Consider the following 105079-nt stretch of genomic DNA (forward strand, 5'->3'; position numbering starts at 1 on the left):
GTTCGCCCTGCTAACATCTAGAAGATCATCAGGAACATTAACCACCTGAGCCACTGCCTGTTCACACTGTTAACATCTAGAAGATCATCAGAACATTAACCACCAGAGCCACGGCCTGTTCACCCTGCTAACATCTAGAAGATCATCAAGGACATTAGCCACCAGAGCCACTGCCTGTTCACCCTGTTAACATCTAGAAGAAGGAGATAGTGTCAAAAATCAATCCCAAATCCAATACACAAGCAGGAGGCAGACAGTCAGTGTTTACAGTTCTTTAATATGTTTCTTTTATCTTGTCTTAATATTAAAAAGAGGTTACAAATTTCAATTTAATTTCATTTTAAATACAGGCTGAAACACAACAAAATGTGGTAAAAATTAAGAGGTGTGTACATATCATTCCTATTACAGTGCGGGGCGGCAGGGTAGCCTAGTGGTTAGAGCGTTGGACTAGTAATCGAAAGGTTGCAAGTTCAAGTCCCAAAGCTGTCAAGGTACAAATCTGTCGTTCTGCCCCTGAACAAGGCAGTTAACCCACTGTTCCTAGGCCATCATTGAAAATAAGACTTGTTAAATAAAACAGTATGGGCTGCTGTACATATCATTCCTATTATAGTATGGGCTGCTGTACATATCATTCCTATTACAGTATGGGCTGCTGTACATATCATTCCTATTACAGTATGGGCTGCTGTACATATCATTCCTATTACAGTATGGGCTGCTGTACATATCATTCCTATTACAGTATGGGATGCTGTACATATCATTCCTATTACAGTATGGGCTGCTGTACATATCATTCCTATTACAGTATGGGCTGCTGTACATATCATTCCTATTACAGTATGGGCTGCTGTACATATCATTCCTTTTACAGTATGGGCTGTTGTACATATCATTCCTATTACAGTATGGGCTGCTGTACATATCATTCCTATTACAGTATGGGCTGCTGTACATATCATTCCTATTACAGTATGGGCTGCTGTACATATCATTCCTATTACAGTATGGGCTGCTGTACATATCATTCCTATTACAGCATGGGCTGCTGTACATTTCATTCCTATTACAGTATGGGCTGCTGTACATATCATTCCTATTACAGTATGGGCTGCTGTACATATCATTCCTATTACAGTATGGGCTGCTGTACATATCATTCCTATTACAGTATGGGCTGCTGTACATATCATTCTTATTATATCTGGTGTTCAACCGGTGTAGATACGTATAGATTGCAGTTGGATTAATGTAACAGTGCTATTTAGGTTGTAGTTGCATTCGTTCTGACATTTCTTGATGAATATTTGTATTCATTATTTGTGTACTTGTTTGACATTTTACTGCATCGTTAGGAACCAGTATTCACACCCCTTGACTTTTTACACATTTTGTTTACAGGAGGTTTGTGGCACCTTCATTTGGGAGGACGGGCTCGTGGTAATGACTGGAGTGGAATAAGTGGAATGGTATCAAATACATCAAACAGATGGTTTCCATGGTTTCCATGTGTTTGATGCCATTCCATTTGCTCCGTTCCAGCCATTATTATGAGCTGTCCTCCCCTCAGCAGCCTCCACTTATTGTGTTGTGTTAGAGCCTGAATTTAAAATGCAGCCTGAATTTAATACCCCATAATGTCAAAGTGGAATTATGTTTTTAGACATTTTTACAAACAAATTATAAATGAAAAGCTGAAATGTCTTGAGGCAATAAGTATTCAACCCATTTGATATGGCAAGACTAAATGCATTCAGGAGTAAAAATGTTGCTTAACAAGTTACATAATAAGATGCATGGACTCACTCAGTGTGCAAAAATATTGTTTGATATGATTTTTGAATGACTACCTCATCTCTGCACCCCACACATACAATTATCTGTAAGGTCCCTCAATGGAGCAGTGAATTTCAAACACAGATTCAACCACAAAGACCAGGCAGGTTTTCCAATGCCTTGCAAAGAAGGGAACCTATTGGTAGATGGGTAAAAATAAAAAAGCAGACATTGAACATCCGTTTGAGCATGGTGAAGTTATTATTACACTTTGGATGGTGTATCAATACACCCAGTCACTACAAAGATACAGGCCGCCTTCCTAACTCAGTTGCCGGAGAGGAAGGAAACCGCTCAGGGATTTCACCATGAGGCCAATGGTGGCTTTAAAACAGTTACAGAGATTAATGGCTGTGATATGAGAACTGAGGATGGATAAACAACATTGTAGTTACTCCACAATACTAAACTAATTGACGATGTGAAAAGGAAGCCTGTACAGAGTAAAAAAGTAAAACTGCAAAAAATGTGGCAAAGAAATTCCCTTTATGTCCTGAATAAAAAGTCTTATGTTTGGGGAAAATCCAACACGAGTGGCGCAGCAGTCTAAGGCACTGCATCTCAGTGCAAGAGGCATCACTACAGACCCTTGTTTGAATCCAGGCTGTATCACATCCGGACGTGATTGGGAGTCCCATAGGGCGGTGCACAATTGGTGCAGCGTCGTCCGGGTCATTGTAAATAAGAATTTGTTCTTAACAGACTTGCCTAGTTAAATAAAGGATCAATTTAAAAAACAACACCTCACTGAGTACCACTCTTCATACTGTATGGTCAAGCATGGTGGTGGCTGCAGCATGTTATGGGTATGCCTGTCATTAGCAAGGGAGTTTTTCAGGATTAAAATAAACAGAATAGAGCTAAGCACAGGGGAAATCCTAGAGGAAAACCTTGTTCAGTCTGCTTTCCACCAGACACTGGGAGACAAATTCACCGTTCAGCAGGACAATAACCTAAAACACAAGGCCAAATATACACTGGAGTTGCTTACCAAGAAGACAGTGAATGTTCCTGATTGGTCTTGTTACAGTTTTGACTTAAAAAGGCTTGAAAATCTATAGCAAGACTTTAAAATAGCTGTGTACCAATGATCAACAAACAACTTAAAAGCTAGAAGAATTGGATTGTACAATATGTGCAAATATTGTACAATCCAGGTGTGAAAAGCTCTTAGAGACTAACCCAGAAAGACTCACAGCTGTAATCGCTGCCAAAGGTGATTCTAACATGTATTGACTCGGGGGTGTGAATACTTATGTAAATTAGATATTTCTGTATTAATTTTCACTAAATTGTCAAACATTTCGACAAACATGATTTCACTTTGTCATTATGGGGTATTTGTGTGGAGATGGGTGAGAAAAACATACATTTAATCCATTTTGAATTCAGGCTGTAACATTTGGAATACGTCAAGCGGTATGAATACTTTCTGAAGGCATTGTAAGTTGTTCCCTGCACCCTCTATAACGTCTGCTAAACTGTGTATGTGACCAATGATCTTTGATTTAATTTCATGACCTTTCCCCAAGTGGAGTAGAGGTGAAGGAAGAGAGGTGAAGAGAACAGCCAACCAGGGATAGAGAGAGAGAGAGAGAGAGAGAGAGAGAGAGAGAGAGAGAGAGAGAGACAGAGAGAGAGAGAGACAGAGAGAGAGAGAGAGAGAGAGAGACAGAGAGAGAGAGACAGAGAGAGGGGGGGGACCAGTGAAAGCCAGGTCATGTTCATGGAGAGTCATGGATAAATTATTCACTGGCTGTTGTTGGAGAGGTGTTTTAGAGGAGCACTGGGAGGCTTAAACCAAGGCCACCAACAGAGGTAACTCTGCAAATACACACAGAGATACACACAGAGATACACACAGAGACTGCACACAGAGACTGCACAGAGATACACACAGAGACTGCACAGGGACTGCACAGAGATACACACAGAAAGACTGCACAGGGATACACACAGAGAGAACGCACAGAGATACACACAGAGAGACTGCACACAGACACACACACACACACACACACAGTTCATATTACACACACTCTGAAAGCTGTTTTTGCTACTTGTTCACCGTTGTAACGGTGAATCATATTTAGATTTTATAAACCATATGAAACCAACATAATAATTCCAGAACACATCAGTGATTAATGCAGAAACAAATGAAAAACTAAGCAACAGTTATTAGATGTTTGAGGCTCCAAGAAAAAGCTTCATCTATAACTGTGCCTGTTTGGGTGCTAATTATGAGAGAAACGGAGACATATGTCAGAGTGAGGAGAGTGAGGATCAAGTCATTTTATTGACATCCAGACAGCAGGCTTAGCGAAGTTAGTTAGTGGTACTGTAGTTAGTTAGTGGTACTGTAGTTAGTTAGTAGTACTGTAGTTAGTTAGTGGTACTGTAGTTAGTTAGTGGTACTGTAGTTGGTTAGTGGTACTGTAGTTAGTTAGTGGTACTGTAGTTAGTTAGTGGTACTGTAGTTAGTTGGTTAGTGGTAATGTAGTTAGTTAGTGGTACTGTAGTTGGTTAGTGGTACTGTAGTTAGTTAGTGGTACTGTAGTTGGTTAGTGGTACTGTAGTTGGTTAGTGGTACTGTAGTTAGTTAGTGGTACTGTAGTTGGTTAGTGGTACTGTAGTTAGTTAGTGGTACTGTAGTTAGTTAGTGGTACTGTAGTTGGTTAGTGGTACTGTAGTTAGTTAGTGGTACTGTAGTTAGTTTGTGGTACTGTAGTTAGTTTGTGGTACTGTAGTTAGTTTGTGGTACTGTAGTTAGTGGTACTGTAGTTAGTTAGTGGTACTGTAGTTAGTTAGTGGTACTGTAGTTGGTTAGTGGTACTGTAGTTAGTTAATGGTACTGTAGTTAGTTAGTGGTACTGTAGTTAGTTAGTGGTACTGTAGTTGGTTAGTGGTACTGTAGTTAGTTAGGGGTACTGTAGTTGGTTAGTGGTACTGTAGTTGGTTAGTGGTACTGTAGTTATTTAATGGTACTGTAGTTAGTTAGTGGTACTGCAGTTAGTTAGTGGTACTGTAGTTAGTTAGTGGTACTGTAGTTGGTTAGTGGTACTGTAGTTGGTTAGTGGTACTGTAGTTAGTTAGTGGTACTGTAGTTGGTTAGTGGTACTGTAGTTGGTTAGTGGTACTGTAGTTGGTTAGTGGTACTGTAGTTGGTTAGTGGTACTGTAGTTGGTTAGTGGTACTGTAGTTAGTTAGTGGTACTGTAGTTGGTTAGTGGTACTGTAGTTAGTTAGTGGTACTGTAGTTAGTTAGTGGTACTGTAGTTAGTTAATGGTACTGTAGTTGGTTAGTGGTACTGTAGTTAGTTTGTGGTACTGTAGTTAGTTAGTGGTACTGTAGTTAGTTTGTGTGTCACGTCCTGGCCAGTATAAGGCTTAATTGTTATTGTAGTTTGGTCAGGACGTGGCAGAGGGTATTTGTTTTATGTGGTTCGGGGTGGTGTGTTAGTTAGGAGGGCGTTTGATTTATTATTTCCGGGTTTTGGGTTATGGTCTATGTTTATGTATTTCTATGTGTAGTCTAGTGAGTGTGTTTCTATGTTGAGTTAATTGGGGTGGACTTCCAATTGAAGGCAGTTGTTTGATGTTGCCTTTGATTGGAAGTCCTATATTAGTTGGGTGTGTTTGTCTTGTATTTTGTGGGAGATTGTTCTTGGATTGCTGTGTTGCCTTCAAGACTGTCATTTTGTCATTTGTTTATTTTTGTATATGTGTTTGTTTGGTTTTTTTGCCTTCTTTTTCCCGTAAATAAAGAAGATGAGTATACACATACCTGCTGCGTTTTGGTCCACCATTTCTAACGACGAGCGTGACATTGTGGTACTGTAGTTAGTTAGTGGTACTGTAGTTAGTTAGTGGTACTGTAGTTAGTTAGTGGTACTGTAGTTAGTTAGTTAGTGGTACTGTAGTTAGTTGGTTAGTGGTACTGTAGTTAGTTGGTTAGTGGTACTGTAGTTAGTTGGTTAGTGGTACTGTAGTTAGTTGGTTAGTGGTACTGTAGTTAGTTGGTTAGTGGTACTGTAGTTGATTGGTGGTACTGTAGTTGGTTAGTGGTACTGTAGTTGATTGGTGGTACTGTGGGCTGTGTTACTGTAGGCTGTGTTACTGTAGGCTGTGTTACTATAGACTGTGTTACTGAAGGCTGTGTTACTATAGACTGTGTTACTGAAGGCTGTGTACCTGAAGGCTGTGTTACTGTAGGCTGTGTAACTGTAGGCTGCGTTACTGTAGGCTGTGTTACTGTAGGCTGTGTTACTGTAGGCTGTGTTACTGTAGGCTGTGTAACTGAAGGCTGTGTTTCAGTAGGCTGTTACTGTAGGCTGTGTTTCAGTAGGCTGTGCTACTGTAGGCTGTGTAACTGTAGGCTGTGTTACTGTAGGCTGTGTTACTGTAGGCTGTGTTACTGTAGGCTGTGTAACTGCAGGCTGTGTAACTGTAGGCTGTGTTACAGTAGGCTGTGTTACAGTAGGCTGTGTAACTGTAGGCTGTGTTACTATAGACTGTGTTACTATAGACTGTGTTACTGTAGGCTGTGTTACTGTAGGCTGTGTAACTGTAGACGTGTAACTGTAGGCTGTGTTACTGAAGGCTATGTTACAGTAGGCTGTGTTACTGTAGGCTGTGTTACTGTAGGTTGTGTTACTGTAGGTTGTGTTACTGTAGGTTGTGTTACTGTAGGCTGTGTTACTGAAGGCTGTGTTACTGAAGGCCGTGTTACTGAAGGCTGTGTTACTGAAGGCTGTGTTACTGTGGGCTGTGTTACTGTGGGCTGTGTTACTGTAGGCTGTGTTACTGTAGGCTGTGTTACTATAGACTGTGTTACTGTAGGCTGTGTTACTGTAGGCTGTGTTACTGAAGGCTGTGTACCTGAAGGCTGTGTTACTGTAGGCTGTGTAACTGTAGGCTGTGTTACTGTAGGCTGTGTTACTGTAGGCTGTGTTACTGTAGGCTGTGTTACTGAAGGCTGTGTAACTGAAGGCTGTGTTTCAGTAGGCTGTTACTGTAGGCTGTGTTTCAGTAGGCTGTGCTACTGTAGGCTGTGTAACTGAAGGCTGTGTTACTATAGACTGTGTTACTGTAGGCTGTGTTACTGTAGGCTGTGTTACTGAAGGCTGTGTAACTGAAGGCTGTGTTTCAGTAGGCTGTGTTACTGAAGGCTGTGTTACTATAGACTGTGTTACTATAGACTGTGTTACTATAGACTGTGTTACTGTAGGCTGTGTTACTGTAGGCTGTGTAACTGAAGGCTGTGTAACTGAAGGCTGTGTAACTGAAGGCTGTGTTACTGTAGGCTGTGTTACTGTAGGCTGTGTTACTATAGACTGTGTAACTGAAGGCTGTGTTTCAGTAGGCTGTGTTACTGTAGGCTGTGTTACTGAAGACTGTGTTACTATAGGCTGTGTTACTGAAGGCTGTGTTACTGAAGGCTGTGTTACTGTGGGCTGTGTTACTGTGGGCTGTGTTACTGTAGGCTGTGTAACTGTAGGCTGTGTTACTGTAGGCTGTGTTACTGTAGGCTGTGTTTCAGTAGGCTGTGTTTCAGTAGGCTGTGTTACTGTAGGCTGTGTTACTGTAGGCTGTGTTACTGTAGGCTCTGACAGATGCCTGGAACAAACAACAATCTCATCCGGCCACCAGAGAACCAACTAACGCTGGGAAGAGGAGAGGTGGCCCCTACCTGACAACGCTCTGACCTGGAAAACACATCTTACGCACACACACAGACAGACAATCACCCACACACAAATGCGCACACACAAACGCACACACAAACACTCTACAGGGGTCCCTCAAGGAAAGAAGCTCATTTCGCCATGGCGACAGAGGAAGTGGAAAAGGACATTTGGCCCTTAGGGGACAGCTTGTCTGTACAAGACAATCCCTCAATGCACACATACATACAGTACTAGTCAAAAGTTTGGACACACCTACTCATTCAAGGGTTTTTCTTTATTTTTACTATTTTCTACATTGTAGAATAATAGTGAACCCACCAAAACTACGAAATAACACATATGGAATCATGTAGTAACTAAAAAAGTGTTCAACAAATCACTATATATTTTAGATCTTAGATTCTTCTAAGTATCCACCCTTTGTCTTGATGACAGCTTTACACACTGTTGGCATTCTCTCAACCAGCTTCACCTGGAATGCTTTTCCAACAGTCTTGAAAGAGTTCCCACATATGCTGAGCACTTGTTGTCTGCTTTTCCTTCACTCTGCGGTCCAACTCATCCCAAACCATCTCAATTGGGTTGAGGTCAAGTGATTGTGGAAGCCTGGTCATCTAATGCACTCTCCTTCTTGGTCAAATAGCCCTTACACATCCTCGAGGTGTGTTGGGTCATTGTCCTGTTGAAAAACATATGATACCACACCATCAGACCTCCTCCTCCATGCTTCACGGTGGGAACCACACATGCAGTGATCATTGTTCATCTACTCTGCGTCTCACAAAGACACAGCAGTTCGACCATGAAGGCCTGATTCACACAGTCTCCTGATTCATGTGTCTGTTACTTGAACTCTGTGAAGCATTTATTTGGGCTATAATTTCTGAGGCTGGTACCTCTAATGAACGTATCCTCTGCAATAGAGGTAACTCTGGGTCTTCCTTTCCTGTGGCGGTCCTCATGAAAGACAGTTTCATCATAGCACTTGATGTTTTTTGCGACTGCACCTGAAAAAACTATCAAAGTTCTTGAAATCTTCCAAATTGTCTGACCTCCATGTCTTAAAGTAATGATGGACTGTCATTTCTCTTTGCTTATTTGAGCTGTTCTTGCCATAATATTTGGTATTTTACCAAATAGGGCTATCTTCTGTATACCAAACCTGCCTTGTCACAACACAACTGATTGGCTCAAATGCATAAAGGAAATAAATTCCACAAATTAACTTTTAACAATGCACACCTGTTAATTGAAATGCATTCCAGGTGACTACCTCATGAAACTGGTTGAGAGAATACCAAGAGTGTGCAAAGCTGTCATCAAGGGAATGGGTGGCTACTTTGAAGAATCTCAAATATATTTTGATTTGTTGAACACTTTTTTGGTTCCTACATGATTCATTTTTACATTTTAGTCATTTAGCAGACACTCTTATCCAGAGGGACTTACAATAGTGAATGCACACATTTCTCTGGCCCCCCGTGGGATTCAAACCCACAACCCTGGCGTTGTACACACCATGCTGGCGTTGCAAACACCATGCTACCATCCAAACTTTTGACTGTTACTGTACACACACACACACACACACACACACACACACACACACACACACACACACACACACACACACACACACACACACACACACACACACACACACACACACACACACACACACACACACACACACACACACACACACACACACAGATAGGTGACTTTACACCACCTGAAGGTACTTTCTAGAGGACGTTTTCTCTAAGAGGCATACTATATATAATGTATATGCTGTGATCTCGCCGATAACCTTACTTATCCTATCCTTTCTTGACCACTGATTGGTGGAAAATTCTATCAGGTTATTTTAGATACATGTTTATAAAAATGGGCAGATAACCACATTGGAGAAAGCTAAGATGATTGGGAAAATAGCACATTCAGACTTCCCATTGACAACAGCGCTGAGCATGCAGACACACACGCACACACACACGCACACACACGCACACATACACACACACCCACGCACACATACACACACACACGCATACACACACAAACACACACACACACGCATACACACACACACACGCACAAACACACACACGCACACACACATACACACACACACACACATACACACACACACACGCACGCACACACACATACACGCACACACACATACACACACACACACATAGACACACACACACATACACACACACACACACACACACACACACATACACCCTAGAGGTCCACAGTCGGTAATGGGGCGCGATCTTAACATCATCCTCTCATCATCATTACAGCTGAAGGAGATCTACTGTCCCAGATGACTCCTCACACACACACACACACAAGCACAGATAAACACACACACACAAACACACACAAGCACAGATACACACAAGCACAGATCACACACACACACACACACACAAGCACAGATACACACACACACTCTCTCTTTCGCTTTCTCTCTCTTTCCACCTCTCTCTCTATCTCTCTCCTTCATCAGGGAATCTGGGATGGATGAAGGCCAGTCTTGTGACCAGCTGTCTGTTGCCATTATAATTTACCATCATCAGGCAATCCCATAGAGAATGATAGAGGCCTCTAGTGGTCAAAAGTCTGTATTAGCATTGGGCAGTGCCATTGAGAGCTTCCACTATTTTAATGTAGTCAACAGGGTGGGACTTCAACTTCATTGGAATCATGTCCAACCGGGTCATCAGGAGGGATCAACCAATCATGGAGAAGAAAGTTGACTACTTAAAAATGGAGATATCAATGGCGCTTCAATGGCGCAGCCCATGCTGTCACAGACTCTACAATGACGCTGCCCATGCTGTCACAGACTCTACAGTGGCACAGGTACAAAGATGAGTCTCAGTCTCAGATGAAATGGCAGCCATATTTGTCCCTCCCTATTGGCTCTTCTGGCAACAACATTCTATAATAAACACTATACATGATCGAGGGATCCTACAGTGTGTAGTATTGTATTCTACAGTATACTATAGTTTACAATAGAATTCTGTAGTATTCTATAGTAAACTGTTGTATTTTTTCTGTGGATGGGGCTGATGCTTTATTTGAATTCCTGGATTTCCCCTTTAAAGGCATGGTTTTCCCAGATTCGGGAAGTGAACAGTCTTTAATTGGGCTTCTTAGCGTGTATCTGGTCTGTACAGTATGACACAGAGTATCCCTTCAGGAACGTAGCTGGGGGGGAGGATAAAGAGCATTAGTGCATTAAGAGAAGGATTAAGTTAAAGTTGCTGACATCAACATCCTAGTAATCAACGTTGAGGAGGGAGGCTATCCATGTCACCAACTCAACATCTTACTGCTGCTGAGGTAAACAAGAACATCCTGAGTTTGAACTCAAATACACAACCAACTGAGTAAGTTTAGATTGAAAACACACACATGTAGGCAGGTTCACAGGCACTCTCTCCCACACACACAGAGACACCGATTTTGCATTTTAAAGACAAGCTTTACATTGAAAATGCCATTGGTCATGAACCTATGACAACCAGGAGAGAATAGTGACCTTAACTTTAGTGTAAAGAGTGCGCTGAGAGTCAGGAAGCAAGTTCAGGGAGTGAATGTTTTAATAAATAGCACAAACAATGACCCTCGACACACAAACAATGACCACGACGTGAAAACAGAGTCAATAACACCTGAGGAAAGAACCAAGGGGAGTGACAGATATAGGGAAGATAATCAAGGAGGTGATGGAGTCCAGGTGAGTGTCATGAGGCGCAGCTGCGCGAGACGATGGTGACAGGTGTGCGGGATAATCAGCAGCCTGACGACCTAGAGGCCGGAGAGGGAGGATAATCAGCAGCCTGATGACCTAGAGGTCGGAGAGGGAGGATAATCAGCAGTCTGATGACCTAGAGGCCGGAGAGGGAGGATAATCAGCAGCCTGATGACCTAGAGGTCAGAGAGGGAGGATAATCAGCAGCCTGATGACCTAGAGGTCAGAGAGGGAGGATAATCAGCAGCCTGATGACCTAGAGGTCAGAGAGGGAGTATAATCAGCAGTCTGATGACCTAGAGGTCAGAGAGGGAGGATAATCAGCAGCCTGATGACCTAGAGGTCAGAGAGGGAGGATAATCAGCAGCCTGATGACCTAGAGGTCAGAGAGGGAGGATAATCAGCAGTCTGATGACCTAGAGGTCAGAGAGGGAGGATAATCAGCAGCCTGATGACCTAGAGGTCAGAGAGGGAGTATAATCAGCAGCCTGATGACCTAGAGGAAGGAGAGGGAGGATAATCAGCAGCCTGATGACCTAGAGGAAGGAGAGGGAGGATAATCAGCAGCCTGATGACCTAGAGGTCAGAGAGGGAGGATAATCAGCAGCCTGATGACCTAGAGGACAGAGAGGGAGGATAATCAGCAGCCTGATGACCTAGAGGTCAGAGAGGGAGGATAATCAGCAGCCTGATGACCTAGAGGCAGGAGAGGGAGGATAATCAGCAGCCTGATGACCTAGAGGTCAGAGAGGGAGTATAATCAGCAGCCTGATGACCTAGAGGAAGGAGAGGGAGGATAATCAGCAGCCTGATGACCTAGAGGTCAGAGAGGGAGGATAATCAGCAGCCTGATGACCTAGAGGTCAGAGAGGGAGTATAATCAGCAGCCTGATGACCTAGAGGAAGGAGAGGGAGGATAATCAGCAGCCTGATGACCTAGAGGTCAGAGAGGGAGGATAATCAGCAGCCTGATGACCTAGAGGTTAGAGAGGGAGGATAATCAGCAGCCTGATGACCTAGAGGTCAGAGAGGGAGGATAATCAGCAGCCTGATGACCTAGAGGTCAGAGAGGGAGGATAATCAGCAGCCTGATGACCTAGAGGGAGGAGAGGGAGGATAATCAGCAGCCTGATGACCTAGAGGTCAGAGAGGGAGGATAATCAGCAGTCTGATGACCTAGAGGTCAGAGAGGGAGGATAATCAGCAGCCTGATGACCTAGAGGTCAGAGAGGGAGGATAATCAGCAGCCTGATGACCTAGAGGTCAGAGAGGGAGGATAATCAGCAGTCTGATGACCTAGAGGTCAGAGAGGGAGGATAACCAGCAGCCTGATGACCTAGAGGTCAGAGAGGGAGGATAATCAGCAGCCTGATGACCTAGAGGTCAGAGAGGGAGGATAATCAGCAGCCTGATGACCTAGAGGTCAGAGAGGGAGGATAATCAGCAGTCTGATGACCTAGAGGTCAGAGAGGGAGGATAATCAGCAGTCTGATGACCTAGAGGTCAGAGAGGGAGTATAATCAGCAGCCTGATGACCTAGAGGTCAGAGAGGGAGGATAATCAGCAGTCTGATGACCTAGAGGTCAGAGAGGGAGTATAATCAGCAGCCTGATGACCTAGAGGTCAGAGAGGGAGGATAATCAGCAGCCTGATGACCTAGAGGTCAGAGAGGGAGGATAATCAGCAGCCTGATGACCTAGAGGTCAGAGAGGGAGGATAATCAGCAGCCTGGTGACCTAGAGGTCAGAGAGGGAGTATAATCAGCAGCCTGATGACCTAGAGGTCAGGAGAGGGAGGATAATCAGCAGTCTGATGACCTAGAGGTCAGAGAGGGAGGATAATCAGCAGCCTGATGACCTAGAGGTCAGAGAGGGAGTATAATCAGCAGCCTGATGACCTAGAGGTCAGAGAGGGAGGATAATCAGCAGCCTGATGACCTAGAGGTCAGAGAGGGAGGATAATCAGCAGCCTGATGACCTAGAGGTCAGAGAGGGAGGATAATCAGCAGCCTGATGACCTAGAGGTCAGAGAGGGAGTATAATCAGCAGCCTGATGACCTAGAGGGAGGAGAGGGAGGATAATCAGCAGCCTGATGACCTAGAGGTCAGAGAGGGAGGATAATCAGCAGCCTGATGACCTAGAGGTCAGAGAGGGAGGATAATCAGCAGCCTGATGACCTAGAGGTCAGAGAGGGAGGATAATCAGCAGCCTGATGACCTAGAGGTTAGAGAGGGAGGATAATCAGCAGCCTGATGACCTAGAGGTCAGAGAGGGAGTATAATCAGCAGTCTGATGACCTAGAGGTCAGAGAGGGAGGATAATCAGCAGCCTGATGACCTAGAGGTCAGAGAGGGAGGATAATCAGCAGTCTGATGACCTAGAGGTCAGAGAGGGAGGATAATCAGCAGCCTGATGACCTAGAGGTCAGAGAGGGAGGATAATCAGCAGTCTGATGACCTAGAGGTCAGAGAGGGAGGATAATACTGTAACATGGCTGTGTATATCAGTGGGAAAACCTCTGACAAGAAATAGCTGGTAATTAACCCAACATGTTTGAATACGTGTATTCTATTATTCTATAATGTTATTATTCTAAAAGTTGTAACCTGTTGTGTTATGTCTCGTTCTAAACCAGAATACTAATCATGTGAGATCTGAGACCTCCACACATAGTATATTCAGAGGCTTTCTCCTCTCTTTCTCTCCTCTCTTTCTCTCCTTGTTTTCTCTCCTCGTTTTCTCTCCTCTCTCCTCCTTTCTCCTCTCTTTCTCCTCTCTTTCTCCTCGTTTTCTCTGCTCGTTTTCTCTCCTGATTTTCTCTCCTCGTTTTCTCTCCTCTTTCTTCTCTTTTTCTCCTGATCTTTCTCTCCTCTCTTTCTCTCCTCTCTTTCTCTCCTCTCTTACTCTCCTCGTTTTCTCTCCTCTTTCTTCTCTCTTTTTCTCCTCTCTTTCTCTCCTCGTTTTCTCTCCTCTCTCCTCCTTTCTCCTCTCTTTCTCTCCTCGTTTTCTCTCCTCTCTCTCCTCCTCTTTCTTCTCCCCCTCTTTCTCCCCCTCGCTCCTCTGGCTCCCTAGCTGCCTCATATGAGCGTCACGGTGGAGCTCTCACAAGCCCAGGGCTCCAGCCACAACACACCCGAGAGAGAGAGAGAGAGAGAGAGCGCGAGTGTGTGTATGTGTTATGTTGATGCCTAGGGGTCTGTCTGATTGAGGTCTATGTAATTGTCTGTTGGCCTATCGTTGCCCACCCTGACTGACAAACTCAGAGCATGTGAAAACTAATTTCCTGCCAATAACGTCTCTTTCCACTCCTGAGGTCGGAATGAGAACACAGTCACATGGCAGGTAATTAGTTTGACTCCCAAACCACATACACCTCTTTACCACTTCTTCACTTGGTCATATACAGTATACAATGTCTCTCTCGATGTGAAATGTAATCGGTGTGAAATGGCTAGCTATTTAGCGTTTCTCTAGTAGCGCTCAATCGGTGATGACACTCGATCTGAGGCCTTGAAGTAGTTGTTTCCTTTGCTCTGCAACGACCGCGGCTACGTGGAGCGATATGTAATGATAGTTTGTGGGTGACGGCTGTCGACGTGTTCAGCCTGTCTCTGGTTGGAGCCCAGGATATGGACTGAAGCTACACAGTACACTCTCTCTCTCAACATACTACCACACAACATCGCATTTGAATGTTGTCTTGCACTTTGTTGATAATACCTTTATGTTATTCACTTTCTGAAATAATGTGTCCCTGTAAACTAACCAAAGATAACCAGGTCCCCGATCTGTTTGTGCAGTCTTACCAGAAGTAGCAATGATGGTAGGAGTTGACAAGAGAGCACAAACAGATCTGGGACCAGGTTAAAACAATAATTCAACCACCACCAATGTTTTTTTCCACCAACACTTCACATATGGTTTCACCCCCCCCCCCAGAGACCTAATTACGTAGAAATACAATTACTAGAACGGACATTCCCATTCAAGATAATGTTCTGTCATTCTATTTCTATTCCTAATTAGTGTATTTTTTCCTAGTTTGGCTCAGTGACTGCGACTACACAACTATACAACGCATCAATGGCTAATGAAGTTACTTTGGTCACCTGAGTATCATAGAAGATTCTAAAGAGAAAGAGAACCATAGAAGATTCTAAAGAGAACCATAGAAGATTCTAAAGAGAAAGGGAACCATAGAAGATTCTAAAGAGAAAGGGAACCATAGAAGATTCTAAAGAGAAAGAGAAGCATAGAAGATTCTAAAGAGAAAGGGAACCATTGAAGATTCTAAAGAGAAAGGGAACCATAGAAGATTCTAAAGAGAAAGAGAACCATAAAAGATTCTAAAGAGAAAGGGAACCATTGAAGATTCTAAAGAGAAAGAGAACCATAGAAGATTCGAAAGAGAAAGGGAACCATTTCAGATTCGAAAGAGAACCATTTCAGATTCAAAAGAGAAAGGGAACCATAGAAGATTCTAAAGAGAACCATAGAAGATTCTAAAGAGAAAGGGAACCATAGAAGATTCTAAAGAGAAAGAGAACCATAGAAGATTCTAAAGAGAAAGGGAACCATAGAAGATTCTAAAGAGAAAGAGAACCATAGAAGATTCTAAAGAGAAAGGGAACCATTGAAGATTCTAAAGAGAAAGGGAACCATAGAAGATTCTAAAGAGAACCGTATGCTATGGAGGAGACAACGAGGAGTGGAGTCTGGGCCAAACTGCCTCTCTCTGACCAAATGTTCCCAGAGTGGGGTTTTGTCTTGTGTCTTTGACTGTTGAATGATCTCATTTATGATTGAAGAAGAGAAAGCGATAATGAGTGTGTTTGGAGTCTGATGAGAGATGCTGAAAGTGTTAATATAGAAAAGAGTCCAGGGTCCGTATTCAGAAAGCGTCTCAGAGTAGGAGTGTTGATCTAGTTTCAGGCCAAGAATGAAACAATGACTGCTTTTTAAATCCTTCTAAATAGTTGCTAAATGGTTGCTTTTCTCTCTCTCCTCATCCATTCATGTCTTGTCTACCTTAGTCATAAAACACACCATTCAAAGCCATCATAGCATTCCCCATCATTTGCGCATTCAAGTTGTCATTGTTGGTTAACAGCAGGTGGGTGCTGCTAAATGGATGGTGAGGTGAATGTAAAGTGTTGTGAGACCAAGTGGAAAGACGCAATATATATCAAAGCCATAACAGCCAAATGAAACCAATTCAATTAGGTGAACATTTCACAGTCATACAGAGTGAAGACTTTAAGCACTTATTCTACTGGCAGTGTGCCATCCCTACAGATGTTTTTAAGCACGCACACACAGGGCAGGCTATGTAGCGGAGCTTGTAGTGGGTTGACAGCAGGGCTTTGTTGTTGAGTGAGGAGTGTATACCGGGGGCTTGCTTCCTGTCTTGCGTTATTAATTCCTGATGTTCACAGTTGACCTACCGTTCACACTAAGAACTAGTCTGGGATGAGAGAGAGAGAGAGAGAGAGAGAGAGAGAGAGAGAGAGAGAGAGAGAGAGAGAGAGAGAGAGAGAGAGACAGAGAGAGAATATGTGTTATTTTAACTATCAATTCATGTTCATGTATTTTGTAGTATGGAAGTCAGGTGTCATTCCATGAGACAGTTAAGGTGAAACACGGGTTATTAACCATTCATACTGATAAAGCCCTATAACCATACTGTAAATCTAGCTTTGGCCCTGCACTCAAGTAATAGAAAAAGAATGGCATAGACCGACAATAAACTGTCTCCCCTCACCGCCTTCACAGAAACCAATTCCGTTATATACCCACGGCCGCTTCAACTAATGTGTAATATAGATAATTTAGTCTTAGAGAAGAAAGGAGAACAAAGCAGCAAGGAGGCTCACATAGAGAAACAAAGAGAGAAGACAGAGAGAACACTTCTCTGACAGCCATATAATGAGTCTATTTGAAGATCTCACATCATTTCATTGTCTTTATCTTCTGTTCAGTTCTGATCTGTTCTGTTCTGTGTGCTTTAGACAAGAGGACTGCCTTGGAAAGAAAAGCTTGGAGCGAGCACAGGTCTCGAGTAAATTACCCATGTTTATTTATTTTGAGACGTCGCCCGCCGCCCCCTTAAGCGGCCCACCCTCTGGGTTTCTCATCGGCCCGACTGCCGTGTGCCAAATCTCATTCAGATGAGACACTCTTGCCTTGAAAGACAAAAATAAAGAGTCTCACGCTTGAAAAAGTGTTTTTATAAGGAAGAAAAAGGAGGGGGGTGAGCGAGGAGGAGGGGAGGGAGGGCAGCAGCGGTGGGTAGGGAGGGAGGGCAGCGGCGGCGGGTAGAGAGGAGAGAGATAAGCTAAGAAGCGCCTGGAAGGAGACGGAGAGAGAGGGAGAGATGGGGGAGGGAAGGAAAGAGAGAGATAGACGTCAGACTTAAACCAAGACCCAGACACAGTCTGAGAAGCAGACAAAGAGGAAGAGAAAGTTGGGGGCCTTCGTTGGATTAGTTGGAAGCTGGGATCAGAGCTCTAGTTAGCTGGAGCATCACAAGGACATGAACAGAGGGGAATAAGATGATAAACTAACGAGGGAGGGAGGGAGGGAGGGAGGGAGGGAGGGAGGGAGGGAGGGGAGGACAGAGGGGGATCAGAGGGAGGGAGGATGAGATGAACGAGGGACGAGAGAAAGAAGTAGAAAGGGGGATGAGAGGGTCCCAGGGGTTTAGGAGGGGAGCAGGATTGCTTGGTGAAGTACACCCCCCCATGGAGAACCTCGACAGGGGGGCAGAAAATCTCTCTACCAACCCCCCCACAGAGAGAGGGAGAGAGAGCGAGCACAGAGCAGAAACATAGAGATGGAGACTAATATAACTGTTGAAAAGGGCATATGCTGCAAATAAAGTGTGTATTGGGGTTGGGGGGAGGTGGGGAAGGGGGATTATTTCTGGAGATGTTTGAATAGCAGGGGGTCTATATATTCCATATCCCACTTCCCTCATATCTTCACATCCTCCACTCCTCTGTCTCCAGTGATTTCAGATACAGTATTAGAACTATTCACTAAATGGGGGCTGTGCTCAATGGGGTGTATGTGGGATGTATTATATGTGGTATGTACAGTATCTGGATCTAGACTAGATTATGGGGATAAAGCTGAACACTATAAACTGAACACTGTAAACTGAACACTAAAAGCTCTGACGAGACCCTTCCAATACACCTGATTGGGAAGGTCTTTTTTCAAGGTTTCATGGTTAGATTGGTCTCTTGAAGAGCTTTGTTGTATTAAATATCTTGTTTCAGCCATGCTTGTACTTTTACATATCATATATTTGATAATATAAAATTATAGTAATAAGGCTATTTAAGAAAATTATTTCATCCAGTTTATATGTGCTGTTCGTGTCCCAGGTACCAACCAGATTTTTATCGATCTTCTAGTCCTATTCTGGACACATTCCTGACTACAAGTTCTAATAGAGTCCACTGAGTGTACAAAACATTAGGAACACCTTCCTACTATTGACTTGCAACCCCCTTTTGCCCTCAGAACAGCCTCAATTCGTCAGGGCATGGACTCTACAAAGTGTTGAAAGCGTTCCACAGGGATGCTGTCCCATGTTGACTCCAATACTTCCCGCAGTTGTATCAAGTTGGCTGGATGTCCTTTGGGTGGTGGACCATTCTTGATAAACATGGGAAACTGTTGAGCGTAAAAAACCCAGCAGTGTTGCAGTTCTTGACACAAACAGGTGCTCCTGGCACCTACTACCATACCCTGTTCAAAGGCACTTAAATATTTTATTTCTTGCCCATTCACCCTCTGAATGGCACACATACACAATACATGTCTCAATTCTCTCACGGCTTTAACATCCTTCTTCAACCTGTCTCCTCCTCTTCATCTACATTGGTGACATCAATAAGGGATCAGCTTTCAGCTGGATTCACCTGGTCAGTCTACGGAAAGAGAAGATGTTCCTAATGTTTTGTTCACTCAGTTGTCTGTATAACCTTGAGCATTTCGAAAAGTACATTGGTGATGTCTCATTGGAATGTGAGGTGGACTCAGTGCATTTGCTGCGTTCATCTATTCTACAATAATTACTACTGATAATACATTCCTTACAAAATCAAGGAAAATACACAAGGGCTAAGATGAACTTGCCTCGCCCAAATTTTTTAACGTTATTTATTAAGGAAAGAAAAACCTTCAGAACCTTTTTTTCCCTCATTTTCAACGCATATCTTAAGATAAGATGTTTCAAGATGTCTTCACAAATATGTGTAAAGATGTCTCAAGCCCTGGTGAGAGGGAAATGTTAAATAGAAACTGTCACAGATTATGTCGTACTCGTCGCTGAAAATGTCATACTGGATAGAAAAGGACCAAGGCGCAGTGGGTATGTGGATACTCATTCTTTTAATTGGAAAATGAAAAGCATCCACAGGGAAAAACAAAACAATACTCACGATCAACAACAGTTTTGCAGGCTATCCAAAAACGCAGTGCAAAAACAATTCCCCACAACCCCAAAGAAAAACACACACACCTATATAGGACTTCCAATCAAAGGCAACTATACACACCTGCCTTCAATTGGAAGTCCCAATCACCAACACAACATTTAACAAACACAACCCACCTGCCACATCCTGACCAAGACTAAGCAATACGCCCTCTGCTGGTCAGGACGTGACAGAAACAATATATTTGGGTTGTTTTTCCTTGATGTATACCGCCTCATTGTAACTTATTCAGGGGAGAAGGGGGGGACGTTATGTTCTATGTTCCTTCAAGGTGTTAGAATGTTATGTTCTATGTTCCTTCAAGGTGTTACAATGTTATGTTCTATGTTCCTTCAAGGTGTTAGAATGTTATGTTCTATGTTCCTTCAAGGTGTTAGAATGTTATGTTCTATGTTCCTTCAAGATGTTAGAATGTTATGTTCTATGTTCCTTCAAGGTGTTAGAATGTTATGTTCTATGTTCCTTCAAGGAGTTGGGATGAAAGATTGACAGAGTAAGTAGGTAAAAGACAAATAAATCAGAGCGAAGAAAGGGAGAGAGGGGTTGATGGAGCGAGCGGAGGAGGGGCCGGGCGGAAGAGGAGGGGAGAGGGAGGCAGGACTAGGAATTTCCCTAAGGGGTTTATGTGTTTGCTCTCTCTCTCACTCGGTCAACCGCAAATCAAAGTCACATACACTCTCACTCATTCTCTCTTTTTGACACAGAACCAGAGACGCACGTGGCACACACACATACACACACACTCACAGACACCACTCCTCAGCATAGCGGGACAAGCAGCTCACAAACAACAGAGACATCTACCACTTGGATTTTCTCAGAGGCTTTAAAAGACCAGACACAGAGGAGTGGAGAGAAGAGACCAGACCAGACACAGAGGAGTGGAGAGAAGAGACCAGACACAGAGGAGTGGAGAGAAGAGACCAGACCAGACACAGAGGAGTGGAGAGAAGAGACCAGACCAGACACAGAGGAGTGGAGAGAAGAGACCAGACCAGACACAGAGGAGTGGAGAGAAGAGACCAGACCAGACACAGAGGAGTGGAGAGAAGAGACCAGACACAGAGGAGTGGAGAGAGAAAGAGTAGGAAGACAGCGGAAGCCAAAGAAAGAGGAAGAGAAGAGACAAGTGGAACACCAGACCGGAGTTCCAGTGACTCAGGTAAGACCTCACTCTCTCTCTCGCTCTACAGTATGTCTCTTATTCACACACTGAATCCCTCAGCCACTCTTCCGGTCTCACTTTCTCTCTCTATCACTTTTTTTTAACTCTTCCTCTCAGAGGAAGTGGTCTGTGAATGTCGGTTTGTTCTGAGAGTCAAACCGTGTGTGCGTGCGTGCATGTGTGTGTGTGTGTGCATGCGTGCGTGCGTGCATGTTTGTGTTTGGAGTGTGTGTGTGTGTGTGTATGCGTGTATTTGTCTGTGTGTGTGTATGCGTGTGTGTGTATGCATGCGTGTGTGCAGGAGAGAGAAAGAGGTGTTACTGATATGGTCTGTTTGGCAACAGTTAGTGGAAGAGTTGTGGTATGTGGATAAACAGGTAGTGATGGACACGCAAAATGTGTTGTGGCATGTAGTAAACACACTGTTAGTTAATCGTAACTCCAGGGTAGAGACACTCTGTTAGTTAATCATAACTCCAGGGTAGAAACACTCTGTTAGTTAATCATAACTCCAGGGTAGTAAACACTCTGTTAGTTAATCATAACTCCAGGGTAGAAACACTCTGTCAGTTAATCATAAGTCCAGGGTAGAAACACTCTGTTAGTTAATCAAAACTCCAGGGTAGAAACACTCTGTTAGTTAATCATAACTCTAGGGTAGAGACACTCTGTTAGTTAATCATAACTCCAGGGTAGAAACACTCTGTTAGTTAATCATAACTCCAGGGTAGAAACACTCTGTTAGTTAATCATAACTCCAGGGTAGAAACACTCTGTTAGTTAATCAAAACTCCAGGGTAGAAACACTCTGTTAGTTAATCGTAACTCCAGGGTAGAGACACTCTTTTAGTTAATCATAACTCCAGGGTAGTAAACACTCTGTTAGTTAATCATAACTCCAGGGTAGAAACACTCTGTTAGTTAATCAAAACTCCAGGGTAGTAAACACACTGTTAGTTAATCATAACTCCAGGGTAGAAACACTCTGTTAGTTAATCATACCTCAGGGTAGAAACACTCTGTTAGTTAATCATAACTCCAGGGTAAAAAACACTCTGTTAGTTAATCGTAGCACCCTGTATGTCTCTCCCCTCTCTCTCGCCGCTCTCTATCTCTCCACTCTCTCCGCTCTATATCTCTCCGCTCTCTCCTCTCTATATCTCTCCGCTCTCTAACTCTTGGCTCTCTCCGCTCTCTATCTCTCCGCTCTCTATCTCTCCGCTCTCTCCGCTCTCTATCTCTCTGCTCTCTCCTCTCTATATCTCTCCGCTCTCTATCTCTCCGCTCTCTATCTCTCCGCTCTCTATCTCTCCGTTCTCTCCGCTCTCTATCTCTCCGCTCTCTCCACTCTCTATTTCCCCCTCTCTATCTCTCCGCTCTCTCCGCTCTATATCTCTCCGCTCTCTCCTCTCTATATCTCTCCGCTCTCTCCTCTCTATATCTCTCCGCTCTCTATCTCTCCGCTCTCTCCCCTCTCTATTTCCCCCTCTCTATCTCTCCGCTCTCTCCCCTCTATTTCCCCCTCTCTATCTCTCCGCTCTCTATCTCTCCGCTCTCTCCACTTTCTATTTCCCCCTCTCTATCTCTCCGCTCTCTCCACTCTCTATCTCTCCGCTCTCTCCACTCTCTATCTCTCCGCTCTCTCCCCTCTATATCTCTCCGCTCTCTCCCCTCTATATCTCTCCGCTCTCTATCTCTCCGCTCTCTATCTCTCCGCTCTCTCCACTCTCTATTTCCCCCTCTCTATCTCTCCGCTCTCTCCCCTCTCTATCGCTTCGCTCTCTCCCCTCTATATCTCTCCACTCTCTCCTCTCTCTATCTCTCCCCTCTCTATCTCTCCGCTCTCTATCTCTCCACTCTCTATCTCTCCACTCTCTATCTCTCCGCTCTCTCCACTCTCTATTTCCCCCTCTCTATCTCTCCGCTCTCTATCTCTCCGCTCTCTCCACTCTCTCTCTCCGCTCTCTATCTCTCCGCTCTCTATCTCTCCGCTCTCTCTGCTCTCTCTCTCACCGCTTTCTCTGCTCTCTATCTCTCCGCTCTCTATCTCTCCGCTCTCTCTGCTCTCTCTCTCACCGCTTTCTCTGCTCTCTATCTAATCCGCTCTCTCCACTCTCTATCTCACCGCTCTCTCCGCTCTCTATCTCTCCGCTCTCTATCTCTCCGCTCTCTCCGCTCTCTCCGCTCTCTATCTCTCCGCTCTCTCTGCTCTCTCACCGCTCTCTCCGCTCTATCTCACCGCTCTCTCCGCTCTTTATCTCTCCGCTCTCTCCTCTCTATATCTCTCCGCTCTCTATCTCTTGGCTCTCTCCGCTCTCTATCTCTTGGCTCTCTCCGCTCTCTATCTCTTGGCTCTCTCCGCTCTCTATCTCTCCGCTCTCTATCCCTCCGCTCTCTCCGCTCTCTATCTCTCTGCTCTCTCCTCTCTATATCTCTCCGCTCTCTATCTCTCCGCTCTCTCCACTCTCTATTTCCCCCTCTCTATCTCTCCACTCTCTCCGCTCTATATCTCTCTGCTCTCTCCTCTCTATATCTCTCCGCTCTCTATCTCACCGCTCTCTCCACTCTCTATCTCACCGCTCTCTCTGCTCTCTATCTCTCCGCTCTCTCCCCTCTCTATTTCCCCCTCTCTATCTCTCCGCTCTCTCCCCTCTCTATTTCCCCCTCTCTATCTCTCCGCTCTCTCCACTCTCTATCTCTCCGCTCTCTCCACTTTCTATTTCCCCCTCTCTATCCACTCTCTATCTCTCCACTCTCTCCCCTCTATATCTCTCCGCTCTCTCCACTCTCTATTTCCCCCTCTCTATCTCACCGCTCTCTATCTCTCCGCTCTCTCCGCTCTCTATCTCTCCGCTCTCTCTGCTCTCTCACCGCTCTCTCCACTCTATCTCACCGCTCTCTCCGCTCTTTATCTCTCCGCTCTCTCCTCTCTATATCTCTCCGCTCTCTATCTCTTGGCTCTCTCCGCTCTCTATCTCTTGGCTCTCTCCACTCTCTATCTCTTGGCTCTCTCCGCTCTCTATCTCTCCGCTCTCTATCCCTCCGCTCTCTCCGCTCTCTATCTCTCTGCTCTCTCCTCTCTATATCTCTCCGCTCTCTATCTCTCCGCTCTCTCCACTCTCTATTTCCCCCCACTATCTCTCCGCTCTCTCCGCTCTATATCTCTCTGCTCTCTCCTCTCTATATCTCTCCGCTCTCTATCTCACCGCTCTCTCCGCTCTCTAACTCTCCGCTCTCTCCCCTCTCTATTTCCCCCTCTCTATCTCTCCGCTCTCTCCCCTCTCTATTTCCCCCTCTCTATCTCTCCGCTCTCTCCACTCTCTATCTCTCCGCTCTCTCCACTTTCTATTTCCCCCTCTCTATCCACTCTCTATCTCTCCGCTCTCTCCCCTCTATATCTCTCCGCTCTCTCCACTCTCTATTTCCCCCTCTCTATCTCACCGCTCTCTCCGCTCTCTATCTCTCCGCTCTCTCCGCTCTCTATCTCTCCGCTCTCTCCGCTCTCTCTCTCTCCGCTCTCTCTCTCTCTCCGCTCTCTCTGCTCTCTCTCTCTTCGCTCTCTCTGCTCTCTCTCTCACCGCTCTCTCACCGCTCTCTCCGCTCGCTATCTCTTCGCTCTCTCCCCTCTCTATCTCACCGCTCTCTCTTCTCTATATCTCTCCGCTCTCTCTTCTCTATATCTCTCCGCTCTCTATCTCACCGCTCTCTAGCTCTCCGCTCTCTATCTCTCCGCTCTCTCCGCTCTCTAGCTCTCCATCTCTCCGCTCTCTAGCTCTCCATCTCTCCATCTCTCCGCTCTCTCCACTCTCTATTTCCCCCTCTCTATCTCTCCACTCTCTATCTCCGGAGAGGGGAGAGATGGAGAGGGGAGCGATAGACTGGGAAAGATAGATAGAGAGAGGGGAGAGAATGGAGAGTGGAGTGATAGACTGGGAAAGATAGAGAGAGATAGAGAGAGGGGAGCGATAGACTGGGAAAGATAGAGAGAGATAGAGAGAGGGGAGAGATAGACTGGGAAAGATAGAGAGAGATAGAGAGAGGGGAGAGAATGGAGAGGGGAGTGATAGACTGGGAAAGATAGAGAGAGATAGAGAGAGGGGAGAGATAGACTGGGAAGGATAGAGAGAGGGGAGCGATAGACTGGGAAAGATAAAGAGAGATAGAGAGAGGGGAGAGAATGGTGCCGGAGGGAATGGTGTCAGTTTTACAGGCTCCTGACCAGTTCTATTTTGTGTTGATCTGACTATTTACAAAGAGACTTTTCATCTGTATTTTTCATACTTTTCTATGTACCACCACAAACTGATGCTGGCACTAAGACCGCACTCAACAAAATGTGTAGGGCCATAAGCAAACAGGAAAATGCTTATCCAGAGGTGAGGCCCCTTAGTGGCGGTAATTTTAATGCAGGGAAACTGAAATCCGTTTTACCTAATTTCTACCAGCAAAATCACTGCAATTAGAGGTGCAATTAGAGGTGTAAAAACTCTAGATTACCTTTAATCCACACACAGAAACACATAAAACTCTAGATTACCTTTAATCCACACACAGAAACACATAAAACTCTAGATTACCTTTAGTCCACACAGAAACACATATAAAACTCTAGATCACCTTTAGTCCACACACAGAAACACATATAAAACTCTAGAACACCTTCACTCCACACACAGAAACACATATACAACTCTAGATCACCTTCACTCTACACACAGAAACACATATAAAACTCTAGATCACCTTCACTCTACACACAGAAACACATATAAAACTCTAGATCACCTTTACCCTCACCCTCCATTTGGCAAATCTGACCATAATTGTATCCTCCTGATTCCTGCTTACAAGCAAAAAGTAAAACAAGAAGAAGCAGTGACGCGCTCAATGCGGAATTGGTCCGATGAAGTGGATACTAAGCTACAGGACTGTTTTGCTAGCACAGACCCGGAATATGTTCCGAGATTCATCCGATAACAACATTGAGGAGTTTATCACCTCAGTCACCGGCTTCATTAATAAGTGCATCAACGACATCGTCCCCACAATGACCGTACGTACATATCCGTACGGGCCAGCCGTCGAGAGCATACAGGTCGCAGTGGTGGGTGGTATATGGGGCTTTGGTGACATACACAGTGATCCATTGACATATGGACACATTGATACACCGTGATCCATTGACATATGGACACATTGATACACTGTGATCCATTGCGCGGCTAAAGACATTTGAGAATGGAACTCACAGATAGCTATAGGCCAATGCAGTAGTATTAGCTCTGAGTCAACTAAGTAAAATACATAGGCCTAAAACCAACAAACAAAAACAGTAGAAAATATCCTGATGGAAATACAGGTTCTTTCAATCTCATTCATCTCTCTTCTCCGCCTATCTGCCTCCCTTTCTATCTGTCTTGACTTAAGCTATCCCTAGTGAAGTGCAACATTGTTTCAACTCAGCAGGTTGGCGTGCTCAGGCGCGGCTCCCTCCACGTTATCAGGACACAGAGACCACACACATGATCATTGCTCACATAAAGCAAAACTAAACCAAAACTTGTTTCTCACAAGTGTAGCAGGTTGTCAACTCTGCGTATCAGCACAATTTACCACCTTTATTATTTATTTATCTTAGTTGTTTTGTTGTTTTGTGCTGGCTCTATGCACACTCCAACACACACACACACACACACACACACACACACACACACACACACACTCCAACACACACACACACACACACACACACACACACACACACACACACACACACACACACACACACACACACACACACACACACACACACACACACACACACACACACACACACACACACACACACACACACACACACACACACACACACACAAAATCAGACACACTTTCACACTTCACATACACTTCTGCTACTCTGTTCATAATAATAATATCCTATCCTTCTTCTGCTGCTCTGTTTATAATAATAATAATAATATATTCTACTCTGTTTATAATAATGTCCTCTTCTTCTTCTGCTACTCTGTTTATAATAATATCCTCTTCTTCTTCTGCTACTCTGTTTATAATAATATCCTCTTCTTCTTCTTCTACTCTGTTTGTAATAATATCCTCTTCTTCTTCTGCTACTCTGTTTATAATAATATCCTCTTCTTCTTCTTCTACTCTGTTTGTAATAATATCCTCTTCTTCTTCTGCTACTCTGTTTATAATAATATCCTCTTCTTCTTCTTCTACTCTGTTTATAATAATATCCTCTTCTTCTTCTTCTACTCTGTTAATAATAATAATATCTTCTTCTTCTTGTCTCAACATTTTAAATTATACTCCAGACACATTTTAGATGTTTTTCAATCATCAGCAACGTGCGCTGCCCAAATTGCTGGCTTCCCCCAAATAGACCTAGACCTACGCACTTGTGATTTGAAACAATCCACAGCTAAGTCAAGCTCTCTGGTAAAGTATTTTGAATTATTTTCTTTAGACAGGAGTAATTATATAATTTTGGCAAAACATCAATTTACTTTAGGGGAAGCCAGCATCCTAACAGTGCACTGTGCACCCGGCAACTTTCCTTTCTAATTCGTGAGTAGCTGAAACCAGAGATCTGTAAATAATGACGAGATGCTCATGTCTCCACCCTAACAATGCAAGTCGTTGTCCCCAAGGTGGGAATGCAGGCGAAAAACCTAGGTCTAGATATTATGCCCATAGAAACGCAAATGGGCTTATTCAGGACAGATTTTGGCAAGAGTGAGCCATCTCGCTTCTCCTCTTACTCTCTGCTAAAATTAGCGAGTGAAACAGCGCCCCTCTGTCTTACTATATGTAGCCAATGTATCTGATTCTGCCTGGTCAGAAAAAGTATGACATGCCATACTCCTTTTGTCCAGACGGTATCAGATGCATGGTCTACACATATGGAGACAGAGGGGCGCTGTTTCGCTCGTTTGGATGCTTTATCTGTCTTTCTGTTAATACGCGTCTCAGTCAACTAAATGATCAATATTTCAATATTTTATTTGGACGGGCAAGGAGGTAGGGTAGGGCGGGGCAGGTCCCCTTGGGACCGCTGGTAACGCCAGCCCTGTGCCAGGACAACAACCTCTCCCTCAATTTGGGCAAGACAAAGGAGCTTATCGTGTACTACAGAAAATAGAAAGCTGAAGAGCGGGTTGAGAGCTTCAAGTTCCTCCATGTTCACATCACTAAGGACCGATCACAGTCCAAACATACCAACACAGCTGTGAAGAGGGCACAACAACGCCTCTTCCACCTCAGGAACTGAACTCCCTGCCATCCAGGATCTCTATACCAGGCGGTGTCAGAAGAAGGCCCTAAAAATTGTCAAAGACTCCAGCCACCCAAGTCATGGACTGTTTTCTCTGCTACCATACGGCAAGCGGTACCGGAGTGGCAAGTCTAGGACCAAGAGGCTCCTGAACAGCTTTTACCTCTGAGCCATAAGACTGCTGCACAATTCATCAAATGGCTAACTGGACAATTTACATTGACCACCTTTATTAAGTATTTATTTAAACACATAAAAAACACACACATGGATATTGACGCCACACACACACACACACACTCATAAATACACACTTCCACACTGTGTGAAGAATAAGAGTGAGTGCTGGGTGATCATCACACTCCAGTGGGTTTTCAGAGAGTTGACAGGACCCCCAACTGACTGCCAGGTGGAAGGAGCAGGCGAGGTCCCACTTTACACACACACACACACACACACACAGAGACAGACACACACACACATAGACACACACTTAAACACAGACACACACATAGACCCACACATAAACATACATAGACACAGACACACACACAGACACAGACATAAACACAGACACACACACACACACACACACACACACACACACACACACACACACACACACACACACACACACACACACACACACACACACACACACACACACACACACACAGGGGAGAGGTAGGGGGAAAAGGGGGTGAGGAAGAGAGAAGAGAGAAGGGGGAGAGGTAGGGGGGAGCAGAGAGGCAGGAAGAGGAGTGAGGAAGCTGGGAGAGGTAGGGAAGAGGGAGAAGGGGTTGGGGAGAGTTAGGGGAAGAGGGGAGAGAGGAGAGGGAGGGGGTGAAGAAGAGGAGAGAGGTAGGGGGAGAAGGGAGAGGAAGAGGGGGGGAGAGGTAGGGGGAGAAGGGAGAGGAAGAGGGGAGAGATGGGGCTGAGGAAGAGGGGAGAGAGAGGGGAAAGATAGGGGTAAGGAAGAGGGGAGAGGTAGGGGAGAGGGGGTGCGGAAGAGGGGAGAGGGAGGGGGTGAGGAAGAGGGGAGAGGGAGGGGGGAGGAAGAGGGGAGAAGGAGGGGGGAGGAAGAGGGGAGAGGGAGGGGGGAGGAAGAGGGGAGAGGGAGGGGGGAGGAAGAGGGGAGAGGGAGGGGGGGAGGAAGAGGAGGAAGCGGTGGTAAAGCCATTTAAGAGTCATAAGTGCTTGGTCAATCAAAACCCTCCTGCTAAGACCGTGTGTGTGTGTGTGTGTGTGTGTGTGTGTGTGTGTGTGTGTGTGTGTGTGTGTGTGTGTGTGTGTGTGTGTGTGTGTGTGTGTGTGTGTGTGTGTGTGAGAGAGAGAGAGAGAGAGAGAGAGCGAGAGGTGGTAGGGGATAAAGCACAGAGGCACACAGGCTATTAGATACACTGCATGACCAAAATGTGAACAACTTTGAAAGTTGATGTCTGAGAAACATGGATGAACATCTAATTCTGAAGTGAGACTGTGAGAGCTGGTTGGTCTAGCTACCTCTGTCCATCAGTTCAGACCTGCATCAGGTGGAGAAACATCTAATTCTGAAGTGAGACTGTGAGAGCTGGTTGGTCTAGCTACCTCTGTCCATCAGTTCAGACCTGCATCAGGTGGAGAAACATCTAATTCTGAAGTGAGACTGTGAGATCTGGTTGGTCTAGCTACCTCTGTCTATCAGTTCAAACCTGCATCAGGTGGAGAAACATCTAATTCTGAAGTGAGACTGTGAGAGCTGGTTGGTCTAGCTACCTCTGTCCATCAGTTCAGACCTGCATCAGGTGGAGAAACATCTAATTCTGAAGTGAGACTGTGAGATCTGGTTGGTCTAGCTACCTCTGTCCATCAGTTCAGACCTGCATCAGGTGGAGAAACATTCACTGGGGAGAGCTGTAGGTAGAGCTGTAGGGAGAGCTGTAGGTAGAGCTGTAGGGAGAGCTGTAGGTAGAGCTGTAGGTAGAGCTGTAGGTAGAGCTGTAGGTAGAGCTGTAGGTAGAGCTGTAGGGAGAGCTGTAGGTAGAGCTGTAGGTAGAGCTGTAGGGAGAGCTATAGGTAGAGCTGTAGGTAGAGCTGTAGGGAGAGCTGTAGGTAGAGCTGTAGGTAGAGCTGTAGGGAGAGCTGTAGGTAGAGCTGTAGGTAGAGCTGTAGGGAGAGCTATAGGTAGAGCTGTAGGTAGAGCTGTAGGGAGAGCTGTAGGGAGAGCTGTAGGTAGAGCTGTAGGGAGAGCTGTAGGTAGAGCTGTAGGGAGAGCTGTAGGTAGAGCTGTAGGGAGAGCTGTAGGTAGAGCTGTAGGGAGAGCTGTAGGTAGAGCTGTAGGGAGAGCTATAGGTAGAGCTGTAGGTAGAGCTGTAGGGAGAGCTGTAGGTAGAGCTGTAGGGAGAGCTGTAGGGAGAGCTGTAGGTAGAGCTGTAGGGAGAGCTGTAGGTAGAGCTGTAGGGAGAGCTGTAGGTAGAGCTGTAGGGAGAGCTGTAGGTAGAGCTGTAGGGAGAGCTATAGGTAGAGCTGTAGGGAGAGCTGTAGGTAGAGCTGTAGGTAGAACTGTAGGTAGAGCTGTAGGGAGAGCTGTAGGTAGAGCTGTAGGGAGAGCTATAGGTAGAGCTGTAGGTAGAGCTGTAGGGAGAGCTGTAGGTAGAGCTGTAGGTCCCGGGGTGTATCAGAAATATGTTTGCTATTTTCTTAGCTATTATTATAACTGCAATAGCTGGCGGTGGCATGAAAGGGCTAAGTTTTGATGAATAAACAAGTTGTAAGTTTGATGAGGGCTTGGCTACTCACCGGCCAACCAAGGCTTTCCATGGCTTAATACTGCATGCATTTGTCTCAAGTTCTGTAGGTTATTTACAGTCATTGTCCTCAACTTCAGTTCATCGGGGGCAGAATAGTCCATTGTGGACTGATACTACAGTTTATGAAAAAGTATCGGCTACAACAACAAGTGATTGAGTGATAGCAAATGTTGTTTTTTTTTTAAACATCCAGTATTGGCTTAGTAATTGGCTTTGACGAGCAAAGGCCTTTATGCATCGTACTTACCCTCAAATAAAAAAATACTACGCTCCCGTAAATTGTATTGTATGTGTGAGGCACGTTCTCAATAACCACGATATAGCCTAGGCCTACCGTTGATATGGCGTTATCGGACAGAAACATTTGAATAGCCAATGATTGGAGGAGTATGTCTTTGGTAACCAGACAAGAGGTACTCTTTGAAAATGGGGATGGACACAAACCGAATGGAGTGCGCACTGCAGGTAGGCCTATGTGAATTGTGAATAATGCAACAACAAAAACATGTCGGCAAAAGCTTCGTGAGCAGGCCATTTGGAAACATTTTATGGATAGGCTACTTGGCTAATGCATTTCCAGGATATAAAAAAAGACGCCAGCCAGACACATTGCTGCTGAGCCAGCTTTCGTTATAGTAGGAAAAGGTTAGCCTACTAACGGCTTGTTTTTTTAATCCAACGAAACGGAAAACAATAAATTGTTACAGGAAAATAAGTTAAATGTCTCTAAATACGAGCGTTAATGAGAGGATTATCTCCTCTCATTCCATACAGTATAGTCTACATGGAGGGTCTTTACGCACATCCACAATAATAACAGGATAATAACAGGAGCTGGCTGAAATAATAATAATAATAACCTACATAGATAAATAGGAGATGTCTGCTCACTGTTTTGCTGCTGCCAAACTTGATTTTTTAATACAGCTTTTGTGATTAAGATTTCAAAGTGGTCTGACGAGCCAAACCCTTTTGTCGATAGTATTGAGTACTTGGCAATGGCATTGGGCATGACAAAAAACAGCCCCCATTAAGAGGAGGGTAGGATATGCTTGTATTTTTTTTTTTAATTATCAAATTAAACGAAATGGGGGAAAAAACATGAGTTTTTTTTAGGTTTCTAAATGAGAGGTTTACGGGCACGAAAAGCACATCTCTCTTGTTCTATGTGCATAATTACAGTCACTGCGTCACGGCTGGATACGCATTCTCAAAATCCATCCCACAACCACCTTACCGCAGCTATGGTTACCCCAGTAAAACCAGCTTTAGTTTGGTCTTAAATATCCACACCAGCCGCATACTGAAATTTAAGGACACACATCAGATATTGCCACCCCTCCCGCTGTCTTAATGCCAGTCGAAAATAGATGCCTCTGTCTCACCTCTCCAAATCGTAATGGCACACAGATAGGTCTGTGGCAAGCAGCTGTGGTAACACTCTCACTCTCACACACACACATACACATACACACACACACACACACACACACACACACACACACACACACACACACACACACACACACACACACACACACACACACACACACACACACACACACACACACACAGCCGACGCTTCATTTGTAAATCGTGAGCTTTCGGAACAAAAAGTGAGCGAGAGATGGGGGTCACCTGGGCAGTGGCAGTTCTTGACCATTTCAACTGGGGGGGCCAAGCTGGGGCCAGTTGTACTGTTAGAGGGGCCAGTTACATTAGAGTTATTGTTGTCATATCGTTTTCAGGCATCAGCAGGCAAAAGACCATGTTCATAATCATCATCATTGCCACTGTCTAATAATGGATGTAAAAAAAGAATGATAGCAAACATTTGTTATGTAAAAATGATTTCATACTCCACATTTAAGGGGGCCACAAGGGGGTCCAAAATTGTTGTCACAGGGGAACTGCCCCCCCAGAACCGCAGAATATGTTTTAATACCATACAAATTATCGAAATGACAGGCTACTTTGACACTGACAAACTGAGAATCTGAGATCAATAAAAAACGACCTTGAATCCATCAATAGCATAAACCTAGGTATGTGGAGACATATTGCAGGCTACAATATGAGGAGGAAATTATAGTCCTAAAAATGCAATCCAGTTTTGCTGACTCACCCACTGATGCGGGGGTCACTTGCTGGTCATAGTTCATGCCGAAAGCATATTTCTCGGTCTTACTTTGTAAAACAATATTTGGAAATGTATCAAATATTTTGTTCACCTACAGAAGACAGATTAGAGTCTTCTCTTTTCAGCAGGAGCCATTTTGTTTCCAACGTGTGTTTTCGTGCGATTGCATTGTAAATATTGAGAAAGGCCTGTTTTATCTGCATGCTGTGACAGATTTGCCACGCGTTTAGACTCTAGGCTATGCCTTGGTATTGGGCTACACACAATCCACAGCTAGGCAACTATTGATAATCTGTTTCTAAATTACAGGCATTTTCATGGTGTAGTAGGCTATTCTGAATTATTTCATTTCTTTCTGAACAGCCATGGCCAAGCATTGGTCCGCAAATATAGGTTACAATGTTATGCAAACCATGAACGAGAGAGGGCCCAACCCGAATCAACTCTTAGAATATCAGGCCCAGAGGCAACTCGAATGAACTTTGATTGCTTTTGATTTCATTTTTACATTGCAAAGAGTGACAATTACTTTTCATGCCAGGGGCAGTAGGGATCCGGCCAAATAGGTTACGAAACGAAACAGTCCAAAACGGAGAGGTGCCGGATCTTGTTCCGGCAGGACCTGGCTCAAACTATAAGTACTGGATAAAGCTCTGTGCCAGCCTGCCATGTAAACACACACACCAGACACACAGACATTAGCATGGGGTGTACTGTATGCCAACGCCTGCAGCCAGACGCCATGCATGCCAAGCCTCTTTAATTAGATCACACACACTCTCCTCTTTCCTGTTCACTCTCACACACACACACACACCATACTCCTCATTATCACTGTGCCACACACACACACACACCATACTCCTCATTATCAATGTGCCATGCACACACACTCAACCAGATCTCACAGTCTCAAGTCAGAATTAGACGTTCATCCATGTTTCTCAAACGTTACATTTCGAAGTTCTTCCAATCGTGAAATTTGAAGGATTACACACACACACCATACTCCTCATACTAGAGAGAGCTCTTTTGAGTGCTTGATACGATTGACCTGGAAGTGCGAACACACAGCTGGGGATGTCTGGGAGGGAGGGGAAAGGGGTGTCTGGGAGGGAGGGGAAAGGGGTGTCTGGTCTGGAGGGAGGGGAATAGGGTGTCTGGGTGTCTGTCAGGGAGTGAGGAGAGGTTTGGTGTGTGTGTGTGTGTGTGTGTGTGTGTGTGTGTGTGTGTGTGTGTGTGTGTGTGTGTGTGAGTGAGAGAGCGAGCGAGAGAGAGAGAGAGAGAGAGAGAGTGAGGACGAGAGGGGGCAGAGAATTGTGTGGCTGGTGTGGAGGTTTTCTAAATACACTGGTTTGAAACCCAGTCGGGGGCAGATTGATGCTAAAGGTCAGTGTCTGTGCTGGAGAGAGGGCAGCCAGGTCGCTCAAAATCCACTGCGAAATTAGACATCCGTCCAAGTAAGCAGGACGTCAGAAGATGACGTCAAAGCCGGCCACTAGGGGCAACTTTGAGCACTATTACCGTCAAGTAGTTTTGGGTGTTGTGGACAGGGATGGCGGATGGGTGTAAGCCACAAACTCTCTCCGAGGGCTGCGTGTTCAATCCCACTGCTAGCCACTCGTTTGTTGTTGTTGTTTTAACCCTATCCCAAACCTCAACTCTTAACTTAACCATAGAACTTGATGCCTTAACCTTCAAAATTATACGTTTATGGACAAATGTCTGATTCCGCAGTGAGACTGTGAGAGAGATGGAAGAAGAAAAAGATAGATATATAGAGATAGATATATAGAAAGAGATAGAGATAGATATAGAGAGCTATATAGGAAGAGATAGATATAGAGAGATATATAGAAAGAGATAGAGATAGATATATATAGATAGATATATATATATAGATATATAGCAATAGATATAGATAGATATATAGAGATAGATATAGATAGATATATAGATAGATATATAGAGATAGATATAGATAGATATACATAGAGATAGATATATATAGATATAGAGAGATATAGATAGAGATAGATATATAGAGATAGATATCGATAGATATACATAGAGATAGAGATAGATATATAGAGATAGTGATAGCTATAGATAGATATACATAGATAAAGAGATAGATAGATATATAGAGATAGATATAATAGATGTACATAGAGATAGATATATATATATATATATATAGAGATAGATATATAGAGATAGATATACATAGATGTACAATAGAGATTTAGATAGAATATATATATATATATATATATAGATATACATAGAGATAGATATATAGAGATAGTGATAGCTATAGATAGATATACATAGATAAAGAGATAGATAGATATATAGAGATAGATATAATAGATGTACATAGAGATAGAGATAGATATATATATATAGAGAGATAGATATAAAGAGATAGATATACATAGATGTACATAGAGATTTATATATATATATATATATATATATATATATATATATATATAGATGTACATAGAGATAGATAGATATATAGAGATAGATATAGAGATAGATAGATATATATATAGAGAGAGAGATATAGATAGATATATAGCAAGAGATAGATAGATATACAGAGAGATAGATATAGATAGATATATAGATATGCAGAGAGATAGATATCTATAGATATAGAGAGAGATATATGTATAGATATACATTGATATAGAGATACAGAGAAGGATAGAGATGGATAGATATATAAATATACAGAGAGATAGATATAGCGAGAGATAGGATAGATATAGAGATATATAGAGATTGAGATAGATATATACAGAGAAATAGAGATAGATAAATAAAGATAGATATACATAGAGATAGATATATAGATATAGAGAGAGATACAGATAGAGATAGATATATAGAGATAGATATCGATAGATATACAAAGAGATAGATATGTAGAGAGAGACATAGATATAGATAGATATAGATAGAGATAGATATATAGAGAGAGATAGATATAATAGATGTACATAGAGATAGATATATAGAGATAGATATATAGAGATATATATAGAGATAGATATAGATAGATATATATAGAGATAGATATATATATATATAGAGATAGATATAGATAGATATACATAGAGATAGATATAGAGATAGATAGATAGATATATATATAGAGAGATATAGATAGATATATAGAGAGAGATAGATAGATATACAGAGAGATAGATATAGATAGATATGCAGAGAGATAGATATATATAGATATATAGAGAGAGATATGTATTGATATACATTGATATAGAGATCCAGAGAAGGATAGAGATGGATAGATATATAAATATACAGAGAGATAGATATAGAGAGAGAGATAGGATAGATATATAGAGAGAGATTGAGATAGATATATATAGAGAAATAGAGATAGATAAATAGAGATAGATGTACATAGAGATAGAGATAGATAGATATATAGAGATAGAGAGAGATTGAGATAGATATATAGAGAGATATAGAGATATATAAATAGATATATAGAGAGCGCTAGAGATAGATATATAGATATAGAGACAGATATATATAGATATATAGAGAGAGATGTATTGTTATACATTGATATAGAGATCCAGAGAAGGATAGAGATGGATAGATATATAAATATACAGAGAGATAGATATAGAGAGAGAGATAGGATAGATATATAGGTATATAGAGAGAGATTGAGATAGATAAATAGAGATAGATAAATAGAGATAGATGTATATAGAGATAGAGAGAGATTGAGAGAAATATATAGAGAGAAATAGAGATATATAAATAGATATATAGAGAGCGCCAGAGATAGATATATAGATATAGAGCGAGATAGATATATAGATATAGATATATATATATATAGAGAGAGATAGCTAGATAGATATATATAGAGAGAGATATAGATAGATAGATAGATAGATAGATAGATAGATAGATAGATAGATAGATAGATAGATAGATAGATAGATAGATAGATAGATAGATAGATAGATAGATAGATAGATAGATAGATAGATAGATAGATAGATATAGATAGATATATAGAGAGAGATAGATAGAGAGATGTTTAGAAACATATATATATAGAGAGAGATAGATATATAGATATAGAGAGATGTGTATATGTAGAGAGATATGAGAGAGATATAGAGATAGACAGATAGAGATATATAGAGTGAGAGATAGATAGATATATAGATAGATATAGATATATATAGAGAGAGATATATAGAGAGAGATAGAGAGCTATATAGATATATAGAGATATATATAGAGAGATATATAGATATAGAGAGATGTGTATATATAGAGAGATATGAGAGAGAGAGGGAGAGATATAGAGATAGACAGATAGAGATATATAGATATAGAGATAGATAGATATATAGATAGATATATATATAGAGAGAGAGATATAGAGAGAGATAGAGAGCTATATAGAGATATAGAGATAGATAGAGATATATAGAGAGAGATAGACAGAGATCTAGAGAGAGAGATAGATGAGATCTAGAGTGATAGACAGATAGAGAGATAAATAGAGAGATATATATATATAGAGAGAGAGATATATAGAGAGAGCGATAGAGAGCTATATAGATATAGAGAGAGAGATATATAGAGATAGATATATATAGAGATAGAGATCTAGAGAGAGAGATGGATGAGATCTCCAGAGATAGACAGATAGAGATAGATAGATAGATATATAGATATATATATATATAGAGAGAGAGCTATATAGATATAGAGAGATAGATAGATAGATATATAGAGATAGATAGAGATATCTAGAGAGAAATAGATAGAGATCTAGAGAGAGAGATAGATGAGATCTAGAGAGATTGACAGATAGATATATATATATATATATATATATATATATATATATATATAGAGAGAGAGAGAGAGAGAGAGAGAGAGAGAGATACATAGAGATATAGATAGCGAGAGAGATAGATAGAGATATATAGAGAGATAGATATATATAGAGAGATATAGATATATAGAGAGATAGATATATAGATATAGAGAGTGATATATAGATATATAGAGAGATATATACTGCTCAAAAAAATAAAGGGAACACTTAAACAACACAATGTAACTCCAGGTCAATCACACTTGTGTGAAATCAAACTGTCCACTTAGGAAGCAACACTGATTGACAATAAATGTCACATGCTGTTGTGCAAATGGAATAGACAACAGGTGGAAATTATAGGCAATAAGCAAGACACCCCCAATAAAGGAGTGGTTCTGCAGGTGGAGACCACAGACCACTTCTCGGTTCCTATGCTTCCTGGCTGATGTTTTGGTCACTTTTGAATGCTGGCGGTGCTTTCACTCTAGTGGTAGCATGAGACAGTCTACAACCCACACAAGTGGCTCAGGTAGTGCAGCTCATCCAGGATGGCACATCAATGCGAGCTGTGGCAAGAAGGTTTGCTGTGTCTGTCAGCGTAGTGTCCAGAGCATGGAGGCGCTACCAGGAGACAGGCCAGTACATCAGGAGACGTGGAGGAGGCCGTAGGAGGGCAACAACCCAGCAGCAGGACCGCTACCTCCGCCTTTGTGCAAGGAGGAGCAGGAGAAGCACTGCCAGAGCCCTGCAAAATGACCTCCAGCAGGCCACAAATGTGTATGTGTCTGCTCAAACGGTCAGAAACAGACTCCATGAGGGTGGTATGAGGGCCCGACGTCCACAGGTGGGGGTTGTGCTTACAGCCCAACACCGTGCAGGACGTTTGGCATTTGCCAGAGAACACTAAGATTGGCAAATTCGCCACTGGCGCCCTGTGCTCTTCACAGATGAAAGTAGGTTCACACTGAGCATGTGACAGACGTGACAGAGTCTGGAGACGCCGTGGAGAACGTTCTGCTGCCTGCAACATCCTCCAGCATGACCGGTTTGGCGGTGGGTCAGTCATGGTGTGGGGTGGCATTTCTTTGGGGGGCCGCACAGCCCTCCATGTGCTCGCCAGAGGTAGCCTGACTGCCATTAGGTACCGAGATGAGATCCTCAGACCCCTTGTGAGACCATATGCTGGTGCGGTTGGCCCTGGGTTCCTCCTAATGCAAGACAATGCTAGACCTCAGGTGGCTGGAGTGTGTCAGCAGTTCCTGCAAGAGGAAGGCATTGATGCTATGGACTGGCCCGCCCGTTCCCCAGACCTGAATCCAATTGAGCACATCTGGGACATCATGTCTCGCTCCATCCACCAACGCCACGTTGCACCACAGACTGTCCAGGAGTTGGCGGATGCTTTAGTCCAGGTCTGGGAGGAGATCCCTCAGGAGACCATCCGCCACCTCATCAGGAGCATGCCCAGGCGTTGTAGGGAGGTCATACAGGCACGTGGAGGCCACACACACTACTGAGCCTCATTTTGACTTGTTTTAAGGACATTTCATCAAAGTTGGATCAGCCTGTAGTGTGGTTTTCCACTTTAATTTTGAGTGTGACTCCAAATCCAGACCTCCATGGGTTGATAAATTTGATTTCCATTGATTATTTTTGTGTGATTTTGTTGTCAGCACATTCAACTATGTAAAGAAAAAAGTATTTAATAAGATTATTTAATTCATTCAGATCTAGGGTGTGTTGTTTAAGTGTTCCCTTTATTTTTTTGAGCAGTGTATATATATATAGAGAGAGATATAGATATAGAGAGACAGATATAGATATATATAGAGATATAGATAGATAGATATAGAGATAGATAGATAGAGATAAAGAGAGAGATAGATTGATAGAGATATATAGATAGAGATATATATATATATATATATAAGAGAGAGAGATATAGATATGGATATATATATATATATATATATAGAGAGAGAGAGAGAGAGAGAGAGAGAGAGAGAGAGAGAGAGAAAGATAGATATAGAGAGATACTTTCAGGATCCCTGATAAAAAGGGATTTTTCGCTCTCCTTTTCCTCTCCTCTTTTCATTCCTCGGTCTTCTGAACAAAGAGATCTGATCTTCAAACTGAAGCCCATTCATGTAGCATTTATCTGCCGGCATAGAGGAGTACTTGGAAAGAGGCTTCTTAAGCTTTGGGAGTAGTTGGCACACAGACAGACACTATGGCACATTCAGCTGCTGCATGGGCTCAAGGAAGGCACATTCAGCTGCTGCATGGGCTCAAGGAAGCAACACATTCAGCTGCTGCATGGACTCAAGGATGCATCACATTCAGCTGCTGCATGGGCTCAAGGAGGCATCACATTCAGCTGCTGCATGGGCTCAAGGAAGCAACACATTCAGCTGCTGCATGGACTCAAGGAGGCATCACATTCAGCTGCTGCATGGACTCAAGGAGGCATCATTAGTCTTACTCCAAGACTCTAACCAATCTGTCACCGTTGTCATATTCACCCATTTTCCAGTCGTTCTTTCACAGAAAGTGCTGCATGTCTGTAGCAGGAGTTGTTCCTGACCATGTGACTTGGCTAGGATAAACTTTTCAGGTCAGGTCACACGGTTAGGAGAAACTCCAGATCCTAAATGTGAATATGGTTGACCATGTCTCTTTAAAATGTCCTAACCTAATTTGATTGTAAGACCCACTTGGATAGTTTCAGTCTAGCCACACATGGAATGTGAATATGAGAAAGTATCATAAGATTGTCTTTGTCATTTGGAGATGCAATCTACACATATATTGAATATTTTGTAATATGGTTTAAGTATGTTGTGATAGTTGTCTGAAGGGATGAGTCAAATCAATAGTGAAAAAGAGAGAAATGGAGAGAGAGAGAGAGAAAGAGAAAGAGAGAGAGGGCGAAGGAGAGAAAGAGAGAGAGAGAGAGGGTGAGGGAGAGAAAGAGAGAGAGAGGGCGAGGGAGAGAAAGAGAGAGAGAGAGAGAGAGAGAGAGGGCGAGGGAGAGACAGAGAGAGGGCGAGGGCGAGGGAGAGAAAGAGAGAGAGAGAGAGGGCAAGGGAGAGAGAGAGAGAGAGAGAGAGAGACGGCAAGGGAGAGAAAGAGAGACATACAGAACAGAGCAACAGAGTAACAAATAGAGAGAAAAAACAGCGAGAAAGAAACAGAAAGAGAGCGAGTTTATCTATAGCAAGGTTGGCATTCCACCGGCTTTCACCATGCCAACCCTCTACGGGGGCCAATCTCTCTACTGTGTTACGCACACACTCCCGCTGAGAACACTCAGCGTCCCTCATCCCCATCCACCCCTCCATCTCTCCATGTGTAGGATAATCCTCCACAAATACCAGCGCGAACCAAAAACATATTTTGAAGGCTCGGCACAAGTGAACAGACAGGGAACAGACACATACCGTGTGCTTGTGTTCACAGGGCACTAACACATGCACAGGTAGATAAGTGTAAACTAGCAGCATACCAACCACTACAATATGCAGACACACATACAGATGTAGGATCTTATTTTGACCTATATTGTCACAGTAACAGAATTTGAACATTTAGTCCATAATGTAGCTTGATCGGTGGTTAGGCTGTTAGTTGGCCAAAAGTATGCTACATTAAAGGTGCAATACTGTTAATATAACCAGTACTTTCAGTGAATCTATGTAAACCACAAAGCTCATCTGCATTTCCTGTGCAGGAAGATTCTCAGCAACAAAAAAGAGTGATCAAATGAAGATCCTATATCAGTACATAAACTAGCCGAGAGAGAGAGAGACTTCACCTTTGTATACCTTGTATTTGAGAGTAATTGGATGTGCATACTAATACCACTATACTTCTGAATTGTTTCATTAGGCGTCTCTGTCAGTGTTGTGCTAATGCAAGAGGTAATAAGTACTGTATACCTCACTGCTACTAAACAGGGTTTCCCTTGTTCTGTTTTGACCAAAACAATAGAAAATAAAGAGCTGTGAGATTAGAATATTTACGTGAGGTTGGTGGCACCTTAATTGGGGAGGATGGGCTTCTGGAAATGGCTGGGGAAAATACAGAAATTAAGAATAAGTGAGGGCATTAGCAGGGTTAGGGTCAGAGAGAGGGAGAGGGGGGTCAGTAGCAGGGTGGAAGTGAAGCAGAATGCTCTGCCTCTAGACAGGAGGGAATACTCCAGTGTATCAGGGAGACAGCAGGGAGGCTAAACACACAGTCAGACAGATAGAGAGAAACATTACTACACGATACTAACAACGCAAGCAGTGTGTTTTATATCCTCATGGAACAAAGTAATTGCCACCACTTTCAGAGTAACTAGTAGAAACATCAGCACAAACTCTTCAGCCTTGATAGGTGACTTGATGATGAACTTAATGGTGATGATGAGGAGAGACGCAAAGAGGCACCGGCCGGGGAGAGGACCTCTCAGGAGGTCCGGGCGGGGAGAGGACCTCTCAGGAGGTCCGGGCAAGGAGAGGACCTCTCAGGAGGTCCGGGCAAGGAGAGGACCTCTCAGGAGGTCCGGGCAGGGAGAGGACCTCTCAGGAGGTCCGGGCGGGGAGAGGACCTCTCAGGAGGTCCGGGCGGGGAGAGGACCTCTCAGGAGGTCTGGGAAAGAGGTCAGGGGGAGCGAAAACGTTCCCCTAAGGTGTAATTATTGAGGAACAGAGGAACAGAACACTGAGAAGGTTCCTCTCCAGGAACACACACACACACACACACACACACACACACACTGAACACACACGCTGAACACAAACACACACACACGGTGAAAACACATGCTGAACACAAACACACACACGCTGAACACAAAACACACACACACACAACAAGGTAATTAATAAGACATCAAGCCAGCCCGGACAGAACAACAGAAACAGAAACAAACACAACAACAATGTCAGAGGAAGGATAATGTTAGAACACTGCTGTGTAGTGACGATGTTCAGGCCTGGTGAACACAGAGGAAGGATAATGTTAGAACACTGCTGTGTAGGGACGGTGTTCAGGCCTGGTGAATACAGAGGAAGGATAATGTTAGAACACTGCTGTGTAGGGACGATGTTCAGGCCTGGTGAACACAGAGGAAGGATAATGTTAGAACACCGCTGTGTAGGGACGATGTTCAGGCCTGGTGAACACAGAGGAAGGATAATGTTAGAACACTGCTGTGTAGGGACGATGTTCAGGCCTGGTGAACACAGAGGAAGGATAATGTTAGAACACTGCTGTGTAGGGACGGTGTTCAGGCCTGGTGAACACAGAGGAAGGATAATGTAAGAACACTGCTGTGTAGGGACGATGTTCAGGCCCGGTGAACACAGAGGAAGGATAATGTAAGAACACCGCTGTGTAGGGACGATGTTCAGGCCCGGTGAACACAGAGGAAGGATAATGTTAGAATACTGCTGTGCAGGGACGATGTTCAGGCCCGGTGAACACAGAGGAAGGATAATGTTAGAACACTGCTGTGTAGGGACGGTGTTCAGGCCTGGTGAACACAGAGGAAGGATAATGTTAGAACACCGCTGTGTAGGGACGATGTTCAGGCCTGGTGAACACAGAGGAAGGATAATGTTAGAACACCGCTGTGTAGGGACGATGTTCAGGCCCGGTGAACACAGAGGAAGGATAATGTTAGAACACTGCTGTGTAGGGACGATGTTCAGGCCTGGTGAACACAGAGGAAGGATAATGTTAGAACACTGCTGTGCAGGGACGATGTTCAGGCCTGGTGAACACAGAGGAAGGATAATGCTAGAACACTGCTGTGCAGGGACGATGTTCAGGCCTGGTGAACACAGAGGAAGGATAATGTTAGAACACTGCTGTGCAGGGACGATGTTCAGGCCTGGTGAACACAGAGGAAGGATAATGCTAGAACACTGCTGTGCAGGGACGATGTTCAGGCCTGGTGAACACAGACTTTAAACATGTCAACGTGGTGGCTGGACTTTGCATTCGCTCTCTACAAGTCGCCCTTTACGTGACTGGTTATCCGCCTGTCGAGGCCAAGTGACAGGCAGCACACACCTCCTCTCTGTTCCACAGACCAGGACTGAGAGATACAGGACCCCCCCATACCTCCTATTAAAAAGGACGAAATTGTGTGAAATTGTTTATTTTCTAATGTTAGTGTATTTCAGAGTCTATGACTGCCATGTGGGTAAAATGTGAACTTTTACCTTGACATTGTGCCAAATGAATAACAGAATAAACATTATGGATCCTCAGAGGAGAAACCCAGGTTGACACAGCAGCTCCAGCCTTCATGCAGTTTTAAAACACACCACAGTGAGGCGACACTGGTATATGCCAATCTTTTGAAAATAACACATAATTTATTTATTTGCAGGCTCTACACTGAAGACTCCTAGATCCTGAACCTGTGTTATCAAGGAGCCTCCGTCCTCTTCCCAGCCCCCTGTGTGTGTATCCTCCTATACCCGTGTGTGTGTGTGTGTGTGTGTGTGTGTGTGTGTGTGTGTGTGTGTGTGCACCCTTTGCCCTCCTTGTCCCAGTCCACCATGCTGTGGACTGTTCCCCTAGCTCTGCTGGTTCTCCTCCTACTGCAGACCCAGCTATGTGTCTGTCTACGGGGGCTCCGAGCAGCCAGCTCTTCCTCCTCTCGCTCTCGTAACGCCACCCAGCAGCGCCTACCTGGAGCCATCATCATCGGCGTGCGTAAAGGTGGCACCAGGGCCCTTCTAGAGATGCTCAGCCTCCATCCGGATGTAGAGGTTGCCAAAGCTGAGGTAATGGCAAACAGAAGCATCATCAGCGTCATCATAACTTTGTTTGTAAAGCAATTTCACAATTTAGGCTATCATCAAGGCTCTAATAAAATTAAAAAGGTTATCCAGCATAACAGAATGAAAGAACAAGATAAATCCTAGAACAGATGCTTTACATTTGTGTGTACAATGAAAATACATGATAAAAGACCAAATAAATACAATAACAATTGTATAAGACATTAAACAACTCTAAATACTTTATATTAAGGTGCACTACTTCAACGTGGAAGAGCACTTCCAGCGGGGGCTGGCATGGTACCGTGCCCAGATGCCCTTCACCCTGCCTGGACAGCTGACGGTGGAGAAGACCCCTGGATACTTTGCCTCTCCCCAGGTCCCAGTGCGGGTCTGGGAGATGAATCCTGCTGTCCGACTACTGCTGATAGTTCGCGACCCCGCCGAGCGCCTCGTCTCCGACTATACCCAGGTCCTTCATAACCGTGTGACCCGCCACAAGCCCTACCAGCCTCTAGGTAGGTAGCCCAATTACCGAAAGGTTCAAGTTCTGGGCCGGGCGATGACAATGTGGGGACTGAACTAGCTATATTTGTGGGCCACATCAAACAAATGGACAATAAAGTATCCTATTCTATTATTAATACAGTATTATAATATTATTTTCTACTGTAATCTATTGTATTATATTGTAGAGGAATTGCTGCTCCGGCAGGGCCACATCGACCCGGCCTACAAGGCGCTGCAGAGGAGCCTGTACCACCAGCACCTGACCCGCTGGCTGGATGTGTTCCCCAGGGAGCAGGTCCATGTGGTGGATGGAGAGGCCCTCATCAGACACCCCTTCCCGGAACTCCGCAGGGCCGAGAAGTAACACAAAACCTAATGAGAGAGAGACAGAGAGAGAGAGGTCATGCAGCCAAATGAATGAACTAATTGAGGTGATTAACGTTTTCTAATCTATCTATTTAATCTATAGGTTCCTGGACCTTCCCCCGCGCATTGCTCCCTCCAACTTCTACTTCAACACCACTAAAGGGTTCTACTGCCTCCTCTCTGCCGGGGGACATGACAAGTGTCTGGATGAGTCCAAGGGGAGGCCCCACGCTCCTCTCAGCTCACAGGCCTTCAGGAAGCTGTGTGGATACTTCAGAGAACCCAACAGGCTGTTCTTTGAGATGGTGGGGCGCTCCTTCAGCTGGTGTTGAACTGATTGGGACAGAGCACAGAGAGAGGAGACAGAGAGGGGACATTGGAGATATTGGCCTATAATAACAATATTTGTCCAAAACGTTACCTTATTATCAGTGTGATAATTCTGTTGGCTTGCTTGATTGATTGATGGTCCTGTGTGGCTCAGTTGGTAGAGCAGGATGCTTACAATGCTAAGATTGTGGGTTCAATTCCCACTGGGGTCTAGTATGGGAAGAAAATGTATGCACTCACAATTGTAAGTCGCTGTGGATAAGAGTATCTGATAATGATTGGTTTATTTGTGTTTATTGATGGGTGAGTGGGTGGATTAATCAGTTTAGGGTAGATGAGAGATGTGAGGACTACTGCTGCACACATAGGACTTTAGAGATCTCTACGTTTTAAATGTACTGTCAATGAGCTTCTCCAAGCCAGGCTGAAACCCTGGGAGTAAGCAGCATCCCAAGCAAAGACTGTATAAGATGACAAGCCCTCAATGAGGGACACACAGAATTACATGATGGGTACATTCAATATGGCTGCTCCACCCATCACAGATTAGAACCATCACTTGAATGGGAGCCATTCTAGTGATTAAATGTTTATGCTACTACCTGCTGGAGAACATGAACTGAAGTGCCCGTTCTGTGATACTGTATACCTGGTGGTCCTAATACTGCCTGATCATCACTCCTCCTGGTGCCTGTCATGTGAGCCTTTGCTTCCAGGGCTGAACACTTTCTGATGCACAAACTGCCATCAAATCAAGTGTCAGGAACTACAATAACCTGTGCAATACAATTGTATCATGAACAATCAGGACACATATATAACTCTTGAAATACAATATCTGTAGCTCCTTCTTCGTACGTTTGATGTTCATTAACATGAGTTCTACAACAGATATTGTTATAAGAAACAGATGAGTTCTACAACAGACACTGTTAAAAGAAACAGATGAGTTCTAGAACAGACACTGTTAGTAGAAACAGATGAGTTCTAGAACAGACACTGTTAGAAGAAACAGATGAGTTCTACAACAGACACTGTTAAAACCTCTTAATCTAACTCTTAATCTAACTGCCTGAAGCTCAGGCCCTGAAGCAAGGATATGCATATTCTTGGTACCATTTGAATGGAAACGTTTTGAAGTTTGTGAAAATGTGAAAGGAATGTCGGAGAATATAACACATTAGATCTGGTAAAAGATAATACAAAGAAAAAAACATTTTTTTTGTACCATCATCTTTGAAATGAAAAGAAAGGCCATAATGTATTATTCCAGCCCAGGTGCAATTTAGATTCTGGCCACTAGATGGCAGCAGTGTATGTGCAAAGTTTCCGACTGATCCAATGAACCATTGTATTTCTGTTCAAAATTTTGTATCAAGACTGCCCAAATGTGCCTAATTTGCTAATTAATAACTTTTCATGTTCAAAACTGCACTCTCCTCAAACGATAGCATGGTATTCTTTCACTGTAATAGCTACTATAAATTGGACAGCACAGTTAGATTAACAAGAATTTAAGCTTTCTGCCAATATCAGATATGTCTATGTTCTGGGAAATGTTCTTGTTTCTTACAACCTCATGCTAATCGCATTAGCCTACGTTAGCTCAACCTATCCTGCAAGGGACCCACCAATCCTGAAGAAGATATTAAAAGATGAGTTTTAGAATGGACTCTGTTAGAATAAATGTATGAGTGTACAGAAGAATGTTTTGAAATGAGATTGGGGCTACTATGAACTGATGCCATTCTTTGCACTATGAACTGATGCTTAAATGCATAAAAGGTCAGTCTATTCAGTATACGTGGAACTACTGTAGCAATATGAAGCTATTTCAAAATGTCTGACGTTTCAGACTGCTTACCATTTTCACTGAACTGTTTACCATTGTACAAAGTATGCAAAATAATGTCCTCATCTAGATAATTATGTTTGCTAATAATTATGTTTGTTACTCTCATATTTCACTTTCAAATGTTCAATAGAAATGTATTTTGGGGGGGATTGTTGAATTTTGATTTTCAATTTCAATTTCAATTCGATTTCAAGAAGTTTGAGCTGTAATGTATTGTATGTTTTGAACAATATTTAATAGAATAGGCTCCCTCAATAAACAATGATCTCTATTTCGCTAGGTGTGTGTGTGTGTGTGTGTGTGTGTGTGTGTGTGTGTGTGTGTGTGTGTGTGTGTCAGTGTTTTCCATCAGGGAAGTTTTTTAGCTGCTACACGAGCAGTGCAGAACAAAGGTAAAGTAAGACTCTTTATAAAGTGGTCATACTTCAAACACTCAAGCCTCACACGTTAAAATAATCCATCCACCTAACAGGTGTGGCATATCAAGAAGCTGATTAAACAGCATGATCATTACACAGGTGCACCTTGTGCTGGGGACAATATAAGGCCAGCGCTGTTGCCAGAGAACTAAATGTTCATTTCTCTACTATAAGCTGCCTCCAATGTTGTTTTAGAGAATTTGGCAGTACGTCCAACCAGCCTCACAACTGCAGACCAGGCGTAACCACGCCAGCCCAGGACCTCCACATCCGGCTTCCTCATCTGCCGAAACATCTGAGACCAGCGACCCGGACAGCTGATAAAACTAAGGAGTATTTCTGTAATCCATTTTAAAGGGGAAAATGTATTCTGATTGGCTGGGCCTGGCTCCCCAGTGGATGGGCCTATGCCCTCCCAGGCCCACCCATGACTGCGCCCATGTTCAGGAATGTGTAATCCATAGATTAGGGCCTAATGAATACATTTCAATTGACTGATTTCCTTATATGAACTGTAACTCAGCAAAATCTTTGAAATTGTTGTATGTTGCGTTAATATTTTTGCTCAGTATACATTCTCATATAGGCTCATATGATACAACGCACCCTATATGTGTGATCGTAGTCAAAGCACATTCTCTATGATTATTATTGCTAATGACAGTGTAGTCAATGTTCAAGTCATCTGAACTGTCCTACTGCACATCAGAGGAGTGCTAGTGCTTTGATAGCTGTCTCTGGTGTAACACTGGATAAACCTGTAGATAAACCTGTAGATAAACCTTTTGACTGTCAACGGGACGAAAGAAGAATGTTCATCTCTGGGTCAGACTCATAAAAGTGAGGAGTGTACTTGTCCCATGTGACAACAAAAAAATAGAGAGGGTGTGTGTGTGTGTGTGTGTGTGTGTGTGTGTGTGTGTGTGTGTGTGTGTGTGTGTGCGTGTGTTTGGAGTTTGGAGAGAGAGAGAGAGAGAGAGAGAGAGAGAGAGAGAGAGATGACATCCACTGGAACACCTAATAGACCATTTCTTAAGTCCCTCAGAGCACTGACACAACCCCCAGCATTAGGTATGTAAATAGCGCCTCCTGCTGTTACATTACAATACTGGCTTTAATTGTCATCTCCCTGAAGGATCCTCACAGAAAAACCCCTGAGGTCCCTTTTGGTCTATTAGGTGTTCCAGTTTCATTTCCAAATTATAAAATGCAGAGCTTCATTTAATGTTTCCACACTTTTCTCAGTACAACAAATACACTCCCCTAAGTATTCATTTGGACAGTGGAGCTAAAATTTGTATATTTGTCTCCATACTCCAGCATTTTGGATTTACGATCAAATATTTAATATGAGGTGACAGTGCATAATGTCACCTTCTATTTCAGGGTATTTTCATACATATCTGTTTTACCGTTTAGAAATTAAAGAACTTTATGTATCTAGTCCCCCCTTTTTAATATATATTCTTTCATCAATATTTGGACAAATTCACTTATAGTGCATTAAAGTAGTCAAAAATGCAGTATTTGGACCCATATTCTTAGCATGCAATGACTACATCAAGCTTGTGACTCTACAAACTTGTTGGATGCATTTGCTGTATATGTTGGTCGTGTTTCAGATGACGTTTGGCACAATAGGAACTGAATGTTAAATCATGTATTGTGCCGTTTTGGAGTCACTTTTATTGTAAATAAGAATAGAAGATGTTTCTGAACACGTCTACATTAATGTGGATGCTACTATGATTATGGATAAACATGAATGACTCGTGAATAACGATGAGTGAGAAAGTTAGAGGGAACTAAGATCATACCACCACTAAAAAATGCTAACTTGTTATTGTAATGGTGAGAGGTTAGAATGTTTTGGGGGCTTTATATTTGTGCATCTGTAACTTGCTCACTCATCATTATTCACAATTAATTCATGGTTATTCGTAATCATGGTAGCATCCACAGTAATGGAGAAGTGTTCAGAAACATCTTCTTTTCTTATTTACAATAAAAGTGACTCCAAAATGGCACAATACATTATTTAACATCCATTACTATTGAGCAAAACATAATCCAAAACACAACCAAAAGAAACTGGAAATGCATCCAACAAGTTTGTAGAGTCACAAGCTTGATGTAGTCCCTGCGTGCTATAAATATTGGACCAAATACTAAACTTTCGACTACATGTAATGTAGTGCACTATAAGTGAATTTGTCCAAATACTAGATAGTGCATTGAATTCTAAGCACTAAAACAGATATATTAGAAAAAGACCCTCAAATAAAAGGCGAGATTCTGTACTTTCGCCTCACATAAAACACTTGATCTCAAATCCAAAATGCTGGAGAACACCAAAAACATTAAAAGTTTTAGTTTCACTGTCCAAATAAATACGTAGGGGAGTGTCCATAAAGTGGCAGTAGTTAGGTCAGGAGGGCAGGATGTGATGATGTACTTTAATGATCCCTCCAACAGCAGACAGCCTCAGCACTGCTCTATATGATCACCCTTTTGTGCTCAAAACAGCGCGCTATTAAAGAGGTAAAAGTCCCTCAGAACACCAACCGTTTCAATACACCAACACCAGGGTGCAGGATGCAACGTTTTGGAACGTTCAGATAGAAATATGTTATGTAGAACAAACATGCCTCTCAGACATGTAGAAATATGGAATCAAGTCAGCTCTATTCATGGCATTTTTAACTGTGTTTCTAACAATGTTTGGCTACTGAACGTGGCCCTGACAAACATGAACATGGCCCTGACAAACATGAACATGGCCCTGACAAACATGAACATGGCCCTGACAAACATGAACATGGCCCTGACAAACATCAACGTGGCCCTGACAAACATGAACGTGGCCCTGAAAAACATCAACGTGGCCCTGACAAACATGAACATGGCCCTGACAAAAATGAACATGGCCCTGAAAAACATCAACGTGGCCCTGACAAACATGAACATGGCCCTGACAAAAATGAACATGGCCCTGAAAAACATCAACGTGGCCCTGACAAACATGAACATGGCCCTGACAAACATCAACGTGGCCCTGACAACATGGCCCTGAAAAACATCAACGTGGCCCTGACAAACATCAACGTGGCCCTGACAAACATGAACATGGCCCTGACAAACATGAACATGGCCCTGAAAAACATCAACGTGGCCCTGACAAACATCAACGTGGCCCTGACAAACATGAACATGGCCCTGAAAAACATGAACGTGGCCCTGAAAAACATCAACGTGGCCCTGACAAACATCAACATGGCCCTGACAAACATGAACATGGCCCTGAAAAACATCAACGTGGCCCTGACAAACATCAACGTGGCCCTGACAAACATGAACATGGCCCTGACAAACATGAACATGGCCCTGACAAACATCAACGTGGCCCTGACAAACATCAACGTGGCCCTGACAAACATGAACATGGCCCTGACAAACATCAACGTGGCCCTGACAAACATGAACATGGCCCTGAAAAACATCAACGTGGCCCTGACAAACATCAACGTGGCCCTGAAAAACATCAACGTGGCCCTGACAAACATCAACGTGGCCCTGACAAACATGAACATGGCCCTGACAAACATCAACGTGGCCCTGACAAACATCAACGTGGCCCTGACAAACATGAACATGGCCCTGACAAACATCAACGTGGCCCTGACAAACATCAACGTGGCCCTGACAACACCAAGGAAATAGAATAGAGATGTGAAACAAACACCAACGTGCCGCTCCGTCCCTGTGCTGTGTAGTATATTATCCTAGCTGTAGTTGTCTATCTCTGTGTGCTGTGTGGTATATTATCCTAGCTGTAGTTGTCGATCTCTGTGTGCTGTGTAGTATATTATCCTAGCTGTAGTTGTCTATCTCTGTGTGCTGTGTGTGTTGTTTTATTCGGGAGAGGCTATAAGAACACACCTGACCTGTAAAACGACTAAACAAAATCTAAAACTAACCCTTATCTTAACCAAACCCTTAATGCTTTATTTTAAAGGTGATTGTTTTTCTCTCAGAGCCCCCCCCCCAAGCTCACTTTTTCATCCGGTACATCCAGATTTACAAATTAAGTACTGCCTTAACCCTAACCTAAACATAATTTGAATTAATTCCGAAGTGAAGTATTGTTTTTGCGGGTCAGGAGTGTCTGTCTAGCCTATTCAGTTGTATTCTCCAAGCGGTAGTTTTCCATTACTGTGCCAGGCTGCAGTGCAGAGACAGAGTAGAGTGCTGACATTTCAGGGAGATCACAGATGGCAGGACATTTGCCTCCCAGCAGGACCTCTCATATGAGGGTAACCTCGGGGGGCTAATACTGGCATATTATCAAAGCATCAGAGCAAGATATGTGTTTCTATGAAGTGCACATTAAGGTTTTTTTCAATGAGCTAGGTTTCAATCCAATTGCCGGCAGATTTTCATGCGCATATTCAAAATAAATTATTATTGCATAAATACAATAAGCGCATTTTCCCCACCAGAGATTTGTTTCCAATCAAATTGACTTGTTGCGGATAAAAGGCTGTGCGTAATGAGGTAGAGCACATAAAAATACCTTTTGCGGTTAAATTCCCACGTACCCAATAAAAAATAGAAGCTAAATGGGTTTTGATCACATACACATCTCTACTGATGGTTTTCTCACCAAATAATATTTTGTTGTATAGCGAGTGTTCCCACTGTGGTATTGGCACGTGCGCTCTAGCTAACAGCTCGTAGCTACAGTTCAGGTAGGCCTATAGACTCCATGATGAGATTATTATGGACAAAATAACGAGATCATTTTTATTTGGCAAACTTAACCAAGCATCGATGATCATGTCACCAGAATAAAGGCATCCTGCATGCTAACGGTTTGCGTATATACACTGAACAAAAATATAACTGCAACGTGCAACAATTTCAAAGATTTCACTGAGTAACAGTTTGTATTAGGAAATCAGTCAATTGAAATAAATTAATTGGGTTGTAATTTATGGATTTCACATGACTGGGAATAAAGATATGCATCTGTTTTTTTTTTTAAAAGGTAGGGGTGCGTGGATCAGAAATCCAGTCAGTATCTGTTGTGATCACTATTTGACTCATGCAGCACGACACATCTCCTTCACATAGAGGTGATCAGGCTGTTGATTGTGGCCTGTGGAATGTTGTCCCACTCCTCTTCAATGGCTGTGCAAAGTTGCTGGACATCAGCAGGAACTAGAACACACCTTGGTACACGTCGATCCAGAGCATCCCATACATGCTCAACGGATGACATGTCCAGTGAGTATGTAGGCCATGGAAGAACTGGGACATTTTCAGCTTCCAGGAATTGTGTTCAGATCCTTGCAACATGGGGCCATGCATTACTATAAACTAGATAGCTAACAAACTTTGCTAGCTAACTAGCAACTTGGCTAGCTAGCTTGTTCTAGATTGTTTTCTCATCATGAATGAAGCAGGTAGCTAGCTACCTTGTGGTATGGTTATGTGAAATGACAATATTTTCCTGCAATAACGACACAATTTTGATTCATGATTTATGCATTGACAGTTTGGAGTGGATCACAGACCAACACTACCACCACGTTGGGTCTGGACTGCGAGGGACTTCCGCTGACGACCCAATCAGGCACCCATCGCATCCATCGTCCATAACAAACAGGGGTATTGAGAGTGGGCAACTTTTTTTATGTTAAATAAAATACATTTTTAGCAAAGATTGGCCTACATTTGCATCTTTACAGAAAACGTGTTGTGATTGGAGCTCTGGTTTTGCTATGCTGCCTTTTTTAAACAGAAATAGCAGATATGACAGTATCTAGTTGTTATTCTTATCTCTTACTTTTTTTTGTATTTTCTTAAAACTGCATTGTTGGTTAAGGACTTGTAAGTAAGCATTTCACTGTAAGGTCTACATATTCTGAATTATGTCGCTGTACATTTCAAAAGTGCTGAACAAATAGTTATATTGACTACGTCCGTCCTAGCTCGCTCATTAATGTCTTAATCAAAATTACGGATTGCCTCTTATCCGCTCGTCATCCCCTTATGCCATAGTTTGTACATCTCAATTGTCAGTGGAAACCATATTTGATTAAGCAAGTCAGCCATATCGGCTATGTTTTTTTTAAAGGCAGTAAATGAGGCTGAATTAACTGTTTTGCTGCCAGACAAGGCTCCACTGATAGCCAGGTGTAGCGGTGGTAAGGATTCACTCCATTGTGCTGGAAAGAAAGCTCTGCTGTTGGGACAGCTTTATGTAGGCCCTACAGTTTGTGGGCACAGTTTATTAACGTTATAGTGAAATTCATGTATTGTTTGGTGTTGTGTTGTGTTGTGTAGTGGCTTTGCTGGCATGCATAAAATCATTTGCGGAGGAGTTTGCCCCACCAAGATTTACATGCTAAAATCGCCACTGGGTGGAACATAAGGATTTTGGGCACTGGCCTGCAGACCACCATTTCTACCCCGGGTTCAGGTCCTAAATCTGTGGCATGAGATGTTTGTAAAGGCAACATTTCACTGCTGTGTCAGGCTAGTTTGGCACATTGTCTACTAGCCCAGTCTGAAAAGTACTAACCTTGGGCTAGCTTAATTTCCATCCCTGCTGACATGTATAACTGACTTCATAGGTCATTTGATTAGTCATGTACAACAGAGGAACAAAACCGTTTGGGTTTTGTATGGGAAAACATTAAGACATTAAGACCACAAGTCCAATATGAGCTAGCTATCATGCAAAAATGTATTTGTCACATGCGCCGAATACGACCTTACCGTGAAATGCTTACTTACATGCCCTTAAGGATCGTACCCTTTTTTTCAATTTTAGCCTAAAATGAAAATCCCCAATTGTAACTGCCTGTAGCTCTGGACCTGAAGCAAGGATATGCATATTCTTGATACCATTTGAAAGGAAACACTTTGAAGTTTGTGGAAATGTGAAATTAATGTAGGAGAATATAACATTACATCTGGTAAAAGATAATACAATCAAAAAAACATGTGTTTTCTATTTTTATCATCATCATCATCTTTGAAATGCAAGAGAAAGGCCATAATATAATATTGCAGTTCAGGCACAATTTAGATGTTGGCCACTAGATGGCAACAGTGTATGTGCAAAGTTTTAGACTGATCCAGTGAAGCATTGCAATACTGCACAACATTTTTTTATCAAGTCTACCCAAATGTGCCGAATCGGTCAATTTCAAGTACATAACTATAAAGAACACACAAAAATGACATCGTTCTAAAAAAAAAAAATAAGTTTACACACTCCCAGGAAGGTCATACATGATGGAAAATTTGCTTCCCTACAGAAAAGGCTCTAACCAACTAATCTAGATGGCCAGGCGGGGTGGGTGTGTGGCCAGAAACAGCAGGGGTTAAAAATGTAGAACCCAGTTCCTACATTTGAATATTAAAATGTCTCTGGACCCTCAGGATGAATAATCAGAGCAAGATTACTGCATGTAGGTACATTATTTACCTTCAGAGGTGAATGTACCAAACAAAGTGCTGTAATAAAAAAAGATTTGTTATTATGCACTCTCCTCAAACACAAACTTTTTTTGCTGTAATAGCTACTGTAAATTGGACAGTGAAGTTAGATTAACAAGAATTTAAGCTTTCTGCACATAAACTCAGCAAAAAAAGAAACATCCCTTTTTCAGGACCCTGTCTTTCAAAGATCATTCGTAGAAATCCAAATAACTTCACAGATCTTCATTGTAAAGGGTTTAAACACTGTTTCCCATGCTTGTTTAAAGAACCATAAACAATTAATGAACATGCACCTGTGGAACAGTCGTTAAGACACTAACCAACCATGCAGTTCAAGAAATAGAATATTTACTAAATAAACTGAAAACCTTTTTTTTTAAGTCACACAAGAAAATTACATAACAATAACAAGGCTGTGTACAGGGGGTACCGGTACCCAGCCAATGTGCGTGGGTACAGGTTAGTCGAGGTAATTTGTAAAGTGACTATGCATAGATAATAAACAGCGAGTAGCAGCAGCGTAAAAACAGGGGGGGGGGTCAATGTAAATAGTCCGGGTGGACATTTGATTAATTGTTCAGCAGTCTTATGGCTTGGGGGTAGAAGCTGTTAAGGAGCCTTTTGGTCCTAGACTTGGCGCTCCGGTACCGCTGCCGTGTGGTAGCAAAGAGAACAGTCTATTACTTGGGTGACTGGAGTCTGACAATTTCTGGGGACTTCCTCTGACACTGCCTGGTATAGAGGTCCTGAATGGCAGGAAGCTTGGCCCCGGTGATGTACAGGGCTGTACCCACTACCCTCTGTAGCGCCTTATGGTCAGATGCTGAGCAGTTGCCATACCAGGCGGTGAAGAGAGTAGAGGATGATGGATTAAGGGTGAGTAGTAGTAGGCCTAGGCCAATACAGAGTCATATACATTTGTGTTTCAGTAAGATTGGCTTCTTAGCATTCATTGCCATGGCTATCAACTGTATCACAGAAATGGATCGTAAATCACAGAAAATAGATGTTGTGGTGGCAGCTGCAGAGTAAATGGGTTTAAGACGTTTTACTGCAGAAGAAGGTATGTTTAAAGAGTCACATCCTCCCAGGTCACCGTTGGCCTGGTGTAGGATCAGTTAGGGTCAAAGTAGTAGAATGGTGATTTACATTTTTATGAAATAGTGGTATATAGGTGTAAAGTTAGTTGGTGGTATGTAATAGTGGTATATAGGTGTAAAGTTAGTTGGTGATATGTAATAGTGGTATACAGGTGTAAAGTTAGTTGGTGTTATGTGATAGTGGTATACAGGTGTAAGGTTTTTTTGGTGGTATGTAATAGTGGTACATACAGTTGAAGTCGGAAGTTTACATAGACCTTAGCCAAATACATTTAAACTCAGTTTTTCACAATTCCTGACATTTAATCCTAGTATATATTCCCTGTCTTAGGTCCGTTAAGATCACCACTTTATTTTAAGAATATGAAATGTCAGAATAATAGTAGAGAGAATAATTTATTTCAACTTTCATCACATTCCCAGTGGGTCAGAAGTTTACATACACTCAATTAGTATTTGGTAGCATTGCCTTTAAATTGTTTAACTTGGGTCAAACGTTTCGGGTAGCCTTCCACAAGCTTCCCACAATAAGTTGGGTGAATTTTGGCCCATTCCTCCTGACAGAGCTGGTGTAACTGAGTCAGGTTTGTAGGCCTCCTTGCTCACACACGCTTTTTTCAGTTCTGCCCACAAATTTTCTATAGGATTGAGGTCAGGGCTTTGTGATGGCCACTCCAATACCTTGACTTTGTTGTCCTTAAGCCATTTTGCCACAACTTTGGAAGTATGCTTCAGGTCCTTGTCCATTTGGAAGACCCATTTGTGACCAAGCTTTAACTTCCTGACTGATGTCTTGAGAATTTTCCTCCCTCATGAAGCCATCTATTTTGTGAAATGCACCAGTCCCTCCTGCAGCAAAGCACCCCCACAACATGATGCTGCCACCCCCGTGCTTCACAGTTGGGATGGTGTTCTTCGGCTTGCAAGCGAACCCCTTTTTTCCTCCAAACATAACGATGGTCATTATGGCCAAACAGTTCTATTTTTGTTTCATCAGACCAGAGGACATTTCTCCAAAAAGTACGATCTTTGTCCCCATGTGTAGTTGCAAACCGTAGTCTGGCTTTTTTTATGGCGGTTTTGGAGCAGTGGCTTCTTCCTTGCTTAGCGGCCTTTCAGGTTATGTCGATATTGGACTCGTTTTACTGTGGATATAGATACTTTTGTATCTGTTTCCTCAAGCATCTTCACAAGGTCCTTTGCTGTTGTTCTGGGATTGGTTTGCACTTTTCGCACCGAAGTACGTTCATCTCTAGGAGACAGAATGCGTCTCCTTCCTGAGCGGTATGACAGCTGTGTGGTCCCATGGTGTTTATACTTACGTACTATTGTTTGTACAGATGAACGTGGTACCTTCAGGCATTTGGAAATTGCTCCCAAGGACGAACCAGACTTGTGGAGGTCTACAAATATTTTTCTGAGGTCTTGGCTGATTTCTTCTGATTTTCCCATGATGTCAAGCAGAGGCACTGAGTTTGAAGGTAGGCCTTGAAATACATCCACAGGTACACCTCCAATTGACTCAAATTATGTCAATTAGCCTATCAGAAGCTTCTAAAGCCATGACATAATTTTCAGTAATTTTCCAATCTGTTTAAAGGCACAGTCAACTAAATGTATGTAAACTTCTGATCCACTGGAATTGTGATACAGTGAATTATAAGTGAAATAATCTGTCTGTAAACAACTGTTGGAAAAATTACTTGTGTCATGCACAAAGTAGATGTCCTAACCGACTTGCCAAAACTATCGTTTGTTAATAAGACATTTGTGGAGTGGTTTTTAAAACGAGTTTGAATGATGGCAACTTAAGTGTATGTAAACTTCCGACTTCAACTGTAGGTGTACGGTTAGTTGGTATGTAATAGTGCTATATAGGTGTTACTTGGTGGTATGTAATAGTGGTATATAGGTGTAACGTTAGTTGGTGGTATGTAATAGTGGTATATAGGTGTAATGTTAGTTGGTGGTATGTAATAGTGGTATATAGGTGTAATGTTAGTTGGTGGTATGTATTAGTGGTATATAGGTGTAACGTTAGTTGGTGGTATGTAATAGTGGTATATAGGTGTAACGTTAGTTGGTGGTATGTAATAGTGGTATATAGGTGTAATGTTAGTTGGTGGTATGTAATAGTGGTATATAGGTGTAACGTTAGTTGGTGGTATGTAATAGTGGTATATAGGTGTAATGTTAGTTGGTGGTATGTAATAGTGGTATATAGGTGTAATGTTAGTTGGTGGTATGTAATAGTGGTATATAGGTGTAAAGTTAGTTGGTGGTATGTAATAGTGGTATATAGGTGTAATGTTAGTTGGTGGTATGTATTAGTGGTATATAGGTGTAATGTTAGTTGGTGGTATGTAATAGTGGTATATAGGTGTAATGTTAGTTGGTGGTATGTAATAGTGGTATATATGTGTAATGTTAGTTGGTGGTATGTAATAGTGGTATATAGGTGTTACTTGGTGGTATGTAATAGTGGTATATAGGTGTAATGTTAGTTGGTGGTATGTAATAGTGGTATATAGGTGTAATGTTAGTTGGTGGTATGTAATAGTGGTATATAGGTGTAATGTTAGTTGGTGGTATGTAATAGTGGTATATAGGTGTAATGTTAGTTGGTGGTATGTATTAGTGGTATATAGGTGTAATGTTAGTTGGTGGTATGTAATAGTGGTATATAGGTGCAAGGTTAGTTGGTGGTATGTAATAGTGGTATATAGGTGTAATGTTAGTTGGTGGTATGTATTAGTGGTATATAGGTGCAAGGTTAGTTAGTGGTGCAGTTCATTCCTTTTCCCCCTTCCTTATTTTTATATAAAAAACGTAACGTTTGACAAGACACTACCGCACAGTAGGTGGCGACATGCACAAACAAAATGTGCGAACGGCATGATACTAATGAAAAAGAAGTGCATGTCAGAGCAGAAACTATACTATGAAGTTTCCAAAAACACAGTGGTCTCAATCATTGTGAAATGGAAACAATATGGAACTGCCTTAGACTCTGCCTAGAGCTGGCTGTCTGACCAAACTGAGCAACCGGGCAAGAAGGGAGGTGACCAAGAACCCAAAGGCCACTCTGACAGAACTAGAGTTCCTTGGCTGAGGTGGAAAAACCTACCAGAAAAATATCAGTCTCTACAGCACTTCACCAATCTGGGCTTTATGGGAGTGGCCAGACAGAAGTCACTCCTGAGAGAAAAGGATGATGACTGCACGCCTATAGTTTGCGAAAAGCCACATGCAAGACAGATCATAAGGCAAAAGATTTGATGAGACCAATTTTTGTTACTCTTTGGCCTGAATGCAAAGTGCTATGTCTGGAGAAAAACAAAGCACCGCTCATCACCCATCTAACACCATACCTACCGTGATGCCATGGGGATGCTTTTCAGAAGCAGAGAGAGACTGGTACGGACAGAGGGAACAATGAATGGAGCCAAATACAGGCAAATCCTTGATGAGAACCTGCTTCAGTGCAGACGACCTTAGACTGGGGCGAAGATCTATGTTCTAATAGGACAATGACCCCAAGCATACAGCCAAAGCAACGTTGGAATGGCTTTAGAACAAGTATGTGAAAGTCCTTGAGTGGGACAACCAAAGCCCAGACTTGAATCGCATTTCAAATCTGAGGAAAGACGTGGAAGTTTTGGGAGCAGCGGTGAAAAGCAATCTATACTGAAAAAAATAAACGCAACATGTAACAAATGTCAAAGATTTTACTGAATTACAATTCAAATAAGGAAATCAATCAATTGAAAAAAATTCATTAGGCCTTAATCTATGGATTTCCTGACTGGGCAGGGGTGCAGCCATGGGTGGACATAGGTCTACTTGGTAGCCAGGCCCACCCACTGGGCAGCCATGTTCAGCCAATCAGAATGAAGAACTTTACAGAAATACTCCTCAGACGATCCCGCATGTGGATATCCTGGGCTGGTGTGGTTACACGTGGTCTGCGGCTGAGGCCGGTTGGACGTACTGACAAATTCTCTAAAACGACATCGGAGGCAGCTTATGGTAGAGAAAATGTAATTTAATTCTCCACCAACAGCTCTGGTAGACATTCCTGCAGTCAGCATGCCAATTGCACATTCCCTCAAAACTTCAGAGATCTGTGGCATTGCGTGACAAAATGGCACTTTAAAGTGGCCTTTTGTCCCCAGCTCAAGGTGCACCTGTGTAATGATCATGCCGTTTAACCAGCTTCTTGATATGCCACACCAGTCATGCGACTGGACTATTTTGGCCAAGGAGAAACGCTCACTTGAGACGTAAACATATTTGCACACAAAATGTGAGAATAATAAGCTGTGTGCAAATTGGACATTTCTGGGATTTTTTTTTTATTTCAGCTCATGAAACATGGGACCAACACTTCACATGTTGTTTATATTTCTGGTCAGTATAATTTACGAGCTTTAAAAAAATGTAATCCAGATGTGCAAATTTAACAGACATACCCGACGACTGAGACCTGTAACTACTAAAGGCGCTTCTACAAAGCTCTCAGTAAATGAGATCTGTATTTCCTTTTCAATGTTGCTAAAACTTAAAATAACATGGTTTTCATTTTGTCGCTATGAGGTATTTGCGTGTAGATGGTTGAGAAATATTTAAACCATTCTAAAAATCAGGCTGATATAAATAATGTGGAGTAAGTCAAGGGGTTGAATACTTCGAAGGCACTGTGCATGGCAAATCTTTTCTCTTATAAACCAATATGGTACAGACAGACGGAAAGTAACGATACATTTCTTAATAACCACAAACGACAGCTTTGTTTTTATAAAAAAAATGGGTTTTAACAATTCCATTTTTCAGTACAAAACATTTGAAGCCCTGTCAAACAAGTCAACTGTGAAAATCTGAAGAAAGTATGATTTCCCCTGTCCAAAAATAACATACATATTTTGTCCTTTTCTAATTATGGGAAATATTAGACTAACGAAAGAAAAACTACCACTCACTCATCGTTAGCTAATAGTAATATAAAAAGGATCATTGTGAAGTCCTGTTGGTCAGGTTAGAGTCCGAACACGCGTCGCCGAACAGAGTCCAGTCCGAACACACGCCTCCACAGTTCCGATCAACAAGATGGCATCTGTCTACTCTATGCAGTCTTCTGCTGGCCCTTCTTCCCGATCAGGGACTTGTGGATGTGGGGGATCACACCTGGAAACAGAAGCAGTGGTTAGATAGGAATACAAGTATGTTAAAGATAATGGAGATGGGATGTTGTTCATGCATGTACATCAATAGCGTTGATTCAAATAAATACAAATGAAAATAAATACAGGCAAATATGCGTGAGTTGTGTTGGGGCCTGCACATGCAAGTCATTTAATAACAGTGTTCTTTCTGAACCCACCGCCTCCAGCTATGGTGGCCTTGATGAGGGAGTCCAACTCCTCGTCTCCACGGATAGCGAGCTGCAAGTGGCGGGGAGTGATACGCTTCACCTTCAGATCTTTAGAGGCGTTACCCGCCAACTCTAGTACCTGGAAACAAGTCAGCCAATCAGGATACGATAATATATGTAACTCCATTGAAACAAAAACATGTATCTGATCAACTGAAATCGAGAGCTCGGGGCTATAATCTGCATTTGTCAAAATTGTATTATTGACAGCGTTGTTTTGTTCAATGTTCTCGACCTACATAGTACTCCAAATACACTGCATTATAACTACCCATCGAACTTCTCATTCCAAATTCACGGGCATTAATATGGAGTTGGTCCCCCCCTTTGTTGCTATAACAGCCTCCACTCTTCTGGGAAGGCATTCCACTAGATGATGAACATTGCTGTGAGGACTTACTTCCATGCAGCCACAAGAGCATTAGTGAGGTCAGGCACTGATGTTAGGCGATTAGGCCTGGCTCACAGTCGACATTCCAATTCCTCCGAAATGTGTTAGATGGGGTTGAGGTCAGGGCTCGTGTAGGCCTGTCAAGTTCTTCCACACCGATCTCAAACAATTTCAGCACGGACCTCGCTGTGTACACAGGGGCATTGTAATTCTGAAACAGGAAAGGTCCTTCCCAAAACTGTTGCCAAAGTTGGAAGCACAGAATCGTCTAGAATGTAATTGTATGCTGTAGCGTTCAGATTTCCCCTTCACTGGAACTAAGAGACCTAGCCCGAACCAGAAGGAAAAAAATTAACAGTCCCAGACCATTATTCCTCCACCAAACTTTACAGTTGGCACTATGCTAATGTTCTCCTGGCATCCGCCAAACCCCGAGTCATTCCGTCGGACTGCCAGATGGTGAAGTGTGATTCAGCACTCCTGAGAGCGCGTTTCTACTGCTCCAGAGTCCAATGCCGGTGACCTTTACACCAGTTATTGTACCGACGTTGCTTCGAGGCAGTTAGGAACTCTGTAGTGAGTGTTACAGAGGACAGATGGTTTTATGTGCTACGCTCTTCAGCACTTGGTGGCCCCGTTCAGTGAGCTATTACGGCCTACCACTTTGTGGCTGAGCAGTTGTTGCTCCTAGACGTTTCCACTTCACAAACAACACTTACACAGTTGTCCAGGGGAGCTCTAGCTGGGCAGAAATTTGAACTGATGTGTTACAAAAGGTGGCATCCTATGACCGTGCCACATTGAAAGTCACTGAGCTCTTCAGTAAGGCCATTCTACTGCCAATGTTTGTCTATGGAGATTGCATGGCAGTGTGCTTGATTTTATACACCGTCAGCCACAGGTGTGGCTGAAATAGCCAAATCCACAAATTTCAAGGGGTGTCCACACAGTATCAGTCAAACGTTTGGATACCTATTCATTCAAGGGTTTCTTAATTTTTTACTATATTCTACATCGTAGAATAGTGAAGACATCGGAACTATGAAATAACATGGAATCCCATAGCAACCCCCCCAAAAAAAGTGTTAAAACAACTAAATACATTTTATATTCTTCAAAGTAGCCACCCTTTGCCTTGATGACAGCTTTGCACACACTTAGCATTCTCTCGACCATATTCATGGGGTAGTCACCTGGAATGCATTTCAATTAACAGGTGTGCCTTGTTGAAAGTTAAGAGGGAAAGGAATTTCACAAATTAATGCATTTGAGCCAATCAGTTGTGTTGTGACATGGTAGTAGGGATATACAGAAGATAGGGCTATTTGGTAAAAGACCACGTCCATATTATGGCAAGAACAGCTCAAATAAGCAAAGAGGAATGACAGCCCATTATTATTTTAAGACATGAAGGTCAGTCAATGTGGAAAAGTTCATGAACTTTGAAAGTTTTCAAGTGCAGTCGCAAAAACCAAGTACTATGATGAAACTGGCTCTCATGAGGACCACCACAGGAAAGGAAGACCCCGAGTTACCTCTACTGCAGAGGATAAGTTCATTAGTTACCAGCCTCAAAAATAGCAGCCCAAATAAATGCGTCAGAGTTCAAGTAACAGACACCTCAACGTTAACTGTTCAGAGACAGCGTGAAAGCAGGCCTTTGTGGTCAAATTGCTGCAAAGGAACCACTACTAAAAGGACACCAATAATAAGAAGACTTGCTTGGGCCAAGAAACACGAGCAATGGACATTAGACCGGTGCTAATCTGTCCTTTGGTCTGATGAGTCCAAATTTGTGATTTTTGGTTCCAACTGCCATATCTTTGTGAGAAGCAGAGTAGATTAATGGACTCTCACATTGTGTGGTTTCCACCGTGAAGCATGGAGGTGGTGGTGTAAGGGCTATTTGACCAAGAAGGAGAGTGATGGAGTGCTGTATCTGATGACCTGGCCTCCACAATCACCCGACCTCAACCCAATTCAGATGTTTAGGATGAGTTGGACCACAGAGGGAAGGAAAAGCAGCCAACAAGTGCTCAGCATGTGGGAACTCCAAGACTGTTGGAAAAGCATTCCCCATGAAGCTGGTTGAGCGAATGCCAAGAGCGTGCAAAATTTTGGGTGGGGGGGGGTTTGTTTACTACATGTTTCCATGCGTGTTATGTCATAGTTTGTCTTCACTATTATTCTACAATGTAGAAAATAGTAAAAATAAATAAAAACCCTTGATTGAGTAGGTGTAAATACACACGCCTTCAGAAACTATTCAGACCCCTTGACTTAACACATTTTGTTACAGCCTTATTCTAAAATGGATTAAATAAATACAAATCCTCAACAATCTACACACAACACCCCATAATGACAAAGCGAACAGGTTTAGGAATTTCAGCAAATTATTTTTAATACAACAGAAATACCTTATTTACATAAGTATTCAGACCCTTTGCTGCCATGAAACTCAAAATTGAGCTCAGGTGCATCCTGCTTCCATTGATCATCCTTGAGATGTTTCTACAACTTGGAGTCCACCTGTAGTAAATTCAATTGGACATGATTTGGAAAGGCACACATCTATCTATATAAAAAGGTCCCACAGTTGACAGTGCATGTCAGAGAAAAAAAACAAAGCCATGAGGTTGAAGGAATTGTCCGTTGAGCTCCGAGACAAGATTGTGTTTAAGCACAGACCTGGGGAAGGGTACCAACAAAAATGTGACGCATTGAAGATACCCATTTTTTTTTAAATGGAAAAAGTTTGGAATCACTAAGGGTCTCTAGAGCTGGCCACATGGCCAAACTGGGCAATCAGGGGAGAAGGGCCAGGGAGGTGACCAAGAACCCAATGGTCACTGACAGAACTCCTCTGCGGAGATGGGAGAAACTTCCAGAAGGACAACCATCTCTGCAGCACTCCACCAAGTAGGCCTTTATGGTAGAGTGGCCAGACCGAACTCAGAGTATTTTTATTTAACTAGGTAAGTCAGTTAAGAATAAAATCTTATTTACAATGATGGCCTACCCCAGCCAAACCCTAACCCCAACGCTGGGCAAATTGTGCGCCACCCTATGGGACTCCCAATCACGGCCAGTTGTGATACAGCCTGGGATTGAACCAGTCTTTAGTGACGCCTCTAGCGCGAGATGCAGTGTCTTAGACTGCTGCGCCACTCGGGATCGGCGTTAAGTCACGACAGCCCACTTGGAGTTTGCCAAAAGGCACCTAAAGACTCTCAAACCATGAGAAACAAGATTCTCTGGTCTGATGAAACCAAGATTGAACTCTTTGGCCTGAATGCCAAGCGTCACATCTGGAGGAAACCTGGCACCATCCCTACGGTGAAGAGTGGTGGTGGCATCATCATGCTATGGGGATGTTTTGCAGCGACAGGGACCCTGAGATTAGTCAGGATCGAGGGAAAGATGAACAGAGCAAAGTACAGAGAGATCCTTGATGAAAACCTGCTCTAGAGCGCGCAGGACCTACAACTAGGGCGAAGGTTCACCTTCCAACAGGACAACGACCCTAAGCAAACAGACAAGACAATGCAGGAGTGGCTTCGGGACAAGTCTCTGAATGTCCCAGCCAGAGCCCAATCTTAAACCTGACCGAACATCTCTAGAGAGACCTGAAAATAGCTGTGCGGCGATGCTCCCCATCCAACCTGACAGAGCTTGAGAGGATCTGCAGAGTAAAATGAGAGAAACTCCCCAAATACAGGTGTGCCAAGCTTTTAGCATCATACCCAATTAGACTCAATGATGTAATTGCTGGCAAAGCTGCTTCAACAAAGTACTGAGTAAAGGGTCTGAATACTTACGTAAATGTGATTTCAGTTTTTTAATATACATTTGCAAAAACCTCAAAAAAATGACGTTTGGGGGGGGGGAACAATTTTAGAATAAGGCAAAAAATGTAACAAAGTGTGGAAAAAGTCAAGGGGTCTGAACACTTTCCAAAGGCACTGTATGTATGCATGTGTACCATGTCATGTTGCTAAATTCAAAAGAATACAAGATTTAAATATATATATATTTTATCCCTGACACCATTTAAACCAGACAGTTCGGAACTTTAAACTTTATTATCTTTTTGCAGACAGAACCTTAGTTGCAACCCTCAAAATGTAAAACGATTCCGAGGTTTATTAAAAAAACATAACTCTTACCCAGCTCTTTCCAACCCATCACAAATGGACTAATGTCATTGTTGTTTAAATGACAGCAGTTCAGAGTAAGTAACCCAAGAGGATATAATGGTCTCAGTGTCTCACCTCAGCAGTGAGATACTCAAGGATGGCAGCACTATATACAGCCGCTGTGGCTCCAACACGCCCGTGGCTGGTAGTACGGGTCTTTAAGTGCCTGTGGATACGCCCCACTGGGAACTGGCAGGAACAAAACAAATGTAAGGTTAGGCGACAATGGGGAGGGGATGAATGGCTTCTAGCAATTGGAGTACACATGAACATTTAAACTTTACAGTAAATGCAGGAAACACGCAGAAAGCATTGCTACTCTTGCTTTGAAACTAATAAATGGCATGCAAGTTGCACTGCGTCAGGATCTCTGTTAGAGGTCGACCGATTAATCGGAATGGCCGATTAATTAGGGCCGATTTCAAGTTTCCATAACAATCGGACATCAGTATTTTTATTTTTTTACACACACCTTTATTTAACTAGGCAAGTCAGTTAAGAACACATTCTTATCTTCAATGACGGCCTAGAAACGGTGGGTTAACTGCCTTGTTCAGGGGCAGAACGACAGATTTTTACCATGTCAGCTCGGGGATTCAATCTTGCAAACTTGTTAACTAGTCCAACGCTCTAACCACCTGCTTTACATTGCACTCCATGAGGAGCCTGCCTGTTACGCGAATGCAGTAAGAAGCCATGGTAAGTTGCTAGCTAGCATTAAACTTATCTTATAAAAAAAAGCAATCAATCATATTCACTAGTTAACTACACATGGTTGAAAATATTACTAGTTTATCTAGCGTGTCCTGCGTTGCATATAATCGATGCTGTGCGCATTCGCGAAAAAGGACCGTCGTTGCTCCAACGTGTACCTAACCATAAACATCAACACCTTTCTTAAAATCAATAGACAAGTATATATTTTTAAACCTGCATATTTAGTTAATATTGCCTACTAACATGAATATATTTTAACTAGGAAAATTGTGTCACTTCTCTTGCAACAGAGTCAGGGTATATGCAGCAGTTTGGGCCGCCTGGCTCGTTGCGAACTGTGAAGACTATTTCTTCCTAACAAAGACAGCCAACTTCAAACGGGGGATGATGTAACAAAAGAGCATTTGCGAAAAATGCACAATCGTTGCGCGACTGTACCTAACCATAAACATCAATGCCTTTCTTAAAGTCAATACACAGAAGTATATATTTTTAAACCTGCATATTTAGCTAAAAGAAATCCAGGTTATCAGGCAATATTAATCAGGTGAAATTGTGTCAATTCTCCTGCGTTCATTGCACGCAGAGTCAGGGTATATGCAACAGTTTGGGCCGCCTGGCTCGTTGCGAACTAATTTGCCAGAATTTTACATAATTATGGCATAACATTGAAGGTTGTGCAATGTAACAGGAATATTTAGACTTATGGATGCCACCCATTAGATAAAATACAGAAGGAAAAAAAACGTTTTGTTTTTGAGATGATAGTTTCCGGATTCGACCATATTAATGACCTAAGGCTCGTATTTCTGTGCGTTTATTATATTATAATTAAGTCTATGATTTGATAGAGTAGTCTGACTGAGCGGTGGTAGGCACAAGCACGCTCGTAAGCATTAATTCCATCAGCACTTTCGTGCGTTTTGCCAGCAGCTCTTCGCAATGCTTCAAGCATTAGGCTTGAAGTCATAGACAGCACATCAACTCCCAAGATTAGGCTGGTGTAACCAATGTGAAATGGCTAGCTAGTTAGCGGGGAGCGCACTAATAGCGTTTCAAACGTCACTCGCTCTGAGACTTGGAGTGGTTGTTCCCCTTGCTCTGCATGGGTAACGCTGCTTCGAGGGTGGCTGTTGTCGATGTGTTCCTGGTTTGAGCGAGGAGAGGGACGGAAGCTATACTAATACACTGGCAATACTAAAGTGCCTATAAGAACATCCAATAGTCAAAGGTATATGAAATACAAATCGTATATAGAGAGAAATAGTCCTATAATAACTTCAACCTAAAACTTCTTACCTGGGAATATTGAAGACTCATGTTAAAAGGAACCACCAGCTTTCATATGTTCTCATGTTCTGAGCAAGGAACTTAAACGTTAGCTTTCTTACATGGCACATATTGCACTTTTACTTTCTTCTTCAACACTTTGTTTTTGCATTATTTAAACCAAATTGAACATGTTTCATTATTTATTTGAGGCTAAACTGATTTTATTGATGTATTATATTAAGTTAAAATAAGTGTTCATTCAGTATTGTTGCAATTGTCATTATTACAAAGAAATAAAATTGGCCGATTAATCGGTATCGGCTGTTTTTGGTCCTCCAATAATCGGCATGGAAAAATCATATTCGGTCGACCTCTAATCCCTGTAGAGGTATTCGATCTTACCTGCAGTCCAGCTCTCTGGGAGCGTGACACGGCTTTCGCCTTGGCCTTACCACTGTCTTTTCCTGCCTTACCGCCAGCCTGGAATATAGGGAGCAAAACACAGATTACAAAAAGAGACAGTAAAATGGGACTTCAGTAAGACAGAAATCATGTCATTTGCATGTGAGCACTCTTTCCCAAAATGTCTTTAAATGACATCTGCTAAAACTCCTGAAATACCTTGCTGGTCACAAACCAACACTTGCTAGCAGTTACAGTAAAACGCAAGTGCTCTCATACACACAATTCTCAGGTACAATTATTTTATTGTTTTACTAATTGAATCTATCAAATAGGAAACTTAATGTTTCTCTCACCTTTATTTTAATTGTGGATTACTTTGAAATGCATCCCTTATAAGAAATGTGCCCCATAAATAAAAGTTAGATTTTATTATTGTACAGAAATGTGTTGACAATTTTGGGTCATAACTCACCAATGGCTGTCACTCAAAATAAAGACAACACTTCCAGATTGATAAACAGGTCCATATTAAAATAGCTATTTATGAGGATATTTAGCTAGCATTCCAGCTGAATCACCCTGTTCTTGAGGGCATACGGTTTCCCGCCAGTTACTAACCAGCAGCTGGAATCAAAATGTTGCTATGAAAAGGCACTGAAGCATGCTTTAGCACAGTTGTCCACGACGAGGAGAAACCCGGGTAACTAGGTGTGTGGCTAAGACACATTTTACCAACATTCACACTATTGTAATAAAGTAGTCATGTCGAGCGATTGATAACCCCAATGAATTTGTCACTTCCTGAAAAATTGACTAAAGCTAAAAGGAAGAATTAGTAGCGAGACAACTTCGACAGATGGCAATATTAACATTTGATTTGGTAGAGAAGAGCAGCCGCGGGACAACCCGGCCGTACTTGAAAACAAATTGTCAGCTAGCTAACGTTAGGGTATCTAGCTAGCTAAATTAGCTAACGTTGGTAGCCTAATAGCCGTTCAACCAAATAGTATGAACGCAAAAATAGCCAAAGTAAGATATATTTCTAACATTAATTAATACCAGCAATTACCAAACAAATAAAACTAAAAGTTTCACAAGTATGTTAAAAAGTAATCTAAATATCTCTAAGTAGGTATCGGTTAGTAATGCAAACTTGTTAGCTTACTGTAGCTGGCTAACGCTAGCTTGGCATTTCTTTTTAGGTAATTTGAAGCAGCAGTAGCCGGTAATGCAATTACAACAAATGATATACCAAGCAGTCGTTATTAAAAATGATCACTACAAATAATAACCACATAATGTTACCATTTCAGCGTTTTGTTATTTGGTTGTGGAACTGAGGAGCTCGGAAACAATTTCGGTTGAAGACGGAGAGAAACAATAAAGCCCTTCAGGCTCGTAAACGCTATGCCCGGGACTCCTCGCGAGTGGACATTGACCAATGGGAATTGGTGTTGTTTCTTTGAATCTTTTTTCTGCCCAATCACAACGCTGCTTGTACACATTTTTACCCATCCCCCACCGCAACTTCGGCATGTCCTTTGCGCACGAGACCAAGTAGGCTGGACTCCTGAGCTAGAAATTGCCACTCAAAATGTATTTGTATTGATTATCAATATTATTCACGTGATTGTCTAATAAAATGCTGAAATATATTACGTGCACGCGCACATCTGGTTATTGCATATTCAGAAATACTCAAAGCACTCATCTTTGATAATGTATTGTATTGTATGCTGTTGCAAACTGACTGGATGTCCTAAAATATTAATTTGCCTCACAATTGGTGTACAAAATCAATGGGTAACTAATTAGCTAGTGCACAATGAATTCAAAATACTCAGCAGTATTTTACTAGTTTGCCTGAGTATCTATTCGTTTCATGTCATTTTAAGACCACGAGGTTTTCAATGCATTAGAAAAGTAAACCGATTACGGTAAATAATGGGGGGGAAATCGTTGATTTCATCGAATTAGGAGGGCCCCATTTATTGACTGACAAGTGGAATCTACCAGTAGAAAATCAACAGTTTGCGGTCTGCTGTTGTAATTGGCAGGCGATTGGCCTATCAGAACGCAGTATTCAACGGTATGTTACTCTGCGAATTGGTTAAGCACGCGGGGGGGCGGGGAGCAGAACCTAGGAAGGAGAGAATCTGGCTGCTGGTGGCGAAGATGGCCGACGGGGACAGTGGGAGTGAGCGCGGTGGCAGCAGTGGCGGCGTAGGGGGTGGAGGCGGCGGGTTTCAGCATTACCAGCGGGACCAGGAGACCCAGGAGCTGGCCTCAAAGCGACTGGACATCCAGAACAAACGCTTCTACCTGGATGTAAAACAGAATGCGAAGGGCAGATTCATCAAAATCGCCGAGGTCGGCGCCGGGGGCTCGAAAAGTCGTCTGACCCTTTCCATGTCAGTTGCCGCCGAGTTCCGTGACTACCTGGGGGATTTTATAGAGCACTACGCCCAACTTGGGCCTAGCAGCCCCGAGCAGATCGCTCAGTCATCCGGCGGCGATGACAGTGGGCCTAGGCGGGCCTTGAAGAGTGAGTTCCTGGTTCGAGAGAACCGAAAATACTACCTCGATCTGAAAGAGAACCAGCGGGGGAGGTTCCTCCGCATCAGGCAGACCCTCAACCGAGGCCCTGGGTTCGGAGTAGGAAGTGGCGGAGTCCCTGGTGGCATGCAGTCCGGACAAACCATCGCCCTCCCGGCCCAAGGGTTAATAGAGTTCCGTGACGCCCTAGCCAAACATATAGACGACTACGGAGGAGATGACGAGGAACTCGCCGGTGGCGGAGGAGCAGGGGGCTACAGCGAGCTTCCGGAGGGCACCTCTATCATGGTGGACTCCAAACGGTTCTTCTTCGACGTCGGGTCCAACAAATACGGAGTTTTCATGAGGGTGAGCGAAGTCAAACCCAGCTATAGAAACTCTATCACTATCCCGTTCAAAGCGTGGGGCAAGTTTGGAGGCGCATTCTCTCGTTATGCCGACGAGATGAAAGAGATACAGGAGAGACCGAAGGATAAAATGTTTGAAAGGAGACCAGGAGGAGGAGTTGCAGGAGGAGAAGAGTCGGAGGGAGACGAGGTGGACGACGATTGATCAAGCCGGCTGTGCAATCTGATCAAGCTGTCTGACAACGTCACGCAAAGCTTGGATAGAAGAAGACCTATTTTGTGCATGACGTATGAATCGAACCTAAATGCTAAAAAAAAAAAAACTGTGGAGTACAAAAAGTATATTTGACCTGGAAATACTGTCTATATAAGATAAATGCGTTATAAAGGTTAGGTCCATGTTTTTTTAATTAAGTTTTATTTAATCAGAGGAGCCCAATTTGCTTCCAGAGTCTCATTTTCAATGGTGCCATGAGGATATAAAATAATAGATTAAACTACAAAATGAAAAAAAAAGATACAATAACAAATACATAACATTTAAAACATCACAGTCATCATAACCAAATTGTTAAAGTCAATCAAAAACAATTGCACACCTCAGTGAACTCATTTATCATCAGGGTTATAAACTGCCCTGGTGGTACCAGGTCATTTGTGCTAACTATTACTAGTTGGATTGTATGAGATTTTCCATTAATAAAAAAAAGTAAAGATTGTCCATGTAAAAAGTAACCCCAGTCATGTTGCTAGCCCAGCAAATCCAGTCTCACAATGTTTCAGAACATGACATTAGGCCTCTGGTCTCTTTTACCGGTAGAATATCTATTTTTAACTCTAAACAACTTACTTGGACCAGAACTATGTGCTGTATATAATAACAAAAAAAAAGTGAACATTTGGTGTTTCTGAGCAAAGAGATGCAAAACTCAGCTTATCTAATACATTGCAGTGTGTTCTGTCTTTTAAGTGGTTTTTACAGTCAGAGAACAACTGTATTGTTTTGGAATAATCTGAATCATTGTTCTAAGCAGGACACAGAATTGGGCATAGACAGAACAGGGAGGGAAAAAATTGCCTGGTCTCAGATCTGTTTGTTCAGTCTTACCAACTCCTGGGACCAGGCTAAGCAAGACAACCAACAGACCAGCATCAGTGACACACAGGCCCTAGTAACAGGGGGAAAAAAGGAAACAGACCCATTGGTTGGTTGGGGTGTCATCGTGACCACAAGTGGCTGCATGCAGTGTGTCATGAATTGAAAAGCAGGGGATTCCCTCACCCTGATTTAGACTCTAATGCTGCTAAGCTCCCATAGTATATGATTGTTATACTGGTTCTATGATCTTTCCCTACAGTCTATGGTTCTGTCTTTTGGCCTGTGTGCCTGTAGGGATGAACATGATCTGTCTATGGATATTTTACTAGGACGAGACCTGTGTCTGCCCTGTATTGTCAACCACAAGGATGGGAGGGAGTCTTGAATGTCAAATCCAGCAACCTGTTAGATCTAGCTGACTCTGAATGAAGATGGCTTAGGCTAGGATGACTGCCACTGGTCGTTGTTTGTAGGGGTGGTTTCCCGGACACAGATTAAACCTAGTCCTGGACTGAAAACTATGCTCAATGCAGAATCTCCATTGAAATTTATTTTTAGTCCAAGGCTAGGCTTCATTCTTGTGTTAAATTATTTTTCAAAAGAAATATATAGAAATATGTCTATTAGATGATATGTAAAATGTATTGAGTATTGCTGCCTAAACTGAACTGGTATAAGCTATTTAAAACACTAAAGCTTGGATGCAATCATCCAGGGAGATTTCTTAACATTTTATTTTATTCCCTGAATGAAAAATGAAGAGCATAGAAAACGATATGGAAGTGATAACATTAACAAACACATACTTTTTTTTAAATTGTACACAATACACTTAGATCCAGTCCCATTCAAGTAGTCTGTCTCAAATCTGTCCTCTCACTTCCAGTCCATCAGACAGAAAGAATATCCACCCTTCTCTCAATCCATCAGTTTTCCATTTTCTCTCAAGTTGGTACTCTTTCAGTTGACAATAAGACGTGACTGAATACCATCCAGGCTTCTTATTTCAGTGGTTGGTCCTCTTTAAGTAGAATTCTTTTTTTTAGCATGCCTGCTCTTTTATTTAGCATTTTTCTGATTGCTGTATGTTTCTATTTATAAAAACAAATTTGACAACGATCAAAGGATCAAAAGTTTAATTCTGGTCAACATACATACAAAAAGTAATGGCATTTGTAACCTTATTCAGGAAATTACATCATCCTCAACAAAAACAACCATCACATTTCCCTCTCTGTGTGTGTGTGTGTGTGTGTGAACCGTCTCCAATTGGCTTTACTTTACCCTTCAGCATAGCAGGAGAGAATGTGTCATACAAACAACATCGGGGAGCAATAGTTTTTTTTCTACTGATATAAAAAATATTATATATACACGAGTTTTAACTACAACCTTATTCCTGTATTGTGTTACATGAAATGGCAGCTGTTTCCCTCGTGAGTTCTGCTGTAATATTCTACCAAGTTCCTTTCAACGGTAAATAAAGTTCTTTGCTGAGGAGGATGAGTGTTTGTCGTCTTTTCTCCATCCAAAAAATCAGATTCCACAATCATGGAATCGTTGTGGGCTAAGACTATGTTGTGTTTTTAATAGAAGTAATATGACAGATTTTCTGCGGTAAGAAAATTAGGTCCAGGAGGTCTTATTCAGCAACAGGTGAAGGAATCTCACAGAACAGAATTCAAGTGATGAGACTAGGGACTCGGGAGAAACAACCCATTCAACCTTACAGGGTACACTCACATTATATGAATGTGTTTCAAGGTAGTAGATAAGATTGACAATATTACCACAATATCATAATTAATCCATGTCCAGAAACAACACTACGTACTTTAATTAGATCTAAAATGATTGGATAGGTGTAAACAGCATGGCTGTAGACCCATCTTGCCTTCTGATAGGTGGAATATTCAACACTGCGTATACCTGTTCGTGGCAGACCTACAGTGGCTAGGCCCTAGTCTAAGTTTTAGGATCTAGAGGCTGTGAGGTAGGCCCCAGAGAGAGACACCATCAGTGACCTGTCATTCAGGGTAGGTGGGGCTGAGCCCACCTGTTTGAGCCCAACATTTTTTGGGGGGGAGTTGCCTGTTTTCATGTTATTTTGGCATTAATACGTGTCACATATCAGTTTGCAAACAATATAAAAAATGTAAAAATCATTGAGTTAATAAAGCCGCATACAAACATGGTCTCTTTTTTGCTTTCTTCAGTAAGGCAGCTCCAGAATGCAGGTGTTTCAGCCTAGCTCAGTGCTTTCTGTGGTGGTGGGGCACAGAACATAGGGGTTGGTAATGTTCTTTAGTTGCGCCGTGATTGGCTCAGTGTTCTGTCACTCATGGGGACACTACTTCAGCACCAAATCTAAGGGTAGAGTTAGAAAATTCAAGTCCCTTGGGTACCCCAATAGATTTACATTAGAAATGCCCATCCAAGAAGGCTCAAGATCATTTGCCACAGATAAAATCACATATCTACAGTAGCATTGATTGGACTGATCATGTTAACATCATACTTTCAAAATCTTAGCTAGCAGTCATGAATGAAGTTCGACAATCTACTGGCAAAATCCTTTTTAACCCTTGTCATTATAGACAAACCGTATCGGTGCTCATCGGCCATTGGACATAAACATCCCTGTTCACTCATGATTGCACGGCCAGGCACGACTCCAACACCATCATTAAGTTTACCTATGACGGGCCTCCCGAGTGACACAGTGGTCTAAGGCACTGCATTGCAGTGCTAGCTGTGCCGCTAGAGATTCTGGGTTCGAGTCCAGCCTTGGTCGCAGCTGGCCGTGACTGGGAGACTAGCCAGGATCGAGGGAAAGATGAACGGAGCAAAGTACAGAGAGATCCTTGATAACAACATGCTCCAGAGTGCTCAGCCTGGGGTGAAGGTTCACCTTCCAACAGCACAACAACCCTAAGGACACAGCCAAGACAACGCAGGAGTGGCTTCGGGACAAGTTTCTGAATATCCTTGAGTGGCCCAGCCAGAGCCCGGACTTGAACCCGATCGAATATCTCTGGAGAGACCTGAAAATAGCTGTGCAGTGACGCTCCCCATCCAACCTGACAGAGGATCTGGTGAGAAGAATGCGAGAAAATCCCCAAATACAGGTGTGCCAAGCGTGTAGCGTCATACCAAAGAAGACTCGAGGCTGTAATCGCTGCCAAAGGTGCTTCAACAAAGGACTGAGTAAAGGGTCTGAATACTTATGTAAATGTTATATTTCCGTAATTTTATTTAATACATTTGAAAAAACTTTTAAAAAATACAGTTTTTGCTTTGTTATTATAGGGTATTGTGTGTAGATTGATGAGGGGAAAAAACGATTTGATGAATTTTAGAATAAGGCTTTAACGTAACAAAATGTGTTAAAGTTAAGGGGTCTGAATACTTTCCAAATGCTCTGTAACTAAGTAAAGAATTCACTTAGAATGTGCCTTTTAAGCAGGGGTGTCAAACTCAATTCCTGCAGGGCCGTGTGTCTGCTGGTTTTGTTATTTCCTTTCAATTTGTGTTCAATTAAGTCCTAGACAACCAGATGAGGGTAGTTCCTGACTAATCAATGATCAATCAAGTACAAGGGAGGAGTGAAAAAACCCGCCCACACTCGGCCCTAAGGAACTGAGTTATTGTACACTCTTAGAAAAAAGGGTTCCAAAAGGGTTCTTTAGCTGTCCACATAGGAGAACCCTATTTGATTCCAGGTAGAACTCTTTCGGGTTCCATGTAGAACCCTCTGTGGAAAGGGTTTAACATGGAACCTAAAGAGCTCTTCAAAGGGTTCTCCTATGGGGTCAGCCAAAGAACTGTTTTAGGTTCTAGATAGCACCTTTTTTTCTAAGAGTGTAACCCTAACCCTAACCCATAGATTTCTGCATTTGTGATTTCTGCAGAAATCACAAATGTCACACAATGCAGCCAAAAGCACCACTTAAATCCACCTACCTTCCTCTTTCTGTTGTTGTAACGACTGGACATAGATGACTAGTTGGATTGACATGGCAGATTCTTTGACTGAGGCAAACATCCCTGATTTCATCTCCATGTACTCTTTGGTCACTTTTTGTCCTGACATGGTAGATCTGATGAAAAACAAATGTTTAATGGATCGTGTGTGTGTGTGTGTGTGTGTGTGTGTGTGTGTGTGTGTGTGTGTGTGTGTGTGTGTGTGTGTGTGTGTGTGTGTGTGTGTGTGTGTGTGTGTGTGTGTGTGTGTGTGTGTGTGTGTGTGTGTGAGAGAGAGAGAGAGAGACTTCATCAGGCATAACATATTGTGTCTCCAATGTGGGCTTATGAAGATAGCATCTAGCTAATCAAAGTGTTTCATTTAAGTAAGCTAGGGGGATATAACACTAGCCTAATGGTGACACGTGACTCCTCATAAAACCTTTGGAAAACCATTTAGGACATCAGGACATAGATAACCTAGGCTGCACAAGAGAAGTCCAGATAGTACCAATGAAAATCAAGCTGGGTTGGTAATAACAATATGTTATTTATATTTGGGCATCTGCGCTTTGAAATGTTCCTTGGAATAGGTCGTTATCAATACAATACCACAATTCTGTGCAGAGTGTTCAATTTGTCTGCTGAGGGGTAAGGAGACCCACAGCTCTGTTAAAACCCTTGACAACTATGTGCTGTTTTCAAGGGATTATTAAATAAATGTTATTTGGTTAAAACGATTTGGTTTTAATATCATCACCTCTTGAATAGCATAGTCAGAACTACACATTTCTGATTATTCCACATTTAGCTCTATTAGAGTTGTATAGCAATAAACTGCATGCTTTTCATGTTCAGTAACCATCAGTTGATCATGTAATTTCAGATACGTGAGGGTAGCCTAAACATTTGGCATGTAGCTGGCTAAGCAAAACAACAAGTGTCAGTTAGCTTGCTTCATCAGAGATTAGGCTTTTGGAAAGAGCATGACATCAGCAGGTACTTGTCCTGGTAAAGTTGTCAGTCAGACTATTGTCATGACTAGGGCTGTTATGGTGACCGGCGGCCATATTACCGCCACATCGGCAGTCACGAGTCATGAAAGCAGTCAAAGTTTAGTCACGGCAATTAGGCTTCTCCAAGCTCTGATGCTGCTGATGGTCATTAGTATCCTACCAAACTTGCTAACTGCCTGGTACTCAGCACTCTATTGTCCCTCTAATCACTCTGACATCAATGCAAATATAATCGAAAATCTAAGCAAACACTTCATGAAAGCCCATAAACTCATGTTGCTCAACATTTCTATAGGCTATGCTGTTGTGTGTGAAAACAGAGTGATGGCCTCTATTACAAGAGGATCCCATCAGCTTTCTATAGGCTAGGCCTACTATATTTATTTCTCAACTTTCCTAATCTGAACCACATTGCTTCTCTTTACAACAGGAGTATAGCCTACCTGGCTGGCATGAAAATGAACCAGGGAAAAGCGTCCTCCATTCGCTATATATATGTGTATAGATGGACCATTGTAATGGTCCATTCTAAACTAGAACAAATTTCACACATATATTATTTTGTATATCTAAAGACAAGATTAAATTAAGAATAGTCTGATTGGTGACAATATTAGCCTATCACTTGTGAATGATGCCCACCACAACTAAAGTTGGCAAATAACTTCTTAAATTGAAGCACATTAATCAGCTTTACAACAAGTGTAGAGCATAATTGGCAGCACGTGAGTTTCCAGTTTGGGGAAGGTCATTTTCACCATAAAAATGAAATGCACTTTTATAAAAATAAAAGCATTACATGCATAATCGCCTTTGGGGTCACTTTTGATAATGGTGTTTTCCCGCTAATGGAACATTAGCCGTGTGCGCATTGCTGTGCTTATAAGGTGAAGAAATAGCCTAATTAGTAATCAAAAATTGTAGCTAAACGTTCTGATCTCTTGCATCAGCCTCATTGCGTAAACATTTTTTTTGATGCTAGTGGTTATATTCATTTTGGATCTATCGCATCCCGCAACTGTCCCAGACTATGTTTGGAATATTTATTTCTCACACAGAATAGGTCAACTTTTGTACTATGGGGAATAGTAGATTGACATAGGCAAGTGCTTTTGCTGTTCGTTACAGTAGGTCTACTCATCTTGTTGGCTGATGAAAAGTAAATGTGGACAGTTCTTCCAATATCTTCAATATGCGTCTCGGAATTGGATAATTCCAAGATGCAGGGAGAAGAGAGAATAATGGCACCGGATGGGGTGGCTGCTGTTTTACAGGCTCCTAACCAACTGTGCTATTTTGTGTGTTTTTTCGCATTGTTTGGAACTTATTTTGTATAAAATTTAGGAGTTACCTGTCACGGTTATCCTTGGTAGCAGGAAAGGGGCAGAGTCAAGTAAAGGAGACTGAAGTCCAGTAACACAGATGTTTATTAAACACTGTTTGAATAAGGTAGCCACAAGGCAGGGTGCGCACAACACCCGACAGGAGAACAGCTCCAAAATTGAAAACGCACGGGGCGCAGCCCGGCAATACAAATGTCTGATCAAAAGTACGCTGTGTCTAAAAGGCAGCGCAAAATACCAACAGCCCTCATACATGACATGAAAATAATCCCGCACGAATTCCCGAACAAAAAGGACAAACTAAATACCCCCCCACTAATGACAAACAAGCATAGATCGGTGGCAGCTAGTAGGCCGGCGACGACGCCCGCCGAGCACCGCCCGACCGGGGAGGGGCGCCACCTTCTGTGGATACTGTGACATTACCGTCTTTTATGACAAAATAAATCTTCTGGATATCAGAAGAGTGATTACTCACCTCGAACTGGACGAAGATGTTTTCTTTAATGAATCTGACGCAAAGGATATACTGCTTCTCCAAGACCAGGCCCAAATCCTTGTCATTCATGTGAAGAAAAGACGGAAATACAGGGGGCAGAGATCTGGGGCGTGAGAATTTGTCGACGAGTGGGTAACCCGCCTCTACCATCCGTTCAATTGGCCAACATGCAATCACTGGAGAATAAACTGGATGATCTCCGTTCGAGACTATCCTACCAATGGGACATTGTGGCTTATGGCTGAACGACGACACGGATAATATACAGCTGGCTGGGTTTTCCATGCATTGGCAGGACAGAACATCCACGTCTGGTAAGACAAGGGGTGGGGGTGTGTGTCTATTTCTCAATAACAGCTGGTGCGTGATGTCTAATATTAAGGAAGTCTCAAGGTATTTCTTGCCTGATGTATAGTACATCATGAGCTGTAGACCACACTATCTACCAAGAGAGTTTTCATATATATATTTTTCGTAGTCGTCTATTTACCACTACAAACCGATGCTGGCACTAAGACCGCACTCAACGAGCTGTATAAGGCCATAAGCAAACAAGAAAATGCTCATCCAGAAGCAGCGCTCCTAGTGGCCAGGGATTTTAATGCAGGCAAACTTAAATCCGTTTTACCTTATTTCAACAAGCATGTCACATGTGCAACCAGAGGGAAAAAAACTCTAGACCACTTTTACTCTACACACAGAGATGCATACAAAGCTCTCCCTCGCCCTCTATTTGGCAAATCTGACCTTAATTCTATCCTCCTAATTCCTGCTTACAAGCAAAAACTAAAGCAGGAAGTACCAGTGACTTGCTCAATATGGAAGTGGTCAGATGATGCTGATGCTATGCTACAGGGCTGTTTTGCTAGCACAGGTCCCCACAGTTACTGTACGTACATATCCCAACCAGAAGCCATGGATTACTGGCAATAGCCGCAACGAGCTATGGGCTAGAGCTGCTGCTTTCAAGGAGTGGGACACTAATCCGGACGCTTATTAGAAATCTCGCTATGCCCTCAGACGAACCATCAAACAGGAATAAGACTGAATCCTACTACACCGGCTCTGATGCTCGTTGGATGTGGCAGGGCTTGCAAACTATTACGGACAACAAAGGGAAACTCAGCCATGAGCTGCCAAGTGACACGAGCCTACCAGATGAGCTAAATGCCTTTTATGCTAGCTTCGAGGCAAGCAACACTGAAGCATGCATGAGAGCACCAGCGGTTCTGGACAACTGTGTGATCACTCTCTCCGTAGCTGATGTGAGCAAGACCTTTGAACAGGTCACCATTCAAAGGGCCGCGGGGCCAGAAGGATTACCAGGACGTGTGCTCAGAGCATGCTCGAACCAGTGTCTTCAGTGTGGTGCCAGGACAGCAACCTCTCCCTCAACGTGAGCAAGACAAAGGAGGGCCGAACACACCCCCATTCACAGGGCTGTAGTGGAGCGGGTCGAGCGTTTCAAGTTCCTTGGTGTCCACATCACCAACAAACTATCATGGTCCAAACACTCCAAGACAGTCGTGAAGAGGGCATGACAACACCTTTTTCCCTCAGGAGACTGAAAAGATTTGGCATGGGTCCCCAGATCCTCAAAAAGTTCTACAGCTGCACCATCGACAGTATCCTGACCAGTAGGGCTGGGCGATATGACGATATATATCGTGTGACGATAGAGCATAATATGAAATGATAAATGTTTTTCTAACGTTCATTTCATTGTGTCACAAATCACACTCTTTACAGCAATATTTTTCGTCAATTGGACGACGCTTTGCATTGCCTTTTGGAAGGAAATTTGCAACACAAACAAACATGGAGGAAAGTGAACATGACATAGAGACACGTAGCTCGTACCTAAAAGAGGGCCTACTTCGGTTGCACGGATGTGGTTTGGGTATGAAAAGTCTGACACAGACCAGAAAACCGTCATCTGCAAAATATGCCGTAGGACGGTCCTGACAGCAGGCTCAAACATCACTGACCTCTTTTACTACCTATGAAAGAATCATGTGAAACCCAAAAAAGTACAGTCGAGTGCTCAAAACAAACCCCTGACTCAGACGTTGCAAGAGGCTTTTGCCCGCATCACACCATATGGCAAAGAATCACGAAGATGGAAGGAGATAACAGCTGCCGTTACAACGTACATCTGCAAAGACATGGCCCCAATTTACACGGGGGTTTTGTGAGTTTGTGCTAACACTCGACCCGAGGTACCAAATGCAAATTGATATGTGACACGTATTAATGCCAAAATAACATGCAAAACAGGCAAGCCCCCAAAAATATATATACAATGCTCAAAAAAATAAAGGGAACACCAAAAAATAACACATCCTAGATCTGAATGAATGAAATAATCTTATTAAATACTTTTTTCTTTACATAGTTGAATGTGCTGACAACAAAATCACACAAAAAGAATCAATGGAAATCCAATTTATCCACCCATGGAGGTCTGAATTTGGAGTCACACTCAAAATTAAAGTGGAAAACCACACTACAGGCTGATCCAACTTTGATGTAATGTCCTTAAAACAAGTCAAAATGAGGCTCAGTAGTGTGTGTGGCCTCCACGTGCCTGTATGACCTCCCTACAATGCCTGGGCATGCTCCTGATGAGGAGGTGGATGGTCTCCTGAGGGATCTCCTCCCAGACCTGGACTAAAGCATCCGCCAACTCCTGGACAGTCTGTGGTGCAACGTGGCGTTGGTGGATGGAGCGAGACATGATGTCCCAGATGTGCTCAATTGGATTCAGGTCTGGGGAACGGGCGGGCCAGTCCATAGCATCAATGCCTTCCTCTTGCAGGAACTGCTGACACACTCCAGCCACATGAGGTCTAGCATTGTCTTGCATTAGGAGGAACCCCGGGCCAACCGCACCAGCATATGGTCTCACAAGGGGTCTGAGGATCTCATCTCGGTACCTAATGGCAGTCAGGCTACCTCTGGCGAGCACATGGAGGGCTGTGCGGCCCCCCAAAGAAATGCCACCCCACACCATGACTGACCCACCACCAAACCGGTCATGCTGGAGGATGTTGCAGGCAGCAGAACGTTCTCCATGGCGTCTCCAGACTGTCATGTCTGTCACATGTGCTCAGTGTGAACCTGCTTTCATCTGTGAAGAGCACAGGGTGCCAGTGGCGAATTTGCCAATCTTGGTGTTCTCTGGCAAATACCAAACGTCCTGCACGGTGTTGGGCTGTAAACACAACCCCCACCTGTGGACGTCGGGCCCTCATACCACCCTCATGGAGTCTGTTTCTGACCGTTTGAGCAGACACATGCACATTTGTGGCCTGCTGGAGGTCATTTTGCAGGGCTCTGGCAGTGCTCCTCCTGCTCCTCCTTGCACAAAGGCGGAGGTAGCGGTCCTGCTGCTAGGTGTTGCCCTCCTACGGCCTCCTACACGTCTCCTGATGTACTGGCATGTCTCCTGGTAGCGCCTCCATGCTCTGGACACTACGCTGACAGACACAGCAAACCTTCTTGCCACAGCTCGCATTGATGTGCCATCCTGGATGAGCTGCACTACCTGAGCCACTTGTGTGGGTTGTAGACTCCGTCTCATGCTACCACTAGAGTGAAAGCACTGCCAGCATTCAGAAGTGACCAAAACATCAGCCAGGAAGCATAGGAACTGAGAAGTGGTCTGTGGTTACCACCTGCAGAACCACTCCTTTATTGGGGGTGTCTTGCTAATTGCCTATAATTTCCACCTGATGTCTATTCCATTTGCACAACAGCATGTGAAATTTATTGTCAATCAGTGTTGCTTCCTAAGTGGACAGTTTGATTTCACAGAAGTGTGATTGACTTGGAGTTACATTGTGTTGTTTAAGTGTTCCCTTTAAATTTTTGAGCAGTATATATATTTTAGGCCTATATTTATTTTGTTTGCAACTATAGTTGAAGTGTTTTCTATTTACCTTTTTAGATTTTATACATTAACATTTTAAATTTTGTTTACATAAAGGTTTCACAAATTTGCACAAAGGTTCTAAATAAAAGGAGAAATAATCAAATATGAGTAAGTACCTTTTATTTGTTGAGTTTAATTCAAGATTGAATGAGAAATAGGCCTTTACATGTGGTCATTTTATATAAACAATTTATTCATTAACTTTACAGAAAATGTGCTATATCGTGATATGTATCGTTATTGAGATATGAAATGACCTATGTCAGGATATGAGATTTTGGCCATATCGCCCAGCCCTACTGACCAGTTGCCTCACCACCTGGAAGGCGCTACAGAGGGTAGTGCGTACGGCACAGTACATCACTGGGGCCAAGCTTCCTGCCACACAGGACCTATATACTAGGCAGTGTCAGAGAAAGGTCCAAACAATTGTCAAACACTCGAGTCACCCTAGTCATAGAATGTTCTCTCTGCTACAGCACGGCAAGCGGTACTGGAGCACCAAGTCTAGCTCCTAGGGCTCCTTAACAGCTTCTACCCTCAAGCCATACGGCTGCTGAACAATTAGCCACAAGGAATATTTACATAGACACCCCCTTTGTTTTTACACTGCTGCTACTCGCTGTTTATTATCTATGCACAGTCACTTTACCCCTACCTACATGTACAAATGCCCTCAATTAACCTGTACCACCCGGTGATGACTCTGTCTGCCGTATTCTTTCTCTTTGCTCTTGTTTTCCTTATTAGGATGTCGGCGGGCGGAGCTGGGGAGGGTCGTCAATGACGTGGAATACACCTGGGCCAGGGTGTGTCCCGGGATGAATACACTTCTTCCCCATTTATTGAGGAGACTCTCTCCATGCAGACACTGTCGGATTTTGGTTGTGGCATTTTTGCATTTTTGTGGCCGTTTTGATTGTGTGCTTGGCACCTTTCAACACCCCTCATTATCACATCTATGCACGCAACCACTCACTGACACTACTGATTACTGACTACACACACACACACACACCATTGTTAATTGTATTTAGGTTACTTCAGTTAATAAATATATTTTTGTTATTCCTTATCTCCACGTTGTCTCTCTTTTTGTTACTGACTTCGAGCCGGTTCGTGACACCCCGCAAATTGACTCGGTACCGGTACCCCCTGTATAAAGCCTTATTATTATTGTTATTTTATTGTGTTACTTTTTATTTTTATTTTTTTACTTTAGTTTATTTAGTAAATCTTTTCTTAACTCTATTTCTTGAACTGCATTGTTGGTTAAGGGCTTGTAAGTAAACATTTCGCGTTAAGGTTGTATTTGGCGTATGTGGCAAATAAAATTAGATTTGATTGGATTTGATAATTATTCTGAGCCCAAGGGCACAACGGCCACTGGCCACAAAAGGCATGGATTTTTTTTAAGGGGCATTATGGCCACACAAAGGGGATGCCAACGGGAAATTCGAGGCATTATCAACGGCTTGTCAAATTGTGAATGAGAGACTGATGAAGTGTGTACAGCCTGCACCAAAAACAACAAAGCAGAGCTCATGCCTTTCATGCAGCTTTTTTCAAATCATCATTAGATTCTCATCATGTAGCCTTACAATGTATTAATCTTACATCTAGACGTTCCGCTAGCGGAACACCTGCTCCAATATCCAATGATGGGCGTGGCGCGAAATACAAACTCCTCTAAAATACAAAAACTTCAATTTTTCAAACATATGACTATTTCACAGCATTTTAAAGATAAGACTCTCCTTTATCTAACCACACTGTCCGATTTCAAAAAGGCTTTACAACGAAAGAAAAACATTAGATTATGTCAGCAGAGTACCAAGCCAGAAATAATCAGACACCCATTTTTCAAGCTAGCATATAATGTCACAAAAACCCAGAAGACAGCTAAATGCAGCACTAACCTTTTATGATCTTCATCAGATGACAACCCTAGGACATTATGTTATACAATACATGCATGTTTTGTTCAATCAAGTTCATATTTATATCAAAAACCAGCTTTTTACATTAGCATGTGACGTTCAGAACTAGCATACCCCCGCAAACTTCCGGGGAATTCGCTAACATTTTACTAAATTACTCACGATAAACGTTCACAAAAAGCATAACAATTATTTTAAGAATTATAGATACAGACCTCCTCTATGCACTCGATATGTCCGATTTTAAAATAGCTTTTTGGTGAAAGCACATTTTGCAATATTCTAAGTACATAGCCCAGGCATCACGGGCTAGCTATTTAGACACCCGGCAAGTTTAGCACTCACCAATATCAGCTTTACTATTATAAAAGTTTCATTACCTTTTGTTGTCTTCGTCAGAATGCACTCCCAGGACTGCTACTTCAATAACAAATGTTGGTTTGGTCCAAAATAATCCATCGTTATATCCGAATAGCGGCGTTTTGTTCGATGCGTTCCAGACACTATCCGAAATGGTAAAGAAGGGTCGCGCGCATGGCGCAATTCGTGACAAAAAATTCTAAATATTCCATTACCGTACTTTCGAAGCATGTCAACCGCTGTTTAAAATCAATTTTTACGCCATTTTTCTTGTAGAAAAGCGATAATATTCCGACAGGGAATCTCCTTTTCGGCAAACAGAGGAAAAAATCACAAAGGCGGGGGCGGTCGGGTCACGCGCCTAAGCCCAGAGTCCCTTGATCGGCCACTTGAGAAAGGCGATAATGTGTTTCAGCCTGGGGCTGGGATGACGACATTCTGTTTTTTCCCGGGCTCTGAGCGCCTATGGACGACGTAGGAAGTGTCACGTTAGAGCAGAGATCCTTAGTAAAAGATAGAGATGGAAAAGAAGTTCAAGAAATGGTCAGACAGGCCACTTCCTGTAAAGGAATCTCTCAGGTTTTGACCTGCCATTTGAGTTCTGTTATACTCACAGACACCATTCAAACAGTTTTAGAAACTTTAGGGTGTTTTCTATCCATATGTAATAAGTATATGCATATTCTAGTTACTGGGTAGGAGTGGTAACCAGATTAAATCGGGTATGTTTTTTATCCAGCCGTGAAAATACTGCCCCCTAGCCATAACAGGTTAAACATCTAAACATACAGCCCAACGTTTATATCACAACTGAAATTACATAAATAACTCTAAATTAAGCATATAGGAGTACCTGTTTCTTTGTTAACCGCTCAACACAGAATAGCCGCATGTGTGCATGCCCTCAAATAGTTTGCAGAAAATATCCTTTCTATTTTATTCAGCTTTATTCAATTGTACTCTTCATACTATAAAATAATGCCAGGGAATTCTGAGCAAATCTTATCTGCTAAATGAACTAGTGTAGCCCACAGCCATATGGCATAGTGTTAGGGTTCGTTCCTTTTGTCCTTGTCAATCACTGGTGAAATTAGCATTATGACAATATATTTAATTAAATCATTCAAAAACCTTTATTAATGCAATTGCAGACAGACGTTGACAATCAGGAACATAGCACGCATGTTTCAGAGTAAGTTCTGCATCAAACAAAAAGTCTCAAGTTGTTTTGTTACACCCTCAGTCTATCCTGGTGATGTCACTACCTATGTCATTACCTTTTTACTCCTGAGACCAAAACCCTGCCTACCAAGCTATATTGTCACGACTTCCGCCGAAGTCGGTCCCTCTCCTTGTTCGGGCGGCGTTCGGCGGTCGACGTCACCAGCCTTCTAGCCATCGCCGAACCACTTTTCATTTGTTTTGTCTTTGTTTTACACACCTGGTTTCAATTCCCCAATTACATGTTCATTATTTAACCCTCTGTTTTCCCCATGGTTTTTGTAAGTGATTGTTTTATTGTAAGTTCGGTCCGTTGTTTGTGGGCTTGCTTTACTTCATGTATTTGCAAATTTTGTGTAAAGTTCATTGTGTTACTCCTCTTTGCTGTCCTGCGCCTGACTCCTCTGCACCAGCTACACCCAGAACATTACAGACACTCAAAAAATGTGTACATGAGATGGTACATTCCAGAATACGATAGAGTACATGACGATCACCAATAGGCTAAGACTTAACGTGGTTACACCCGTTTTCAGTTCAGTGTAATCTCAAGAGAAAAAGTATGTTTGTCTGCACACACAAGGAGCTTTATCACAAGTATGAGTCAACATTCCTTTGCATTTTTCTAGTGAAAACAAAAGGCGGAAACCTTACACCCAGGTTCTAATCAATTCAATTTGAATGTTATGACCAGACAACAGTTATGTAAATGATAGTCAACCAAATATACAAGTTCAATCAAGTCCCTTTAAAATACATCAACCTAAAAATATACAATGCAGTAAGGCATCAAAATATTCAGCACTTCATAAGCTATTGAAGCAAAGCAAACAGGACAATTGATCTGTCTTTATCTACAGTGCCTTGCGAAAGTATTCGGCCCCCTTGAACTTTTCGACCTTTTGCCACATTTCAGGCTTCAAAAATAAAGATATAAAACTGTATTTTTTTGTGAAGAATCAACAACAAGTGGGACACAATTATGAAGTGGAACGAAATTTATTGGATATTTCAAACTTTTTTAACAAATAAAAAACTGAAAAATTGGCCGTGCAAAATTATTCAGCCACCACTTTCAGTACAGCAAACTCTCTCCGGAAGTTCAGTGAGGATCTCTGAATGATCCAATGTTGACCTAAATGACTAATGATGATAAATAGAATCCACCTGTGTGTAATCAAGTCTCCGTATAAATGCACCTGCTCTGTGATAGTCTCAGAGGTCCGTTTAAAGCGCAGAGAGCATCATGAAGAACAAGGAACACACCAGGCAGGTCCGAGATACTGTTGTGGAGAAGTTTAAAGCCGGATTTGGATACAAAAAGATTTCCTAAGCTTTAAACATCCCAAGGAGCACTGTGCAAGCGATAATATTGAAATGGAAGGAGTATCAGACCACTGCAAATCTACGAAGACCCGGCCGTCCCTCTAAACTTTCAGCTCATACAAGGAGAAGACTGATCAGAGATGCAGCCAAGAGGCCCATGATCACTCTGGATGAACTGCAGAGATCTACAGCTGAGGTGGGAGACTCTGTCCATAGGACAACAATCAGTCGTATACTGCACAAATCTGGCCTTTATGGAAGAGTGGCAAGAAGAAAGCCATTTCTTAAAGATATCCATAAAAAGTGTTGTTTAAAGTTTGCCACTAGCCACCTGGGAGACACACCAAACATGTGGAAGAAGGTGCTCTGGTCAGATGAAACCAAAATCGAACTTTTTGGCAACAATGCAAAACGTTATGTTTGGCGTAAAAGCAACACAGCTCATCACCCTGAACACACCATCCCCACTGTCAAACATGGTGGTGGCAGCATCATGGTTTGGGCCTGCTTTTCTTCAGCAGGGGCAGGGAAGATGGTTAAAATTGATGGGAAGATGGATGGAGCCAAATACAGGACCATTCTGGAAGAAAACCTGATGGAGTCTGCAAAAGACCTGAGACTGGGACGGAGATTTGTCTTCCAACAAGACAATGATCCAAAACATAAAGCAAAATCTACAATGGAATGGTTCACAAATAAACATATCCAGGTGTTAGAATGGCCAAGTCAAAGTCCAGACCTGAATCCAATCGAGAATCTGTGGAAAGAACTGAAAACTGCTGTTCACAAACGCTCTCCATCCAACCTCACTGAGCTCGAGCTGTTTTGCAAGGAGGAATGGGCAAAAATGTCAGTCTCTCGATGTGCAAAACTGATAGAGACATACCCCAAGCGACTTACAGCTGTAATCGCAGCAAAAGGTGGCGCTACAAAGTATTAACTTAAGGGGGCTGAATAATTTTGCATGCCCAATTTTTCAGTTTTTTATTTGTTAAAAAAGTTTGAAATATCCAATCAATTTCGTTCCACTTCATGATTGTGTCCCACTTGTTGTTGATTCTTCACAAAAAATTACAGTTTTATATCTTTATGTTTGAAGCCTGAAATGTGGCAAAAGCTCGAAAAGTTCAAGGGGGCCGAATACTTTCGCAAGGCACTGTATCTTGTGATAGCCTCCATATGGTCAGCCATCCAGACAATGCCAGACATTGTGATTGAGTCATCACGCTGGGCCTCTGCATCTACAAGTCGTCAGACAGAGGATCACCTTCTCTCATTTTTCACAATACACTCTTACAAAAACGGTGCTATCTAGAACCAAACAGGGTTCTTCGGCTGTCCCCATAGGAGAACCCTTTGAAAAACCCTATTTTGGTTCTATGTAGAACCATTTCCAAAAGGGTTCCACCTGAAACCAAAAAGGGTTTTCCTATTGGGACAGCCAAGGAACCCTTTTTTCTAAAAGTGTAGAATACAGACAGTAGTAGTGTGACATGGAAGTGTGGTTTTAATTGTGGCATCGAAAGGCAGAAACCAAAGACTCTTCCTGTACTTCTGTAATACGATGCCTTCAGTAGAGATGGGGCCATCTCTATAGTTCTGTAATACGATGCCTTCAGTAGAGATGGGGCCATCTCTATAGTTCTGTAATAGGATGGCTTCAGTAGAGATGGGGCCATCTCTATAGTTCTGTAATACTGTTATTGTTATCTGGTCTTGATAGATTTACCTGCATAAATAATGGTAGTGAAAACCATATACACTACGGATATGACAGTGACTTGCATAACCAAGGATGCTTCTCATCTTACTTAAAGGGATAATTCTCAAAAAATGTGCCCTTTTTAAGTCTTAATTACCGCAGAAGCCTACAAGCCGTCTATCTATGCAGACGTCGAATTTACTGACAACCACGCTAACACACATCCAAGCGTATCCGTGGTAAGCACATCCATGCTTATCCACTCTCCATGTGTATTCAATTATAAACTCAGCAACAAAAAAAACATCCGTTTTTCAGGACCGTGTCTTTCAAAGATAATTTGTAAAAATCCAAATAACTTCACAGATCTTCATTGTAAAGGGTTTAAATACTGTTTCCCATGCTTGTTCAATGAACCATAAACAATTAATGAACATGCACCTGTCGAACGGTCGTTAAGACACTAACAGCTTACAGACGGTAGGAAATTAAGGTCACAGTTATGAAAACTTAGGACACTAAAGAGGCCTTTCTACTGACTCTGAAAAACACCAAAAGAAAGATGCCCAGGGTCCCTGCTCATCTGCGTGAACGTGCCTTAGGCATGCTGCAAGGAGGCATGAGGACTACAGATGAGGCCAGGGCAATAAATTGCATTGTCCGTACTGTGAGACTGCTAAGACAGTGCTACAAGGAGACAGGACGAACAGCTGATCATCCTCGCAGTGGCAGACCACGTGTAACAACACCTGCACAGGATCGGTACATCTGAACATCACACCTGCGGGACAGGTATAGGATGGCAACAACAACTGCCCGAGTTATACCAGGAATGCACAATCCCTCTACCAGGGCTCAGACTGTCTGCAATAGGCTGAGAGAGGCTGGACTGAGGGCTTGTAGGCCTGTTGTAAGGCAGGTCCTCACCAGACATCACCGGCAACAACGTCACCTATGGGCACAAACCCACAGTCGCTAGACCAGACAGGACTGGCAAAAAGTTCTCTTCACTGATGAGTCGCGGTTTTGTCTCACCAGGGGTGATGGTCGGATTTGCGTTTATCATCGAAGGAATGAGCCTTACACCGAGGCCTGTACTCTGAAGTGGGATCGATTTGGAGGTGGAGAGTCCGTCATGGTCTGGGGCGGTGTGTCACAGCATCATCGGACTGAGCGTGTTGTCATTGCAGGGAATCTCCTCCCTCATGTGGTACCCTTCCTGCAGGCTCATCCTGACAAAACCCTCCAGCATGACAATGCCACCAGCCATACTGCTCGTTCTGTGCGTGATTTCCTGCAAGACAGGAATGTCAGTGTTCTGCCATGGCCAGCGAAGAGCCCGGATCTCAATCCCATTGAGCACGCCTGGGACCTGTTGGATCGGAGGGTGAGGGCTAGGGCCATTCCCCCCAGAAATGTCCGGGAACTTGCAGGTGCCATGGTGGAGAGTGGGGTAACATCTCACAGCAAGAACTGGCAAATCTGGTGCAGTCCACGAGGAGGAGATGCACTGCAGTACTTAATGCAGCTGGTGGCCACACCAGATACTGACTGTTACTTTTGACTTTGACCCCCCCCTTTGTTCAGGAACACATTATTTCATTTCTGTTAGTCACATGTCTGTGGAACTTGTTCAGTTTATGTCGCAGTTGTTGAATCTTGTTATGTTCATACAAATATTTACACGTTAAGTTTGCTGAAAATAAATGGCGTTGGCAGTGAGAGGACAAGTCTTTTTTTGCTGAGTTTATTATTTACTAGTAACTGGTAACATGAGTCAGAAACCTGCTCTCTTGTGAAATCAAACGTCTCGGGGCTTTCAGCAGATGTTCAGTAATATCAACCACAACGATTCACTGCACGTCTGGACACTTTTCCCCCATTATTACTTAGCAGTCAAAATCCATGATGACAAAATTATTAACATATGATCAGAATACTGGAACTGACTCAACACATGGAAGAGCATGGCAATAGCCATAATACATTCTTTTAGGATTTGAGCCTCAGTTGGATTCCTTCCACAAATCTTGACAGTGGAAAGAATCTTTACTTAATATTTTCTATAACAGAAAATACAGCAGCAAACTGATTTGAACATTTTGAAGATGCGTGACCCTGGTACGGCCAACAGAAAGAGAAAGCCATTGACAGCATTGAAAGCCATTGACAGCAGTGTGTCTTCCTAGATCTACGTGCTGGTTTTGGCAGGAACAAAGTATCCTAAACAAGTGTAAAAACTGCCACATTAGTGAGACAGGCCTTGTAGGGGCATGAAGTTCAGATGGGGAATCAAACACAGACTGGTTCAAATTTCTATCTCAATTTGTCTTTCCTTGCTTCCTTTTCAACCATATTGGAGGAGAAGGTCCAAGGTCCCCCCCCTCTGACCTTCTTCTCCAATACCTTTTGCGAAAGAGGCAAGGAGATAGGATGTGAGGAATCGAGATTAATCGAGACAGAGCCATTTATTAGGGATGTTGCTGCCTTTCTAGTTTCCTCATTACCTTGTGTCTCTTCATTATTTTTCAGCATCTCAAACACAACAGTTAGAAGCTCATCCATTGGCTGAAGGAGAGGATGGGGAGAGGAAATCTATACCAAACCATTATATTACAGAGAGACAGAGAGAGATATATATACACCTCTACCACTCGTACAGCCTCTTCAAACAGGGACAACACCTCCAGAGGTAGGGACGAGAGGTAGATAGAGGTAGGGATGAGAGGTAGATAGAGGTAGGGATGAGAGGTAGGGATGAGAGGTCTGTAGTGATGAGAGGTAGGGTTGAAAGGTAGTGAGAAAGGTAAGGTTGAAAGGTAGGGTTGAGGAAAGAGAAGGAGTATGTTATACCTGAAACTAGGGACTCAGGATAAGTAGATAAGATTGACAATATTACCACAATATGATAACTAATCCCTGTCCAGAAACAACACTACGTACTTTAATTAGATCTAAAATGATTGGATAGGTGTAAACAGCGTGGCTGTAGACCCATCTTGCCTTCTGATAGGTGGAATATTCTGTTCCTGGCAGATCTACAGTGGCTAGGCCCTAGTTTAAGGGGTAGGATCTAGAGGCTATTTGTGAACCAGGCCCCTGAGAGAGACACCATGGACACTGATGACCATCAGGGGGGGTCAGATGCAAAGGGTTGCTGGGTTGTGTCTGTGGTTGTCACGGCGTGAGGGAGATCAAACATCAGTCAGCTGTACCTCTCCCTCATCAATGGTTGTGTCCCAAATGATACTGTTCTCCCTACAAGTGCTCTAGTCAGAAGTAGTGCACTAGGTATGGAATCAGGTTCCATTTGGGACAGAGGGGGGAGGGATACTGCTGGTAAAGCATTAAATACAGGCTATATAAAACTGTGTCCGAAATGTCACCTTATTCCCTATATAGCACACAACTTTTGACCACTACTGCTCAACATGAGTGTACTATGTAGGGAATAGGGTGCCATATGGGATACAAACATACAGGCCCTCCTCTCTCCTGACCCCTGACTTGATTACTCAGACAGTTCTGCGTGTAAAGGGTGTTCTGATACTTGATGATGGGGGGAAGTTGTGGTTTAGTTCACTCATATTTGACGTGTTTGAAATATTGTACTTGAACGCTCATTGCCATAAGAAATATATCATTGTCAGATGGGGGCATTGTCAAAATATGGATGACTAGATGTTCATGATAGTGAGGGGATCAGGTTAGGAATTTAGCATAGACACTGGGGATCAACTTTCCTACTGTTGTGATGACTGCCATGGGATGTGACATTTGGTGGGAGTCGAGTGAAGTTGTCCCTAGACGCTGATCTTTGGTCAATTTAGTAATTTCCGCGCTAATGGTTTACATTAGGATTGGGGAAGGGCAAGCTGATCCTAGATCTGTACCAAGGGGTACAGTCATCTCAGAGGGATTTTGGTGTAGCCTAACATGTCATCCAGCAGCAGCATTTTTGTGATGATGCAGCAGAGTTGTTTGGGCAGGCGGCCTAGACTGGGAAAAGTTGAGCAGACAGAAGGGATGAACATTTCTTACTTTTCAGTAGTAGTTTGACATTTCACATGAACTTCCATTGTGACGCAATTAACAGATTTCTGGAATTTTAACAGCTTGAGCAATGTTTAGGTTTTTTTTTACCACCGAAACAAATAGTTTGTGCTTTATTTATTGATACCAGCCTTATGAATGAATCACAATCATGAAAAAGGGAAGTATTATTTGTCCACTTATGCAATTGCTGAATAAGAGTTGGCTAGAATTCATGTGTTTGAAATTAAGCAAGCATTACTACATATTGTTGGGAATCAAGTGTCAATTGGGACACAGCCATGATGTCATGGCAGTGGCACATCAGCGACTATAGAATAGCTGTTAGCATAATGGTAGTGAAAACCACATACACTACGGATATGACAGTGACCTGCATAACCAAGGAAGCTTCTCATCTTACTTAAAGGGATAATTCTCTAAAACTTTGCCCTTTTTAAGTCTTAATTACCGCAGAAGCCTACAAGCCGTCTATCTATGCAGACGTCTAATTTACTGATTTCAGCCGAAATTGAAACGCCTGATAAAGTGTGCCGACGGTGACCTTTGTCGTGTCTTTGGGCACCATTAAACTGAAGACATGTTTATCAAATAACTCCCTGAAATTATTATTACGCGATTAAACTGATTACTCGTTTAACTGTAATTAACTAGGAGATCGGGGCACCAAGGAAAATATTCAGATTACAAAGTTATAATTTTCCTAATATAACTTTCCTATATTATAACATTAAATATTATATTATATAGCAACTGACCGATTATCTTCTGGTTTAAATGGTGTATTCTTTACCTCGTCCAGTCTCATTCCAAACATCGTAAATTGTTGTTATCTGCACGAACCCAGTCTTCACTAAGTCATTCATACATCAATTGTCTTAAAATAATTTATTTACTAAACTAAGTAATTCACAGAAAGCATACAAACAGTAGTTATCGTTACAAAATGGTAGAGGAATGTGCCCTAGTGGGCTAAACCGGCATGGCGGCTTGTTAAACAAAAGAGTAGTGGGGGGTCAGCGGAGAAGGCACAACAGAGTTGATAAATATTAACAATTGATATGCTAATCCTTTGCACATGAACGCTCACTCATTCGGAAAAAATTGCAATCAATATATATTTACGCTCAGTGATCCTTGTTGGAGGGTTTTTGTCCTGTTGGAGAGTTTTTGTCCGCGTTCTCTCTCTCTCGGTTAGAACGGGTCTTTCAAAGCGACATTCATTAATGTCATTATAGAATGGATGTTTCGTCGGTCTTCGCGTTCAATGATACCGAATTTCTAGCTGCAGACTAGCAATTAATATCAAAGACTTTATTATTATTATTATTCTGTCGGTATCGATAGTCTGAAAGTTTAACCTCTCTAGGCTAGGCGGGACGAATTCGTCCCACCTACGTAACAGCCACTTGCAGCCAGTGGCGCGATTTTCAAAACATTAAAAATCCTATTACTTCAATTTCTCAAACATATGACTATTTTACAGCTATTTAAAGACAAGACTCTCGTTAATCTAACCACACTGTCCGATTTCAAAAAGGCTTTACAACGAAAGCAAAACATTAGATTATGTCAGCAGAGTACCAAGCCAGAAATAATCAGACACCCATTTTTCAAGCCAGCATATAATGTCACCAAAACCCAGAAGACAGCTAAATGCAGCACTCACCTTTGATGATCTTCATCAGATGACAACCCTAGGACATTATGTTATACAATACATGCATGTTTTGTTCAATCAAGTTCATATTTATATCAAAAACCAGCTTTTTACATTAGCATGTGACGTTCAGAACTAGCATACCCCCGCAAACTTCCGGGGAATTCGCTAACATTTTACTAAATTACTCACGATAAACGTTCACAAAAAGCATAACAATTATTTTAAGAATTATAGATACAGACCTCCTCTATGCACTCGATATGTCCGATTTTAAAATAGCTTTTTGGTGAAAGCACATTTTGCAATATTCTAAGTACATAGCCCAGGCATCACGGGCTCGCTATTTAGACACCCGGCAAGTTTAGCACTCACCATAATCATATTTACTATTATAAAAGTTTGATTACCTTTTGTTGTCTTCGTCAGAATGCACACCCAGGACTGCTACTTCAATAACAAATGTTGATTTGGTCCAAAATAATCCATCATTATATCCGAATAGCGGCGTTTTGTTCGTGCGTTCCAGACACTATCCGAAATAGTAAAGAAGTGTCGCGCGCATGGCGCAATTCGTGACAATAAAATTCTAAATATTCCATTACCGTACTTCGAAGCATGTCAACCGCTGTTTAAAATCAATTTTTACGCCATTTTTCTCGTAGAAAAGCGATAATATTCCGACAGGGAATCTCCTTTTCGGCAAACAGAGGAAAAAAATCCCAAAGGCGGGGCGGTCGGGTCACGCGCCTAAGCCCAGTGTCCCTTGATCGGCCACTTGAGAAAGGCGATAATGTGTTTCAGCCTGGGGCTGGAATGACGACATTCTGTTTTTTCCCGGGCTCTGAGCGCCTATGGACGACGTGGGAAGTGTCACGTTAGAGCAGAGATCCTTAGTAAATGATAGAGATGGAAAAGAAGTTCAAGAAATGGTCAGACAGGCCACTTCCTGTAAAGGAATCTCTCAGGTTTTGACCTGCCATTTGAGTTCTGTTATACTCACAGACACCATTCAAACAGTTTTAGAAAATTTAGGGTGTTTTCTATCCATATGTAATAAGTATATGCATATTCTAGTTACTGGGTAGGAGTGGTAACCAGATTAAATCGGGTATGTTTTTTATCCAGCCGTGTCAATACTGCCCCCTAGCCCTAACAGGTTAACCACGTGGTATGGTCAAAGTTCAGTAGAGGAATGCATGGTCAAACCTTGGCTCTCTCTTCTGAGGTAAGCTGGTCTGCTGAAAGAAATTCTAGGTGGGGGTTTAATACTGAACATAGAACAGGCTGTCACATGACGCCTTGTCCTGTCTGTGTCCCTGGGGGCGTGCCGATGACTGAGTAAAGCTTTGTACAGAAATACAATTCTATCACATTAACATCAGTACATAGCATCTCAAAATATTCCAAATAGCTTTAATCTTATTAAATCATTTTATACAACCATTAGATGTAAGTCTCATCGCTGAGGCTAGTATATAAAACTTAGTATGGTAATATGGCCATATTGTCTCTAATGAGCCTCACAAAATTGTACCAAGCGGACCAGTTCATAGCTGGATTTTTCACCGATCTTTTATATTTTATACCTTCTCCAGAACATAAATGTCGTTCGGTTCTCCAATTCTGTGAGGTGGAAGAATCCTTTGTTCTCTCCATGAAAACACTCTGTCTCTTTACTGTGGCCTGTTAGGCAGAACATTCCCTTTGGAATTTACGACCGCCTTCACACAGCCTTGTGTCAGAAGTATAGAGGTCGGGGGATGGTGCATAGAAAACCCAGAGGGCAATGTCATGACACCTTGTTGTTGAAGAGACGGAGGTACTTTTGAGGTTCCGCCGCAGATTTCAGGATGCCCCACTCCCCTGTCTTCTTATACCACTGGAACAGGCATCTCTTGTCTAGTATGGCTGTCTGCACATCTGTTTTCTCATCTAACTGAGAAAACAATATAGAGAGAGCATTTTTTTAAGTATTCGGTTAGAGTGTCTGCCCTGAGATTGTAACGTTTGGGGTCCCTGGTTGAGTCATACCAAAGACTTAAAAATATAGGATGTGATGCCTCATTGCTTGGCACTCAGCATGAAGGAGATAGATTGGGGATAAGGCCCTACAATAGACTAGCGTCCTCTCAGCATTAAATAGACAATTGCATGACAGTGTTCCTAAACTTAATTCCAAGAGACAGCAACAATGTTCCAGAAATGTATTTACCTTAATTTCATCCCCTTCAACAACAGGGGAAAATGTCTACCCCTTATGCAGGAAACCGAAAGACATGGTAACAGAATTTGCATCCCCTAGATTCCAGCAGACATTCACTGAAAAACAAAATAATAATATTATGTATACCTCCGAGGATGTAATAAAGTCAAGATCTGCAACTTTTTCCACACGTTTTTCTGTTTTGTCTATTTACCAGAGAAATAATAAATTACAGTCCAATTGGAAAATATTCAGACCCCTTGACTTTTTCCACATTTTGTTACGTTACAGTCTTATTCTAAAATTGGTAAAATATTTTTTTTTCTTCATCAATCTACACACAACACCCCATGATGACATCACAATACCCCATAATGACAAAGCGAAAACCGTTTTTTGAAATGTTTGCAAATGTATTAAAAATAACAACTGAAATAGCTCATTTACACAAGTATTCAGACCCTTTGCTATTAGACTCGAAATTCAGCTCAGGTGCATCCTGTTCCCTTTCATCATCCTTGAGATGTTCCTACAACTTGATTGGAATCCACATGTGATATATTCAATTGATTGGACATGATTTGGAAAGGCATACACCTGCCTATATAAGGCTCCACAGTCGACAGTGCATGTCAGAGCAAAAACCAAGCCATGAGGTCGAAGGAATTGTCTGTAGAGCTGGTTGGATGTCCTTTGGGTGGTGGACCCTTTAATCACACACACAGTCAGGGCCATAAATATTTGGACATTGACCAAGTTATCATTTTGGCTATGTACGTCATCACAATGGATTTGACTATCAAGTGCGGAAAAGTGCAGACTTTCAGCTTTAATTTGAGGATATTTACATCCAAATCGGATGAACGGTGAAGGAATTACAGCACTTTTTATGTGGTCCCCCCAATTTTAGGGGTTCATAAGTAATTGGACAAAATAACATAACCAGAAATGAAATTGTGAGTTTTAATACATTGGTTGCAAATCCTTTGCAGTCAATGACTGCAGCAAGTGAAGGCAAAACTGTAAAGCTTAGAGACGATCTCATGTTAAACACTGTTGAAGTAATATGGCTACAGGTTCATCCATCTGCCTCACCTAAAGCCCATTCTGGTGGGAAGCTGCTGTAGACCACCAAGTACTAACAGTTGCTATCTGGATAATATGTGTGAAATGCTTGATAATGTATGAGATAACAGTGAAGTATATGTTCTGGGTGATTTAAATATTGACTGGCTCTCATCAAGCTGCCCACTCAAGAAAAAACTTCAAACTGTAACCAGTGCCTGCAACCTGGTTCAGGTTGTCAGTCAACCTACCAGGGTAGTTACAAACTGCACAGGAATTAAATCATCAACATGTATTGATCACAGCTTTACTAATGCTGCAGAAATGTGCTTTAAAGCAGTATCCAAATCCATAGGATGTAGTGATCACAATATAATAGTCATATCTAGGAAAACCAAAGTTCCAAAGGCTGGACCTAATATAGTGAATAGGAGGTCAGATGCTGCACTTGAGCAACCAGATGCTGCACTTGACACATTTATGAAATTGCTTATTCCAGTTATTAATAAGCATGTACCCATTAAGAAAATTACTGTAAAAACTGTTAAATCTCCTTGGATTGATGAGGAATTGAAAAATTGTACGGTTGAGAGAGATGAGGCAAAAGGTATGGCAAATAAGTCTGACAGTCCAACTGTTTGGCAAACATACTGCAAATGAAGAAATCATGTGACTAAACTAAATAAAAAGAAACTATACTATGAAATAAAGATAAATTATATAAAGAATGATTGTAAAACGCTTTGGAGCACCATCATTCATTGAATCAGATGGCTCATTTCTCACAAAACCCACTGTTACTGCCAACTACTTGGCATGACATGCCAGCAAAAAAAACGCTGACACTACACATCCAAGTATATCTGACCAAATTATAAAATACAAGAATGATACTTTTAAATTCCGTAAAGTAACAGGTGGGAAGAGGTGAAAGAATGATTGTTGTCTATCAACAATGACAAGCCACCGGGGTCTGACAATCTGGATGGAAAATTACTGAGGATTATAGAGGACGATATTGCCACTCCTATTTGCCACATATTAAAGTTAAGCCTACTAGAAAGTGTGTGCCCTCAGGCCTGGAGGGAAGCTAAAGTCATTCCGCTACCCAAGAATAGTAAAGCCCCGTTTACTGGCTCAAATAGCCAACCAATCAGCCTGTTACCAACCCTTAGTAAACTTCTGGAAAAAATAGTGTTTGACCAGATACAATGCTATCTCACTGTAAACAAATTGACAACAGACTAGGAGCTTGCTTATTGGGAAGGACACTCAACAAGCACAGCACTTACACAAATGACTGATGATTGGCAAAGATAAATTGATAATAAAATGATTGTGAGGGCTGTCTTGTTAGACTGCAGTGCAGCATTTGACATTATCAATCATAGTCTGCTGCTGGAAAAATGTATGTGTTATGGCTTTACACCCCCTGCTATAATGTGGATAAAAAGTTACTTGTCTAACAGAACACAGAGGGTGTTCTTTAATGGAAGCCTCTCAAACATAATCCAAGTAGATTCAGGGATTCCCCAGGGTAGCTGTTTAGGCCCCTTGCTTTTTCAATCTTTACTAACGACATGCCACTGGCTTTGAGTAAGGCCAGTGTGTCTATGTATGCAGTGTAGGGATGTTATATGATGTACTGTTTTATTTTTAGCTCATTCAGTACAAACATATTTCAATGTTTTATCTTTTGTTTTGTTTTATATGTAATGTGGGTGCTTTGGTGTGTTTGGACTAACAAATACAAATACATGCTCAATTGGATTCAGGTCAGGCGATAGACTTGGCCATTGCAGAACAATCCACTTAATTGCCTTAAACAAGTATTGGGATGCTTTCGCAGTATGCTTCGGGTCATTGTCCATCTGCACTGTGAAGCGCCGTCCAATGGGTTTTGAAGAATTTGGCTGAATTTGAGCAGATAATATAGCCCTAAACACTTCAGAATTCATCCTGCTGCTTTTGTCAGCAGTCACAACATCAATAAATACAAGGGAAACAGCTCCATTGGCAGCCATACATGCCCACCCTATAACACTACCTCCACCATGCTTCACAGATGAGGTGGTATGCTTCGGATCATGAGCAGCTCCTTCCCTTCTCCATACTCTTCTCTTCCCACCATTCTGGTACAAGTTGATCTTTGTCTCGTCTGTCAATAGGATGTTGTTCCAGAACTGTCCAGGCTTTTTTAGATGTTGTTTGGCAAACTCTAATTTGGTCTTCCTGTTGAGGCTTACCAATTTTCTTTTCTTTTTTTAATTTCACCTTTATTTCATCAGGTAGGCCAGTTGAGAACAAGTTCTCATTTACAACTGTGACCTGGCCAAGATAAAGCAAAGCAGTGCGATAAAAACAACATAGTTACACATGGGATTGTCACGCCCTGGCCATAGAGAGGTTTTTATTCTCTATTTTGGTTAGGCCAGGGTGTGACTAGGGTGGGCATTCTATGTCCTTTTTTCTATGTTTTGTATTTCTTTGTTTTGGCCGGGTATGGTTCTCAATCAGGGACAGCTGTATATTGTTGTCTCTGATTGGGAGCCATACTTAGGCAGCCTGTTTTCCTTTGGGTTTTGTGGGTGGTTACTTTCTGTTTAGTTCATGTTCCTGACAGAACTGTTTAGCTGTCGTTCATTTTCTTGTTTTGTTGAAAGTGTTCTATTAAAAGTTAAGGATGAGCACTCACCACGCTGCGCCTTGGTCTACTCCTTTCGACGGCCGTTACAGGGATAAACAAACATACAGTCAATAACACAATAGAAAAATCTATGTACAGTGTGTGCAAATGTAGTAAGATTAGAGAGGTAAGGCAATAAATAGGCCACAGAGGTGAAATAATTACAATTTAGCATTAACACTGGAGTGATTGATGTAGGATGAGACACTGGGGTGCAAAAGAGCAAAAAATAAATAAATAACAATATGGGGATGAGGTAGTTGGGCGTGCTATTTACAGATGGGCTGTGTACAGGTACAGTGATTGATAAGCTGCTCTGACAGCTGATGCTTAAAGTTAGAGAGGGAGCTTCAGTGATTTTTGCAATTCGTTCCAGTCATTGGCAGCAGAGAACTGGAAGGAAAGGCGGCCAAAGCAGGTGTTGGCTTTGGGGATAACCAGTGAAATATACCTGCTGGAGCGCGTGCTACAGGTGCGTGTTTCTATGGTAACCAGTGAGCTGAGATAAGGCGGGCTTTACCTAGCAAAGACTTATAGATGACCTGGAGCCAGTGGGTTTGCAAACGAATATGTAGCGAGGGCCAGCCAATGAGAGCATACAGGTCGCAGTGGTGGGTAGTATATGGGGCTTTGGTGACAAAACAGATGGCGCTGTGATAGACTCCATCCAATTTGCCGAGTAGAGTGTTGGAGGCTATTTTGTAAATGACATCGCCAAAGTCCAGGATCGGTAGGATAGTCAGTTTTACGAGGGAATGTTTGGCAGCATGAGTGAAGGAGGCTTTGTTGTGAAATAGGAAGCCGATTCTAGATTCAATTTTGGATTGGAGATCCTTAATGTGAGTTTGGAAGGAGAGTTTACAGTCTAACCAGACACCTAGATATTTGTAGTTGTCCACATATTCTAAGTCAGAACCGTCCAGAGTAGTGATGCTAGTATGGCCGGCGGGTGCGGGCAGCAATCGGTTGAAGAGCATGCGTTTAGTTATACTAGCATTAAAAACCAGTTTGAGGCCACAGAAGGAGTGTTGTATGGCATTGAAGCTTGTTTGGAGGTTTGTTAACACAGTGTCCAAAGAAGGGCCAGATGTATATAGAATGGTGTTGTCTGCGTAGAGGTGGATCAGAGAATCATCAGCAGCAAGAGCGACATCATTGATATATCCAGAGACGGTCGGCCTGAGAATTGAACCCTGTGGCACCCCCATAGAGACTGCCAGAGGTCCGGACAACAGGCCCTCTGATTTGACACACGGAACTCTTTATGAGAAGTAGTTGGTGAACCAGGCGAGGCAATCATTTGAGAAACCAATGGTTTATGGTTTACATCTTGTAGTAAACCATCTGTATTTACTCTGTTGCAATCTTCTCTTGAATGTTGACTTTGACACAGATACGCCTACCTCCTGGAGAGAGTTCTTGATTTGGACAACTGTTGTGAAGGGGTTTTTCTTCACCAGGGTAATAATTTTTCTGTCATCCACCACAGTTGTTTTCCATTGACTTTCGGGCCTTTTGGTGTTCCTGAGCTCACCAGTGCGTTCTTTCATTTGAAGAATGTTTAAAATAGTTGATTTGGACACACCTCATGTTTTTGCAATCTCTCTGATGGGTTTGTTTTGATTTTTCAGCCTAATGACGGCTTGATTCACTGGCAGTGACAGCTCTTTATCCTTCATATTGAGGGTTAACAGCAACAGAATCCAAATGCAAATGCCACACTTAAAAACAACTCTAGACCTTTTATCTGATTACTAACACAAATAACCATGGAACAACTGAGCAGCCAATTGTCAAATTACTTTTGGTCCCTTGAAAAGAGGGGACCACATAAAAAGTGCTATAATTCCTACACCGTTCACCTGATTTGGATGGACAGTTGAAGTCAGAAGTTTACATACACCTTAGCCAAATACATTTAAACTCAGTTTTTCACAATTACAGCCATCTAATCCTAGTAAAACGTCCCTGTCTTAGGTCATTTAGGATCACCACTTCATTGTAAGAATGTGAAATGTCAGAATAATACTAGAGAGAATTATTTATTTCTGCTTTTATTTCTATCATCACATTCCCAGTGGGTCAGAAATGTACATACACTCAATTAGTATTTGGGAGTATTGTCTTTCAATTGTTTAACTTGGGTCAAACGTTTCAGGTAGCCTTCCACAAGCTTCCCACAATAAGTTGGGTGAATTCTGGTCCATTTCCCCTGACAGAGCTGGTGTAACTGAGTCAGGTTTGTAGGCCTCCTTGCTCGCACACGCTTTTTCAGTTCTGCTCACACATGTTCTATAGGATTGAGGTCAGGGCTTTGTGATGGCCACTCCAATACCTTGACTTTGTTGTCCTTAAACCATTTTGCCACAACTTTGGAAGTATGCTTGGGGTCATTGTTCATTTGGAATACCCATTTGCGACCAAGCTTTAACTTCCTGACTGATGTCTTGAGATGTTGCTTCAATATATCCACGTAATTTTCCTCCCTCATGATGCCATCTATTTTGTGAAATGCACCAGTCCCTCCTGCAGCAAAGCACCCCAACAACATCATGCTGCCACACCCGTGCATCACGTTTGGGATAGTGTTCTTTGGCTTGCAAGCCTCCCCCCCTTTTCCTACAAACATAACGATGGTCATTATGGCCAAACAGTTCTATTTTTGTTTCACATTTGTCCCAATGTGCATTTGCAAACCAAAGTCTGGCTTTTTAAAGGT

At 42.5% G+C, this 105079-nt stretch overlaps 3 protein-coding genes across 4 annotated transcripts; 2 read left to right on the forward strand and 1 right to left on the reverse strand.

Annotated features, from left to right (window-relative positions):
- Window positions 1-20449: 20449 nt before the first annotated feature.
- On the forward strand, window positions 20450-47420 carry LOC106570809 (heparan sulfate glucosamine 3-O-sulfotransferase 1). Its single transcript, XM_014143351.2, has 5 exons — window positions 20450-20978; window positions 44481-44880; window positions 45131-45395; window positions 45573-45747; window positions 45857-47420. The coding sequence occupies exons 2-5, from the start codon at window positions 44653-44655 to the stop codon at window positions 46083-46085; spliced, it is 897 nt and encodes a 298-aa protein (XP_013998826.1). The 5' UTR covers window positions 20450-20978; window positions 44481-44652; the 3' UTR covers window positions 46086-47420.
- A 14337-nt stretch (window positions 47421-61757) lies between these two features.
- On the reverse strand, window positions 61758-70858 carry h2az2a (H2A.Z variant histone 2a). 2 transcript variants are annotated; one of them, XM_014143355.2, is made up of 5 exons: window positions 70690-70858; window positions 69382-69459; window positions 67066-67179; window positions 62350-62479; window positions 61758-62153 (listed from the first exon to the last, which is right to left on the reverse strand). In XM_014143355.2, the coding sequence occupies exons 1-5, from the start codon at window positions 70690-70692 to the stop codon at window positions 62092-62094; spliced, it is 387 nt and encodes a 128-aa protein (XP_013998830.1). In that variant the 5' UTR covers window positions 70693-70858; the 3' UTR covers window positions 61758-62091. The 2 variants fall into 2 exon arrangements, with proteins under 2 accessions (XP_013998830.1, XP_013998829.1); XM_014143354.2 differs by lacking the exons at window positions 69382-69459; window positions 70690-70858 and having other exon boundaries at window positions 67066-67336.
- Window positions 70859-71509: 651 nt separating this feature from the next.
- LOC106570810 (transcriptional activator protein Pur-beta) lies at window positions 71510-74887 on the forward strand. The gene has a single exon (XM_014143353.2). It carries the CDS (start codon window positions 71560-71562, stop codon window positions 72490-72492), a length of 933 nt encoding a protein of 310 aa, XP_013998828.2. The 5' UTR covers window positions 71510-71559; the 3' UTR covers window positions 72493-74887.
- Window positions 74888-105079: the final 30192 nt, after the last annotated feature.

The sequence above is a fragment of the Salmo salar genome, chromosome ssa15 (genome assembly GCF_905237065.1).
Source record: "Salmo salar chromosome ssa15, Ssal_v3.1, whole genome shotgun sequence".
In the NCBI taxonomy this organism is placed as follows: Eukaryota; Metazoa; Chordata; class Actinopteri; order Salmoniformes; family Salmonidae; genus Salmo; species Salmo salar.

What these genes read in the sequence shown, in the direction of transcription:
- LOC106570809 (XM_014143351.2), top strand. Translation starts at nt 44,653, where the DNA reads ATGCTGTGGACTGTTCCCCTAGCTCTGCTGGTTCTCCTCCTACTGCAG. An exon ending in TAGAGGTTGCCAAAGCTGAG is followed by an intron (nt 44,881 to 45,130) that starts GTAATGGCAAAC and finishes CTTTATATTAAG; the next exon opens with GTGCACTACTTCAACGTGGA. An exon ending in CAAGCCCTACCAGCCTCTAG is followed by an intron (nt 45,396 to 45,572) that starts GTAGGTAGCCCA and finishes ATTATATTGTAG; the next exon opens with AGGAATTGCTGCTCCGGCAG.
- h2az2a (XM_014143354.2), bottom strand. Translation starts at nt 67,263, where the DNA reads ATGTTCATGTGTACTCCAATTGCTAGAAGCCATTCATCCCCTCCCCAT. An exon ending in TTGAGTATCTCACTGCTGAG is followed by an intron (nt 62,480 to 67,065) that starts GTGAGACACTGA and finishes ACTTGTTTCCAG; the next exon opens with GTACTAGAGTTGGCGGGTAA. An exon ending in GGCCACCATAGCTGGAGGCG is followed by an intron (nt 62,154 to 62,349) that starts GTGGGTTCAGAA and finishes TTCTGTTTCCAG; the next exon opens with GTGTGATCCCCCACATCCAC.
- LOC106570810 (XM_014143353.2), top strand. Translation starts at nt 71,560, where the DNA reads ATGGCCGACGGGGACAGTGGGAGTGAGCGCGGTGGCAGCAGTGGCGGC.